Source organism: Corylus avellana, chromosome 4, assembly GCF_965113065.1.
Source record: "Corylus avellana chromosome 4, dhCorAvel1.hap1.2, whole genome shotgun sequence".
NCBI classification, from domain to species: domain Eukaryota; kingdom Viridiplantae; phylum Streptophyta; class Magnoliopsida; order Fagales; family Betulaceae; genus Corylus; species Corylus avellana.
Window position 1 is genome coordinate 1,814,538 of NC_142493.1, and position 137,852 is coordinate 1,952,389.

Below are 137,852 nucleotides of genomic sequence, written 5' to 3' on the forward strand. Positions count from 1 at the left end.
TAACAATAGAGGGTTATTGGGTTATAAAGAAAAACAAGTTTGAGCAAAAATACATTTTTGCCCTTTAACTTTCACAATAATTCGCACTTAAATCGAGTGCATGTCGTCCTCAAGAGGTAGCTCAATCGGCTGGAACCACGCCTAATGAAACGAAGGTTACTAGTTCGAATCCCCTTTCCCCCTCTTGTGCGGACATGTGAAAAAAAAAAAAAAAAAAATCGAGTGCATGCCTGATGGCTGACAGTTACGAACTTACAGGGCATATTATTATTATTATTTATTTTTTTGTAAGATGCATGCGATATTATTGAAATGCACTTTTATAAGCTTTTTTTTTTTAAAATGTTAAGGGTCGATAAATTTTTTATATTTAATTCATATTTTTTTATAATCAACTATAAAATTAAAAAATTTCACATTTTCATACCAAATATTCTTATTTTTTTCTTACATTAATTAATTTTTGCTCCAGTTTCTCTTTACTAAACAGTAACTATCCAATCCCAAAGGGTTGAGGAAGATTATATTGGTCAAGGACGAACCTTTCTAATTAACGTGGGATGTCAGAAGGCCCAACACAAGAACCCCACTACATATCCATGCATCCATCACGCTGAAAAGCACCCCTTCAACAAGTAACGGAAGAACTTGTTGCATATATGTGTCATTTCAGAATGTCAGGTCCCTCACATTACGAGCACTATCCCAATGTACAGATGAGCCACAGTTTTCCGCAATGCATGCTGTTGGCGCCTTAATTTCACCCATCAACAAAAAATCCAATTGATTTACCTTAATAGCTAGACATGTTCAATATATATATATATATATTCCTCCATTGCATAATTTGATACTCAAGTTGTCTCATTTTACTCCATAAATTCTAAATATGTTGAAATTTAATTGAAACCGAGTCTTAGAATGTATAGAGTTTTCCTCTAATCCAGATTAATTCCATTAAGATTATAGATTGTCTAATATAATTTCCTCCAACTATATGTTAACGATGCTAAAAAAGCATGTGAGAAGAATGCAACTGTTTCTGAGAATCATTGGAAAACCTCATATCTTGATAATCAGTAATATAAAATTGCAAAATTGAATGCAACGGTAGCTGCTCATTAATCCTAGCTACTTCCTTAGGTCTCTAACTATGCCTGAGAATCATTGCAAAACCTCATTTAATTTTGTATTATTGGGGTTTAAAATATTACAAGGCATGCTGAGTACTTGAGGGCTTTCACTGCATTTTGTTGAAGAAAGAAAGCTTTGAGAGAAACGTACGGAGACGCACAAAAATCACTTCAAACATCATAGAAATAGAGGCGGCCCGTTATAATAAACCAATGAAATAATACAGAGGAATTAGAGACAGTGAAATTATGAGCTTGAAATGGTTGGTTGGGATTGAAATGATTTTTTTACAACTTAATTACACCTATAATCAATACATGATTTGGACTCTTGGAGAATAATGTTAAAATTATTTTTAATGGATGAGGTGATTTCAATTACAGACTGACATGTATCAGTAAATTGTAAATAAATTATAACAATAATATTACTTTCTTTTTTCTAAGCAAATTTACATGAAAAAACGGGAAGAAAGTGTTAAAAAAAAAAAAAAAAAATAGCAATATTGTTTCAAGGCCATGAGGTTTCAAAAAAAGACTCTGGTATCATGTAGATCTAAGCATGGTATTTCCAGCACTGTTTTTTTTTTTTTTTTTGTTTATTTGTGTTATTTTATTGTCTTATCAAATATAAGATGAAACGCCTTTTATATGCCAAGTAGATTTCAAGATTGACTAAATTCTCATTAATTAAAATGAAGACAATACAATTATTAGTACTAATTGAAACAAATGAGAGTAGCATAATGAAGAAATGTTTTTTTTTTTAACAATCTTGTGTACATTTCTATTAAGTTGACGTGTGTTTATATATCTGTACTGGTTGAATAGTTTCTTTCGCCTACAGTACTGTTCCCGATCAGGGTGAGATAATTGGACCCCCTTAAAAGTTTGCTATTTATCACTCGTATATATAAACTACCTAATGTCTCTAGTAAAATTGGGAGAAAAAAAGCACATCCAATCTATTATTCTCAACTAAATAAAATCATAGGAAGACTAACCTCTTCCCTATCACGTTCCAAGGTGTGTAGAGAGAGAGGAGAGAAAAAAGAGATATATTACTGTTTTTTCGGGTATTTTTTATTTTGTGTTCTTCTGATCCTACGTAAATATTGTTTTGGAAAAGTTATACTTTATTTCCATAAACTTGTATATATCCAATTTTTAATTTGGCCTCAAATATTTAAGAATTTGCAATATACCCTAACAAAGTATCAAAAATTCGCAATGTGACTCATCCATCAATAATTTTCATTTTCTCTTAGGGAAATTATTGAAAATGCCTCATTATCCTTATATTTTTGAAAAAAACAAAATATATAAAGCAATAAAATAAAAAAACACAGAAAATAAAAATGAAAAACAGTATTCTCACACTTCCCTAACAACATAAGTACGACTTTCATGTGACCAAGGAAGAACAATAAATTTGCATAATAAGTGATAATAATGTTTCACGGGAAGGTATAATGTTGTATTGAAATAAGAAGTGGGTCAAATGAGCGTAACGATGGTTAGATGACCAAGATAGAATGTGATTAGGCAGAAATTAAGGCTACAAAAGAGAGAATGACATGTGTCATCTATCATGTGCAAATGAGTCCCCACATTCAAGATGAGGGAAATGTGAGAGAGAAATTCGAACTAGTGATCTCTGTTTCATAGAGAGTGATTTCCAATTAATTAGTTAAACTACCTCCCTAGGGGCTGTTGGTGACGATATAAATGTGGCATAATTATCCTAGCTAATTTAATACCAAAAATGATTTATTACTAGGCTCTTAAATCACATGTCTATCTAATACAGTCTTTTTGTTTTGAATATCATAAGAAGTTTAGACTCCTAATTTAATACGAAGAAAGATTTATTACTAGGTTTGTGAATCCCATGTGGAATAGGAAATGGAGAGGAGCGGTTAGGCTTAAAAAATGGAACAAAATTAACAATTTTATCTTAACATGCATGCATTAACACTTTTTTTTGCCCCATTTCAATTTTCCATCACACGTCTGTTTACTAGTCGTCTATTCATAATTTAAAACAAAGCCAGCAGTTTTAGGTAAGGTGGTTGCAAAAGTTAATTAAAGAGTCGAGAGGTAAGTGTGTGCAAATGAATTTGCCACGTTGAATATTGACTTTGCATTTATAGTCTTGATAAGAATCCCACGACCTACCTTATTTTGTTTTTAATGGGAAACCACTAAAAATTTATCATGTTGTAAGAGATGACATTAATTGGTGTCTATGATAAGTCCTGTTTTCATTGCTTTGGTATCTATCAAAATCTATCTCATGAAGAAAAATGCGTGGTTCCCTTTCACTATTATTGTGGGTGTAGGACAATTCCCGTCATTACTTTGGTATCTATCAAAATCTTATCTCATGAAGAAAAATGCGTGCATGGTTCCCTTTCACTATTATTGTGGGTGTAGGACAATCGCATGACATCTGTTATCTATTATTGTGGGTGTAGGACAATTCCCTTTCACTACATTCATACACGTTAAGTTACTTTCTAATTTTCAGCCCTTAAAAGATTGGTACTTTTTTCGGAAGTTATTTTGCCTATTTTTACTAGAGATGCTCTTAAATGTGTGCTAAAACTCTTTTTTAGTAAATGAGACATATATAATACGTGAAATTTTTAATTAAAATGGAGGTAATTTGACGAAGTCAGGATTCGAATTCAAGACCTATATATGATTCTGATACTATATTGAATCATCATTTTTCTTAAAATTTAAGTTGATAGTAAAAGATAAATTTAATCACTTAATTATTAGTTTAATACTCGCATAATAATGCAGCTTTAATAAATGTCTTGGATAATCTCATGTACGTGTTTTGATACATTGGTACTGATGATTTACAATTATCATTCTTGAACATATCCACACCGAAAAAAATAAAAAAATAAAAAATTATGGAGATGGGAGTGCGTAATAATTAATATATAAGTCTCAGCTCATATATGACTAAAAATTAAAAAAAAAAAAAAAATGAAATAGTCTCAACTCATGATATGATAGCCAAACTTCTGAATTACATCCTTTACTTTAGCATTCACGTCGCATTTAAATGCCCAAACCCCTCTATTTTAGTGGATGCATGAATGTTTCACTTTCAATGGCTCTGTTTGCCCAAAAAAAAACAAAAAGAACCTTATATTATTTCTCTCAAAATCAACTTCTAACATTCTTATTTTTACATTATATCAATCATTTTTATTACTATTCAAATAAAATAAAAAAATACTACAAAACAATTCTTTTTTTCTTAATTTTTTCATGCAAAATATTTTTACTTTTTTTCTCATATCAATCAAATTTGTTACAACCACTTTCTTTTTTTAATGCTAATGACAAACATAGCCATTATGTCTCAACTCTCCGGTTGTCATTGTGAATTTCTGTTTATGTTTTCCAAATTGGTTAACTGAGGCACGAGATTTCAACTTGTGGTTAGCCAGCCTTTTAGGTTTTAATGGCAAGGGGCTAGACTGCAGCCAAAACAGTAATGATTAATTGGTGGAATAATAGGTTCCTTTTAAATATTTGATGTTAGAACAGTTTTTGTAGATGGAGTAGACTGTACGTTCTTCGAGACGATTTGAATTCTCCAGAAGAACGTCGAAGATCCACTAGTATTGATATCGAAAAATATTGATGCCTACGTACTATTTCAATTGTCAAAATTATTTTACATCATGGGAGTGTTTGGGACCATATCCCCTTTAATTTTGAGCAACCTGTGCCTGTGGTGCCTTGAATTTAATTTCTCTAACAATTTTTTTAGAAGGAAAAAAAAAAGAAAAGAAAAGCTGGATTTGAAGTAAAAAAGCAAGGATGTCGATAGTCAGAATAATGAAAAGAAATAAAAATTCGAATCCCTTAAAACAAGAGGAAGTATGTTAAACCACAGCAAACGTAAGAGCAAATATAGAATGCTAGCTATAAACCAGAGAGTGAGAGATATTATTCCACTGGTAAGTAAATAAATAAATAAAAACATTTATCCCCTTCCCTTTCTCCCTTTATAATATCTCATAAAAAGAGAAATTAAAGTTAAAATTAAAAAAATAGAGGGATTGGTTTCACCATTAAGAAACTAGTACACAGCTAGGCCCTGAGCTCCTGGAAAATTGGAAATGAAATGTAGATATATATGGTGTGTGGGTGTGGCTCTCAAACAATATAGAGGGTTGGGTTATAAATAAAAAAACGTGTGGGGGAAAAATACATTTGAGCCCTTTAACTATATTCACATTTCCACTTACGTTTTTAAACTTTAAAAAATAATATTAGGCCCTTAAGAATTAACGTAATATCTCGTTTATTTTAACACTAAATATTCCTAATGGAGTGTCACAAAATTCAATAAGAATCTAAGACAGTAAATAGAGGCTTAACGTAATATCTCGTTTATTTTAACGCTAAATATTCCTAATGGAGTGTCACAAAATTCAATAAGAAAGAATCCAAGACAGTTATGAGGCTTCCGATATTGTTGCTAGGAATTTTTATTTTTTTTTCTGAGAGAGAGAGAAAAAAAAAAAAAAGAAAAAAAAAAAGAAAAAAAAAAAGAAAAAAGAAGAAGCTATGATAAGTCATATGCAAGACAAATAGTTCATATTAAAGCATTGAATCAAACTCTCTAAATCAAATTAGTTTTCCCATTTAACAACATATATCAAATTAGTTTGGGGGCACCATGACCTACTATTTGTTTTTCAAGAGTTTTTGGGTATCATTTATAGTAATTTAATTGGTGGGTCATGCCTATTATTTTTTTCAAGTTCTACAATTTTTTTTCCCAAGAGTTTTGGGGGCCACGGCCTATCTCATATATGTGGCCAAAACTAATCGAAATTTGGTTGCAGTCCTTGAATTTGACTCTTTAATTACTACAATATTATCCAACTTGTCTAGACTAGTGGGTGTATGCAAGCAATTATGAGCATCAAAGACCACAAGAAAAGTCCAAAGGAGAGTGACTAGTTCTACTCTAATTAAGTTCTCCAAAATCAATTACTATTATTAATACGTAAGCTTTGAATCTATAATAGTAATCGTGAAATGATTGAGCATACTCTTAATTTGTACAAAAATCCAGCCCATATATATATAGTAACCGTGAAATGTTTGAAAAACATAAAAAATTGGTTTCATTGGATAAAGTTGTCTTGTTGGTGTTCTTGCATGTAGGGTAAACATTTTTTGTTCCCTAGTACTATATAATTGCTCGCCTTTTTGCAAAGTACACACAACAAATATATTATGAGCCTCATGTTCTTGATCAGCATCCAAATGAAACAAAAAATTCACTTTCTGGAGAAAAAAAGATATTGTATGGGTATTTTGATTGAATGCCATTGTTGGGAGATAAAGCAATTCAATCTCTCCCTCACTTGTGAGTGGAGTTTTTTTACTAAGAGTACATCAATATATATAATTGAACTCAACTGTAGCCCAGAATATTTAAGCTAATAGGCTAAGGTTCACTTAAGTATATTAAACACTCTTTTCTTTTATATTTTCTGAATGTGGGATACATCACTCACAAGTCTACTCACAGTAGCCATCGAGTTAAAGGAAATTGGTAGCATGCATGCACTTAATCACAACCACCGAAATTGATGGTATTTTACTTGATCATGTAACATGATCTGGTCCGTGGAATTTCCTAATGTGTTTTTGATGGGAGGCCTTTCTTAAATTCAGAAGATGAATGAGTAGTCTCCATGTCGGAGAGAAATGAGCCGGAATTTCTACACCTTGCGTGGCATTCTTTTGAATTGTACAAAACCAAAACCGTAGTAGTTGGAATATAGGAGGTTATTCCTTTTGAATTGTACAAAAACAAAAACCGCAAGTAACTAAGATGGCAGTGCCAAAGTGGATAAGTAAATCTATTACGAGAATATAATTGGTAACATAAGCATCTTAACAGATAGAGTGACATTGCTCTAAAGCCACGAGGTTTCGAAAAAAAGACTCTGTAGTAGCATATAAATATAATTAAGCATGTTATTTTCAGCACTCCATTTGTGAATTTTAAGTCAAATAAGCATTTATTTGAACCCTCCTTAATAATCTTCACTCCTGCCTAGTCCAACTGGCTTGCAGTGTGCCAATTCCTAAATGGGCCAGTAATGGGCCAGTAATTGGAAGCCTCCTCTTGGTGGTAGCCTATTTGATGGAGGCTGGAAAGACGTTCTTAACAAATCAACAAAGTGCATTATTTTCAAATTGGGATCATGGCCGTAAATGCGAGTTTCCATATTGAGAGTTGGAACCCAAAAAGATTACAAAGGTAAGCTGAGTGAAGGAAGGGCGAGATGCAAATGCAAGGTTGTATTATTCTGATTTTATGCTTACGCTCTGATTATGTATGCTTGAATTCGTGCCCTCTCATTTTCCCAACGTACAAAACGATTGTTAAGCAAAGTTGCCTCATTCACAGTCCAACATTAGTGCCATGCATGAGGTTTCAACCAAGATAACTTTTAGACATTTTTAGTTTATGCTTTTGCTTCTCTTTGATTTTTTTTTTTTTTTTTCTTTTTTCATTTTTATTTTATACGTGAAGTTTCGAATTTTCGACCAAGTAAGTGTAGCATTACTTGTCTCCTTATGCTTTTAGATCGATCTCACTGTTTTATCATTTATTGTAGGCCTAATTAACCACTGTTACAAAGCCATTGAAGTTTCAAATGATCATTCCTTGAATAGAAACTTATATATATTTCTACCTACTAGATGTACTAAATAATACGAGAGAGTGAAATGGGAATAAACTGAAAAAAAAAAGAAAGTAATGAACAATATTATAGCAATTGGTAGAATAATTGATTGAAGATATCTCAAAGTGTATAATTAAAAGGTATGATTTCAAAGAGTATAAAGAATGTTGCAAATTGAGTATATAGTATTACGGTATAAAAAAATTTGGCATACTATAATTTAGTGCAAGAGTAAAAAGTTAATAGTACTCAAGTCAAATTTAAAATTTTCAAGTCGTAGACTGCAATATTCCCACGAACCTCGAACTCTTAAAACAATAAAAATAATCGAACAATAAAATCTTATCACAAAGCAGTCTAATATCATTAAAATTACACAAACCTCAAATCTACAATAATGAGATGATAGAGCATACAGTTTGTATTAAAGTGAGCACCAACAAGATAATAGCAGCTATGGTAGAAGCAATTCTCCAAGGAGTGCTTAAATAATCACGTCTCAAGGTTGCCCCCCATCTGTGCCAACGGTCATTATAGAATGAATTTAAACCATCACATAGATCACAATAATCGGAGTTTGTGCTTCGAACAATAATATTTTTGCAAAGACCGTTGATGAAAGTTGTCACTTCATTGCTGTCGCCAAAACGATTAACAAAGATCTTCTTTCGTACAAGTAAATCCACATCTTTGGTTGTGTCTATAAGAAAATCCAATAAGCGAATATAATCGGTAACATAAGCATCATACTTATAGTGACATTGCTCTAAGGCTACAAGGTTTCGAAAATAAGACTCTGTTTCATTGAATAATTGTATGCGTGGTATTTCCAGCACTCTGTTTGTGAAGTTTAAGTCAAATAAACATTTGTTTGAGCTCACCTCAAATCTCACTCCTGCCTCGTGCAACTGGCTTGCAGTGTACAAATCCAGAACTTTTTTGCCTTTTTTTATTTGTTGTAACCTTTGTGTTGGAGGTAGAAAAAAGGTTCTTAACAAATCAACAAAGTGCATGATTTTCGAATTGGGATCAAGGCACATTTCTTGAGTGTTGTATACACTAAAGAATCCAATGGTAAGCTGAGTAAAGGAAGGGTACTCTGAATACGATGCAAATGCATGGTTGTATAATTCCTCAATAACAAAGAAAGGAAGTTGATTTTCAAGCAAACACATGTCATGATATGCATCACAAGTCATCAATCGTAGCATAAATGGTGTAAAGTCATCTGCACTACCCCATCCCTCATGCTGTAATATCAAGAAAAGCACAATAATAAAGCTCGCATCCAGTATGATCATTTCCACATAATTATCACTTTCAAGTCCACTAGTCTCTGCATAACAACGACGAACATCTCGTTCCCTACGTTGTATAGTACTTACTAAATCCTCTACCTTTAACGCAGCCTTTTCCACAAATCTCTTGAAATATCTCACTTTAATCTTTTCCATGGTTTCCAATCTTGTATCGCCATGGTGAAGAGGCCCTATTGATATAATCTGAGGAGTGTAGGCTTCTTCATTCAATTTGCGAATATTATTTGGAACCCTGTAGATTCTGCATTCAGGTGACAAGGGAGGCTCCGAGCTTTTTAGCAATTCTTTCATGTGGCTAATTGCCATGGATTCCATTTCTACACTTGATGATTCTTCCATCTAGCAAGCAGCCTTTCTTAAATTTCCTAATGACAAGGACAAAGGCATGGGTCACTAGCATTAAAAACATTGGAAGTAGTACTACGCAGAGTCCCTAGCTTGCAAACTTGAATTGAGCGGCAAATTCTATATGTTAACCACAGCAAACGTAAGAGGAATAGAGAATGGTATATGTAAGTACCAGAGAGTACTGAGAGAGAGGGAGAGATTATTCCACTGGTAAATAAAAATTTAAAAAAAAAAAAAAATGAAAAGAAAGAGGTGTGGGGGTTTTCACCTTATCTCCGTGAGTATGCCACAAGTCCACGACTTTATAAGCCACACACAACAGACTTTCAGCTCCTGGAAATGAAATGTAGATCTGCTGTTTGGCTCTCAAACAATAGAGTGTTCGGTTGGGTTATAAAGAAAATGAAGTTAGGTCAAAAATACATTTAAGCCCTTTTAGCTATCACTGTATTTGCAATTGATGAGAAATGCTAACATTTTCAATTTTTTTTTTCTTTTCAAATGATGTGCTATTATTCTATGAGTTGGTGACACATTTCTCAAAATAATAATTGTGACACATAATTTAAATAAAAAAAAATAACTATATTATATTAATATAGTAGTTACTAATATTAATATAATATAGTTATTAACTAAACCCTAAACCACTATATTATATTAACTACTTACACTTGTAATATATATAAAATTTGAGATATGAGTCGACGAGTAAGTTATGTGGCTTGCGGAGGGCTTTGTTTTGGATTCTATGTGCGCTACGGTGCTTTATATTACTAATCCGACATTAGCGGAGGCTGTGGCTGCTTGGAAGGGTGTTGTTTTTTGCAAAAATTTAGGTCTTTAGTGGGTTTTTTTGGAGGGTAATGCTATTGAAATTGTGAATACTTTGCATCAAGATGAATCCTATTGGAGTCGGTATGGGCAATTAATTGAAGATAGCAAAGCCGTCTTGAATAGTCTAGAAAGCTGAATAGTCGGCATGTGGGGAGAGAGGCAAACGAAGTGGCCCATCGTCTAGCGAAACTCGCGCTTGGCCAATCTTTAGATCAAGTATGGATAGAGGATAGGCTCATGTGTATTCAGAATATTATACTTGCTGAGCAAGATTCTTTTGTTTGACTTTATTAGAAGAATGACCCATTTCCAAAAAAAAAGAAAAAAATGTTATGGGGCTTGCTTCACATATTCTTGCTAGATTTTTAGGTGAACGGTGGTGAATTTTAGAGAAATGCTATGATTTTTTGTGGTTTTTTTTTTTTTTTTTTTTTTTTGTGTGTTGTTTTCATCTTAAGTTAATATTATTTTCTAAAAAAATATATGAGAGGTCAATAAAGTAAATTTCTTTCTACTTTTTGAAAAAATAATATTCACATCAATTCAGCCTTGTCAAAATATTTGGCCACCCAAAATGTCAGCACTCACGTACATTCAGTAAATATTTTGGTTAAAATTTAATTAAAACATACTTATTTTTTAAGTTTTGTTTTTACTACACATTATTTTCATGGGCATTTTAATTATTCACTGCTTTTTTTAATTAACAAGATGCGGAGCTTTTTTTTTTTTTTTTTTTTTTTTAAATCCAAAGTCAAAATTTGTTTTACATGGCTGGCCAAAGTCATTTTGTCTAACCCATTATATGTCAAAAAAACCAATAACTTTTGCTAAAAAGCTAGGTGGCTAGAAAACTATTATACCAATAAGTTGTTTTTGCACAGCTAGCCATATAGCTAACAGAAGCGAGGGCTAAAAAGTCATTAAAAAGCTGTTTTGGCGGGGGTTACAGCATTCGCAAAGCTAAAGTAATAGTTCATCAAGCTCTCCATTCTTTGGCCCATTTGGGTTTGGTATGTTTAGTTCTTGTGTGCATGCTTTTCTTCTTTTCATGATTATTGGATAGACTTTTAATTGAAGTTCCAAATTCTTAAGAATATCTTCTGCAATACTATTTATTTTAGTTACTCAAAATACACTCTTTTTTTTTTTTTTTTTTTCCTATTATAGTTATAAACTTTTTAATACAAACTCTAACAAATTGTTTCCCTTTCCCGTTTCCATGTTTGAATAAAGTTAAAAAAAAAAAAAAAATAAAAAAAAAACAAAAAAAAACTCTAACAAATTATTTATTCCATTCTCTAATTTTTTTTTAGAAAATATTTTTGTTTAATGATTTAAGGATAAAGACAAGAGCAAAGATACAGAGAGCACGCAACCCGATGACTCTTTCTCCAACAAGAGAAATAATCTTTTATTTATTTATTTTATAATGTGCTATAATGAATAGCAAGTGTAGCAAAAATTGTATTTTACCTCTTTTGAACCTAATTATTTGCAGTTGCAGGTGATGAAAATTGGGTGATACTAACTAAAAATAGCTATTATGAAAGAAATTATCTAGTATGTTAGAAATGTCCTAAGAAGCACAAGTAATGCTAAATGTTACCCTTATGTCTTTTTTTTGTGCTCCTAAATTAAAATTGATGCGACTTTTAAAATTATAATTTAATATCAAAATTTAATAATAATTTATCACAAATTCAATAAAATTTTTAAAAATTACATTAATTCTAAGAAGACACAATAAGAACATAAATCTTCATTTTAGCATTATTAAATAAAAATATGCTTTTCTTTCTGGAATAACTCTTGTGCTATGGAATCCAGATTGTAAAACCTATCTAGAGCCCTTATTTGAAGAAGGCAACCATTTTCTAGGTGGAGTAGACTTCATCAATAACATGAGGTGTATGCTTGGATTTATGCATGAAAAATGGGAAATGAATTTAATGGACAATTTCGAAATGAAAAAACAAACAAACATAACATTAATATCTTAAGAATTTCAAAGAATCCTAATTTAAAGAAAAATAATATAAAAAATTCATTTTATTTCAAAAATAAATAAATAAATCCTAATTTAAATGATTGATTACTACTCTCGTGAATCACGTGTGTTTACTAGTCTATTCATAATCTAATTAAATCACTGTGTTTGCATTTGTGGACCTGATAAGATAAGAATCCCACATGGGAAACCGGTACGAATTTATCATTTTGTAAGGGATGATGTAAGTCCTGGTTGGATTGAATGACATAAGTCTTATGTCACTTTTTGCATTGAAAGTAGGGTAATGAGCTTGAAATGGTTGGTTGGGATTGAAATGATTTTTTTAAAACTTAATTACACCTCTCAGTATATGTATGATTTGAAGAATGTTAAAATTATTTTTAATGGATGATGTGATTTCAATTACAGACGGACATGCATCAGTAAATTGTAAATAAATTATTGTAATAATAATTTCTTCTTTTCCGCTTGGGGGCCTGGGGCTACTATATATATATAAAATTTCTCAAAAACATAATTAAAATGGTGCAGGTTTTCATTTATCATATTATGGGAACTTGATACATATATATATGTATATAGTTGGAGATTCAAACACTACTGCATTTGATTTTGGAACAGTAACCACTCCGGTGATCTTCTTCCTACTTCCATGCTTAGAAGACTAATTGTTAGCGTAAAAGGCAAAACTTGCACATAACCATTGTCTGCAGGCTGCAACTGCATGAGAAGCCGGAAGCCCTATAAGGAAGTGGCGCGGCTGGATAGACAAGGTGACAGCAAAGCGATGTTGACAATCCTTAGGCCGGTTGCACATGTTTCTTGATTTTTCAAACTACCATACATTTCATTGAGATTTGGATTTGACCCTTCCTTAGGGCCGGCTGGATGGTTATAATAGCACTAGCATTTAAATGGCTTTTTCTTTCCTCTTTTTCACTTGTTGCTCTTACATCAATTAATTAAGAAATGTTATTTTTTATTTTTTTTTCTTTTATCTCTCATTCATTTCCATTCCTATTTTTTTTTCAAATGAATCTACATGCAAATCCAATGGTAAATTTGAAAAAGAAACTAATGAAAGATGAACGAATATCAGGTTAAGAACTGTAGAATTATTGGATCCATGATTCAAGTATTGCATATTAAACAATGAAAATTTAAGGCTTAGGACAAATGTCATTGTCTGTAGTAATCAACATGCATGATATGGTACTCTACTCTTTGGATAGGATAGAGTTCTTTCTGGCGTAATTTCTGCTATATGGAATCGAGGCTATAAAACCTAGCTAGCTATGGCCTTATTTGAAGAATTAAGGCAACCATTTTCTAGGTGGAGTAGACGTCATCGTCAATAACATGAGGTCTATGCTTGGATTTATGCATGAAAAATGGGAAAGGAATTAATTAAAATGAAGAAACAAACAAACATATCATGCATGCATCCTGCACCCATTAATTTATGTTATGCAAAAAAATGCATGATGTGTCTCCCTCATAATTCGTAAATGACTATCTTTACCGAGGGGCCTTGGTAGGTAGAACCATTGTTCATATTTTGATGGAACCATGCATAATTGGTGCAGTTTTCTTATAAATTCAACCTACCTTCCTTTTCTTGCCATTATTGCCGATTGTTTATTCGCAGATGTCACAATAGTCAAATCCTTTGTGAACTTTGAAAGTTTGATCCATGGATTGAGCCGACGATTTTATGAAAAGATACGCTTGAGAAAAGACGTACGCGGGAATAGCGGTTGTTCGCCTTTCCAAGGAGAAAGGGTGTTGACAAGTTATATGTCCGTACTTCTTGAATAATTTCTATTGTTTACACTGTTCCCGATAATCGGACCCCTTAAAAGTTTGCTATTCACTTTTATATATTGACATATTACCTAACGTCGTCTCTAGTAAAATTGGGAGAAAAAAACACATCCTGTTTATTATTCCCAACTAAATAAAATGATATGAAGAGTTGAAGACCAACCGTTCCAAGGTGTGTAGAGAGATGAGAGAAAAAAAAACACTTCCTATTATTGTGTGAAGACGGGGACGGCAACGCAATTGTCGAATTTCAGAAAATTGATAAATTGTTTTGTGAAGGACAACTAAACTTATATAATCCTTCTTTTTCAACCCAAATCTAGCTGTTAAAGGAATTCTACGTTTTGTTGGGGACCATGCATGTAATTAAATAAAGAATATATCACGCCATTGTCCAATTTGGAAGACAACTCTTAAGTCTTAACCCAATCCTACATCGTTTTCCATGGAGGAGGGAACATGTACGTTTTAAGAACTACTAAATTTGTAAATAATTTATTTATAAAAGAGAAGAAAAAATTATTTGTTAAATTGGTCCATATGAAAAGCAAAATCTTTTGAATAAAAAAGCCCACACTTTTTTTTTATTAGAACTATAAAAATCACTTGCATTAGAAATATTAAACTCCATGATGATAGGAAGGTACGTAGCTTTAACAATAATGTAAATTGCAATGAAGCCATGGATTAATAGTTAGTCATATGAAATTGCAAAATTAAATGCAACGGTAGCTGCTCATCATTAATCCTAGCTACTTCCTTAATTCTCCAACTAGGCCTGAGAATCATTGGAAAATCTCATTTAATTTTGTATTATTGGGAGTTTAAAATACTACAAGGCATGTTGGGTACTTGAGGGCTTTCCCTGCATTTTTGCTACAGTTTCTCTTCACTAAACATTAACTATCCAATCCCAAAGGGTAGAGGAAGATTAAATTGGTCAAGGAGGAACCTTTCTTCTTTATTTATTTATTTATTTTTGACATGTTCACACAAGGAAAGAGGGAGGGGGGATTCGAACTTGTGACCACCGTTTCATGAGGCGTGGTCCACAACCGATTAAGTTACCCATAAAACCAAGAAGGAACGTTTCTAATTAACGTGGGATGTCAGAAGGCCCCAACACAAGAACCCCACTATATATCCATGCATCCATCACGCTGAAAGCACCCCTTCAACAAGTAACGGAAGAACTTGTTGCATATATGTGTCATTTCTGAATGTCAGGTCCCTCACATTACGAGCACTATCCCAATGTCCAGATGAGCCACAGTTTTCTGCAATGCATGCTGTTGGCGCCTTAATTTCACCCATCAACAAAGTTTTAAAGTGGGCCCATAGTATAGTACTGTTGTCTTTGGTTGAATAGTCAATGGAATCTAATGGACAATTTCAGAATGAAGAACAAAAACAAACATATCATGCATGCTGCATGTGTCTCCCTTATAATTCCTAAATGAATAGCTGTTCCCGACAATCGGACCCCTAAAAGTTTGCTATTCACTCCTATATGTTGACATATTAATTAAGAATTACTAAATTCATAAATAATTTGTTTATAAAAGAGAAGAAAAAATTATTTGTTAAATTGGTCTATATGAAAAGCAAAATCTTTTGGATTAAAAAGCCCCCACTTTTTATTTATTTATTTTTATTAGAACTATAAAAATCACTTGCATTAGAAATATTAAACTCCATGATGATAGGAATGTACGTAGCTTTAAAAATAATGTAAATTGCAATGAAGCCATGGAATAGTTAGGTTTTCCCAACACGGACTGGGAAGTGGGAACCAGATTATATATGCTTGGGCTAGCCGGCCATAAACAAAATCCAATTGATTTACCCTAATAGCTAGCCATGTTCTATATATATATATATATATTTCCTCCATTACATAATTTGATACTCAAGTTGTCTCATTTTACTCCATAAATTCTAAATATATATGTTGAAATTTAATTGAAACCGAGTCTTAGAATGTATAGAGTTTTCCTCTAATCCAGATTAATTCCATTAAAATTATAGATTGTCTAATATAAATTCCTCCAACTATATGTTAATCATGGTGCTAAAAAAGCATGTGAGAAGAATGCAACTGTTTTTGAGAATCATTGGAAAACCTCATTTCTTGATAATCAGTAATATAAAATTGCAAAATTGAATGCAACGGTAGCTGCTCATTAATCCTAGCTACTTCCTTAATTCTCTAACTATGCCTGAGAATCATTGGAAAACCTCATTTAATTTTGTATTATTGGGGTTTAAAATACAACAAGGCATTAGATAATATTATTTAGTATTCTAGGGTTACTAGGTTTTCCTTTCCTTAGTCTACTAGGTCTGTATTATTCCTTTCCTTATTCTACTAGGTCTGTATTATTCGCCTATATATAGGCCTCTTCTGTACATTATATTTTGTGATTCAATATACAACCTTATTCTCAACATGGTATCAGAGCACAGGTTCTGAATCACCTCAAAATTTTTTTTTCGCGGCTAAATATTTTTCCTCCGGCGCCGCCAGTGTTATCCGGCGAATCCTTCTCTCTGATCCTCACGGTTCTCTATCTTCTCCTCGAGGTTTTCAGCCTATCACTATACCGCTTGAAAGCCCGGAAGACAACCGTCCCAGAGCCGCCGCACACAGCCATATCGGAGCCTACACGCGCCCTCACGCGCCGCCCAAAGGTTCGGCAATTCCGCCTCCGCCGTCCAGCCACCGGCCGCCACGGTGGTCCGATTGCTTCCCTCAGAACATCGATCGATAGATCTGCTCCCCAGGATTCCAGAACAGGCCTCAGATCCTCCATAAGAGCCTCCACGCGCCTTCACGCGCCCCCAGAAAGTCCGCGCGTCAGATCCACGCGCCAGTGCAAGCCTCCTCCGTTCGCGCGTGTACCACACGTGCCACGCGATTCTTGCCACGTCAGCCCTAATTGCCACGACAGCATAGCCACGTCAGCCCTACGTGCTACGTCATCAGTGCCACGTCATCATTGACACGTCATCATTGCCGCGTCACCAGTGCCACGTCATCAGTGCCACGTCATCAGTGCCACGTCATCAGTGCCACGTCAGCTTAGCCACGTCAACCATACGTGCCACGTCAGCCTGTGTGCCACGTCAGCAGTCTCAAGTCAGACCTTACCACGTCATTGGTGCCACGTCAGCGTTGACTTTGACCGTTGACTTTTTGTTGACTTTCAGAGTTGACCAGGTGCTTTCTTACCTATTTTTTCGTCCTGATTTCATATTTGGAGTCTGTTTTTGCATTTGAGCATTCTAGATGGCACAAAACGAGATTTTTCATCATGTTCAGACTGTATTGGATGGAACAAACTATATGTTGTGGTCTCAATCTATGCGCAGCTTTCTTAAAGGCCGCAAGCTTTGGCTTTATGTCACTGGGGAGATCCAAAAGCCAGTTAAAAAGGATTCTGAGGCAGATGAGGCTTTTACCACTCGTCTTATTGATTGGGATAGCAAACATCATCAGATTCTTACATGGTTCCGTAATACCACTATCCCATCTATTTCTGCACTCTTTGGCAGCTTTGATGAAGCAAAGGGTGCTTGGGATATGCTTGCTTCTCGTTATTCTTCTGTAGATGGTGCTCACGAGTATCAGCTTTTGTTTGAACTTTTCCATCTCAGGCAGGAATCTGGTCAGAGTATCAATGATTTTCTTGCCCGCATGCAATTCTTGTGGAACCAAATTGATGTTTCTGATCCTATTTGGAAGGATCCCACTGATGCTCAGATGTATATTACCCGTAGAGATCAACATCGCCTTCACCAATTTTTGATGGCTTTGCGTGATGATTTTGAGCCTGTTCGTGTGCAACTATTACATCGTTCTCCTCTTCCCACTTTGGACACTGCCATTTTCGAACTTGTCCGTGCCGAGACTAGATCGCAGACTATGCGTTCTCAGCCTAGTCATACAGTGTTGGCTGCACCATCCTCTGGCTCCTCGTCATTCCAGCGAGAGTATTATGACAGGTCAGGTACTTCTCGACTCCCTCCTAAGTCTCGCGATAATAATTACTGTCGCTATTGTCGACGTCGAGGGCACACTATTGACAAGTGTTGGCGTAAGGGAAGATCTAATGCACCCACAGCAGCAGTTGCTCATACTGAGAGTGGTTCATCTCCAGCTGCTTCATCTCCAGCTGCTCCCTCTTCAGTTGCCCCCTCTGGCCACACATCAGGATCCAGTGTCACCTTATCTGCAGCTGACTTCGAGACAATAGTCAACCAGGTCGTCCTATCTCGTTCTGGTAATGCATCTTCCTCTGTCCTCTCAGTTTTGCCAGGTACCTCTTCCTCTTGGCTCTTTGACTCTGCTTGTTGCAATCACATGACACCTCACCCTACTTCCTCTACCACATCTGTACCTTCCCCTCATTCTTCATTCATTCGCACAGCTGATGGCTCCATTATGACTGTTAAAAATATAGGCACTATCAATACACCTTCCCTTTCTGTTCCTGAAGTTTTTCATGTGCCTGGATTATCCTTCAATCTTCTTTCTGTTGGCCAACTGTGTGAACTTGGATATAGACTTGTTTTTGACTTTTCTGGTGTGCATGTACAGGATCCTCGTACGAATCAGACCATTGGGACCGGGCGTAGAATTGGGCGTATGTTTGAACTATCATCCTTACATCTCCCCGCCACAGGCATCTCTGCTGCAGCCTCTTCATCATCACCATCTCTTGCACTTTGGCATTCGCGTCTTGGTCATGCATCTGCCTCTCGCGTTCAATTTTTAGCTTCCAAGGGTTTGTTAGGTTCAGTTTCCAATAATTCTTTTGATTGTAGTTCATGTCAACTTGGTAAACAACCGGCTTTGCCATTTAATAATAGTGACTCTCATGCTACTGCTTCCTTTGATTTAATTCATTCTGATGTTTGGGGACCTTCTCCTGTTGCTAGTATGAGTGGCTCACGTTATTTTGTTATCTTTGTTGATGATTTCTCTCGTTACACTTGGGTGTTTTTAATGAAATCTCGTTCTGAATTATTGGATATTTATCGTACTTTTGCCAAAATGGTTGAAACCCAATTTTCAAAACCCATTAAGGCTTTTCGTTCTGATAATGCTTTAGAATATACTCAACATGATTTTCAAGCTATTCTAAAACATTATGGCACTGTTTCTCACTTGTCATGTCCAGGCACCTCACAACAAAATGGTCGAGCTGAACGTAAACTTAGGCACATTTTAGACACTGTCCGTGCTCTTCTCATTTCCACATCTGTTCCTACCCCGTTTTGGGGTGAAGCCACTCTCACGGCTGTCTACACAATCAATAGGTTGCCTACCCCTATCCTTGATAATTGCACTCCTCATGAGCGGTTGTTTGGCTCTATCCCTTCATATCATCATCTCCGTGTCTTTGGTTCTGCCTGTTTTATTTTACTCCAGCCTCATGAGCGCACCAAACTTGAGCCTCGTTCTCGGTTGTGTTGTTTTCTTGGATATGGAGTGGAACACAAGGGCTACCGGTGTTATGATCCTGTGTCTCGTCGTCTTCGCATCTCCCGTCATGTAGTGTTTTGGGAGCATCGACTATTCCACGACGTCGGCAAATTCAGCATGCCATCATCCCCTCCCTTTACTACCCTTTTTGAGTTTCCTCTTTCTCCTACTCCCACCACCGATGTCTTGCCTGAGTCTCTCTCGCTAGAACTGCAGTCATCTGATGCCCTCGAGGGTGCTTCGCCTGTGTCCCCAAGTTCTTTGCCTGCGTCCCCAAGTTCTTCGCCTGCCTCCCCAGGTTCTGTTCCATCTGAGGATCCAGTCTGCACTCCATCACCTGACATTCGTCGATCCACCCGAGTAAGATCTCTTCCTTCCCATTTACAGGATTTTCATTGCTTTCATGCCTTAGCTACCTTGCACGAGCCTCACTCTTTTCGTGAGGCCTCCACTAACCCTCTTTGGCAGGCTGCGATGAAAGAGGAACTTGATGCTTTACACAAGAACAATACATGGGATCTGGTTGACTTACCTCTTGAAAAATCTGCGGTCGGGTGTAAGTGGGTTTACAAAATCAAGACTTGTTCCGATGGTACTATTGACAGGTACAAGGCTCGACTTGTGGCCAGAGGTTTTACTCAGGAATATGGTGTGGATTATGAGGAGACTTTTGCTCCAGTTGCTCGCCTTTCTTCTGTGCGTGCTCTTTTGGCTGTTGCAGCCTCTCGGCATTGGTCACTTTGTCAAATGGATGTCAAAAATGCCTTCCTTAATGGTGATTTAAGTGAAGAAGTTTATATGCAGCCACCTCCTGGATTATCTCATCCTACAAACAAGGTTTGTCGTCTTCGTCGAGCACTCTATGGGCTTAAGCAAGCACCTCGAGCATGGTTTGCTAAGTTTAGCGCCACTATCTCTCGCCTTGGCTATTCCATCAGTTCTTATGATTCTGCCTTGTTTATTTGCCGCACAGACCGGGGTACCATACTTCTTCTACTATATGTTGATGACATGATTATCACTGGGGATGATATGACTGGTATTCAGGAACTTAAACAGTTTCTTAGTCAACACTTTGAGATGAAAGATCTTGGCCCTCTTAGCTATTTTCTTGGTCTTGAGATCTCATCTTCTTCAGATGGTTATTATTTAACACAGGCCAAGTATATATCTGATCTACTTTCTCGGGCAAATCTTACTGACAGTAAGATTGTCGACACACCGACTGAGCTTAATACTCGTCTCACTCCTCATGATGGCGAGCCTCTTCATGATTTTACCTTATATCGGCATTTAGTTGGCAGTCTTGTCTACCTTACTGTCACTCGACCTGATATCTCATATGCTGTCCATCAGGTGAGTCAATTTATGGCTGCTCCTCGCTCCACTCATTTCTCAGCTGTTCTACGCATTCTTCGGTATCTGAAGGGGACATTATTTCATGGGCTTTATTTCTCCTCTCAGTCTCCTTTACAGCTGCATGCTTATACTGATGCTGATTGGGCGGGTGATCCAACAGATCGTCGCTCTACCACTGGTTATTGTTTTCTACTTGGCACCTCGCTTATTTCTTGGCGAAGTAAGAAACAGACTGTTGTTGCTCGATCTAGCACAGAGGCAGAATATCGTGCTCTAGCTGACACTACCGCGGAGCTTCTTTGGTTGCGATGGTTGTTACAAGATATGGGTGTCTCTCTTTCTTCTGCTACTCCTGTATACTGTGATAATAAGAGTGCTATTCAGATTGCTCATAATGATGTTTTTCATGAACGGACAAAACATATTGAGATTGATTGTCATTTTGTTCGTCATCATCTTCTTCAGGGCTCACTACAACTTCATTCTGTCACGTCCCGTGATCAGCTCGCAGACATCTTTACAAAGTCACATCCTCCAGGACGTTTTCGTGATCTTGTGTCCAACCTCAAGTTGGTCTCTCGCACTCCACCTTGAGCTTGTGGGGGGCTGTTAGATAATATTATTTAGTATTCTAGGGTTACTAGGTTTTCCTTTCCTTAGTCTACTAGGTCTGTATTATTCCTTTCCTTATTCTACTAGGTCTATTATTCGCCTATATATAGGCCTCTTCTGTACATTATATTTTGTGATTCAATATACAACCTTATTCTCAACAGTATTATTGGGGTTTAAAATACAACAAGGCATGCTGAGTACTTGAGGGCTTTCCCTGCATTTTGTTGAAGAAAAAAAGCTTTGAGAGAAACGTACGGAGACGCACAAAAATCACTTCAAACATCAGAGCAATAGAGGCGGCCCGGTAAAATAAACCAATGAAATAATACATAGGAATTAGAGACAGTGACTCACAAAAGATTATACATTTATAATTATGGATAACGTTCTATAAAAAATTCAAGCTTGTAGTGCCATTGTTAGATGAATGAAAAGCTTTATTTGCGCTAGTTATAAACCAGAGAGAGAGAGAGAAAGATTATTCCACTGCTAAATAAAATAAATAAACAAATAAATTATCCCCTTCCCTTTCTCCCTTTATAATATCTCATAAAAAGAAAAATTAAAATTAAAATTAAAAAAAAAAAAAAAAAAAAAAAATAGAGGGTTTGGTTTTCACCTTTAAGATAGAAACTCGTACACAGGCCTTAAGCTCCTGGAAAATTGGAAATGAAATGTAGATATGCTGTGTGGGTGTGGCTCTCGAACAATAGAAGGTTGGGTTATAAATAAAAAGAAGTTTGGGGGGAAAATACATTTGAGCCCTTTAACTATATTCACATTTTCGTTCACTTACTTTTTTAAACTTTAAAAAATAATATTGGGCCATTAAGAATTAACATAATATCTCGTTAATTAATTCCTAACGGAGTGTCAAAAAATTCAATAATAATTAAAGACATAGTAAGTAGACTAAGTTATGAGGCTTCCTATATATATTGTTGCTAGGAATTTTTATTTTTTTTCTTCGAGAGAGAGAAGGAAAAAAGAAAAAAAAAATGTTATGATACATATATGTGGCCAAAATTAATCGAAATTTGGTAAGTAATTGAATTGATATGCAATTATTGAATTTTGAATCTTTACTACAATATTATCCAACTTGTCTTGGAATATCTAGTAGGTGTATGCTACAATTATGAGCATCAAAGACCACAAGAAAAGTTCAAAGGAGACTGACTAGTTCTACTCTTAAGTTCTCCAAAATCAATTACTATTATTATACGTAAGCTTTGAATCTATAATATCGTGAAAAGATTGAGCATACACTTAATTTCTACAAAAATCCAGCGCGCCCACACACACACACACACACACACACACACACACACACACACATATATATATATATATAGTAATCGGAAATGATTGAACATAAAAGATTGGTTCCATTGGATAAAGTTGTCTTGTTGGTGTTCCTGCATGTAGCTAGGGTGTACATTTTTTGTTGCCTAGTACTATATAATTGCTCGCCTTTTTGCAAAGGACAGATACTAAATATATTATGAGCCTCATGTTCTTGAGCATCCAAATGAAACAAAAAAATGGCTTCCTCAGGAGAAAAAAAAAGATATTGTATTATGGGTATTTTGATTGAATGCCATCGTGTTAAAGGAAATTGGTAGCATGCATGCACTTAATCACAACCACAGAAATTAATGGTATTTTACTTGATTATGTAACACGATCTGGTCCGGGGAATTTCCTAATATGTTTTAGATGGGAGGCCTTTCTTAAGTTCAGAAGATGAATGAGTAGTCCCCATGTCGGAGAGAAATGAGCCGGGATTTCTACACCTTGCGTGGCTTTCTTTTGAATTGTACAAAAACCAAAACCGTAGTAGTTGGAATATAGGAGGTTATTCCTTTTGAATTGTACAAAGACCAAAACCACAAGTAACTCCACATCTTTGGCAGTGTCGATAAGTAAATCCAACATAAGCATCTAATTGATAGAGTAACATTACTCTAAAGTCACGAGGTTTCGAAAAAGAGACTTTGTAGTAGCATATAAATGTAATTAAGCATGTTATTTTCAGCACTCGATTTGTGAATTTTAAGTCAAATAAGCATTTATTTGAGCCCTCCTTAATCTTCACTCCTGCCTAGTCCAACTGGCTTGCAGTGTGCCAATTCCTAAATGGGCCAGTAATTGGAAGCCTCCTCATGGTGGTAGCCTATTTGATGGGGGCTGGCCAGAAAGAAGTAGTTCTTAACAAATCAATAAAGCGCATTATTTTCAAATTGGGGTCATCAGGCTGTAAATGCAACTTTCCATATTGAGAGTTGGAACCCAAAAAGATTACAAAAGGTAAGCTGAGTGAAGGAAGGGTAGTCTGTGCGAGATGCAAATGCAAGGTTGTATTATTCTGATTTTATGCTTACGCTCTGATTATATATGCTTGAATTCGTGCCCTCTTATTTCCCCAAATGTACAAAACGATTGTTAAGCAAAGTTGCCTCATTCAAAGTCCAACATTAGTGCCATGCATGACAGCATGAGGTTTCGACCAAGATAAATTTTAGACATTTTTAGTTTATGCTATTTCTTCTCTTTGAATTTTTTATTTTTTTCATTTGATTTTGATTTTTTATTATTATTTTATTTCATTTTTAGTAATATGCTTTTAGATCTCTCGGTTTTATCATTTATTGCAGGCTTAATTAACCACTGTTACAAAGCCATTGAAGTTTTATATGATCATTCCTTGAATAGAAACTTATATTTCTAACGACTAGATGTACTAATAATATGAGAAAGTGAAATGGGAATAAACTAAAAAAAAACTAATGAACAATATTATAGCAATTGGTAGAATAATTGATTGAAAATATCTCAAAGTGTATAATTAAAAGGTATGATTTCAAAGAGTACTATAAAGAATATTGCAAATAGAGTATATAGTATTACAGTATAAAAAAAATGTGGCATACTATAATTGAGTGCAAAAGTAAAAAGTTAATACTTAAGTCAAATTTAAAATTTTCAAGTCATAAACTGCAATCCCACAAACCTCGAACTCTTCCAACAATAAAAATAATCCAACAATAAAATCTTATCACAAAGCAATCTAATACCATTAAAATTACACAAACCTCAAATCTACAGTAATGAGATGATAGAGCATATAGTTTGTATGAGCGTGAGCACCAACAAGATAATAGCAGCTACAGTAGAAGCAATTCTCCAAGGTGTGCTCAAATAATCACGTCTCAAGGTTGCCTCCCATCTATGCCAACGATCATTATAGAATGAATTTAAACCTTCACATAGAACACAATAATTGGAGTTTGTGCTTGGAACAGTAATATTTTTGCAAAGACCGTTGACGAAAGTTGTCACTTCATTGCTGTCGCCAAAACGATTAACAAAGATCTTCTTTCGTACAAGTAAATCCACATCTTTGGTAGTGTCTATAAGAAAATCCAATAAGCGAATATAATCGGTAACATAAGCATCATACCTATAGTGGCATTGTTCTAAGGCCACGAGGTTTCGAAAAACAGACTCTGTTTCATTGAATAATTCTACGCATGGTATTTTCAGCACTCCGTTTGTGAAGTTTAAGTCAAATAAGCATTTGCTTGAGCCCACCTCAAATCTCACTCCTGCCTCGTGCAACTGGCTTGCAGTGTACAAATGCACAACTTTTTTGCCTTGATTTATTTGTTGTAACCTTTGTGATGGAGGTAGAAAAAAGGTTCTTAACAAATCAGCAAAGTGCATTATTTTCAAACTGGGATCAAGACACATTTTTTGAGTGTTGTAGACACTAAAGAATCCAATGGTAAGCTGAGTAAAGGAAGGGTGCCCTGAGTAAGATGCAAATGCATGGTTGTATAATTCCTCAATGACAAAGAAAGGAAGTTGATTTTCAAGCAAACACATGTCATGAAATGTATCATCTATCAATCGTTGCATAAATGCTGTAAAGTCGTCGTCACTTTGCCATCCCTCAACCTGGAATATCAAGAAAAGCACAATAATAAAGCTCGCATCCAGCAGGATCATTTTCACATAATTATCACTTCTAAGTCCGCTAGTCTCTGCATAACAACGACGAACATCTCCTTCCCTACCCCATATAGTACTTACTAAATCCTCCACCTCTAACTCAGCCCTTTCCACAAATCTCTTGAAATATCTCACTTTAATCTTCTCCATGTTTTTCAATCTTTTATCGCCATGATGAAGAGGCCCTATTGATATAACCTGAGGAGTGTAGGCTTCTTTGTTCAATTTGCGAATATTATTTGGAACCCTGTAGATACAACATTCAGGTGACAAGGGAGGCTCAGAGCTTTTTAGCATTTCTTTCATGTGATATGCCATGGATTCCATTTCTGCACTTGATGATTCTTCCATCTAGCAACTTGCCTTTCTTAAATTTCCTGATGACAAAGACAAAGACATGGGTCACTAGCATTTATAATCTCGTGTTGACCTTTTCTTTCCTAATTTCTACATATCTTTTAAAACCTTGATATTCACAAAATATTTAGAAATAGATTAGGATTTGATGTCAACTGATGCAGGTGAAAACTTTAAAAAAAAAATTAAAAAAAAAACAAAAAAAAACGTAGAAATTCATATGCATAGCCACTTTAATTGAGGTTTATCAAGAGAGGCAACGTCTATGTTAGACCACAGCAAACGTAAGAGCAATCGATCGAGAATGGTATAAACCAGAGAGTGAGAGAGAGATATTATTCCACTGGTACAAAAAAAAAATAATAATAATAAGAGGGGGGGTTTCACCTTGAAGAAACTTAGCTGCGTGAGTACGACACACGTAGGCGAGTTAAAATGCGATACACGGGCATTCAGCTCCTACAAATGAAATGTGGATCTGCTGTGTGCCTCTCAAACAATAGAGGCTGGGGTTATAAAGAAAAACGAGTTTGGTGGATCAACGATAAACAAGTAATTATGCAAAGACCACCAAATTAATAAATTGCTCTCGATCATTTTGCTGTTATTAAAAGACCACTTCATTTGCAGAATATTAAAAGACCACCAAATAAATAAAATATTAATTTATGGAGCCACCCCTCATAGGCAGTGCTTGGGGCGGTTCGGCCATCTTTTTTTTTTTTTTTTTTTTTTTTTGTTAATTAATTTTTAATGAAGAATGTGACCATGTGGCAGTTTCTAGTTAATTTGATGTAAATTTCCATTAATTGCATGGACGAAAGTACTATATTTATTTTTTATATTTAATCGAGGCACCATCTCCGTTTGATAAAGGGGTGGTTTCGGCCACTCTTACAGCGTTTCTAGGGGTGGCCGAACTACCTCATAACTATTAAGGGTGGTTTGACCTCCTCTAAAAGAGGAAAAAAACTAAATAATAATAGTTAGATTTTGGCCACTTAGGGTGGTGAGACCACCTAATGGCCATGAATGTTATTTGACCACTTCGAAATTGGCTAAAAGAGGTGATCGAAACTAATCTTTGGCCAAACGGGGATGATTGAAACTATGCTATTTGGGTTATTTAGAGGTAATCAAACCATCCCCAATGGCCATGGGGTTGTTCAACTACTTCAAAACTAGCTGTAGAGGTGGTTGAAAGAGGTGGTTGAATCAATCTCTAGGCAAACGTATGAGGATGTAGCTGAAACCAACCCCTAGTCAAACGATGGTGGTTGAGCCACCCCCATGGGGCTATTTGGAGGTAGCAGAACCACCCTTCGTCAAATGACTTGCAATGAAGGGTGGCTTAGCCAAAATGGGAGTGGGTCAAGTGATCACCCCCACTTTTTTTTTTTAATTAAAAATAATGTTTATATATATATATATATATATATATATATATATATATATATATTTTCAATATATTTAAATTTTTTAGTTTTCTATCTTTTTAAATTTTTAATGAGGCATATGACTATGTGACAATTTTTGATTGGTTTGACATGGATTTTCATTAAATTCATGAACATAAGTACTATCTCTATTTTTACGCTTAAGCGAGATACGATCTACGTTACGAATTAAAACTGAAGTGGTCTTTTGTAAAGTTGTTAAATCACAGGAAAGTCAAATGTATTTAACCCTGGAAAAAAACAAGCTCGGGCCAACATATACTTTAGTGGATCCGGCTTCTATGCAGTAGTGGTAGTGAAAACTACCGCATAGATGCGGTTATCTCAAACTATTCTGTTTTAGGTTAGGTTTCTTTACTAAACGGTACAGTTTTAATAAAAATATAACTCTTGCCTTGTAAGACTTAGGCCATGACACCGGTCGCTGGAAGATCAAAAAGCTGTTTTAGTTGCAAGTTGAAGGAGAAATCTCTGAGAAAAAGAGAAGAAAATAAAAACACAAGGTTCTGGAGATGCATTTGTGCATTAAATAGCTCATTTGTTGCAGCTTGTAATTCTTCATCTATGGCGGGCGAGCAAGATAGAGAGAGAGGATGTTGTTACTTGTTTCTTCTCCAATGAAGTAACGTTTGCCTGCTTAGTGAAGAGGCTAGGAGCTCAGGCCAAACAATTGATTTGAGTTTCCCATTCTCTCTCTCTCTCCCTCTCTCTCTCTGTGTAAGTCAGATCTGATTTTTTGATTCTGATATTTTGGTGGAGGGGTTTTGTTGATTTGATTTCCCCCATGATCTCTTCTCTCTCCCTCCCTGGTTATTCTCTATTTCTTTACTAACTCTTTTTGCTGGAGCTTTTGATTTTTTTGGGTTGGTTGTTTGTGTTATGGAATGTTGCACTTGATGATTTGGTGTAACGGCGTGAGTGTTATTAAAGGTAAGAGTTATATTTTTATTAAAACTCTACCGTTTAATAAAGATACTTACTTATACTAAATCCAAAACGGTGTAGTTTAGGATAACCACATCTATATAGAAGCCGGATCCTACTTTGCACTTATATTTTCAAACTTTAAAAAAGTTTTATCAAAACTCTTTTTATTATCACCACGTGTCCGTTAGAAATAGTTCTGTTCATTTTAACGATAATTCCTAACAAAGAGTGTCACAAAATTTACGTGGATGACTAAGTTTTGTGGCTTCTTAGACAGAGAGAGAGAAAAAAAAAAAAAAAAAAAAAAAACAAACAAATAAATTTCCGGCAAAGATTTGGGAAATGCCTTTATATAGTATACATTATTATTATTATTATTATTATTATTATTATTTCACTTATGATGTCTTAAGGTCCAAAGATCTTAGATGCTGTAAGCTAGGAAATGAATTTTTTTTTTTTTTTCGCTTAGGAAAAAAAAAAGGAAATGACTTTTTTTGTTTTTTTTTTTTTTTTTTTTTTTTTATCAAATACCTGTACAGGGAAATGCCTTTTATATACCAAGCAGATTACAAGATTTACTAAATTTCATTAATTAAAATGAATAAAGACAGTACAATTATTGTACCACTAATTGAAACAAATTAGAGTAGCACTGTTTTAACAACATCAAATTAGTTTGGTGGATCCCTTTTCCCCGTTCTTGCATAGAAAAAAAAAAAAAAAAAAGTTTGGGGGATCATGACCTACAATTTTTTTAAGTCCTACTTTGGTTTTAAAAGATTTTTGGGGAGACCATTTTAAGTAATTTCGGGGCAACCATGGCCTACTATTTTCTTTTCAAGAAATTTGGGAGGCCTAGGCCTTTGTTTAGCCTCACTTGTCTCCACCATTAGACCTGTTAAAGTAGTACTAGCATCAGTTTCTGTTTGATTTTTTCTAAATTTAGAGAACACAACTACTTTTTGCTTTCTTATTTAAATGCGTTCCACAATAGCTTTTCTTATCTTTCTTTACACCATTAAAATATTAGTTATTTACAAAATACAAGTTTCTTACATACTTTCACATTTTTATCAAAATGTTAACACAATCCCCCATTAAAGGCGAAAATAGAAGAGAGTAGAAAGGAGAAGGAAATATTGTGTTAAAATAATGGATAAGGAAGCCATTGGGAAGTTAAAGTACTTCCCAATGCATTTGGTAGCACTTTAGCATCTCCAAAGTTTAAGGAAGCAAATCAGAAGCTGTTTTATGTGACTTTTAAGATGATAAAAGATTATTAAAAAAACAGATGCTAGTGCTCTTAGGGAGATTAACATTTTGACCACTTTTTTAGTGAGACAATAATATTGCATGTTATGAATTTGGTCCAATTATGTCATATATATATATATATATATATATATATATATATAATCAATGTGAGACTTATAAACAATCAAATTGATTGACTTATGCACTCCCGGTGTCCTAGGACACAAATGGATCGCACTAATGCTAGAAAGCTTTTTAGAGCATTTCCAACAATAGTAGCCAAAATAACTACTAACAAAGTATAAAATTTTATTTCAATTACTGTTTTTACTATATATACACACATTAACAGATTCTCTATTTTGCTCTCTATTTTTTTCAATTATTTTTTATTATTTGCTTTTCTCTTTCTCTCTTCTCTCTCCTCTCTCTTCAAATACCCATCAGGCCATCATCATCCGATGCCTTGGGTATCGTATCCGATCACCACAAACTTGTTCTTGGTCAATTGGAATGCATAAATCAAAGTTCCAATTTTTTGCAATGTCACCTCTCCATTAGGATTTGCCGTTAAATCCTGTCAAAATTTTTAAAATTTTTATGTTTTTTATTATAAAATAACATAAAAAAATTGCAAAGATTCAAGTGTACGTTGGGTAAGATTTATTAGAAATTGCAAAAATAAATACATAAGGCTGAATCTTTGCATTATATATATATATATATATATATATATATATATATATATATAATAAAAAAAGAAGGATATTTTGAAAAAAATTGACAATATTTAATAAAAAAATCTTAACGAAATGAGAACATTACAAAAAATTAAAAGTTTAATATTCTAAATTAAAAAATTTTACACTTTAAAAAAATAATTTCAAAACACGTAAAAGTTGATATAGATCTTGTGAAGTTTCAATTACTTCCTTAGAATTACTACGATCAATAAACATTATGCAACATGCTAAGAAGTGCGGCCAGTTGTTTGGTCTTCACCAGGAAAGTCAAATGAGGTGGGTACTTGAGAAATCTTAATTTGTCACCGTTGTGGAGACAAAAATTGATTCCATGCACAGCATTTGAGATGGGATCATATATGCACAGCATGATCTACTGATCTATTTGAACATTATAAAAATTGCTAAGATGAGGTTCTTGCCAGCTGTTTGCTCTTCACGAGGAAAGTCAAACGAGGTAGCTTCTAGTTTGTATGATTAAAAATTGAGAAAAATGTTCAAAGAATCATCTGCCAACTGTTTGGTATTTAAGCAAGCAACTCAAATTAATTAAAAAAAAAAAAATTAGTAAAAGGATTATATATGGAAATTAAACCCATATTATAAATCATATCTGCAAGTAGCTGGATACGATAAAGAATTAAATATAGATAATTGATTATATATATGCATGTGCATGTGTGTTATATTCGCAATAATCATTATTATAATATCTATAACTGAACATATATAATTCAATAACAATAGTGATTGATATTATAATAACGACTAAATTAAAATAATTTGAGTGTTTTTATAATCAAGTCTTTGAATAATCTGCAAAATGAAGCAATCAATGGTTGGTTCGCTTTTATATCATTTATTCTTAACCTAGCTACGAAACAACAAATTAATATTTTATTTATGGTCTTTTAATAATCTGCACAATGAACCACTCATCAATGGTCGTTGGCTTTTATATCATTTATTCTTGACCTAGCTACGAAACAAGAAATATTTTATTTATGGTCTTTTAATAATCTGCAAAATGAACCCATCTTTTTGACCTTACTTAATTATTCCATATCCGTTGATATAATGTATGAGAAGTGATCAACATGCTAGGTTTTTTAGTGACCGACATGAAAAGTCATTATATGAATCTTTCCTAGAGCTACTTTCGAAACTAGCACGTATGGAAAATCATAAATATTTTGTATATTTTCATTCAATCATATATATATATATATATATATATATATATATATATATCAACTTTTATTTACAACATAAAAAATGTAGTAGTAGAAAATAATTACAAAATTAACTAAAAATTTGAGTTCCGGCAATGGTTCGGCGGAGGCCCGATGGTGGACCGGCGGAGGTCTGGTGGTGGTTGGCAGTTGTTTGACTGTGACTTGATGAAGGTCCGGTTGTGGTTCAGAAGTGGCTTGATGGTTACATGGTTGTGTTTCGGGGGTGCGTTGACAGGGCCCGTTGGTGGCTCGATGGTGGTTCGGCGATCATCGGGCTGTGGTTTGATGTTGGTCAAGGGTGGCCCAGGATTGGCCAAGTGTTGACCCAACGATGGTTTGGGGCTAGTCTAGTGGGGGTACTATTGTGTGTAGTGGTTAATAGTGGTTTGGTGGCATGGTCTTTCTATGGCCCGATTGTGGCTAGGCGGTGATCCGGTGAAGGTCTATTGATGGTTCGGTGAAGGTCTGTTGGCGGTCCAACAATGTCCTAGTAGTAACCTAACAATAGCCCCACAGTGGCCCGGTTGGGGCTCGATAATAGTTTGGTGGTGGTCCGACTATGGTTTGGCGAAGGCCCAATGGTGGACAGTGGTGGTTTGGTGGAGGTCGGTTGGTGGTCTAGTGGAGGTTCAATCATGCCCCAATAGTGGCCTAGCGGTAGTCTAATGATGGCCCGATGGAGGTTCAGCAGTTTGAGAATAGGAGAAACTCAAACTTAGAAAATGATTTACGAAATTTAAAAACAAAAATTATTTTTCGTAATTAAAGAAATTTTTTTTGTCAAATCGAAAATATTTTCTGTTTAACTATATATTATTTTCGGTAACATCAAGTACGGAAAAATACATATAACATTTTTCATGAAATATTTTACCAATTAAACGGAGTTAAAAATATTGCTAATTAAGCATCGATCTTAACCTTTCCATATATATATATATCCTTCTCTATGGAAAACAAATACAATTAGTATTTCTATTCCTCTTATTATTTTTAACCGACCAATTACCACACAATAAATTTTTAACCTTTCCATACCATGACGTCCTACTATATATTTGTTTATCAAGAGTTGTTGGGTACCATTTATAGTAATTTGGTGGGTCATGCATGCCTACTTATTTATTTATTTTTTCAAGAATTTTGGGGCCATATCCTATATCGGGCCTTGTTTGTGTTCGCCATCAAGATTATATGAAAGATCATGATTTTATAGAATTTATAGGTTATTCTACAAAACATATTTCAAGAAAAATTTCATTAATTAAAATGAATGAGGACAATACATTTTAAATATATTTCAAGATAATATTATATTAAGACAAATTGCATCATAAATTATGGCCAAGAAGCTGACATGCATGTTACATGTACACTCCAATTAATACACACTTCTTACACGTTTTGTAATGGATTTTTTGTTTGAATAATAATAAAAAAATGATTGAAGTAGCATAAAAAATAAGGATGTTGGGAAGTTGAATTTTTTTTTAAAAAAAATAGGACTTTGGCATGGTCGTTTGCCAAACAACACCCTACATGTATGTGGCCAAAATTAATCAAAATTTGGTAAATAATTGAATTGATATTCAATTATTGAATTTTGAGTACTCTTTACTACAATATTATCCAACTTTGTCTTGGAACATCTAGCTAGCTAGGCTACTCGGTGTATGCAAGCAATTATGAGCATCAAAGACCACAAGAAAGTTCAAAGGAGACTGACTAATTCTACTCTTAAGTTCTCCAAAATCAATTACTATTATTAATACTTAAGCTTTGAATCTATAATAGTAATCGTGAAATGATTGAGCATACACTTAATTTGTACAAAAATCCAGCCCATATATACAGTAATCGTGAAATGATTGAAAAACATAAAAGATTGGTTTCATTGGATAAAGTTGTCTTGTTGGTGTTCTTGCATGTAGGGTAAACATTTTTTGTTGCCTAGTACTATATAATTGCTCTTCTTTTTGCAAAGGACAGACACCAAATGAAACAAACAATTCGCTTTCTCAGGAGATAAAAAGATATATAATATTATATATTGTAGGAGTATTTTGATTGAATGCCATCGAGTTAAAGGAAATTAAATTGGTAGCATATATTGATGGTATTTTACTTGATCATGTAACATGATCTGGTCCGGGAATTTCCTAATATGTTTTTGATGGGAGGCCTTTCTTAAATTAAGAAGATGAATGAGTCTCCAAGTTGGAGAGAAATGAGCAGGGGTTTCTACCTTGCGTGGCATTCTTTTGAATTGTACAAAAACCTTAATATTCTTTTGAATTGTACAAAAACCTTAATAATTAGAATATAGGAGTGTTGGAATTAGTGGCTCATATTCTTCAGCCACTTCTGAGGGTGGCTCGCGGGCACTGTTTATACAATAATAAGTAATTTCACCTGAGAATCACTAGAAAACCTCATTTCTTGATACCAGTAACTAGACGGCATTGCCTCACTGTTTCTCGTGATGAATATTACACAAGCCTTGCCACATCGACAAGTTGTATCAAAATTTAATTTTGTATTATTAGGGGTTTAAAATACTACAAGGCACGTTGACTTGATGGCTTTCCCTCCATCTATCCGAATCGGATTCAGAACTTATTTCATGGCTAAGAATATATTTTATAAATTTAGTGGTGCATATGTTGCCAAGTGGTATTGCATGCACTACAAAAAAACAATTTTTTTCTGACGTGTTGGGGTGTCTGACACGTCAGAAATTTTTTCTGACGTGGCGCTTCTGACGTGCATCGATTGTCAGAAGCATAGGTGTCAGGAAAATTTTTTTCCTGACGTGCCAGTGGGTAAAACGTCAGAATTTTCTGACGTTCCACTGTCCCACACGTCAGAAAAATTTTCTGACGTGGTAGTTTTACCACGTCAGAAAATTTCTGACGTGGTAGAACTACCACGTCAGAAAATTTTCTGACGTGGTAGTTCTACCACGTCAGAAAATTTCCTGACGTGGTAAAACTGCCACGTCAGAAAATTGATAAATTAAATAAAAAATTAATTTTTCGTTTTTTTAATTTTTTCTGGAATTTCTTTTTTTTTTTAATTAAAATTAATTTTTAATTAAATTATTATTATTATTTTTTTGGGAATTTCTCTGCACGGTAGTGCAGATCTGCCATGGATCTGCCATGGCCACTCCCTCTCTTCTTTTCTCTTCTTTTCTCTCTCTCTCTAGCTAGCTCTCTTCTTTTCTCCATGAGCTCTCCCTTTTCTCCATTTTCTCACTATCTCCCTCTTCTTTTCGATCTCCATGGTGCAGTTCTGCAGGTTTGAGTTTTTGAAAATATTTTCAAAAACTCAAACCGAAAAAATCTTCAAAAAATTAAAACCAACCATCAAAAAATCAATCTAACAAACCCAAAAAATCTTCTTACCGATCTTCGATCTCCTCTTCTTCTTCTTCTCTTCTCCATTTTTTTTTTTTTTTTTCCTTCTTCTTCTTCTTCTCTTCTCCTTTTCTTTTTCTTCTTCTTCTGCTTCGATCTGCTGCAGAAGCATATGCTTCTCAATTTTTTCCCTTCTCATGAGAGGTGCTGTGCAGTCGGTGCTGTGCAGTCAGACATGCAGGAGAGAGAATGCACATGTGTGGGGAAAATAAATGAAGAGAGAAAAAGTTGAGGGTGGAAATAAAAAGAGGGAAAAAAAGTTTAAAATCCCGCCTATTTTTTGAGTTTTGTTGGGCCACTTTTGGTGATTTTCTGACGTGCCAGGTGTCGCACGTCAGGAATTTCTGACGTGCCACACATGGCACGTCAGGAATCTACTCAAAAAAATAATAAATAATTATCTATATATATATATATATAGATAATTTTGCTGACGTGGCAAACTACCACGTCAGCAAAATTCTGACGTGGTAGGTCTCACCACGTCAGCAATTATATAAATGTTTATCTTTTGAAATCTGAAATATTTTCTTGACGTTCAAATATTTTACACGTCAGAATTTTCTGACGTGTCTGTCCAGACACGTCAGAAAATTCTGACGTGCTACTATTCACACGTCAGAAAAAAATTTTCTGACGTTTTAAATTTTAAATGTCAGAAAATTGCTGACGTGGCAAAAAATATGATACTGTAGCCACGTCAGAAAATGCCTGTTTTTTTGTAGTGATGTGTTGCCACATTAATTAAAAAATTTAAACGAAGCGACACCATGTACACCACAATCCCACAAACCTCTGACTCCTAAAACAACAAAAATAATCAAACAATAAAATGTTATTACAATGCAATCCCAATACAATTAAAATTACAAACTTCAATAGAATGAGCGTACAGTTTGTATAAAAGTGAGCACCAACAAGATAATAGCAGCTATGGTAGCAGTAGTTCTCCAAGGATTGCCAAAATAATCACGTATCAAGATTGCCTTCCATCTATGCAAAGGACGCTCATAGAATGTATTCAAAGCTTCACAAAGAGTGTAATAATCGCAGTTCATGCCTCTATCTACATGAAAGTCGCATAAATTGTTAAGCCAAGCAGTCACTACATTGCTGTCGCCTGAACGATTAAGCAAGATCCCCTTTTGAACAAGTAAATCCACATCTTTTACAGTGTCGATAAGAAAATCCAATACGCGAATATAATCAGTAACATAAGTAGCATTCAGATAGCAACATTGTTCCAAAGCCATGAGGTTTCGGAAAAAAAAAGACTTTATTACGGAATAATTGAAAGGATGGTATTTCCAATACTCCGTTTGTGAATTTTAAATCAAATAAACATTTTTTTGAGACCGCCTTAAATTTCACTCCGGCGTCGTGCAACTGGCTCGCTGAGTACAAAAGTTCAACTGCCAACACAGAGGATTCTCTATTGGGTAGGCTTCTTGGCAGAAAAATGGTTCTTAACAAATCAACGAAATGCATTATTTGCAAATTGGATCATAACGCATCTCTTGAGAGTTGAAATATTGAAAGAATTCAAAGGTAAGGTTTTTGAAAGAAATGTCGTTATAGAAAAAGGAAGATGCAAATGCTAGGTTGTATAATTTCTCAATAACAAAGAAAGGAAGTTGATTTTCAAGCAACCACATGTCATCAAATAAAAAATCAATAGACCGTTGTGATGCTATTAAGTGATCGTCACTCACCAGACTCTGCCAGTCTCCAAATCGGGACGTCAGGAAAAACACAATAATAAAACTTGCATCCATCAGGATCATTTTCACATAATCATCACTGCTAAGCGTGCTAGGCTCTTCATAACAACGACAGATATCTATTTCCATACTCCTTACAGTTGTTAATGATTTCTCCACGTCTAGAGCTGATTCTTTCACCAATAGCTTGAAATATTTCACTTTAAGCTCTTCCATGGGTTTCAATCTTTCATTCCCATGATGAAAAGGCCCAATTGATATAAACCTAGGAGTGTAGGCTTCTTCGTTCCCTCTGCGAATATCATGTGGAACCCTATAGTTACGACACACACGTGGTGAGGGAGGCACCCAGCTTTCTATCATTTGTGTGATGTCATTTGCCAACGCTCTGTCTTGATGTTCATTTCTGACGGAAGCATTTGCTTCTCTATCAACTCTTCCACTTGGAATTTCATTTCCTCTTGGACTGTTTGCTTCCGTTTGACTTTCAGAATTCTCATTTACCGAAGCATTTGCTTCTTCTTGAATTTCTGGAGTTGCTGATTCTTCCATCTAGCAAGTTGCCTTTCTTAAATTCCCTAATAACAAAGACAATGGTCACTAGTATATTAAAAACATGTCTATGTTAGACAACGGCAAATAAGGTTAATTTATCAAAAGCGGCAACTTCTATGTTAGACCACGGCAAACGTAAGAGCAATAGAGAATGCTATAAACCACAGAGTAGGGGTGCAAAGGCGGGCGGTTAAAAACCGCCCACTAACCGCTAACCGTTAGCGGTTAACGGTTATTGAGTCTACTAACCGTAACCGCTAACCGCTAATTAACCGCCCTTTTATATAATATATTTTTATAATTATAAATATAAAAATATTTATACATATAACATAATCACTTGATCATTAAATCACAATTTTAGTATTAATATATTATCACTATAATTTATATGATTATATCACATGATCAATTGATCATTAAATCATTTGATTATATAATAATAAATTATACATATATAATATGACATAACTCATAAGTATACCAATTCATATTAATACAACAATTAAATATCTAGAGGCTTATTTTCAATGTATGTTATAAACTTATAAGTTTATATATGTTATAAGTCTATATAAGTCTATATATGCATATGAATAATATAAATGTATAATATCAATACTTAATCATATGATTCAATGACAATTCAAATATTTTATTCAAGACTTCAAGTGAATCATATTATTAATGTACAATGATGATATGATTCGTAAAATATCAAATTAAGTAATTGACATTGGATTAAACAATGACCAATGTGTTACTTATAAACACAATTTAAGTATTAATGTATTATCATTATAATTTTAGTAATTTATATATTATCACTATAATTGAAATGATTATATCACATGATGACTTGATCATTAAATCATGTGATTATATAATAATAAATAATACATATATAATATGACATAACTCATAAGTCATAATTCTACAAGTTAATCATATGATTCATGTACAATGATAATCACAATTGATTCAATTGAATTAAACAATATATTACTTATAACTACAAATCTACAATTTAATTAAAGTATTATTAGATACTTTAGGAATTTAGGATTTAGGAGTTTGAACATTACCATTTACCAATAAATATTAAGTTCAATTCAAAGAAAAAAGATTATAAGTAAATATGATAAGAATTTAAATAATTAATCATATGAATCATATCATATAATTTAATGAGACTATATGATTATATAATATCAAATTAAGTAATTGACATTAGATTCAACAATGTGTTACTTATAATCACAATTGAAGTATTAATGTATTTTTTGAACATTTTTCAGAAAAAGAAATTTAACCATTTTTTGAAAAAAAAAAAAAAAAAAAAAAAAAAAAAAAATTAACCATTTTTTGAACAATTTTGAATTTTTTGAACCATTTGTAACAATTTTTTTTAAATTGTTACAAATTAACCATTGATGAAGTTTTAATGTTTTATTTGTATTATTTAATGTTTTATTAGAACTTATTTTATATGCTTTGTGTTGAACTTTTTTTATATGTTATGACAGTTGTCTGAATTCTGAACTTTTTTTTGTATGTTATGTTGAATTTTTTTTTTTAAAAAAAAAAAGTTAACCGGTTATGACTTAATATTTAAAGAAATTTTTTTTGAAGTACAAGTAAATGTAAATTTTGGGTCAAATATTTTTTATTTTTCAATATGGGCTCTTTTTATAGCAATTGGGCCCAAGAAGATATTAAAAATACAAGAAAAAAAAATGAGGGTAAAAAAATGCCCAAAAAAATAAGCCCAAAAAGCCCTAAAGAAAGCCCAAAAAGCTAAAAAAAAAAGCCCAATTTTTAAAAAGCGGTTAGCGGGCGGTTATCTATTTCGCTAACCGCTAACCGGCGGTTAACCGCTAACGGTTAACCGTTAGGCGGTTAGCGGTTGCGGTTAGTGAAATCTACTAACCGCTAAGGCGGTTACGGTTAGCGGTTATTGCCACTAACCGCTAACCGTAACCACCTTTGCACCCCTACCACAGAGTGAGAGAGAGATTATTCTACTAGAGAGATTAACAAAGCATATAGATTGCTTGTAGTACCAGTTGGGCCGGATTGCTCCAGAAAGAGCCTCATATTATTATAAAATCTAAAATATTTAATCCCAAATTTATATTAGTTTATATTTATTTGTACCCTATGAATCACCCTATGTTCTATTATCTTAACCATATGTATAATTTTTCTTTATTTCTGTTAAAGTAATGATTAAGTGAATAAATTTACCTCTTTCTATAAGCTTAAACTTTTAGGATAACCGGTAGTTTTTTTTTTTAAAAAAAAAAAAATTGATCTATTAGTTTATGAGAACTGACACATTGCGCCCAATTATTTGAGAGTGAAATGGGATTTGAGTATACTAAAAAAACATTGGAAGATAGATCCCATGATCTGACAAAATCAGAAAAGTATGTTTTAAATGCTTGATATTCAGAAAATATTTAGAACAAAATTAGAATTGGATGTGATAGCTGAAATTTCAACTGATGCTGGTTGAAGGGAAAATATAATAATAATTAGAAATTCATATATATGCATATAGCAAGGAGGAGTCATGCGCAAGCACTATTCTATTACTACTAATTATAAGGAGAAAAATAGACAATGCCATAAACCAGAGAGTGAGAGAGAGATTATTCCACTAGTGAAAAAAAAAAAAAAAGACAGAAAAAAAGAGAGAAAAAGAAAAGAAGAGGGTTTTCACCTTTAAGAAACTTAAATATTAGCTGAGTGAGTACGTACACGCGCGTACACGATTAAAACAGAGATCTTCAGCTCCTGGAAAATTGGAAATGAAATGAAGATCGGCTTTGGGGTTCTCAAAGACTCAAACAGTAGAGGATAGGGGTTATAAAGAAAAACAAGTTTAGGCGAAATTACATTATAGCCCTTTAACTATCACCTTCTATGCCAAGTGGATGACCGAGTTATGGGCTTAATATTATTGGTCCAAAGTTTGGAACTGAACCTCCACGTTATTGCCTTATTTTGATCTTTTTCAATTTTGACAGCAATTCAACCACAACTCTAGAACAGATTTGTAAAGGCAAAGAAGGTAATCCGGGAAAAGCTTGCAGCAAAACTAGTTGTAACGACCTATGGTAGATGATGTGAGTATTAACAAAGGAAGCCTATTTTAACTTAACTCCACAAATTAAAAATTAAAAAAAAAAAAAAAAAAACTTAATTCTGATTGGGAGACTAAGATGTATTTGTCCAGTGATAGAGGAGACACTATATGAAGCGGTGAGGGAGAAAATTCGTGCCAATATATCACAACTCTTTGTTGGTGACAAAAGGTAGGAAACTTGGGATATATTTTGCTCTTTACATTTTGATCACTTGTGCATTTTGCGTTCTACATTTGTATTGAGTTGACATGTTTCATTCTTTTTTTTCTTTTTTTTAATTAAGGATGAACAAAGCATGCCAATTCAGTAAAAATGTCACATTTTCTTCAGAAATATTCCACAAAAATTATCATCATAATTAATAGAAGAGTACGGAAACTTTGTTGGATAAATCTTAATTTGAATAATTTGTTTCCTGTTTTTGTAAATGGTAACAAATTAATGTCTCAAGTATCAATATATTCTTATATATTCATCTAATTACTAAATTACTCCAACAATATTTATTGTTCGAACAAAAGAATCTTTGGAGAAAAATATTCAGTCGTATTGCAGATACAACTGAACGACCAAACAAAGACCATCTAGAGATTGGGATCCTTAATTTCCAACTCCTCTTGGAAAAAATATGGATTCCTCCTTTCAAAATCAACGACTAAAAATATTACAAAACAAGTACTTTGATTGATATGCCCCTAACATCCTTTAGCATTTTTGCTTTATACACAACTCGTGGCCTACTTTTTTTTTGTTTTTTTGTTTTTTTTTTTTAGAATATTTTTGAGAGGCCATGGCCTGTGTCTTGTCTCCATCATTTTTTTGGTTGTATTGATCTATCACTATATTTATTTTAAAAGTTGAAGTTTTTAAGATAACTAGTTATTAAATTAACATAGTATTAGAATAAAGAGTCTGAGTTTAAATATTGTATTTCAATTAAATATTTAGATATTTAGAACAAATGGTAATTTAATAAGTTATGTTATGAAGATTAAGATCTTAGAGTCTTTCGAAGAGACTTTTTTTTTTTTTTTTTTTTTTTTTTTTTGTAAGAGAAGAGACTTTCTTAAATGATTCATGACACAAGTTTATATATATATATATATATATATATTCTTCTAGAAGTGGTATTAGTATAAAATGAATTGGGACCTTTCCAATATTAGCCGACAACTGGAGGACCTGGTAAGTGAGTCTTCGTTTTTTCTTGTTTCAGGCAATATTAGCCACCTCGTTTGACTTTTCTAGTGAAGACCAAACAGCTGGCACGCACCATGAACTTCATTGTAAGTGTATTTTTTCTCCTTTCTTTGGCACGCACAACTTCATGTAGTCATACTTCAATATTGTGAGATTTAGTCTTCCTGATATGATGTTGCTTATCATTTGGGTGAAGATTTTTGGTATTTTCAACACTCCGTTGTGAATTTCAAGTCAAATAACTATTTACTTCAGTCCACCTTAAACTTCACTCATACCTTATCCAACCGGCTTGCAGTGTACAAATGTATAATTTTTTTGCTACGGTTTCTATGCGGTGGCCGAAGAGACCAAAGAAGTTAAAGTGTTGTTGAGGCTCATAAAAGTTCTTAACAAATCAATAAAGTGATTTGTTTTCAAATAAGGATCGAGAGATATTTTCTGAGTGTTGTAGTTTGCAAAGAATTTAAAGGTGAGCTGAGTGAAGGAAGGGTAGTTTGAGTGAGATGCAAATGTAAACTTGTATAATTCCTCAATAACATAAAAAGGAAGTTGATTTTACACTCCACAATAGCTTTTCTTATTGTTAGATAATATTATATTATTATTATTTACCTTCTTTAGTATTCTAGGGTTACTAGGTTTACATTTCCTTATTCTACTAGGTCTGTATTATTCGCCTATATATAGGCCTCTTCTGTACATTATATTGTGTGATTCAATATACAACCTTATTCTCAACATGGTATCAGAGCACAGGTTCTGAATCACCTCAAAATTTTTCGCGTCTAAATATTTTTCCTCCGGCGCCGCCAGTGTTATCCGGCGAATCCTTCTCTCTGATCCTCACGGTTCTCTATCTTCTCCTCGAGGTTTTCAGCGTATCACTATACCGCTTGAAAGCCCGGAAGACAACCGTCCCAGAGCCGCCTCACACAGCCATATCGAAGCCTACACGCACCCTCACGCGCCGCCCAAAGGTTCGGCAATTCCGCCACTGCCGTCCAGCCACCGCCCGCCACGGTGGTCCGATTGCTTCCCTCAGGCCACCGATCGATAGATCTGCTCCCCAGGATTCCAGAACAGGTCTCAGATCCTCCATACGAGCCTTCACGCGCCCCCACGCGCCACCAGAAGTTCCGCGCGTCAGATCCACGCGCCAGTTCACGCCTCCTCCGGGTACACGCGCCATCGCACCCACGTGCCACGCCATCCTTGCCACGTCAGCCCTAATTGCCACGTCAGCATCAGCCATGTCAGCATAGCCACGGCAGCCCTACGTGCCACGTCACCAGTGCCACGTCATCGGTGCCACGTCATCGGTATCAGTCAGACCTTGCCACGTCATTAGTGCCACGTCAGCGTTGACTTTGACCGTTGACCGTTGACTTTGACCGTTGACCGTTGACTTTTTGTTGACTTCCAGAGTTGACCAGGTGCTTTCTTACCTATTTTTTCGTCCTGATTTCATATTTGTAGTCTGTTTTTGCATTTGAGCCTTCCAGATGGCACAAAACGAGATTTTTCATCATGTTCAGACTGTATTGGATGGAACAAACTATATGTTGTGGTCTCAATCTATGCGCAGCTTTCTTAAAGGCCGCAAGCTTTGGCTTTATGTCACTGGGGATATCCAAAAGCCAGTTAAAAAGGATTCTGAGGCAGATGAGGCTTTTACCACTCGTCTTATTGATTGGGATAGCAAACATCATCAGATTCTTACATGGTTCCGTAATACCACTATCCCATCTATTTCTGCACTCTTTGGCAGCTTTGATGAAGCAAAGGGTGCTTGGGATATGCTTGCTTCTCGTTATTCTTCTGTAGATGGTGCTCACGAGTATCAGCTTTTGTTTCAACTTTTCCATCTCAGGCAGGAATCTGGTCAGAGTATCAATAATTTTCTTGCCCGCATGCAATTCTTGTGGAACCAAATTGATGTTTCTGATCCTATTTGGAAGGATCCCACTGATGCTCAGATGTATATTACCCGTAGAGATCAACATCGCCTTCACCAATTTTTGATGGCTTTGCGTGATGATTTTGAGCCTGTTCGTGTGCAACTATTACATCGTTCTCCTCTTCCCACTTTGGACACTGCCATCTTCGAACTTGTCCGTGCCGAGACTAGATCGCAGACTATGCGCTCTCAGCCTAGTCATACAGTGTTGGCTGCACCATCCTCTGGCTCCTCGTCATTCCAGCGAGAGTATTATGACAGGTCAGGTACTTCTCGACTCCCTCCTAAGTCTCGCGATAATAATTACTATCGCTATTGTCGACGTCGAGGGCACACTATTGACAAGTGTTGGCGTAAGGGAAGATCTAATGCACCCACAGCAGCAGTTGCTCATACTGAGAGTGGTTCATCTCCAGCTGCTTCATCTCCAGCTGCTCCCTCTTCAGTTGCCCCCTCTGGCCACGCATCAGGATCCAGTGTCACCTTATCTGCAGCTGACTTCGAGACAATAGTCAACCAGGTCGTCCTATCTCGTTCTGGTAATGCATCTTCCTCTGTCCTCTCAGTTTTGCCAGGTACCTCTTCCTCTTGGCTCTTTGACTCTGCTTGTTGCAATCACATGACACCTCACCCTACTTCCTCTACCACATATGTACCTTCCCCTCATTCTTCATTCATTTGCACAGCTGATGGCTCCATTATGACTGTTAAAAATATAGGCACTATCAATACACCTTCCCTTTCTGTTCCTGAAGTTTTTCATGTGCCTGGATTATCCTTCAATCTTCTTTCTGTTGGCCAACTGTGTGAACTTGGATATAGACTTGTTTTTGACTTTTCTGGTGTGCATGTACAGGATCCTCGTACGAATCAGACCATTGGGACCGGGCGTAGAATTGGGCGTATGTTCGAACTATCATCCTTACATCTCCCCGCCACAGGCATCTCTGCTGCAGCCTCCTCATCATCACCATCTCTTGCACTTTGGCATTCGCGTCTTGGTCATGCATCTGCCTCTCGCGTTCAATTTTTAGCTTCCAAGGGTTTGTTAGGTTCAGTTTCCAATAATTCTTTTGATTGTAGTTCATGTCAACTTGGTAAACAACCGGCTTTGCCATTTAATAATAGTGACTCTCATGCTACTGCTTCCTTTGATTTAATTCATTCTGATGTTTGGGGACCTTCTCCTGTTGCTAGTATGAGTGGCTCACGTTATTTTGTTATTTTTGTTGATGATTTCTCTCGTTACACTTGGGTGTTTTTAATGAAATCTCGTTCTGAATTATTGGATATTTATCGTACTTTTGCCAAAATGGTTGAAACCCAATTTTCAAAACCCATTAAGGCTTTTCGTTCTGATAATGCTTTAGAATATACTCAACATGATTTTCAAGCCATTCTAAAACATTATGGCACTGTTTCTCACTTGTCGTGTCCAGGCACCTCACAACAAAATGGTCGAGCTGAACGTAAACTTAGGCACATTTTAGACACTGTCCGTGCTCTTCTCATTTCTACATCTGTTCCTAACCCGTTTTGGGGTGAAGCCACTCTCACGGCTGTCTACACAATCAATAGGTTGCCTACCCCTATCCTTGATAATTGCACTCCTTATGAGCGGTTGTTTGGCTCTATCCCTTCATATCATCATCTCCGTGTCTTTGGTTCTGCCTGTTTTGTTTTACTCCAGCCTCATGAGCGCACCAAACTTGAGCCTCGTTCTCGGTTGTGTTGTTTTCTTGGATATGGAGTGGAACACAAGGGCTACCGGTGTTATGATCCTGTGTCTCGTCGTCTTCGCATCTCCCGTCATGTAGTTTTTTGGGAGCATCGACTATTCCACGACGTCGGCAAATTCAGCATGCCATCATCCCCTCCCTTTACTACCCTTTTTGAGTTTCCTCTTTCTCCTACTCCCACCACCAATGTCTTGCCTGAGTCTCTCTCGCTAGAACTGCAGTCATCTGATGCCCTCGAAGCTGCTTCGCCTGTGTCCCCAAGTTCTTTGCCTGCGTCCCCAAGTTCTTCGCCTGCCTCCCCAGGTTCTGTTCCATCTGACGATCCAGTCTGCACTCCATCACCTGACATTCGTCGATCCACCCGAGTAAGATCTCTTCCTTCCCATTTACAGGATTTTCATTGCTTTCATGCCTTAGCTACCTTGCATGAGCCTCACTCTTTTCGTGAGGCCTCCACTAACCCTCTTTGGCAGGCTGCGATGAAAGAGGAACTTGATGCTTTACACAAGAACAATACATGGGATCTGGTTGACTTACCTCTTGGAAAATCTGCGGTCGGGTGTAAGTGGGTTTACAAAATCAAGACTTGTTCTGATGGTACTATTGACAGGTACAAGGCTCGACTTGTGGCCAGAGGTTTTACTCAGGAATATGGTGTGGATTATGAGGAGACTTTTGCTCCAGTTGCTCGCCTCTCTTCTGTGCGTGCTCTGTTGGCTGTTGCAGCCTCTCGGCATTGGTCACTTTGTCAAATGGATGTCAAAAATGCCTTTCTTAATGGTGATTTAAGTGAAGAAGTTTATATGCAGCCACCTCCTGGATTATCTCATCCTACAAACAAGGTTTGTCGTCTTCGTCGAGCACTCTATGGGCTTAAGCAAGCACCTCGAGCATGGTTTGCTAAGTTTAGCGCCACTATCTCTCGACTTGGCTACTCCATCAGTTCTTATGATTCTGCCTTGTTTATTTGCCGCACAGACCGGGGTACCATACTTCTTCTACTATATGTTGATGACATGATTATCACTGGGGATGATATGACTGGTATTCAGGAACTTAAACAGTTTTTTAGTCAACACTTTGAGATGAAAGATCTTGGCCCTCTCAGCTATTTTCTTGGTCTTGAGATCTCATCTTCTTCAGATGGTTATTATTTAACACAGGCCAAGTATATATCTGATCTACTTTCTCGGGCCAATCTTACAGACAGTAAGATTGTCGACACACCGACTGAGCTTAATACTCGTCTCACTCCTCATGATGGCGAGCCTCTTCATGATTTTACCTTATATCGGCACTTAGTTGGCAGTCTTGTCTACCTTACTGTCACTCGACCTGATATCTCGTATGCTGTCCATCAGGTGAGTCAATTTATGGCTGCTCCTCGCTCCACTCATTTCTCAGCTGTTCTACGCATTCTTCGGTATCTGAAGGGGACATTATTTCATGGGCTTTATTTCTCCTCTCAGTCTCCTATACAGTTGCATGCTTATACTGATGCTGATTGGGCGAGTGATCCAACAGATCGTCGCTCTACCACTTGTTATTGTTTTCTACTTGGCACCTCGCTTATTTCTTGGCGAAGTAAGAAACAGACTGTTGTTGCTCGATCTAGCACAGAGGCAGAATATCGTGCTCTCGCTGACACTACCGCGGAGCTTCTTTGGTTGCGATGGTTGTTACAAGATATGGGTGTCTCTCTTTCTTCTGCTACTCCTGTATACTGTGATAATAAGAGTGCTATTCAGATTGCTCATAATGATGTTTTTCATGAACGGACAAAACATATTGAGATTGATTGTCATTTTGTTCGTCATCATCTTCTTCAGGGCTCACTACAACTTCATTCTGTCACGTCCCGTGATTAGCTCGCAGACATCTTTACAAAGTCACATCCTCCAGGACGTTTTCGTGATCTTGTGTCCAACCTCAAGTTGGTCTCTCGCACTCCACCTTGAGCTTGTGGGGGGCTGTTAGATAATATTATATTATTATTATTTACCTTCTTTAGTATTCTAGGGTTACTAGGTTTACCTTTCCTTATTCTACTAGGTCTGTATTATTCGCCTATATATAGGCCTCTTCTGTACATTATATTGTATGATTCAATATACAACCTTATTCTCAACACTTATATTTCTGTACACCATTAAAATATTAGTTCTTTACAAAATACAAATTTCTCACATACCCTCACATATTTTACAAAATTTTAACACAATCCCCATGAAAGGCAAAAATAGAAGAGAGTAGAAAGGAAAGAAATATTTTGTGTTAAAATAATGGATAAGGAAGCTATTGAGAAGTTAAAGTACTTCTCACTACTGCATTTGGTAGCACTTTAGCATCCCCAATATTTAAGGAAGCAATATAGAAGCCGTTGTATGTGACTTTTATGATTTTTTTTTTTTTTGTTGTTGAGATTTTCCTTATATGTAGGGAATGAAAAATGTTATAAAAAAAACTGATGCTAGTGCTCTTAGGGAGATTAACATTTTGGCCAATCTTTTAGTGAGACTATAATATCGCATGTTATGAATTTGGTCCAATTATGTCATATTAATCACTCATATCTTAAAAAAAAAAAAAAAAAAAAAATGTTTCATTGTGAGACACGTATAAACAATCAAATGGATTGACTTATGCACTCCCTAGGTCCTAGGACACAAATGGATCGTACCAACACTAGAAAGCTTTTTAATGCGTCTCCAACAATAGTAGCCAAAATAGCTACTAAGCATAAAATTTTATTTTATTTTACTATCTATTTTTATTTTTCAAAATATTTTTTTTTATTATTTTCTTTTTCTCTCTCTCTCTTCTCTCGTCTCTCTTCGAAAACCCTTCACCATTCGATGCCTTGGGTATCGAATTCGATTGCCACAAACTTGTTCTTGGTCAATTGGGATGAATTAATCAAACTTCCAATTCTTTGTGATGTCACCTCTCTATTAGAATTTGCTGTTAAATTCAGTTAAAATTTTCAAAATATTCATTTTTTTTATTATAAAATAACATAAAAAATTACAAAGATTTAGGTATTGGTTAAGATTTAACAGAATTTGTAAAAACACCTAAGGCTAAATCTTTGCATTTTATATATATATATATATATATATATATATATATATATATATATATATAAGCAAGGATATTTTGAAAAATTTTGACAATATTTAATAAAAAATCCTAATAAAATGAGAGCATTGCAAAAAATTGAAAATTTGATATCATAAATTAAGAAATTTTGAACTTTAAAAAAATAATTTCAAAACACGTAAAAGTTGATATAGATTTTGCGAAGTTTTCTTAATTACTACGATGAATAAACATTATAGTATTATACAACATGCTAAGAAGTGCCAGTTGTTTGGTCTTCACGAGGAAAGTCAAACGAGGTGGGTACTTAAGAAACCTTTGTTACCGTTGTGGAGACAAAAATTGATTCCATGCATTAGCATTTGAGATGGCTTGTAGTTTTAATTAAACAAACCTTAACGAAAACCTTGATGCCATCAAATGATGCACCAAATTAAATATTTGAGATGGGATCACAGCATGATCTATTGATCTATATAAAATGAGAATGCTGTGCGTTTTCTTGGTGTTCTTCTAGTCCAATGTGATTATTATTTTGTAAAAAAAATTTAAAAAAAAAATAAAAGAAAAAAGAATTGATTAGTATTTCTCTCACCCAATTTTTAAAAAATAATATTCATCTAAGATTAAGAAAACACTATGACAACACTAAAAAAATACCTAACATTTCATTTATAAAAATGAAAATTGCTATGAAGAGGTTCGTGCATGCCAGCTGTTTGGTCTTCAGGAATCAGGAGGAAAGTAGATCATATTAATATGCAAGTCGATAGTGAGAAAGAATTAAATATAGATAATTGATTATACATATGTGTATAATGTGCATGTGTGTAATTATAAGAAATAATCATTATTATAATATCTCTTTGATCCAGATCCACGAAACAACAAATATTTAATTTCTTTATTTGGTGGTCTTTTAATTAATCATATGCAAAATGAAGTGGTCTTGTTGACTTGAAAATTGTTAATCTTCACATTCCAACCCATTTATACTTGTTAATTATAACGTATTAAGTGGGTAATTTTTTTTTTTTTTAATGTTGACATAATTTTTTTTTTTCCTCTATGTATATATATAGGTGTATTTTAAAATTTTTAGCACAGCTATGGATCTTCCCAAGAGCTACTTTCAAAACTAAGAATATTGCTAAACATAACATTCACATCCAGCTCAACAAATATTTTTCTAAAATTTAGTTAAAGGATAAATTTTTTATTTATTTTAATTATTCAATTTTTCAAAGTACTTACATCCAGCTTAATAGTTTAGCTATTCATTTTTACTATTCTATTTAAAATATTTTGTATTTATCTATTTTCACAAAGATTTCCCTTAGAATTACTATGATTATTAAACATTATGCAACATGCTAAGAAGTGCCAGCTGTTTGGTCCCCACGAGGAAAGTCAAACGAGGTGGGTACTTAAGAAACGTTTGTTACCGTTGCGGAGAGAAAAAAATTGATTCCATGCACAGCATTTGAGATGGCTTGTAGTTTTCATTAAAGAAATAGAAATTCATATGCATAGCAACTTTATTGAGGTTTGTCAAAAGCAGCAACTTCTATATATGTTAAACCACAGCAAACGGTAAGAGCAATAGAGAAATATAATGCCATATACCAGAGAATGCGAGAGAGTGAGATAGATAATATTATTGCACTGGTAAAAAAAAACAAAGAACGAAAGAAAGAAGAGGGGAGGGGGAGTTCACCATGAAGAAACTTAGCTGAGTGATCAGTACGCCATAAGTACACGACTACAAAAGCAAGAAAAAGATCCTCTCCATTTCAAAATCTCTTCATTTATTTCATTTAGTGTATTTTGAAGGGTATTGCATTTAATGCACTACCATCAATAACACTTTTGGACAACACTACCCTTCAAAATGTACTAAATTGAAGAAATAGAGAGATTGTAAAAGGCAAGCAACAGTGGCTCGGTCAAGTACGGAAGCTGAATACAAGGCACTAGCAAACACAGCTGCAGAATTATCGTGGTTACAATCCCTTTTATGCGAATTGGGGATCACTGTCTCACATCCTCCGGTCTTGTGGTGTGACAACATAGGCGCCAAGTATCTCTCATCAAATCCGGTCTTTCATGCTCGAACCAAACACGTAGAAATTGATTTTCATTTTGTTAGGGATATGGTAGCTTCAAAATCTCTAGATGTTCGGTTTATCTCATCCAAAGATCAAGTTGCAGATATCTTCACCAAGCCTTTATCCTTAATCCGATTTTCAAATTTACGTGACAAGCTCAGAGTTGTTATACCCCCACTGAGCTTGAGGGGGGTGTAAAAGATAAAGACTCTCACAAGATAATCTCCAATCTTATCTCAACAGACTCAAGATAACAAGCTGCAATTGAAACACTTTAGATTAGGATAATTACATATTTGAAATTGTATAAATAGATTACATTATCTCAAAAGAATTTGTATATTTGAATTTGAATTGTAACTCTTCATATTATATATATCATCAGCCTATGCTAGATTACAGTATGGTGGAAAATATTAAATTCTCTGAGTTTACACGCCACAAGACGCAGCTGTTGGTGTTCACTGACTAGCGAGAGAACACAATAATTTAGGACTCTCATAGATTGTTTTGTTCTCTAACACCATGTGAAAATCAGAGACAAAACGAAATAAGGGGATCCGGAAAAGAAAAAAAAAAAAAAAGAAATCCACATGATCGTAAACTGGCGTTAGCCGATAAATGCGATACCATGAAAGAAAAGATAATCAGAAAATAAAGACAATAGTGAAAGTAAAATAAATGAAAGGAATTTTATGTTGTTTGGTCTGACTTATACGTCCACGGTATAAAATCCTAGGAGCTACATTTTTCCCTTATTCATTTGATAGAAACTATACAATAATATTTTAGTTTATATTTTTGGATCGAATAGTAGTTTAATAGGTTATGTTTTGGAGATTAACATCTTAAAGAGTCTTTCAAATAGACTATAATTAAAAGCTTAAGCTTGTAAATTTGAAAAGTTACCTATCTCAAGTATTGTGGATCGGGACGTCAATATGGCGGTCTAGCTAACGGTCCTCTCAAGTTGGTTCTTGAAATTCCTTTACTTCTTATCGCATCAAAATATATGGTATACTATACAATTTTGAAGCACGGTTACACAATAAATATATATGGGTATTTTGATTTTTTTTTTCTATTTTAAAAAAAATGAATTAAATTTTTAAATTTTTTTTTTAAAAAAAGCGGTTAGCGGTTATTAGAATTACTAGGCGGTTAGTAGATTTTACGAACTACCTAGGCGGTTATGGTTAGATGTTTTAGTCAATAACTGCTCACCGTAATCGCCTTTTTCGAGTTAAAAGGAAATTGGTAGGATGCAACTTAATCACAACCACATAAAATTGATTGTATTTTACTTGATGTGACATATTTCTTGTGGCTTCAAAATACCGCAGAGATTGTTATGAAGGATGAATTTCTACTTGGGCTTATCAAACACAAATTCCCTATATATGCCACCAAACCATGACAAAAATTGGTTATGACATTAAAAAAATGAAATAAAAGGTTTTTTTCTTTCTTTTTATGTTTTATTTTTGTATACATTCCTTTATTACTACCTAATTTTCTTTGTCTCCAAATCCTGTTTTCTCACGAGGTTGAATAATTATAACTGAATGAAAAAGCAGAAATTTAGTACCTATACATTTATAACAAATCTTAATATATGGAAACAATCATGGGTTTTTCCTATTTCTCTTTAGTGTTTAATAATTAAAACTTCCCTATTGGTGAAAAAAAAAAAAAAAAAAAAAAACCTTGCCCACAAAAAGGAAAGTATCTGAATTAATTACCTCAACGTTAAAAATTGAAGAAGGAACATATAAAATTTTTTTGGAAATATTAGGTGTTCTTTTAGTGTTCTCTTAATGTCATTTCAGCTGTGATGTGACATTTAATTCACCAATAGATTAAAGTTAATAATGATAATCTCAAATTCAACAGTGATTTTAAAAAGCACATCACAATTAAGAGGACACCAAAAAAACACTTAGCATTTTCCAAAAATAAATAATTAATTTCTTAGTCTGATTCCCACATAAACTAAATTAGTGCATTCAATTGGCAATAGCATGTTTCGCATCACAAAATGAGGAGAATTCAGCATTAAGTCAAAAAGATTACATTTTCTGGGTTTTCAAATTATAATTTTTTTTTTAAAAAAAAAAGGGCAAGGCTTATGTGTGGTAGTTCAAAACGACCGCGTTTTGGTCAATAAAAAGATATTTTTTTAAAATAATAATATAAAATTTATTAAATATTACAATAATCAATAATTTAAAAACTAAAATATTAAAAAATTTAAAAAAGAAAAAGGAAAATTAAAATCAAAAAATTAAGGGGTGGCTGGAGCCACCCCTAGGCCAAAATAGGGTGACCGGATCACCCTATTTTGGCCACCCGGGTGGCCCGGCCACCCCCAAGGGCCAAAAGAAAAAGAAAAATACATAAAGGTTTAGTTTTTGGGGGTGGCCGGACCACCCCGAAGGGCCTCCGCCCACCGTCTAATTCCTTTTCTCCTTTCCCCAATTTTCTTCATCTCTTCTGTTGCCTTTCTTGACTTTCTTCTCCTCTCTTTTCTTTATTTAATCCCCTCTCCTTAGCAAATTTCAGAAACACAGAGAGAGTAGAGGGAGAGGGTTGATCTGAGACAGAAATTGAGGGAGAGAGCAAGAAAGAGAGAGAGATCATGGGAGAGTCAGAGTTGATTTGAGACAGAAAATTGAGGGAGGGCGAGAAAGAGAGAGAGAGATGGGAGAGTCAGAGACAGTGGGTGACTTTTAGTTTTTTAATATTTTTATTTTTTAATTATTGATTATTGTAATATTTAATAAATTTTATATTATTACCTTAAAAAAATATTTTTTATTGACCAAAACGCAGTCATTTTGAAGTTCAAAACTACCACACCTATGCCTTGCCCAAAAAAAAAAAAACTTCCAAGTAATATATTTTTTGCAATTTGATTTAAAATCGCACTTTTAAGTTACGAAATAAACGTACTATATATATCGCTTTTACATGTGTTGTGTAAACTACAGCAATCTAAAATTCTAAATTACAAATCAAACTAAAGTAATTCTCTTTCCATGAGTAGAAACATATATATCTAATTAACTACTAGTTGCAAATTTAGAACTTTAAGTCAAATTTAATTTTTCTAGTTGTAGACTACAATCCCACAAACCTCAAGTTCCTAGAACAATAAAATGTTATGATAATGCAATCCAATAACATTAGATTAATTACACAAACTTAAGATCTCAATAATGAGATTATGGAGCATACAGTCTGTATGAAAGTGAGCGCCAACAAGATAAAAGCAGCTGCGGTAGAAGCAGATCTCCATGGACTGCTCAAATAATCACGTCTCAATGTAGCCTTCCATCTATGGAAACGATTCTCATAGAATTCATTCAAATCTTTATGGAGTGTAGAATACTTGGAGTTGGTGTCTATATATGAAATGCGTTGGGATAGATTGTTGACCAAAGTTGTCACTGCATTGCTATCGCCTAAAGTATTAAGCAAGATCTTTTTTCGCACAAGTAATTCCACATCTTTGGTGGTGTCAATAAGGAAATCCAATATGAGAACATAATCGGTAACATAAGCATCAAATAAATAGTGACATTGCTCCAAGGCCACAAGATTTCTAAAAAAAGATTCTGTATTTCCGTATAATTTTAAGCATGGTATTTTCAGCACTCCATTTGTGAATTCTAAGTCAAATAAGCATTCACTTGAGCCCACCTCAAACTTCAGTCCTGCCTCGTGCAACTGGCTCGCAGTATACAAATGCTCGAGTACTCCCAAGTCATCGCTTCTTTCCGGTAGACTATGTGATGGAGGCAGAAAAAAAGTTCTCAACAAATCAACGAAGTGCAGTATTTCCAAATTGGGATAATGATACATTTTTTGAGTGTTGTAATTTTCAAAGATTTCAAAGGTAAGCTGAGTGAAGGAAGGGTAGTTTAAGGGAGATGAAAATGCATGGTGGTATAATTTCTCAATAACAAAGAAAGGAAGTTGATTTTCAAGCAAGCAAATGTCATGAAGTACAATACTCATCAGCCTTCTCGTAAATGATGTAAATTCGTCGTAACTACTCCATTCTCCAAGATAGCATGATTGAGCAAGGAAAAACACAATAATGAAGCTCGCATCCACCGGAATCATTTTCACATAATTATCACTTGTAAGTTCGCTACTCTCTGCGTAACAACAACGGACATCTTCTTCCAAGGCCCTTATAGTTCTTACTAAATTCTCCACGTTTAGCGCAGCCCTTTTTACAAATCTCTTGAAATATCTCACTTTAAGTTTTTCCTTGGATTTCAATCTTTCAGCACCATGATGAAAAGGCCCTATTGATACATACTGAGGAGTGTAAGCTTGTTCTTTTAATTTACGAAGATCATGTGGAACCCTGTAGATACAACATCCAGGTGATAATGGACGCTCTGCCCTTCTTAACATTTTTGTGATGTCATCTGCCAACACTCTGTTTGCTAAATCATTTTGACTTTCAGAATTTGCATTCACATTTCTCATCGAAGCATTTGCTTCTTCTCGAATGTCAAAACCTGATGATTCTCCCATTTAGCAAGTCGTTGCCTTTCTTAAATTTCCTAAAGACAAAGACAAGGGTCACTATCGTTAAAAACATTGGAGGATAGTTCGCATGATGTTGCAAAATCACTTGCTGACCTTTTTCTTTTCTAAGTTCTAATTAAGCATCTTTTAAAATTCTTGATGTTCAAAAAAATACTTAGAAGTAAATTAGGATTTGATGTGATAGCTTTTGGGGCCATATCCCCTTTCAGCACCCTGTGGTTCCTTGAATATAATTTGCTCTAATCTTGACAAAATAAAACGCTGAATTTGAAGTAAAAAGTAAGGGTGTGGGGATGGCTCATGAGAATAACTAAAAGAAAGAAAAAAGTAGAATCCAGATCTAATTTTGCGTCAAATACAACCTTGTTTTTCTTCTTTTTTCTAATCAACTCAAAGACAACCTTAAAACAAGAGGAAGGCGACGTGATTGGCAGCACGCATCGTGCGTGGCACGCCCACGCACGACAGTGCAAAAAAAAAATTTTTATTTTTTATTTTTTTGTTTGTTAAAAAAAAATTTTTTGCACTCGGCGTGCATACATTACCCCAAGAGGAAGTAGTACTACGCAGAGTCCCTTGCAACTTAAATTGAGGTTTATCAAAAGGGGCAACTTCTATATATATATATGTATATGTTAAACCACAGCAAACTAAAGAGCAAGAGAGAATGGTATATATCTATAAGTACCAGAGAGTGAGGAAGAGATTATTCGACTGGTAAATAAAAAAGAAAAAAAAAGGGAGGGTTTTCACCTGAGTAGAAGAAACTTAGAAAGCGATACACGGACGTTGAGCCCCTGCAAATGAAATGTAGATCTGCTGTGTGGCTCTCTAGTAAAAACAATTACTATGTATTACTAATTATACATATATAAGCTTTGAATCTTTAATAGTGATGGTGAATTGATTGAGCATACACTGTACGTGTACTAAAATCTAGCCCAATATTTGCTCAAATTCCATGAATGTCCTTAATGGTGTTGATAAGAATCCAACGTGCTACCATACTTTATTTTCAATGGGAAATCAAAGAGTTTGACATGGTGGCTATTAATAAGTCGAGTTGACAGTACTGACACTAAACTCAGAAAAATAATAATAATAATAAAAGAGACTGATAGTACTAAAGCATCATTTTTGAGATTCTAATTTTTTTCTTTTTTTTTTTTGGTAAATTGATAAGTCCTTTTTGAATTGGTTAGCAACGTAACACAAGTAATTGAGTTCAGTCTAACCACCAAATTAAGGCGGGGTAGATTTTAATGGTTGGTTGAGATTGAAATTCTCTTATAGTAAAAATATATTTTGGATATATTTTAACAAAGAGATTGGTATTTTGAAAGTTTTTAGTGAGATTATAATATAACATCTTAAAATATTACTCAACTCGAAATTTTAAGTCCATGCATACATACACTCGGTCACTTTTATCACGCATTTGCACTAAGAGCATTCAATTCAGCCTCGTCAAAATATTTGGCCATCCAAAATGTCAGCATTCACATTTTGCCTTGCGCCAGTGTGGCTTCTCCAACCATCATTGGCACTCCGGCCCCCCATCGTCTCCTTCCACTCCTCCTCCAGTTTGCCTCGCGCCAGTGTGGCTTCTCCAACAACTTCGTTGATGCTTGTGATTTTTGGATTTGGTGTTATGCTCCTGCTTTTTAATTTTATGTTCTGCCTTGTGTGGCTTCTGTTGCTTTTATGTTTTGTGTTTGTTTTCGGATTTGTGATGATTACTCTCTGTGCTTCAGTCCCTTCAATAGACTTTAACAGTGCCCCTTCCGCTTCTATCACCGTCCGGTGGTTGTCGCTGGTTAAATCTGGGGGCTCAGATTTTGTCTGTGCCCCTTTAGCTTCTGTTACCTCCATTTGCGGCCCTTTGAGAGGACCGGGTCACTTGTTTGACCAATTTTTTACCCTTTATAATTATTGTTGCACTATTTTAGTTTGTTTTGGGATTGTTGTTGGGGAGCCCACCATTTTTTCGTTGTTAGGATCTCCCACTTCTTCATCCTTTTGGATTAGAAGTGGTAAAAATCCTCCCTTATAACCCTTTCCTTATTTGCTAAGGAAAAAATAAAAAAAATGTTAGCATTCATATACATTCAGTAAATATTTTGGTTAAAATTTAATTAAAACATACTTTTTTTTAGTTTTTGTTTTTTATTTTCAAGAAACCTGCAACTGCTTTTTTATTTAACTAATCTCTTTTTCTTTTTTGTGTTTTTTTTTTTAGAGCCAAAGTCAAAATTTGTTTTACCTGGCTGGCCAAAGTCATTTTGTCTAGGCTAACCCATTATTTGTCAAACAAACCAATATATAACTTTTGCTAAAAAGCTATGTGGCTAGAAAACTATTATACCAATAAGTTGTTTTTGCACAGCTAGCCATGTAGCTAACAAAAGCGAGGGCTAAAAAGTTATTAAAAAGCTATTTTGGTGGGGTTAGAGCATTCGCAAGGGCTAAAGTTCTAGTTTATCAAGCTCTTCCTTTCTTTGGCCAATTTGGGTTTGGTATGTTTAGTTCTCGTGTGCATTTCTTCTTTTCATTATTATTGGATAGACTATTAATTGAAGTTCCAAATTCTTAAGAATATCTTCTGCAATACTATTTATTTTAGTTACTCAAAATACACAATTTTTTTTTTCTATTATAGTTATTAACTTTCTAATACAAACTTTAACAAATTATTTGTTCCATTCTCTATTTTTAAAATTCTCTATTTTTTTAATATATATATATATATATATATATATATATATATATATATAATGTTTTAAGGATAAAGACAAGGGCAAAGATACAGAGAGCACACAACCCGATGACTCTTTCTCCAACCAGAGAAATAATTTTTTTTTAAAAAAAAAAAAATTATAATGTGCTATAATGAATAGCTAGTGTAGCAAAAATTATATTTTACCTCTTCTAAACTTATTTGCGAGTAATGAAAATTGGGTGATATTAACTAAAATTAGGTATTATGAAAAAAATTATCTTGTGCTATGGAATGCAGGTTGTTAGAAATGCTCTAAGAAGCACAAGTAATGCTAAATGTTACCCTTATGCTTTTTTTGTGTGCTCCTAAATTAAAATTGACGTGACTTTTAAAATTACAATTTAATCAAAATTTAATAATAATTTATTATAAATTCAATAAAAATTTTAAAAGTTACATCAATTTTAAAAAAACACGATAAGAGCATAAATGAAGAAACAAATAAACACATCATTAATATCTTAAGAATTTCAAAGAATCCTAATTTGAAGAAAAATAATAGAATTCATTTTATTTTTTTTAAAAAAAAATCCTAATTTAAATGATTGATTACTACGCTCGCAAATCACGTGTGTTTACTAGTCTATTCGTAATTTAATTGAATCACTGTGTTAAAATTTGTGGACCTGATAAGATAAAAATCTCACATGAAAAACTAGTACGAATTTATCATTTTGTAAGAAATGACGTAAGTCCTGTTTGGATTGGATGACAAAAGTCTTGTTTGCATTGGATGACATAAGTCCTATGTCACTGTTTCCATTGAAAGCAGGGCAATGAGCTTGAAGTGGTTGGTTGGGATTGAAATGATTTTTTTACAACTTAATTACACCTATCATCAATACATGATTTGGACTCTTGGAGAATGTTAAAATTATTTTTAATGGATGAGGTGATTTCAATTACAGACTGACATGTATCAGTAAATTGTAAATAAATTATAACAATATTATTACTTTCTTTTTTCTAAGCAAATTTACATGAAAAAACGGGAATAAACTACTAGAAAATCTTCAAATAACTAGCAACGACCCCGTCACTTTTTGATAGAACATTCCCCTCCGCCAAATAGATCTCATCACAAATTTGGTTAGAAGAATTTGACAAAATAGCATCTATCCCAATGAAATCAACATAGTCAATTGGCCCAACACTAAAATCAAAGACTTCATCTTCGGGGCTCTTATCAGGCACATGATATTTAGAATTGTCGTCAAAAAGTGCAAAAATATTTGAAAGATTTACCTCTTCCAATGGTTCCTCTTTTTCATGAAAAATTGCAAAACTACCGAAAGATTTACCTCTTCCAAGGGTTCCTCTTCTTCATGAAAAATTCCGATACTCTCTGAAAGCTTTACCTCTTCCACTTGTTTTCCCAATTCTTCAAGCTTTTTAGAACTCTTGATGTCGTGTGGATGATTAGTAACATTAGTCCTCGGTACCAAATCAAGTTGAGGTTGAATGTCTCGCAATGATGGCATCGCTTTTGATAATTCTGCTTAGACTATGTCGACACATCTCCCCAACAGCTCCTTTATCGGCCCCGATACCTCTCCCTTGATGTCGCTTTCCTTGTCCGTCAATTCTTGCTTGGTTACAAAGGATTGACCATCTCCTTGTGAAGGTTTTGGCTCTGCCCATGGGCTATGTAGCAACGTCAATTTGGTTTTACCAAACATGAAGCTGTACGTGTTCTTTGTTTCATCACGGATAGCAACTCTATCATATTTCCATGGCTTTCCCAATAATAGGTGACATGTATCCATGTCGACCACATCACACCACACATGATCCACATATTTAGGTCCAATAGAAAAAGACACTAGAGAATGTTTAGAAACTGTTACCTTGTTTCCTTTTGTGAGCCATTTCAACCGATAGGGAGTAGGATGTCTCTTGGTCTCAAGCCCTAGCTTCCGAACCGCTTCCTCTAAGACTACATTCATACCACTCCTTGGATCGATGATAAGCTAGGCCACCTTGCCTCCCATGGTGCGTGTAGTCTGAAATTGTCGGTACATACCTCCAATATATCGGGACACCGATTGATGCTTGACCTTCGCCATCTCCCAAGACACCTTTTTTTGGTAGGAATTTTCTATTTTTTTCTTTTTGGGTGTCAAGTTTGACGCATGCGTCCCGTGATATAGCATGGGCTTGTGTCATTGGAAATTCCTTCTGCACTCCACACCCCGCACCCCGCATAAGGATTGATAGGCTCACCCTCGACAATAAATTTGTCTTCCACCCCCGCGTATCTCGGTTTTGCTTGACGACGACGAACGCTCGGACCATCCATGTCGGCCAAGTGATCGGTAGGGACTCCATGTTGGGTGTGCGTACGCCCCTCATTCTGCACGGTTAGACCACCAAACCTCTCCTCCATGTGCCGCAAACGAATCACCGGTTGCTTCTTACGTGCTGCCTCCGTGCGCATGTACACCTTGTTCATGTTTGCCAGATCGTCGCTCCTCCCCATTCATGGAAAGAAATCTGGAGCTCTGATACCAACTGATGCAGCGTAGGATTGTGCTGAACAAGAAAAACAGCAAGTTAAAGAGATAAATATTCCTAAGATTGTGAGACTATCACAAGAATCTAAGAAATCTTTTTAAAAACTAGAGCCTATCTAGGGTTTAAGGAAAAAACACAAAGAAACTCAACTCTAAGTATTCCTATTTAACAAAACTCAATAATAATCATAAACTGCATTCTTAGGGCTCTAAGCATCTATTTATAGCCCCAAGACTCTAGTCTTAAGATAACAATGAAATAAAGTTAGTTTATAAGTCTACGAAAGACAACTAAACCAAATAAAAAACTAACAAAGAAACCTAATTCAAATAAAAGACTGAAAGATAAGATAGAATAAAAGACTAACAAAGAAACCTAATAAAAGACTGAAAGATAAGATAAACCTTGAATTTCAATCTACATCAGTTACACTTTATTTCCCCAAACTTGTATATATCCAATTTTTAATTTGGCATCAAATATTTAAGAATTTGCAATATACCTTAACAAAATATCAAAAATTTGCAATGTCCCATCCATCAATAATTTTCATTTTCTCTTATGGAAATTATTGAAAATGCCTCATGATCATTATATTTTTGAAAAAAAAATTATATATAAAGCAATAAAAAAAAAAAAACAGAAAATAAAAATGAAAAACACTATACTCACACTTCACTAACAACTTAAGTACGACTTTCATGTGACCAAGGAAGAACAACAAATTTGTATAATAAATGATAATAATGTTTCATGGGAAGGTGTAATGTTGTATTGAAAGATGAAGTGGGTCAAATGAGGGTAACGATGGGTAGATGATCAAGATAGAATGTGATTAGGTGGAAATTAAGGCTACAAATGAGAAATGACATGTGTCATTCATTATGTGCAAATGAGTCCCCACATTTAAGATGAGGGAAATGTGAGAAAGAAGTTCGACCTAGTGATCTCTATTTTATCAATAGTGATTTCCAGTTAATTAGTTGAACGTACTACCCCCTTAGGGACTGTTGGTGTGGATATAAATGTGGCATAATTATCCTAGCTAATTTAATACCAAGAATGATTTATTACTATGCTCTTAAATCACATGTCTGTCTAATACAGTCTTTTTGTTTTGAATATCATAAGAAGTTTAAAGACTCCTAATTTAATACAAAGAAAGATTTATTACTAGGTTCGTGAATCCCATGTGGAATAGGAAATGGAGAGGAGCGGTTAGGCTTAAAAAATGGAACAAAATTAACAATTTTATCTTAACATGCATTAACACTTTTTTTTGCCCCATTTCAATTTTCCAACACACATATGCTTACTAGTCGTCTATTCGTAATTTAAAACGAAGCCAGCAGTTTTAGGCAAGGTGGTTGCAAAAGTTAATTAATGAGTGGAGAGGTAAGTGTGTGCAAATGAATTTGCCACGTCGAATATTGACTTTTCATTTATAGTCTTGATAACAATCCCACGACCTACCTTATTTTGTTTTTAATGGGAAACCACTAAAAATTTATCATGTTGTACGAGATGGCATTAATTGGTGTCTATGATAAGTCTGTTTTCATTGCTTTGGTATCTATCAAAATCTATCTCATGAAGAAAAATGCGTGGTTCCCTTTAGGACAATTCCCTTCATTGCTTTGGTATCTATTAAAATCTTATCTCATGAGGAAAAATGCGTGCACGGTTCCCTTTCACTATTATTGTGGGTGTAGGACAATTTCCTTTCACTACATTCATACACGTTAAGTTACTTTCTAATTTTCAGCCCTTAAAAGATTGGTACTTTTTCAGTAGTCATTTTGCCTATTTCTACTAGAGATGCTCTTAGATGTGTGCTAAAACTCTTTTTTAGTAAGTGAGGCATAATACGTGAAATTTTTAATTAAAATGGAGGTAATTTGACGAAGTCAGGGTTCGAATTCAAGACCTATATATGATTCTGATACTATATTAAATCATTATTTTTCTTAAAAACTTAAGTTGATCGTAAAAGATAAATTTAATCACTTAATTATTACTTTAATACTCGCATAATAATGCAGCTTTAATAAATGTCTTGGATAATCACATGTGTTTTGATACATTGGTGATGATTTACAATTATCATTCTTGAACATATCCACACTGAAAAAAATAAAAAATAAAAAATTATGGAGATGGGAGTGCTTAATAATTAATATATAAGTCTCAGCTCATATATGATTGGAAAAAAAAAAAAAAATGAAATAGTCTCAACTCATGATATATATGATAGCCAAACTTCTGAATTCCATCCTTTACTTTAGCATTCACATCGCATTTAAATGCCAAAACCCCTCTATTTTAGTGGATGCATGAATGTTTCACTTTCAATGTCTCTGTTTCCCAAAAAAAAAAAAAAAAAAAAAAAAAAAACTTATATTATTTCTCTCAAAATCAACCTATAACATTCTTACTTTTACAAATCACTTTTTATTACTATTTAAATAAAAAATAAATATTACAAAACAAATTTTTTTTTCTTAATTTTTTTTATAAAAATCATTTTTATTTTTTCTCATATCAATCAAATTTATTACCGCCATTTTCTTTATTAATGCCAATGACAAACATAGCCATTATGTCTCAACTCTCCGGTTGTCATTGTGAATTTCTGTTTATGTTTTCCAAATTGGTTAACTGAGGCACGAGATTTCAACATGTGGTTAGCTAGCCTTTTAGGTTTTAATGGCAAGGGGCTAGACTGCAGCCAAAACAGTAATGATTAATTGGTGGAATAATAGGTTCTTTTTAAATATTTGATGTTAGAACAGTTTTTGTAGATGGAGTAGACTGTACGTTCTTCGAGACGATTTGAATTCTCCACAAGAACGTCAAAGATCTACTAGTATTTATATCGAAAAATATTGATGCCTACGTACGTTAGTATATCTACGGAATGGTGTATGCTTGATGCACAAGATTTCAATCTGAATTTTATACTTGGTATGTGAGTCTATTTATAGGCTGAGAAGCGGAGTTAGACCCAAATTAGATCGTCTACTTCAACTTAATCCGGAGTGCGGAAGGTTTAATTGAACCCAAATTGTGTCTTCTACCCCAATTTGACCTGGAGTGGGGATCTAATGCGAATTTTTTGAGATAGCAATTAATTCCAAAAAATCAGAGATTGAGACCCAGTAACACAATTCCTAGGACTTCGAAATAAAGCTGATGGGCCCGTTGATCAGTAGTATTATTCCCAGCATTTTACGTTCTTTTCTCTAAATAATCTTATAAAACAGTACATATATGTGGCCAAAATTAATCGAAATTTGGTAACTAATTGAATTGATATGCAATTATTGAATTTTGAGTCTTTACTACAAAATTATCCAACTTGTCTTAGAACATCTAGCTAGGCTAGTGAGTGTATGCAAGCAAGATGAGCATCAAAGACCACAAGGAAAGTTCAAACGAGACTGACTAGTTCTACTCTTTTGTTCCCCAAAATCAATTACTATTATTAATACATAAGCTAGCTTTGAATCTGAAATAGTAATCGTGAAATGATTGAGCATACACTTAATTTGTACAAAAATCCAGCCCATATACATATATAGGCCAAATTCCATGACCATGAGATCACATATTATTTGTTTGTCTTTGGTCTTCGGTGTTCCTGCATGTAGGGTAAACATTTTTTGTTGCCTAGCTAGTGCTATATAATTGCTTGCCTTTTTGCAACGGACAGACACTATATATATATATTATGAGCCTCATGTTCTTGAGCATCCAAATGAAACACAAAATTTGCTTTCTCAGGAGGAAAAAAGATATTGTATGGGTATTTTGATTGAATGCCATCGAGTTAAAGGAAATTGGTAGCATGCATGCGCTTAATCACAACCACAGAAATTGGTGTTATTTTACTTGATCATGTAACATGATCTGGTCCGGGAGTTTCCTAATATGAATTTTAAAATGATCTGGTCTGGGAGTTTCCTAATATATATGCTACATCAATTTTAAAATGACACAAATAAAACATTAATATTTCTGTTAGGATTACCCAATAAAAATATGAGACGTTTGCTGCTCTGGTCCTGATCATGTTCATGCTTTTCTTTCTGGCGTAAATCTTGTGCTGTGGAATCCATGTTGTAAAACCTAGCTAGGGCCCTTATTTGAAGAATTAAGGCAATCATTTTCTACGTGGAGTAGACTTCATCACTAACATGAAAATGGGAAATGAATTTAATGACCAATTTCAAAATGAAGAAACAAACAAACATATCATAATATATCAAATTAAGAATTTCAAAGAATCCTAATTTAAAGAAAAATAATAGAATTCATTTTATTTAAAAAAAAAATCCTAATTTAAATGATTTATTACTACGCTCATGAATCACATGTCTGTTTATTAGTCTATTCGTAATTTAATACGAAGCCGGTTTTAGGTAAAGTAGTTGCAAAAGTTAATGTGTTACTGTGTTTGAATTTGTGGATCTGATAAGATAAGAATCCCACGTACAGCTACCATATTTAATTGGTAACCAGTACGAATTTATCGTATTGTACCAAATGACGTAAGTCTTGTTTGGATTGGATGACATAAGTCATGTGTCACTGTTTGCATTGAAAGCAGGGTACCCTTAGGTATGGTACTTGCAAAAGTTAATGAGTGGAGAGGTAAGAATATTGACTTTGCATTTATAGTCTTGATAAGAATCCAACGAGCTACCTTATTTTGTTTTTAATGGGAAACCACCAAAAATTTATCATGTTGTACGAGATGACATTGGTATCTATGATAAGTACTCTTGTTTTCATTGCTTTGGTATCTATCAAAATCTTTCTCATGAAGAAAAATGCGTGGTTCCCTTTCGCTATGTATTATTGTGGGTGTAGGACAATTGCCATCTGTTATCTATTATTGTGCGTGTAGGACAATTCCCTTTCACTACATGCATGATACATGCATACACGTTAACTTACTTTCTAATTTCCAGCCCTTAAAAGATTGGTATTATTATTATTATTTTTTTTTTGTAGTTATTTTGCCTACTTTTTGGGGAGATACTCTTACATGTATGCTAAAACTCTTCTCTAATAAGTGATGCTTAATACATTAAATTTTTAATTTAAATGAGGATAATTTGATGAAGTTAGGGTTTGAATTTAAGACATATGACTCTAATAGATTGATACTATATTAAATCATTAATTTTCTTAAAAATTTAAGTTGATAATAAAAGATAAATTTAATCACTTAATCATTACTTTAATACTCACATAATAATGCAGCGGTGTTTTTATACATTGGTGATGATTTACAATTATAATTCTTGAACATATTGACACCAAAAAAAAAAAAAAATTAGGGAGATGGGAGTGTGTAATAATTAATATATAAGTCTCAGCTCATGATTAAAAATAAAAAATAAAATAGTCTCAACTCATGATATGACAGCCAAACTTCTGAATTTCATCCTTTTCTCTAGCATTCACATCGCATTTAAATGCCAAAAACCCTCTATTTTAGTGGATGCAGGAATGTTTCACTTTCAATATATATATATATATATAAAGAATCCTAATTTAAAGAAAAATAATAGAATTTATTTTATTTCAAAAATAAAAAGTCCTAATTTAAATGATTTATTACTACGCTCGTGAATCACATGTCTATTTACTAGTCTATTCATAATTTAATACTTAATACGAAGCCAGTTTTCAGTAAAGTAGTTGCAAAAGTTAATGCATTACTGTGTTTGCATTTGTGGACGTGATAAGATAATAATTCCACATACGTGCTACCATATTTAATGAGAAACCAGTACGAATTGAGTCGTGAAATATTGTACGAGATGACGTATGTCTTGTTTGGATTTGATGACATAAGTCTCGTCACTGTTTGCATTACTTTTTTTTTTCTTTCTTTTTTTCTTTTTTTCTAAGCAAATTTACAATAAACAGAGGGAGAAAGCGTCAAAATTCAAAAAAAAAAACTAAAAAAAATAAAAATAACAATATTGTTCCAAGGCCATGAGGTTTAAAATTTTTTTTTCAAAAAAAAAAAAAAAAAAAAAAAAAAACAAACAAACAAACTCAGTGATATCTTGAAGATCTAAGCATGGTATTTTCAGCATTTGTTTTTTGTGAGTTTTAAGTCAAATAAGCATTTGCTTCGGCTTACCTTAAACTTCACTCTTGCGTTGTGCGCTTGTAGTGTACAAATGCATAACATTTTCACCACAGTTTCTTTGAGATAGGCTTTGTGATTGAGGCAGCAAAAAGGTTCTTAACAAATAAACAAAGTGCATTATCTCCAAATTGGGACCATCAGGAGAAATTTTTTATTTTGTCACTTTTGATGTCTTAAGGTCCAAGGATTTTAGATGCTTTAAGCTAGGAAATGATCCTTTTTTTTTTTTTTTTTTTGGGTTTATTTGTGTCCTTTTATTTTCTTATCAAATATAAGATGAAATGCCTTTGATATGCCAAGTAGATTTTAAGATTAACTAAATTTCATTAATTAAAATGAATGAAGACAACACAATTATTAGAGTACTAATTGAAACAATTTAGGGTAGCATAATAAAGAAATGCTTATTTGCAATCTCGCATTAATCTTTGCTAAGTTGACATGATTTATCTATCCTAAATTAAAAAAAAAAAAAAAAAAATTGGGTGGAGCATGTCAAATTAATTAGCAGAAATGTACGCAATAATGCAAGGAAACATTTTTAAGCACAGTATCATGACCACACTCCCTTTTTTTTTTCTTTTTTTCTTTTTTTTTTAAGTCCTACTTTTCTTTTTCAAGATTTCTAGGGAGACCATTTAGAGTAATTTGGGTGGTGGCCATGGCCAACTATTATTTTATTTTATTTTTTCAAGAATTTTGGGAGGCCATTGCATCTGTTGGGGCTCCTTTATCTCAGCCATTGGTTCTATATATTATGGAGATTAACATTTAGAGGAGTTTTTCTGTGAAACTCTAATATAACATGTTAGGACATTACTCAACCTAAAATTTTAAGCTAATAATTTAGGCTCAACTATATATTATATTAACCACTCATATTTGTAAAAAAATTTCTAATGTAAGATTCTATATATGTTTCTTACACTCACACTGTATAATTAACATGTTCCATATTATAAGAAGGATCAACATTACCTATAAATTCTTAATATGTATTTTATTGAGTATATGTCTTCAAATTTTAATTATTATTTTAAAATTAATTAAATGATGTAAATTTGATCATATCAGCTTATTATCCAAAAGAATTTTAAAGAGTCGTAATTTATTAGAAAGAATGATTTATTTTTGGGCTCGTGAATCACATGTCTGTCTGCTAATTTTTTTGTTTTTGTTTTTTTATCCCCTGGTTACTAATTTGTCGCTTCGATATTGGCTGTCTTGCATTTACCTACATTCCTTTCGTTGTCATTTCTCGTTATTATTGCCGATTGCTTGTTTGGATATGTCACAAGAAATTAGGATCCCCTACAATTTTAAAGACGAAAAATGGCTGTTTTATATGTCCGTACTTGTTGAATAGTTTCTATGTTTACACAGTTCCCGATCAAGGTGAGATAATTGGACCCCCATTAAAAGTTTGCTATTCACTCCTATTGACATATATAATGCCTAACGCCTCTAGTAAAATTGGGAGAAAAAAACACATCCTATTTATTATTCCCAACTAAATAAAATCATAGGAAGACTAACCGTTCCAAGGTGTCCAGAGAGATGAGAGAAAAAAACACATCCTAGTATCCTATATTGTTGTGTGAAAACGCAACGCAATTGTGGAATTTAAGAAAATTGAGAAATGGTTTTGTGAAGGACTAAAATTATATAAGCCTTCTTTTTCAACCCGCAGCTCTATTAGAGCACTCATACAAACTTTGGTATAACTCATTATTGAAAATCGGCTTGCAAGGAAAGGGTGCACTTAACCCATGTGAGACACTAGGATCGTAACATACCACCACGCTCAGGGCCGACCCAACCGCTAGGCGAGTTAGGCCGGCGCCTAGAGCCCCCAGTTCGTAAGGCCCAAAAAAAAAAATTTTTAAGGCCCAAATTATTTTTTTAATAAGGCCAAAACAAAATTGCATACAAATTTAAAGGCCCTCGATATGCTTTCTTGAGACCTTTAACATGCTTTAAAAAAATAATTTTTTTTTTTTTTTTTTTTTTTTAAATATGAAGGCCCTAGTCTGCACAACGTTCACGAGGCCCTCAACATGTTTTTAAAAAAATTATATTATTTATTTATAATATCGAGGCCCTCAATAAAACAAGAATAATAATTCAAGAAAAAAAAGAATCTGAGAATCCCACAAGAATATTATAAGGCCCATGTCTCTTTGCTGAAAAAAGAAAAATTATTGTTTTATAATATACAGGCCCTTTACAGAAGAAAAACAATCTGACGGCCTAAGTTTGTCTAGGTTTGTCTATTCAGTAGAGTAGAAAAACAATCTGAAAATTATATTTTATAATCTGACGGCCTAAGTTTTTTCTTTTCCTTTTTTCCTCTGACGACCTAAGTTAAAATGTTAAAATGTTCAACTTTTTACATTTTAAAAGGTTAAAATGGTTATTTTGTAGTCTACGAAAAAGCTGAAAGACAAAAATAAGCCAGCTTAATTTAAGTCTAAAGAACAAAGAGTATGGGCAAAATTAGGGGTGAAATTTAAAACCGCCTAACCACAACCACTAACCGCTATAACCGTTAACCGCCTAACCACTTTGAAAGCGGTTAGTAAAAACCGACAACCGCCTAGGCCGTTGGGTTAACGGTTAATGGGTTTTGAAAATCCGCTAACCGCTACCTGCTTGTTTTATATATATATATATATATCTCACAATAAGTTGTTGTAGCATAGTGGTAATTATGTCTTTTTTTCACCCAGAATTCTGGGTTTCGATTCCCCCAAACCTTGGTTTTATATTTTTATTATATAGAAGTGCAAAACGACGTTGTTTTGCACTTTTATATATTCCTCTCTTTCTAATTTTTCTAACCCTAAACCTATTTCTCAGCCTCCTAAACTCCTTGCCTCTGCCTCTCAACTCTCTAGCCTCACCTCTCACACATAGCATCAGAGCACGACCCCGTACTAAGATTTGCAGCTTGCTAAGATTACTTCGAATCAAGTACTAAGATTTTTTTTAATACTTCCTCCTTGGTACTAAGATTTCTTCTTTCTAGTATCCTTACGAGTTCTAAAAAAAAAATTAAACTTTCTCTCACGCATGCAGTGCAGTTCTCTCTCTTCCTCCATAACCCAAAAGCTTTGAAAAATCCAAATTTCTCTCTCTCTTCCTCCATATTGACACCATGCTTTGACAATATGCATCGAGCATGATTGTCAACAACAGTATTTTTTTTTTTTCAAAAAAGTTAATTAAAAATGATAATCAATTTCTAAAAGCATAAAGTTCAATCATTCCTCTTTTTCACGTAATCTAATATTCCTCATGATATTAACCACATAATGCATTCAATTTTAAAATTTCTCCTAGAGAAGTTAATTAAAAATGAGCAAAAAAAATGTTTAAGTGAGCCCAAAATCGGCCCAAAACTGGTCCAAAACTAGTCCAAAATCGGTCAAAAAAAATACCCCAAAAAAACGGTTATCTCAAAGCGGTTAACCGCTAACCGGGCAGTTAACTGCCTGCTACCCGGTTAGCGGAAGCAGTTAGTAAAAATTACTAACCGCCTAGGCGGTTGCGGTTAGCAGTTTTAGCCACTAACCGCTAACCATAACCGCTATTTCAACCCTAGGCAAAATGATAATTTTAGTCTCAAACAAAAAATCACTATGAGTACGGAATCGTGCTTATTTATAGCTTATTAGGTAAAAATCTCATGCAATATTAAAATAAATATTATTTGATTAATATTTAAATATTAAAAAAATATAGTCCGTTTCAAAGTTTTGCCTAAGGCCCCCAAATACATTGGACTGGCCCTGACCACGCTTGCATGGCCGATATTCACAACGGCCCACTCTATTGACATTGACCCATTGTAGAGCCCTTTCCCTTTTGGCTGCAAGCACACGACTTGAAAAGGGACACAGAGACCTTGAGCTCCTAAAAATCAAATGTACGTACATCTGTATGCTGTGTGGGTGTGGCTCTCAAACAATAGAGGCCAGGTTTTTTATTTTACTTAATTTCAGATCAAACGATAGAGGGTTGAGTTATAAAGAAAAAGAAATTTTGTAAGGCTGTGCTAGCTGCTTGCTTGTAATCGGTGATTTTGGTGTTTTTGGTTTTGAGCTTTAATGAAGTTGCTTATTCATTTAAAAAATAATAATAATAAAAAAAGATAAAGAAATCCAAAGGAAAATACAATTTAACCCCTAACTATATATCATCACATTTGCAGTTACATCTTCAAATAGAAAAATGTGCATTGCGTTTTATGGATCAAGAATAAAGATTAGAAGCAAAAGGTAACAATAACCATTGACTTGACTAAAAAATAACCATCGCCAAATAAACGAAAATTCAGCATGCATACAAATACATTTTTCTTATGTTTTCTGTCGGCCACGTTGATGCAACTAAAGCCATAATAATAATAATCAATATGTCAACTTTGCTTAACACGCCAACCTCTTGCATCTGCGATTTAGATCTTAGAAGAAGAGCAAAAGGACAACATGATTGATTAACGTCACTTGAAACATTCTCCATTGTTTACGAGCTGTGAAAAGTAGGTTTTCCGAGAGCTTTTTTAAGAAGGACCAAGAGATCGATGTAGATGATTGCATGGCTTTGAGATCAGAGGTAGAATTTGGCGAGAGCTTTGATTTAATTATTGGATGCCTCTGTTTTCAAAATAAGCGCATTTTAGGAAGTTTAATTAAAAAGTACTCATGTGGATGGCACGTGATTGATTTTCCATCCAAATTGTCGGGACTGACTAACGGAGTGGCTATTTTGTCACATGTTGTTACTTTGTTGTGCTACTTTAATACCTTTTACACATTGTAAGACTGTATCGCAAACAGTTGACAGATTGAGGGACTTTTTTATATTTTTCTCAAAAAAATTCTTAACAAAGTAGCAATTGGTAGCAATCCTGAATAATTGATGGAAAATATCTCAAGAGTGTATAATTAAAAAATTGTGATTCCAAATTGTATAAACAGATAGAGCATATAGCATAACAGTATATAAAAAAAATGTGGCAAATAATAATTGAGTGCAAATGCAAAACATTTAGTTAAATTTTCTTGAAAACAGCAATCCTACAAACCTCAAGCTCCTAAAACAATAAGAATAGTCGAATAATAAAAAGTAATCGCAATGAAGCCCAATACCATTAAAAATATACAAACTTAAATAGAATGAGCGTACAATTTGTATGAAAGTGAGCATCAACAAGATAATAGCAGCTACAGTAGAAGCAATTCTCCAAGGAATGCTAAAATAATCACGTCTCAAGGTGGCCTTCCAACTATGTCGAGGATCCTTGTAGAATGTATTCAAATATTTACAGAGATCACAATAATCGGAGTTCATGTTTACATATATAGTTCTCGTCAAAAGATTGTTGACCAAAGTTGTGACTGCATCGTGGTCGCCTAGACAATTAACCAGGATTCCCTTTTGCACAAGTAAATCCACATCTTTGACAGTATTGATAAGGAAATCCATTACGATAATATAATCGGTAACATAAGCATCATACGGATAGCAACATTGCTCCATGGCCACAAGGTTTCGAAAAATAGACTCTATTCTATTGAATAATGTTAAGCATGGTATTTCTAGTACTCCGTTTCTGAATTTTAAGTCAAATAAGCATTTGCTTGAGCCAACCTTAAATTTCATTCCTGCCTCATGCAACTGGCTCGTAGTGTACAAATGCATAACTTTGTTGTCGCGGTTTATAGCTCGTAGCCTTTGTGGTGGATGCAACAACAAGGTTCTTAACAAATCAACAAAGTGCATTATTTTCAAATTGGGATCATCAGGAGACATTTTTTGGGTGTTGTAATATGCGAAGAAGTTAAAGGTGAGTTGAGTGAAGGAAGGGTAGTTTGAGCGAGATACAAATGCAAAGTTGTATAATTTCTCAATAACAAAGAAAGGAAGTTGATGTTCAAGCAACTGCATGTCGTCCTGTACAGTATTAGCCAACAGTACTCCAAATATTGTAAAGTCGTCGTCACTCATGCATTCTATGTGTAGGCCTCTCAGGAAAAACACAATAATGAATCTTGCATCCAGCAAGATCATTTTCACATAATTATCACTGCTAAGTCTGCTAGTCTTTCCATAACAACGACGAACATCACCTTCCATACCCCTTAAAATGCTTACTAAATTCTCTTCTTGTCTTCTTCTTCTTTTTTTTTTTTTTTAATAATATCCACTTAGAACTAATTGTTAGTTCTTGTGTTGGCTTAATTTAGTTTTAAAATGCAGAGGCTACTGTTTACGAACTCAAACACTAATATAGAATGCTTAGAATCCAATCTCCACAGTTCATAATGTAGATTCATGTGTTATGAACGTCCCTACAAAATTTCAGCTCAATCGGACCACAAACGCCCATCGATCGGAGCTGTTGATCAAGACTGGACAGCATTTCCAGAATGCTGTTTCACCCATTGCATGCCCGGTCCGGACAGGCCTTCCCCGGGTCCGGACCGCATTTCCAGAAACCTTATTTTTGCTCCGCAAGGCCCTGTCCGGACAACCCATTAACCTGTCTGGACAACCCGTAAGTTTTAGGCCAAAAAACGTGATTTTAAGTGGGTTAAGTCTAGAGTTTTGTCGGGGGTATATATGCATCATTATAGAAGAGAGAGGCACGAATTTTCACCCCCAGAGAGTTCGTCGGAGGCTGTGCTAAGAGAGATCATATGTGGTGAGTGTTAAATTGAATCTCTTAGAGTTTTAGTTATTCATTTTATAAATCTATGGTTGAGAAGTCTATCGGAAGAGTCTGGTAAAGGAGAATCACGTTGAAGAAGATTGTGAGTAAAGAGACGAGTTGTAGGCTTGTCGATCTTACAGAGCCAAGGTCTTGCAAAGGGTTGTAAGTGTTCCTAGTATCTGTAATCTCTGGATAATATTTTAATAGTGATTTTCTGGGTTTGGCTACCCCAGAGAAGTTTTACTTTTAAATCGGTTTCTAAAATGTTTCCTCTTCGTAACCAAAATATTTGTGTCTGCCTCTTTATTGCTTTATATATTTTGAGTGATTGAATTGTTTATTGCTTCATAGTATTAATTCCGCATAAATTGTGATAAACAAGTTTTTGGAGTCGGCATAGCGTTTTTCACTAATTGAAACAAATATAATTATGTCTCGAATTAATGAGGACAAGACACTTATCACGCACAGCACTAATTGAAACAAATTCGAGATTAGTTTGGGGATATCCTACTTTTCTCTTTCAATATTTTTGGGGAGACCATTTATAGTAATTTGGGGGCTTAAAAAGAATTATTTTGGGGGGCCATGGTCTCTTTTGAGCCTCGCTTGTCTGCACCTTTGAATATGTTATGGAAATTAACATTTTGAGAGAGTCCTCAGTGAAACTATAATATAGCATATATGTTAAGACATTATTTAATCTAAAAGCTTAAGCGTATAAATTTTTGCCCAATTAAATTATATTAATTGTTCATCCTTTTAAAAAAAATTGAATATTGTAAAACTCAATCTTTTTTAAACTCGAACAAACATGTATATCTACACAGCACTAGATCTGCTGTAGTGTTGTGTGGCTCTCAAACAAGAGAACTGCTACACCCACCACCACTCAAGCCGAAAAAGAGAAAATTGTTAAATCACCGCTTGTCTTATAAGTTTAAGCTTATAAGAATTGGTAAATTTGATCGCTTAAGTACTTCTTTAACTGTTAAGGAAATTAGGGTTTGAAGTGAAAAATTCACAAATTATCTCTTTAAGCTTCCCAAGAGGATTTCAGGTTGTCCTGATCTCTTCTGATCTGTACTTGGCGGCGTCTAATCTGTCGACATGGGAGGAGCATGTCGCTCCAGCAAGGTAATGGTGGCGCATGGGAGTGCAGGCAAAAACTGGTGGAGGCACATGGCGGCGCGTCGGAGGGCCGATGGCGGCGAATCTTCCACAGATCTGTAGATCTGTGCCTCACAAGCATGAATTTGGATAAAGTTTCCTAGATGAGGCTGCGTTGAATGCGTGGAAGAGATTTTGAGTGGAAAACCGCTTGGCAGAGCGTGGACGGCCGAAAAAGGGAGGTTGCCGGAAGGAGCGCCGAAAAACGTCAAAAACATTTATTGGAGGCCACAAAAAAGTGGCTTTAATACCATGTTAGAATAATGGAGAGAGAGAGAGAGAGAACGGAAACAAATGTAAAGACTACATTGTATTGAGATTGATTATTGATATTACATGTTTACATAGCTCTCTATTTATAGAGAGAGAATAAGTAGTGGACAAGAAACCTTAGACTAAACCCTAGAATCAGAGACGAAACTAATAGGGAGCCAGTATAGGCCATGGCCACCCGCCATTTGTTTAGAAAAAATTTACACAAGGTATAATCAGCATGTTTTAACTATTTTCCCTAGCCGTTCACAATTTTGGCCCCTTGCCATATAATCTAAAAGGTCAATTGGCCCTATAAGTCAAAAGGCTCCCAAACCGTTCAAAAGCATGCTTTAACTATTTTATGGCCCGACCTCCGTAGCTGTTGTAATAAGGGTGTGTTTAGGAGTGCGTTTTTTTAAAAATAATCTGCGATTTTAAACTAAATCGCAACTTTAGGGTGTTTGGGATTGCAATTTTAAAAATGCAAATTTTAAAATCGCAAAAAAATCTACGATTTTTATAAGCTGATTAGAGGGTGCTTATTTGAAAAAGTGCGAATTTAAAACAAAATTACGATTTCGATTAAAAAGATATTTTGCACAATAGTTACCTTTTTTAGAACGGGAATGAAAAAAATACCAAGAATACCCACCTAAAATATATTAAAACCCTTCTTTTCTCTTTTTTTTTTTTTTTTTTTTTTCTCTTCATCCTCTTTGTCTTGTTCATCCTTATTGGTAATTTGGTCATGAAACCGCAATTATATGCTAATGTTATTCAAACACTCAATTGATAAAAAAAGTACTTTTTAGTATGTTTTACCAAAAGCATGTGCAATTTTAAAAACTAGCGATTTTAAAAATGTAATTTTTAAAAACGCAATTTTTTAAATCGCACTTATTGAAATCGCACTCCCAAACGGGCCCTAAGACTTTTGAAAAGCCCTGGTCAAAGCCCTGGTCAACCCACAACCGCATGTACACATATATTGCACCCAAGCATTGTGCTATCATGTACAATAAGGCCCAGATGAAGGAATAACCCGTAGGTCACGTGCTTATTTTAGAAATATATCATTGAATTTTGAGCCAAGGCTAAAACAAAATTCATTTAATTCGGCAAAAGTATCAACTATGCTTATCTTTGGTTTATCACAAACAATTGAAAAGAAAAAAAGCCAATTATATTTCTGTAGTAAAATGTGTTTATAAGAAATTGTAATTATTTAATTGTTATTTGATTGCAAATTGCAATATTTTTTAGTTGCTATTTGAGAATTATAGTTGAGAGTAATTTTTAGTTCATGAGAAACAACAACAAAAATATAGAAAGAACAAAAATTGTAGAAATAAAAAACCCTGAGAACCAATAAACATAAAAAGATTAAGAAAAAAATAGTTCACAATTAATTGGTTTTTAAAATCTAAACAACCAATTGGAGAATTTGACATGTAAAAGCTATTATATTCTATTATTTTTCATGCGAGTCTGTTCATTGTTAACCACATATATGTTTTCCTATATTTTTTAAAAACTCCAATGTAACAGAAATTTATTTGTAGCTAATGAGAAAGTTAAATCCAATAATTGACATTTTCAAAAGAAAAAAATGCACAAAGTTCAGAAGCTTGAATTTTTTTACTTATTTTTTGATATTATATATTGAAAGAGAAATTACGGCGTTATTTAGTACATATTCAATTTTAGATGATTTTCAGGATATCAATGTAAACAACACCGAGTTCCATTTTGATAGGGTTTCAGCTTAAAATTTAAATATATTTTATGAAATAATTGTTGTGTCTTTGTGTTTTTTTTTTTTTTTTTTTTTACAAAAAAAAACACTGAATTTGTACTAAATTTATTTTTATATATTAATTTAATCTATAATCTTAATATATTTTTTATTTATATTTTGACCTCTTTATATTAATATATTTCTATGCTTGGCCTGCTTGCCCCTTCCATCGAAGTTTCTGGTTCCATCCCTGCCTAGAATATGTAAAAAACCATAATAAAATAAACAATATCAAATATTCTAAGTTTCCCTCAAACTGTTATAATTGTTCACAAAAATGCAAGTGAATTGACTTCAAACAAGTAAGTCACTCAAAATCGTGTTGTCCTGTGAGTCTGTGACTGGTAAAAATGAGTTACTATATATAAATGTTTGAATTAATTAAAAGTATATAATTACTTACTATCTTTGGAGTTTGGAGAGATCTCCTTAATTACTCTTTTGTCTTCACTCTCACCCGATGCAGGAACAAGGCTGGGGAGAACCACGTACGAAACTCCGCATATATTATTGGGTGAATGAAAACAGCACGCGGCATGCGTGGCACGCCGCGTGAAAATTTTTTTTTAAAAAAAAAAAAAAGAAAAAAAATTTGCACGGGCGTGTGTGGGCGTGCTATGAATTACAGCCCTATATTATTATATTTCCTGCTTACGCATGCCGCGTGCAAAATTTTTTTTTTAAAAAAAAAAAAAAACAAAAAAAAAAAAATTGCTCGGGCATGCGTGGGCGTGCCACGCACGCCGCGTGCTGTGAATCACAGCCCTGTATTATTATATTTCCTGCTTTCTTTTCTAAGCTTAACTCATATTCCGAGGCAGATTAAAATAAATAGACAATATAAAGGGAAACGATTATGTTGCCTCTCATAGCAAGAATCACTTTTTCTTTAGGAGTTTGCTTGCGTGGAGACAAAAGAATTATTTTTATGTTTTTTGCTTTTACTTTTGAAAAGTATTATTCTTCACACTACAATCACCGTATACGTACTAACGTGACATGCGGGGTTTGTAACCCGGCATCAGCCCATATTAAAAATAAAATAAAAAATAAAAAATAAAGGGTGTTAACTGTTACGTACGAACGAAAATAATTTTGTAACAAAGATAAATTTAGCAGGGTCTTGAAGAGAATTAATTTAGACCTTTTGACAAATATACAACTTACACAGGGACGAAACCTGGAGTCGATATCGATGAGGGCTGAAATACGAATGAATAATATATTAAGATATAGGGCCAATTATAGCTTATAGGCCAACGTGAGAGCCTATAGTTGGTGGCAGTCGGCGATGGTGATCGAAGATGGGCCTTTAACAACGTTGGCTTAAAGAGAGCTAACTATAGGCCAAAGTGAGAGCCAACAACAAGCTGAAATGAGGTAAACTATAAGCCTTGGTTAAATGAGGTAAGGTTATTAAACAATACTACAAAAGGCCAAATGAGTGGCTTATTTTTTATTTTTTTATTTTTTTTTCTCTCCTCGACTAATTATTTTTTACTTGGTTTATTTTTTAATATGTTTATTTTTAACCACACAAAACCCAAAAGACTACAATGATGCAATGCCACACGGCTTCTCTATCAACTTCTTTATTTTGACTTTCATTTCCATTTGAACTCTTTGCTTCCTTTTTACTTTCAGAAATTTCATTCACATGTATTCTCAAAGTATTTTTCTTCTTATTGAATTTCTGCACTTGCTAATTCTTCTCCATCTAGCAAGTTGCCTTTCCTAAATTCCCTAAGAACAAAGACAAGGGTCACTAGTATTAAAAACATTGGAGAAAAGTTCCCATGATGATGCAAAATCTCGTGTTGACCTTTTCTTTTCTAATGCTCCGTTTGTTTCGACCTAAAATGATTTTCTGGAAAAAGTTTTTCTTATTTTTTGGTGTTTTGGTGCAACGTAAAATAATAGTTAATGAAAATATTTTTCATTTGACCGAAATTTTTTGTTTAATTTTCATAAAATGGTTTCCATTTTTTAAAACCGTAAACCATTTTTCGAGTTTGAGCATCTCATTTTCAAATCGATAGACCTAGCTAAGACGTCATCGAGACCCCGTCGAGACCTGCCTGGAAATCTATTGGGACCCGCCCGAGACCTGCTTGGAACTTGACTGGGACCTGCATGAGGCCTGCCCAGGACCTGACTTGCTCTGGGAATGCTCTAAGTGAGAGTTTGAGCCCACAAGTGATGAAAATGTTAGAATATAAATGAAATTATTAAATTTAAATCTTTCTATTAGTTTAAGCTATTAGGATAAGTAATAATTTAACAATCGTCATATAGCTAAAAAAATGAGATTGCTAAAAGCTATTAAAAAGTTATTTTGGTAATTCTGCTCAATTCCTTAAAAAAACAAAAAAATAAAAACAAAACAAAACAAAAAAGAAGGTGTTTTGGTGAGATTACATGGTTAAAAAGATATTAAATTAATAAAACAAAATATCAATTTAATTTTTCTTTCTCTTTGAAAATAATGAATATATATATATATATATATATAAAATAGAAAAAGTGGGCTAGTTAAAAGAGAAAAAGTGGGCTACGACGTTGTTAAGCTATACTTTAGCTAAATATATATTTATTTGGCCCATGGTGAATACTCACAAATGTGATGTCATGCATGTAAGTTTTGAAGAGCGACTATGTAGATGTGGAAGAGTCATTTGTACCATGTACAGATGTCTTGTTAATTTTTTTTCCTAGCCGGAGATTAATTGGTCCAGGAAGAACCTTTCTAAAATGGAATGTCGTAGCTAGCGGCTAGTGTTGCATATAAATTATGGGATCCGGCTTCACTCCACTAAAACTATAAAATAATAAATGACTTAGATTTAACTTCAATATTTGTAGGCCAAACGTCGTCGTGTAGATCAGCAAACACAATATTTTGTACAAACTCTAGATCTACATTTGATGCCGTCTCAATTAGGATAACGAAGAAACACCTCAGCCCTTGCATTTGCCTTCTACCACGAAAAACGACCTTGGGCTCTACTATTCATCATCCTACAGATAGCGCCGACTCCACCGCAACCACTACCACCGAATGTGAACAATTGAATATAAAGATACATCGGAAGCTTCCTTGACAAACAAGAACCACTTGGGGCCAGTCGTCCCAGTTACTAGCTAGGGCCTAGTCCACTAAGGTCTCTAACTTATCATGGTCATATACGGTGGTGGTGGTGGTAGCCGTTTGCAGTGGAATTGGTGCTGTGGACAGAATAGTAGAGCCCAAGGTCATCTATTATTTTAATATCATATATTATATATGTCCTGTTACTATTTTTACATGACAGTCTAGAAGCCGGATCCTAAATTATGATAACCATATTAAACAATGAAAATTTAAAGCTCAGGAGAAATGGCATTGCCAGAAATCAACATGCTTGATAAATGATGATATTATCATACTAGTAGTACTTGAGTCAACTTTAAAATTTTCAGAAGACTGCAATCCCACAAACCTCAATCTCCCAAAACAGTAAAAATAATCGAACAATAAAATGTTATTACAATGGAATCCAATACAATTAGAATTACACAGACTTCAAATTTATGGTAATGAGATTATAGAGCATATAGTTTGTGTAAGAGTAAGCACTAACAAGATAATAGCAGCTACGGTAGAAGCAGTTCTCCAAGGAGTGCTCAAATAATCACGTCTCAACGTAGCCTTCCATCTATGCCAAGGACACTCATAAAATGTATTCAAATCTGCATAGAGATTATAATAATTGGAGTTCGTGCTAGAAATTCGAATTTGTTGGCCGATCTTGTGACCAAAGTTGTCACTGCTTTGCTGTCTCCTAAAGTATTATTTAGGATTCCCTTTTCCACTAGTAAATCCACATCATTAGAAGTATCGATAAGGGAATCCAATACGAAAATATAATCGGTAACATAAGCGTCATCCAGATAGTGACATTGCTCCAAGGCCACGAGGTTCCGAAAAAGAGACTCTGTGGTAGCCCATAAATTTAAGCGTGGCATTTTGAGCACTCCCTTTGTGAATTTTAAGTCAAATAAGCGTTGGCTTGAGCCCTCCTTAAACTTCACTCCTGCCTGGTCCAACTGGCTTGCAGTTTGCAAATGCTCAAATTGGCATTCACAACATCTTTTTGGTAGCTCATTTGATGGAGGCAGAAAAAAAGGTTCTTAACAAATCACAGAAGTGAAATATTTTCCACTTGGGATCATCACGAGGCACATGCAAGATTATACCTTGACTGTCGAAAATATTAAAGATTGTGAAGGTAAGCAATTTGAAGGAAGCAGAGTAGACGTTTGAGCAAGTTGGGAATGCAAGGTTGTATAATTTCTCCATAACAAAGAAAGGAAGTTGATTTTCAAGCAACCACATGTCATCCTGTGCACTACACATCAACCGTTGCGTAAATGCTGTAGAGCTGTCGTCAATACTCCATTTAACATGCTGACTTACTGAATGAAGGAGATCTCTAAAGCTGTCGTCAATATCCCATTTAAAATGCTGACTTACTGAATGAAGGAGAGCTGTAGAGCTGTCGTCAATACTCCATTTAACATGCTCACTTACTGAATCAAGGAAAAATGCAATAATGAAGCTCGCATCCACCATAATCATTTTCACATAATTATCACTGCTAAGTTTACTACTCTCTGCATAACATCGACGAACAGCTCCTTCCATGTCCCTTATAATGCTTACTAAATTCTCCACGTCTAGCTTTGCCTGTTACACAAATCTCTTGAAATATTTCATTTTAAACTTTTCCATGGTTTTCAATCTTTTATTTCCACGGTGAAAAGGTCCTATTGATACAACCTTAGGAGTGTAGGCTTCTTCGTTCTATTTGCGAAGATCATGTGGAACCCCCTATAGATGCAACATTCAGGTGATAAGGGAGGCTCCACGCTTCCTAGCATTTCTTTGATTTCATCTGTCAACCCTGTGTCGCCTAGCAAGTTGGCTTCTCTATCAACTTCTCCATTTTGACTTTCATTTCCTCTTGGACTGTTTGCTTTTGCTTCTATTTGAATTTTATTTTATTTTATTTTTTCATTTGATTTTGATTTTTGAATTTTTAGTTTATGCATGAGGGGTTTCATTACTTGTCTCCAAATATGCTTTTAGATCTCACCGTTTTATCATTTATTGCAGGCCTAATTAACCACTGTTACAAAGCCATTGAAGTTTTATATGATCATTCCTTGAATAGAAACTTATATTTCTAACTACTAGATGTACTATTATTATGAGAGGGTGCATGAAATGGGAATAAGCTAAAAAAAAACAATGAACAATATACAATATTATAGCAATTGGTAGAATAATTGATTGAAAATATCTCAGAGTGTATAATTAAAAGGTATGATTTCAAAGAGTATAAAGAATATTGCAAATAGAGTATATAGTATTACGGTATAAAAAAATATGTGGCATACTATAATTGAGTGCAAAAGTAAAAAGTTAATACTGAAGTCAAATTTAAAATTTTCAAGTCGTAAACTGCATTCCCACAAACCTCGAACTCTTACAACAATAAAAATAATCGAACAATCAAATCTTATCACAAAGCAATCTAATACCATTAAAATTACACAAACTTCAAATCTAATACCATTAAAATTACACAAACCTCAAATCTAATACCATTAGAATTACACAAACTTCAAATCTAAGTTACTGACATTATAGAGCATACAGTTTGGATCAAAGTGAGCACCAACAAGATAATAGCAGCTGTGGTAGAAGCAGTTTTCCAAGGAGTGCTTAAATAATCACGTCTCAATGTAGCCTTCCATCTATGCCAATGATCCTCGTAGAAAGAATTCAATTCATTACAAAGAAGAAAATAATCGTTGCTTGGTTCTGAAAAAAAAATTTCTGAAGAGAGGTTGTTGACCAAAGTTGTCACTGCATTGTTGTCACCTAATCGATTAACCAGGATCTTCTTTCGCACAAGTAAATCCACGTCTTTGGTAGTGTCAATAAGGAAATCCATTATGCGAACATAATCAGTAAAATAAAGATCATAATGATAGTGGCATTGCTCCAAGGCCAAGAGGTTTCGAAAAAGAGACTCTGTTGAATCATATAAGGTTAAACATGGTATTTTCAATACTCCGTTTGTGAATGTTAATTCAAGTAAGCATTTACTTGAACTCACCTCAAACTTCACTCCTGCTTCATCCAACTGACTTGCAGTGTACAAATGCATAACTTTCTCGTGCATGTTTCTTTGTTTTTGACTTCGTGATTCAGGCAAAAGAAAGGTTCGTAACAAATCAGTGAAGTGCTCTATTTTCAAATTGTGATCGGGATAAATATTTTGAGTGTTGTAACCTTTAAAGAATCTAAAGGCAAGCTGACGGAAGGAAGGGTGGTATGAGCAAGATGAAAATGCAAGGTTGTACAATTCCTCAATAACAAAGAAGGGAAGTTGATTTTCAATCAACCACATGTCACGTGTCAACCGTGGCGTATATGCTGTAAAGTCTCCGAAATACGCCCATTCTTTTGGGTTGGATATGATAAGGAAAAGCACAATAATGAAGCTCGCATCCAGCAGGATCATTTTCACACGATCATTACTGGTAAGTTTGATTCTCTCTGCATAACGACTACAGACATGTACTTCCCTATCCCTTATAAAGCTTACTAAATTCTCCACGTTTAGCGCAACCTTCTTCACTAGTCTCTTGAAATATATCACTTTAAGCTTTTCCATGATTTCCAATCTTTTATCTCCATTCAGGTGAAAAGGCCCTATTGATAGAAGCCGAGGAGTGTAGGCTTCATCCTTCAATTTGCGAAGATCATGTGGAACCCTATAGATACAACATTCACGTGATATGGCATGCTCCGAGCTTTCTCGCATTTTTGTGATTTCATTTGCCAACACTTTGTCTGCTTCCCTTTGAATTTCAGAATTTTCATTCACATTTGCTGCTTCTTGAATTTCTTGACTCGCTGATTCTGCCATCTAGCAAGTTGCTTTTCTTAAATTTCCTAATGACAATGACAAGGGTCACTAGCATTAATAAACACATTGGAGGATAGTTCCCATGACACTGCAAAATTTCGTGTTGGCCTTTTCTTTTATAAGTTGAAAGTATCTTTTAAATCCTTGATATTCACAAAATAAGTAGAACTAAATTAGGATTTGATGTGATAGATGAAATGTCAACCAGCAAAAATGTAGTCCAAAATATAAAGAAACATTTATTTTCAACACTGACTCCTCCACGCCATTACCTTCTGAATCAGATCTGCTTCTACTGACTCCTCCTTCAACACCTTACTCTCTACAGAGTTCCTCTCTTCATTCTCACTGTAATTAAATCTCAATAATGCGAAAGGCCACGGGCCTCCTTCCGGTAACCAAACTCTTCCCCTTATATAACTTTTTAACACGTGTATAACTAAATAAACTAGCTCTTTTGTTGACTAAGTTAGTTAGTTTTTAAGTTCAAGTTGTTAAACTGTTTTTACAATTTCAGTTGCTTCATTGGAAGCTTGTATATAAGCTTTCTTGCTTCTGCTAGTAATTCATGCGAGTTTATTATGCTAATGAAAATCTTCTCTCCTTCTTTGCTCCATCTACTTGCTTCTTCTCCTTTTGTTCTTCTTCCACATAGCACATGCTCTGTTTTCCTTGATTCTATTCATTCTTGAATAGTTTTGACATAGTATCAGAGCCATAATCACAAACTGTGATTTCTCTGCATTTTTTTTTTGGTCCATCTTCAATGGCAGATTGTTCACCATCTTCCGCTCATGCAAACATTCCACTATTGTTCCTTCTATTTCTTGTAAACAAGATTCGGTTTGTCCAATTTGTCCATTGGCTAAACAACACAAATTACCATTTCCTGTTAGTAGTTCTTTTTCCAAGTCTGCTTTTGATTTACTTCATTGTGATGTATGGGGTCCTATGGCCACCAATTCCCTTAATGGATCCAAATTTTTTCTCACCATTGTAGATGATTACACACGGTTCACTTGGGTTCATTTGATGCAACATAAGTCTCAAACTTCTTAAATCATACAATCCTTTTCTAATATGGTTCAAACTCAGTTTCAAACTAAAATCAAATGCATCAAATCAGATAATGGTACTGAATTTCACATGAGAGACTTCTTTTCTGCCCAAGGCATTATTCATCAACTAAGTTGTGTAGAAACCCCACAACAAAATTCTGTGGTTGAAAGAAAACATCAACACCTTTTGAATGTAGCTAGATCCTTAAGATTTCAGTCCAACCTTCCTTTACCTTTTTGGGCAGATTGTGTTTTAACTGCAGCTCATATTATCAATAGAATTCCAACACCTCTTCTATCCAATAAATCTTCACATGAACTATTATTTTCTGTTGTGCCATCTTATTCATACCTCAAAGTGTTTGGATGTTTAGCTTATGTTTCAACTTTGTCTAGAAATAGAACAAAGTTTGATCCAAGAGCTACACCTTGCATTTTCATAGGTTATCCGTATGGCATGAAAGGACATAAGTTTTATAATCTTCATAATCATTCTGTTTTCATTTCTCGAAATGCCATATTTCATGAAACCATATTTCCTTATGCTTCTTCTCTAGGTCATTCCTCACCTTCAATGCATATGCATGATACTGTTTCCCCTTCTATTTCTTTTCCAATGCCTCCTGACAGAGAATTTTTTGATTTCATACCATCAAACATCCAACCACCTACTATTGTTCCATCACCAAACCACAATTCTGCAGATACATTATCTTCTCCTTCTGCAACATCATTTTACCTATTCATTCTAAATCTGCAGAAATTTTCACTTCTCCTTCTGCAGACACAACTTCACATTCTGATTCTGCAAACAACTCATTTTCTCCTTCTGCAGACACCATTTTCCAGGTTCCTAGTTCTGCACCTTCTCCTATTCTTAAAAGGTCCGATAGGATCAAACACAAACCTAGTTACTTGCAAGATTATCATTGTAAACTGGTTTCTACTTGTTCACCTCAATCGGCTTCAAATGTTGACAACTCAGGTAAACCTTATCCATTGTCCAATTTCATTTCTTATGATAACCTGTCTTCTTCTCATAAGCATTTCTGTCTTTCCATTTCATCTCAACCTGAGCCTAAATTTTATCATCAAGCTGTTAAGAATCCACTTTGGTGTGAGGCTATGAAAGCTGAGATTAAGGCTTTGGAGGAAAATAAAACTTGGGTAGTCACTGATTTGCCTTTTGATAAACATCCCATTGGTAGCAAATGGGTTTATAAAGTGAAGTACAAATCTGATGGAAGCATTGAAAGATACAAGGCTAGGTTGGTAGCCAAAGGGTATACTCAATGTGAAGGGTTGGATTTTCATGAGACCTTTTCACCTGTTGCTAAGATGACTACGGTTAGATGTTTTCTGGCACTTGCAGCAGCAAAGGATTAGGTTTTACATCAACTAGATGTAAACAATGCATTTTTGCATGGGGATTTAGATGAAGAAGTGTACATGTCTATGCCTCCTGGTTTTGGCACTAAGGGGGAGACAAAGGTTTGTAGGTTAACTAAATCCTTGTATGGATTGAAGCAGGCCTCTAGACAGTGGTTTTCAAAATTTTCCACTGCATTGATTCAGCTTGGTTTTACACAGTCCAAGGCAGATTACTCTCTGTTCACTCAACTCAAAGGATCTTCCTTTATTGCTTTGTTAGTTTATGTTGATGATGTAGCTATTGCAAGCAATGATCCACAGGCAGTGTCCTCTTTCATCTCTCTTTTGAATGAGAGATTTAAGTTGAAGGATTTAGGGCCTTTAAAATACTTTCTCGGTCTTGAAATAGCTAGGTCTATAGAAGGACTTTCTCTTTGCCAACGAAAGTATGCTCTTGAAATCCTAGAGGATTCAGGTTTATTGGCTGCTAAACCTGTTAAATTTCCTATGGAACAAAATTTGAAACTCTCAAAGGATGAAGGTGATCTCCTTTCAGATTCCACAAGCTACAGAAGGTTAGTTGGCAGGCTACTTTATTTGACAATTACAAGACCAGACTTAGCTTTCTCAGTTCAGATATTGAGTCAGTTTATGGACAAACCACGGCAACCTCATCTAGATGCTGCTCATCGAGTCCTGAGATACTTGAAAAATTCTCCTGCTCAAGGCCTTCTTTTCTCTGCCAAATCAGATTTTCACCTTAAGGCTTTTTCAGATTCAGATTGGGCAGGTTGTTTAGATACTAGAAGGTCTATCACTGGTTTTTGTGTGTTTATTGGTAATTCACTTGTGTCTTGGAAGTCAAAGAAATAGCACACAGTGTCAAGATCATCTGCTGAGGCAGAATATCGAGCTCTTGCTTCCACATGTTGTGAGTTGATGTGGCTGACTACTCTTCTCAAAGATTTCAGAATTCCTCATCCACAAGCTGCTATTTTGTTTTGTGACAGTCAATCAGCTCTTCATATTGCTGCAAATCCAGTTTATCATGAAAGGACCAAACACATCGAAATTGACTGCCATCTAGTTCGTGAGCAAATACAACTTGGACTCATTCGCACTCTTCATGTTAATTCCCATAATCAATTAGTTGATATCTTTACCAAAAGCCTTGATTTGAAGGACTTTTACAGATTATTGTCCAAGATGTTTGTAAAGGATATTTATCATCCTTCACATCCATCTTGAGGGGGAGTTTTAACACGTGTATAACTAAATAAACTAGCTCTTTTGTTGAGTAAGTTAGTTAGTTTTTAAGTTCAAGTTGTTAAACTGTTTTTACAATTTCAGTTGCTTCATTGGAAGCTTGTATATAAGCTTTCTTGCTTCTGCTTGTAATTCATGCGAGTTTATTATGCTAATGAAAATCTTCTCTCCTTCTTTGCTCCATCTACTTGCTTCTTCTCCTTATGTTCTTCTTCCACATAGCACATGCTCTGTTTTCCTTGATTCTATTCATTTTTGAATAGTTTTGACATAACTCCACTACCAAAAAAAAAAAGAAAAACACACTCCACGACACTCCCTTCTTCCACTCAAATTCTTCTTCTCGTGCCTGATTTTGAATCTCTCTCTCTCATCAACGACTATGTAACTATGTTAAAGCACAGCAAACGTAAGAGCAATAAAGAATGCTATAAACCAGAGAGTGTAAGAGAGATTATTCCACCACCACCACTACTACTATAATAATAATAATAATAATAATAATAATAAAATAAGTGGAGTTATATATTACCTTTAAGAAACTTAGCAGCAGCGTGACACGGACCTTGGGCGCCTGCAAATGAAATGTAGATATCCTGTGTGCTCTCAAATAATTAATAGAGAGTTTGGTTATAAAGAAAAACAAGTTTGGCAAAAATTACACTTTACACCCCCAAACTTTAAAAAATAAAGCCCTATCCTTATGTTATCACGTCCTATCCAATTAATGCGACTCCATGAGAAATTGGTGTACTTTTTCTATCATTTTAACACCAATTCCCGAAAGTGTCACAAAATTCAATAATAATCCGAGACCTGGTAAGTGGTCCCATGAGGCTTCATATTGTTGCTAGGAAACTTTTATTATTATTATTATTATTATTTTCCATTTGGCCCTTGGGGGTGGCCGCCACCTCAATGGGGTGGTCTGGCCACCCCTATGGCTTTTAATATTTTTATTTTTATTTTTTATGAAACTTTAAATAATAGTTTATTATTTTTTTATTATAAGGACATGTGTTCAATTTGTGGCTATTGGATTTCTTATAAGAAATCTTGTCCATTAACTAGATACCCTTCAATCCAAAATGAACTGGAGAGAATCCTTTTCTCCCAAAATGTCAGCATTAATGACGTAGGATTCAGTAAATTGTTTGGTTAAAATTTAATTAAAACATACTTATTTTTTAATTTTTTTTTTTTACTACACTTTATTTTCATGGGCATTTTAATTATTCACTGCTTTTTTTAACTAACAAGATGTGGAGCTCTTTTTTATTTTTTATTTTTTATTTTTTATTTTTTTTAAGCCAAAGTCAAAATTTGTTTTACATGGCTGGCCAAATTCATTTTGTCTAACATATTATTATATGTCAAAAAAAAAAAAAAAAACCAATAACTTTTGCTAAAAAGCTAGGTGGCTAGAAAACTATCATATCAATAAGTTTTTTTTTCAAAGTTAGCCATGTAGCTAACAAAAGTGGGGGCTAAAAAGTTATTAAAAGGCTATTTTGGGTGGGGTTAGAGCATTCGCAAGGCTAAAGTAATAGTTCATCAAGCTCTCCATTCTTTGGCCAATTTGGGTTTGGTGTTTAGTTCTCGTGTCTTTTTTTTTAATAGCATATGAGATGCATATGAATTTTTAATAAAATTTATTCTAACTTTGTCTCTGTTATTAAAAAAAACATGTGCATCTCACATGTTAAGGGACATATGTCACTTTTATAGACTAGGTTGAAAAAAATTTCTCCAACCCAATTTAGAGAAAAACTTTGTCCATATTTTAATGGCAACAGTGAGAATTGAATACAAGAAGCCTGAATCGAATTATCAATATTCTTATTTATTCATTGGTGGCAACACAAAAATAAAATCCTGAATCTAAATTAAAAAAATTAAAAAATTAAAAATTAAAAAAAAAACATAACGCGCTGCATTTGAAGTAAAAAGTAAGGGTGTGGATATATGGCTCGGAATAACTAAAAGAAAGAAAAAGTACAATCCCGATCTAATTTAATTTTGGGTCAAATACAACGTTCCTTCTTTTTTCTTTTTTTCTTCTTTTCTCTAAGCAACTCAAAGACAACCTTTAAACAAGAGGAAGTAGTACTACGCAGATCTAGAGTCCCTTGCAAACTTAATTGAACGGCAAATTCTATTATATATATGTTAACCACAGCAAACGTAAGAGCAATAGAGGAGTAGTGGGGGTTTTCACCTTAATTATCTCCGTGAGTATACCACAAGTCCACGACTTCATAAGCCACACACAACAGGCTCTCAGCTCCTGGAAATGAAATGTTGATCTGCTGTTTGGCTCTCAAACAATACGGGGTTCGGTTGGGTTATAAAGAAAATGAAGTTACGTCAAAAATACATTTTAGCCCTTTAGTTACTATCACTATATTTTGTAATTGAGAAATGCTATACTTTTTAATTTTTTTTTTCTTTTAAATTATGTGTCATTTTTCCATGAGTTGGTGACACATTTCTCAAAATAATAAATGGAGACACATAATTTTTTTAAAAAAAAATAACTATATTATATTAATATTAATATAGTCCAAAGTCATTTTGTTTAACCCATTATATGTCCAAAAAAACCAATTACTTTTGCTAAAAAGCTAGGTGGCTAGAAAACTATTATACCAATAAGTTTTTTTGCACAGCTAGCCATGTAGCTTAAAAAAGCGAGGGCTAAAAAGTTATTAAAAAGCTATTTTGGTGGGGTTAGAGCATTCCCAGCAGACTCCCTATAAGAGAGTCTGTTCTCTAAATTTAGGGAATATGTCCAAAAAATCGCAAAAAACATCCCACAGCAGATTCCCTATATGGTTCCTTAAACCATCAGCTGCTACAGTTAAACCCAATGTTTTGGGTTCAACTGTAGCGATCCTAATGAATTATTTAATCCTAAAAACACTCTCTCTCCTCTCACGCCTATCTATGCACGCAAACCTTCTTCTTCGTCTTCGACGTCTTGCTTCCTCTTCTTTGTTCAAGCACGCTTTAGCACTACTATTCCATGAACTAGAAGTTCATAGATGAGCAACAGAAGTCGCCGAAGAGTACTCAGGCGACGGCCACAAACTCATGCTTGTTCGTGTCGAGTTTAGTTGCCAACTGGAGGATCTCTAGTCGTGGAGTGCTTGCTTTGGATTGATGGTTGATCTGCTTGGGATGGCTTTCGATTAGAATCATAATATGGGTTTCTTTGATTTTGGAAGGGAAATTTTGGTTATCATGGTGATTTGGTTTGTTTAAGGTGTTCTGAAATGTTGAGATGGGTCCTTTGATTTACCAGGTTGAGATGGGTCCTTCGATTTTGCAACAAGGGCAGAGGACCGGCAGAAAGAAGAAGATGAAAAAATTTTGCAGCAATGACTGGCTTTCTGCCGACAGAAAGAGGACCGGCAGAAAAATTCTCCCTTCCAGCAAGGGCAAAAAACCCAAAGTAGAGGGAAGAAGAAGATAGCTGCGGGAAGAAAGAAGAAGAAAATATGAGGGAGAAAGAGAAAGTTTGTTTAATAAATTAAAAGAATAAAATAAAAAAGTAAAATAAAAAAATAATAATATTTTAATGATATAAGGAATAATGAAGGGAAGCTATTATGGTGGGATCCATTGTGGTGTATATTGAAATAAAGAAGCATAAAGTAGTTTGGATCCTTAAGTTTAGGGAAAATAACAGGGAAGTTACTGGGAATGCTCTTAGAGCATTCGGAAGGGCTAAAGTAATATAGTTCATCAAGCTCTCCATTCTTTGGCCAATTTGGGTTTGGTATGTTTAGTTCTAGTGTGCATGCTTTTCTTCTTTTCATGATTATTGGATAGACTTGTAATTGAAGTTCCAATTCTATTATAGTTATTAACTTTTTAATACAAATTCTAACAAATTATTTGTTCCATTCTTTTTTTTTTTTTTTTAAATATTATTGTTTAATGTTTTAAGGATAAAGACAAGAGTAAAGATATAGAGAGCACGCAACCCGATGACTCTTTCTCCAACCAGATAAATAATTTTTTATTTATTTATTTTAAAAGGTGCTATAATGAATAGCAAGTGTAGCAAAAATTATATTTTACCTTTTCTGAACTAATTTGCGAGTAATAAAAATTAGGTGCTATTACCTAAAAATAGCTATTATGAAAAATTATCTAATATGTTATAAATGCTCTAAGAAGCACAAATAATGCTAAATGTTATTTTTATGTTTTTTTGCGTGTGTCTCTAAAATTAATGTGACTTTTAAAATTACAATTTAATCAAAATTTAATAATAATTTATCACAAACTCAATAAAAATTTTAAAAAGACACAATAATAACATAAATCATCATTTTAGCATTATTCAATAAAAATATGCTTTTCTTTATGGCGTAACGCTTGAGCTATATGTGGGATCCAGGTTGTAAAACCTATCTAGGGCCTTATTTGAAGAAAGACAACCATTTTCTAGGTGGAGTAGACTTCATCAATAACATGAGGTGTATGCTTGGATTTATGCATGGAAAATGGGAAATGAATTTAATGGACAATTTCAAAATGAAGAAACAAACAAACATATCATTAATATCTTAAGAATTTCAAAGAATCCTAATTTAAAGAAAAATAATATATAGAATTCATTTTATTTCAAAAAAAAAAATTCAAATTTAAATGATTGATTACTACGCTCCTGAATCACGTGTGTTTACTAGTCTATTCGTAATTTAATTTAACCACTGTGTTTGCATTTGTAGACCTGATAAGATAAGAATCTCACGTGGGAAATCAGTACGAAATTTATTATTTTGTAAGAGATGAAGTCCTGTTTGGATTGGATGACATAAGTCTTGTTTGCATTGGATGACATAAGTCCTATGCCACTGTTTGCATTGAAATGATTTTTTTACAACTTAATCACACCTATCATCATTACATGATTTGGACTCTTGGAGAATGTTAAAATTATTTTTAATGGATGAGGTGATTTCAATTACAGACTGACATGTATCAGTAAATTGTAAATAAATTATAACAATAATATTACTTTCTTTTTTCTAAGCAAATTTACATGAAAAACGGGAAGAAAGTGTAAAAAAAAAAAAAAAGTAAAAAAATAAAATAAAATAGCAATATTGTTTCAAGGCCATGAGGTTTTAAAAAAAGACTGGTATATCTTGTAGATCTAAGCATGGTATTTTCAGCACCTTTGTTTTTTTTTTTTTTGGTTTATTTGTGTTATTTTATTTTCTTATCAAATATAAGATGAAATGCCTTTTATATGCCAAGTAGATTTCAAGATCGACTAAATTCTCATTAATTAAAATGAATGAAGACAATACAATTATTAGAGTACTAATTGAAACAAATGAGAGTACGTAACATAATGAAGAAATGGATTTTTTTACAATCTCGCGTAAATTTCTATTAAGTTGACGTATTTTATATATATATCTGTACTGGTTGAATAGTTTCTTTCGCCTATAGTACTGTTCCCGATCAAGGTGAGATAATTGGACCCCCTCAAAGTTTGCTATTGATCCCTCGTATATTTAATTTACCTAACGTCTCTAGTAAAATTGGGAGAAAAAAGCATATCCTATCTACTATTCCCAGCTAAATAAAATTATAGGAAGACTAGGTTGGAGGAAATTCCTCCAACCCAGTTTGGAGGAAAACTTTGTCCGTCCAAGGTGTGTAGAGAGAGAGGAAAGAAAAAAGAGACATATTACTGTTTTTTGGGTATTATTTATTTTGTGTTCTTCTGATCCAACATAAATATTGTTTTGAAAAAGTTATACTTTATTTCCCTAAACTTGTATATATCCAATTTTTAATTTGATCTCAAATATTTAAGAATTTGCAATATACTCTAACAAAATATCAAAAATTTGCAATGTGACTCATCCATCAATAATTTTCATTTTCTCTCATGGAAATTATTGAAAATGCCTCATTATCCTTATATTTTTGAAAAAAAAAAAAAAAATAAAGCGATAAAAAAAAAAAAAAAAAAAAAAAAAAAAAAAAAACAGAAAAAAAAAAAAATGAAAAACAGTATACTCACACTTCACTAACAACTTAAGTATAACTTTCATGTGACCAATGACGAACAACAAATGGCTAGGATTTCTTTTTAGAAATCCTATGGTAAAAAATGGGGCACATACCCCACTAATAAAAATAATAACAAAATATTATTTTAAATTAAAAAAAAATTACAAAAAAAGAAGGGGGTGGCCGGCCACCCCCATTTTGGGTAGGGGGTGGCTCAACCACCCCCAATGGCCGGCCAGGGGGTGGCCGAACCACCCCCATGGCCTATGGGGGTGGTTCAGCTACCCCCATCTTGCAAAAGGAGCCTGACCCACCCCATTTTGGCCAAGTTATAAAAAAAAATTTAAAAAGAAAAGGGTTGGCCCAGAGGCCTTGGGGGTGGTTCGGCCACCCCCCTTTTGCAAGATGGGGGTGGCCGAACCACCCCCATGGCCTATGGGGGTGGTTCGGCCACCCCCTAGTTGGCCCTCGCCACCCCCTACCCAAAACGGCCATCCCCTTCTTTTTTCTTATTTTTTTATTAAATTTTTTTAATTTAAAATAATATTTTTATTAGTGGGGTATGTGTCCCATTTGTAGCTATAAGATATGTGAAAATAAATTCTAGCCATGAACTGGATATTCTCCAGTCTATTACTGTTCCGCATTAGTTAGAGTTTGTTCAATGGAGAATTAATTCAGAGTACCAAAGCATGTTCTCCAAGGAATGCTAAAGTAAATCACGTCTTGAGGTTGCCCTTCAAGTACATGTTGAGGCCAGAATATGATATCTTTATTTTAAGTAAAATAATTAGTATTTATCCTGGATTGAGATTTTCTAGAATTTTCTTTAAATTTGAGATTCTCAAATTTATAAATTTTAACTATTTATTTCATCTAAGCGTCTAAAATAAACCATATTTTCGCATTTAATAGGAAAAATACCTTTCAAATATTGATTGGCTTTGCATTTATGGTATTGATAAGAATCCAACGTGTTACCATACTTTGTTTTCAATGGGAAACCAAAGAGTTTGACATGGTGGGGCTATTAATAAGTCAGGTTGACGAGTTCATAGAGTGATACTAAACCCAGGAAAAAAATAGGGAAAAATACACTTTACCCCTAAACTATTCACTTATTTGTACTTTTAACCTCAATGTTTAAAAAGTGACACTTTATCTCCCAAAGTATCTGATATTGACACTTGACCCCTATGAAATATACTTTACCCTGAAAGTATTTTGAGTTGACATGTTGGTTAAAGTGTCACTTTGGGAGGATAATGTGTCACTTTCTAAATATTGGAATTAAAAGTGCAAATGTATGGATAGTTCAGGAGGTAAAGTGTATTTTCTTCAAAAAAAAAATAATAATAAAAAAGATTGTGAGAGTACTAAAGCATAACTTTTGAGATTTTCTTTTTTGTAAATTGATATGTCCTTTTTGAATTGGTTGGCAATACAACGAATTCAGTCTAAGGGTGCGTTTGGGAATGCGATTTCGTAAAAATAATCTGTGTTTTTAAAAGATATTGCAAAACATAAGGTGTTTAGTATTGTGATTTAAAACGCACTTAATTTAAAATATGAAAAATATTTATGATTTCTATAAGCAGTCTAGGGGGTGTTTATTTGAAAATGCGCGAATTTAAACCAAAATCAGGATTTCGCATAACAAATATTTGATTAAAAAGTACTTTTTAACATGTTTTATCAAACGCCTTTGCGATTTTAAAAAGTAACGATTTGAAAAACACAATTTTTAAAAATGTAATTTTTTAAATTGCACTTATTGAAACCACAATTTCAAACAAACCCTAACCACCAATAGCTTTCAATGGTTGGTTGAGATTGAAATTCTCTTATAGTAAAAATATAGCTTGGATATATTTTAACAAAGAGGTTGACATTTTGAAAGTTTTCAGTTTGATTATACATGTTGAAATATTACTCAACTCGAAATTTTAAGTCCACACTTTTTTTAAAAAAAAATGTTGTTTCAAATTAAATATTTAAAATTTATCAGAACCGCTTTTGCTTTCAAAATGTGAATAAAAATATGATAGCTAGCTATCGTTCAGGAATCAGGACATAAATGTTGAATTATTAACACCATAAGATTTTAAAGAATCCTAATTTAATACGAAGAATGATATATATAATAGTTTGAGGCAAAGTGGTTGCAAAAAGTTAGTGCGTCGAGAGATATGTGTGTGCAAATGAATTTGCCACGTTGAATAGTGGCTTTGCATTTATGGTCTTGATAAGAATCGCCCACCTGCTACCATAAGTATTTTGTTTTTAATGAAAAACCAATAAGAATTTGACATTAGTCAAAAAGTTAGTGCGTCGAGAGATATGTGTGTGCAAATGAATTTGCCACGTTGCATAGTGGCTTTGCATTTATGGTCTTGATAAGAATCGCCCACCTGCTACCGTAAGTATTTTGTTTTTAATGAAAAACCAATAAGAATTTGACATTAGTCAAAAAGTTAGTGCGTCGAGAGATATGTGTGTGCAAATGAATTTGCCACGTTGCATAGTGGCTTTGCATTTATGGTCTTGATAAGAATCGCCCACCTGCTACCGTAAGTATTTTGTTTTTAATGAAAAACCAATAAGAAGTTGACATTAGTCAACTATGCAACGTGGCAAATTCATTTGCACACACATATCTCTCGACGCACTAACTTTTTGCAACCACTTTGCCTCAAACTATTATATATATCATTCTTCGTATTAAATTAGGATTCTTTAAAATCTTATGGTGTTAATAATTCAACATTTATGTCCTGATTCCTGAACGATAGCTAGCTATCATATTTTTATTCACATTTTGAAAGCAAAAATATTTAATTTGAAACAACATTTAAAAAAAAAAAAAAAAGTGTGGACTTAAAATTTCGAGTTGAGTAATATTTCAACATGTATAATCAAACTGAAAACTTTCAAAATGTCAACCTCTTTGTTAAAATATATCCAAGCTATATTTTTACTATAAGAGAATTTCAATCTCAACCAACCATTAAAAGCTACTCTGCCTTTGGTGGTTAGGGTTTGTTTGAAATTGGGGTTTCAATAAGTGCGATTTTAAAAATTACATTTTTAAAAATTGTGTTTTTCAAATCGTTACTTTTTAAAATCGTAAAGACGTTTGGTAAAACATGTTAAAAAGTACTCTTTAATCAAATATTAGTTATGCGAAATCCTGATTTTGGTTTAAATTCGCGCATTTTCAAATAAGCACCCCCTAGACTGCTTATAAAAATCATAAATATTTTTCCTATTTTAAATTAAGTGCTTTTTAAATCACAATACTAAACACCTTATGTTTTGCAATATCTTTTAAAAACACAGATTATTTTTACGAAATCGCATTCCCAAACGCACCCTTAGACTGAATTCGTTGTATTGCCAACCAATCAAAATGACATATTAGTTTACAAAAAAGAAAATCTCAAAAGTTATGCTTTAGTACTGTCACAATCTTTTTTATTATTATTTTTTTGGAGAAAATACACTTTACCTTCTGAACTATCCACACATTTGCACTTTTAATCCCAATGTTTGAAAAGTGACACATTATCCTCCCAAAGTGACACTTTAACCAACACGTCAACTCAAAATACTTTCAGGGTAAAGTATACTTCATAGGGGTCAAATGTCAATATCAGATACTTTGGGGGGGTAAAGTGTCACTTTTTAAACATTGAGGTTAAAAGTGCAAATAAGTGAATAGTTTAGTGGTAAAGTAGATTTTTTCTTATTTTTTTTCCGAGTTTAGTGTCACTGTCTGAACTCGTCAACTCGACTTATTAATAGCCCTACCATGTCAAACTCTTTGGTTTCCCATTGAAAACAAAGTATGGTAACACGTTGGATTCTTATCAAGACCATAAATGCAAAGCCAATCAATATTTGAAGGTAGTTTTCCCATTAAATGCGGAAATATGGTTTATTTTAGACGCTTAGATGAAATAAACAACTGAAATTTATGAATTTGAGAACCTCAAATTTTAAAAAAATTCTAGGGAATCTCAATCCAAGATAAATACTAATTATTTTATTTAAAATAAAGAGATGATATTCTGGCTTCAACATGTACTTGAAGGGCAACCTCGAGACGTGATTTACTTTAGCATTCTTGGGAGAACATGCTTTGGTACTCTGAATTAATTCTCCATTGAACAAACTCTAACTAATGCGGAACAGTAATGGATTGGAGAATATCCAATTTATGGTTAGGATTTCTTCTCAGAAATTTTATAGCTACAAATGGGACACATATCCCACTAATAAAAATAATAAAAAAAATATTATTTTAAATTTTTTTAAAAAATTAATAAAAAATAAGAAAAAAGTAGGGGGTGGCCGGCCACTAGGGGTGTCAATACGGGCGGTTAAAAACTGCCCGCTAACCGCTTAACCGTATTAACCGCTAACCGCCTAACCGCTATAACTGCCTAGCGGTTAGCGGTTAGCGGTTTTACTAACCGTAACCACTAACCGCCTTTTTATATAATATATTTTTATAATTATAATTATAAAAATATTTATACATATAACATAATCACTTGATCATTAAATCACAATTTTTTTAAAAATAATTAAATCACAATTTGAGTATTAATATATTATCACTATAATTTATATGATTATATCATATAATCACTTGATCATTAAATTACAATTTTTTTAAAAAATAATTAAATCACAATTTGAGTATTAATATATTATCACTATAATTTATATGATTATATCACATGATCAATTGATCATTAAATCATTTGATTATATAATCACAAATTATACATATATAATATGACATAACTCATAAGTATACCAATTCATACTAATACAACAATTAAATATCTAGAGACTTATTTTCAATATATGTTATAAACTTATAAATCTATATATGTTATAAGTCTATATAAGTCTACATATGCATGAATAATATAAATGCATAATATCAATACTTAATCATATGATTCAATGACAATTCAAATACTTTATTCAAGACTTCAAATGAATCATATTATTAATGTATAATGATGATATGATTCGTATAATATCAAATTAAGTAATTGACATTGGATTAAACAATGACCAGTTTATAGTATTAATGTATTATCATTATATGCTGTGACAGTTGTCTGAATTCTGAACTTTTTTTTATATGTTGTTTTTTTTTTTTTTTAATTTTTTTTTTTTAAAGTTAACCGGTTATGATTTAATATTTAAGGAAAATTTTTTAAAGTACAAGTAAATGTAAATGTTGGGTCAAATATTTTTGATTTTTTAATATGGGCTCTTTTTATAGCAATTGGGCCTAAGAAGACACTAAAAATAAAAAAAAAATAAAAAAAAAAGGGTAAAAAAAAAGCCCAAAAAAGCCCAATTTTGAAAAAATGTTAGCGGGCGATTATCTATTTTACTAACCGCTAACTAACGATTAACCGCTAATCGCTAGGCGGTTAGAAGTTGCGGTTAGTGAAATCTACTAACCGCTAAGGCGGTTACGGTTAGCGGTTGTGGTTAGTGAAATCTATTAACCGCTAAGGCGGTTACGGTTTGCGGTTATTGCCAATAACCGCTAACCGTAACCGCCTTAGAGGTTGCCAATAACCACTAACCGTAACCGCCTTAGCGGTTGCCAATAACCGCTAACCGTAACCGGCTTGACACCCCTACCGGCCACCCCATTTTGGGTAGGCGTAGCTAATGGCCTGCCAGGGGGTGGCCGAACCACCACCATGGCCTATGGTGGTGGTTCGGCCACCCCCATATTGCAAAAGGGGGGTTGGCCGAACCACCCCCATGGCCTATTGGGATGGTTCGGCCACCCCCTGGCCGGCCATTGGGGGTGGCCACCCCCTTCTTTTTTCTTATTTTTTTTTTTAATTTTTTTTTTTAATTTAAAATAATATTTTGTTATTATTTTTATTAGTGGAATATGTGTCCCATTTGTGACTATAAGATTTCTAAAAAGAAATCTTAGCCATAAACTGAATATTCTTTAGTCTATAATGTACTGGAGAGGATACTGTTCCCACTAATGCAAGTGAGTTAAAGCCCAATTAAAGAAGCAAAAATCAAAAAGCCTTTGAGACACATACACAAAGAGACCTAGAAGTTACGATCGCTACAATCAAAATCGAAATACTTCCACAGGTGCGTCTCTGTTTCTCTCTTAGCTTTCCTTCTTCAATGTGTTTAAGATCCTTTAATTTCTTTGCATTTCGTTCCTAATTTCTAGGGGTTATGATACTGTACGTACAGTGCGAGCCAGTAGCACAAGTCAAGAGTGAAATTTAAGGTAGGTTCAAGCCAATGCTTAATTATTTGATTTAAATTTAAAGAAAAAATATACTTTAACCCTATAAAGTATGACTAGGTATTCATTTACGCCTCTAAATTAAAATTTAAAAAGCGATATCATGGCACTTGAATTACTGTGTCATACTAGACCTTTTTTCACTTTTCTCTCTAAAAGCCCTTGAAGTTATTAAAAGATTACCATTTGAAAAAGACTACGAAAAAATTAAATAAAAAAGAGAGATATCTAGATTTTTAGAAGCTTTTGGGTTATAGAAGACGAGAGAGATTTGTGTGAAAACTGAGAAGAGAGAAATAAGCTTTTTGAGGAAGAGAGATGAGAGAGAGAAGACGAAAATGGGAGAGAGAGCAAAAAAAAAGTAATCTTTTTTAAAAAAGCAAATGCCAGTTCAACATTGATGCCAAGTCGGCAAGTCCCAACACTACAAAAAAATCAATTTTTTGTTGACATAAGTTTTTTGACGTGTTAGGTGGTCTAACATGTCAGAAAATCCTCATGACGGAGCATTTTTGACGTGTTTCAGGTGTTAAAGTTATGAGTGTCAAAAACGAAAAATTTCTGACGTGTTACATTTAACACGTCGGAATTTTCTGACGTGTCACTTTCTGACACATCAAAAAATTTTCTGACATGTCAAATTTTGATTAAAAAAATTTTTTAATTGAAAAAATTTACACCTCAGTAATTTAAAAATTATTAAAAAAATAATAATTTTTCTTTTTTTAAAATTTTTCTGGATTTTTCTTCAATTAAAAAATTTATTAATTTAAATTATTTTTCAATTAAAATAATATATATATATTTTTAATTCTAGAATACAACCGTGCGTTTCTCCCCCAGCTCTCTCCCTGATCTCTTCTTTCCTCCATTTTCACTCTCTCTCTCTTCTTTCCTCCATTTTCAAAAACCCAAACCCAAAAAATCTTCAAAAAATCAAAAACCCAAATCAAAAAATTAACCTTATGCTTCTTCGATCTTCTTCTCTTCAAATCAAATATCAAAAATCTCTCAAATCAAATCAAAATAAACCAAATCAGAGCTTCTTCAAATAAAAAATCTCTCTTCTTCAATCTTCTTCTCTTTTTTTTTTTTTCTTCGGCTTCTCTTATTTGATCTTCTCTTCTCCTTATGTTTTTCTTCTTCTTGATCTGCTTTTCTTCTAGCTCTGTTGCCTTGCAGAGAGATTGAGAGAGAAGAGGGAGCTTTTGCTGCATGCATGCAGAGAGAAGAGGGAGATTGAGAGAGGGAAAGAAGATCTGGAATTAAATAAGAAAAGTAGATCTGGGGGAAAGAATAAATAATAAAAGAGAGAAAGAAGAGGGAAAATTAAAGTTGAATATCCCGCTATTTTTTTCTTCTGACGTGCCAAATTAGCACGTCAGAAATATAATATATATATATATATATATATATATATATATATATATAAATAAAGAAAAAGAAATATTGACGTGCTAAAACCAGCACGTCAGAAATGGACCATATATATACAAACCTAATATTAAAAAAATAATAATTAAGAAATATTGACGTGTCAAAATTGACACATCAATAAATCTTGACGTGTCTACATTTAGCACATCAATAAATATTTAAATATTAATTTATTTAAATAAAATTTTTAAAAATTAAATTGAATTTAAATTTCCTGACATGTTGAATGTAACACGGCAATAAATATTGACGTATCATATTCAACACGTCAATAAAAATTTGTTGACGTGCTACTTTTGGCACGTCAATAATTACTGATGTGGCAAAATTTGGTTACGGTTTGCCACGTTAGTAACCATCATGTTTTTTGAAGTGACATCAAACTTTACTCATTTCTATTTTACATCATATCAATCAATTTTTTCTTTCATTTTTCTTTTCACAACTCTTTACCGAAGACATCCGATATCAGCTACGTAACCGTGATTCCACCCCATCCAATGACAAATTTATACGACGAGTACAGGTGGTATCATGTAAAAATAACTCACATCATTTGCCAAAAAACAAAAAACATTAATGGTGTTGTTTGCAGTGGAAAGAGAAATACTCGAACCTTGAACAGAAGCTGCTCGAATAAAAAATAAAATAAAAACAAGAAGAAGAAAGAAATTGAAAATTCTAAAACGACTCCAATTATCACCTACTCACACGTCTAGGAGTTTTACAGAAAAAAAACAGAAAACAGATCTAACTTAGCAGTTAAGAAATCAACCAAATACTGATATGAAATATGCAATCAAGAACACAGAAATTTGGTTACGAAGAGGAAACCATTTAGAGAACTCTCTAAATGTAAAACCTCTCCGGGGCAGCCAAACCCAGGAAATCAATTCACTAAATAGAAGAATAAGGAATACAAGAAGAATAACAAAACCTTTGACTCTTCCTTGCACACGACAAGTGACCCACTTGACTTCTACCTCAGTAGCCCTTTCCAGAACATCTGGCACGATTCTTCTAAAAGATTTCCTTTCACCGGAACTCCGATTGGCTTCACGTATTTTCTCTTCAACAATAATCTAGAACAAATTCTCTCTCTCTAAGCACCCAGGTATTTGCTCAATAAAATACGTACTTGTAAATGTAGCAAAATCGTGTTTAAATAGAAAATAACCCTAATAAGTCAGCCAGGTCCGGACCCTGCAGATCTGAGGTCCGGACAGGCCTCATAAAATGCACTTTCGGGAACTGGGGTCCGGACCCGGGGAATTGAGGTCCGGACCCTGCTGAAAAATCAAGTTTCTGGAAATGGGGTCCGAACCCGGGGAATTGCGGTCCGGACCCGGCCTGTCCAGTCTTCATCAACAACTCCGATCGATGGGCGTTTGTGGTCCGATTGAGCTAAAATTTTGCAGGGACGTTCATAACACATGACTCTACATTATGAACGGTGGAGATTGGATTCTGAGCATTCTATATCAGTGTTTGAGCCGTGAACAGTAGCATCTGCATTTTGGAACTGAATTAAGCCAACACAAGAACTAACAAACTCCCCCTTTGGCAATTCAGTGACAAAACCAAAATGTAGAGCCAATAACCAAAATGTAGAGCCAATCCCATCATCTCCCCATATTTACTCCCCCTTTTTGTCACAGAATGACAAAAGGTCTTCATGTTTCCTGAAACACTTCACAAAATACATCAAGGCATATGTGGAACAAGAAGACATAAATAAAACTCATGATAAAAAAAATGACTTAGAATGCGTGATTATAAAGAAACATCAGCAAAACTCCCCCTCAATGTATGACTCAATTAACAACAGGAAACTGGAAATGCAAAGCATGTTTCTCCTCCTTTAAAAGTTAAATGAACACACATGATCACACAATTAAACCGGAAACTGGAAATGCAAAGCATGTTTCTCCTCCTTTAAAAGTTAAATGAACACACATGATCACACAATTAAACCCAAACATTCACATATTGCAATTTGAAATCAAATCGAAAAGGAATAATGGAAGAAGCATACCTTGGATGATACCAAAGTGTTGAGCCTTTAAGAAACGAAATCACCGAGAAAGAAAGAAAAAAAATGAAATTTTTTTTTTTTTTTTTTTTTGTTAAAAAAAAAACAAAACACCAAAAAAAAACTTGTATAGATAAGCAATAGATCATGCATGCCCGTATAAATATCTGAACAATTCGGAGTGATCAACAAGCTACACTTACACCGTAAATGTACCATATGCATGACACAACCTTGGTCTATGAATGCAGTCAAGTAGGCAATAATCAGAAATCTCATGTGATGGTGTAGTGTGTGAGTACTCCCATTAACTAAGATTTCATCAATGAAAGGTAAATCTAGGCAGACATTTTGTAAAGGAAGACCAGCAGTCTGATTCAAACCACAGTAAAACCTTATAATGTTAGGACCTAGATTCCCTCATCCGATACACTCCCCCTGAGACTGATCATTTTCTTTTACCATGTCCTTTAGTAATCATCTATTTCCGCAATGATTTGATCACTGATTCTTTCTTTAGGGACAGACAGAAGCAAAACTAAGTCATTTGAGCTTATTTTAAGCCCTTTTTTTTTTTTTGTTTTTTTTTTTTTGTTTTGGAAAATGTTGGAATTTTTTAGGAGCTAGGTTCAACTAACGAGTTGGTCAAGTGGATAGAACTGACACTACCTATCTTCCAAGCAAAATGTTTGCTCCAAATTCCCAAACATATAACAAAAATCTAAACCTAATGGGGGCAAAAAGTGCACAATTTCGAACATGAGAAAAACTGACTCTTACTCCTTTAACAGTCTTCAGAAAAACAAGGTATATCAGAAACATATGGAGCAATAGATGTAAATTGCAGAAATATTGACCCCACTCATATGTAAAATATTCATTTGAGCACAAGACATGAGAAACTGAGTATCTAACAATTAAAACAATCTAAAAGAATAAAAAATAATCAAAGAAAATAAAAACAAAGCAAACAAAAATTAAGAAAAAAATGCCCTAGAACAGCTATAGACAAATATCAATATGTTCAATTTCTAGGCATGGTCTATGTGCCCACCTAATCTAGGTGAGTCCATTACCACTCCCCCTCAATGGGTGAATGGTATTAATCTTCTTGACCCAAACTTTCTTCACATCAGGGACAACTGTGTGACTCTTATCCAAGACATCTAACCGTGTTACTACGTCTCTCATCATGTTGAATAATTTCTCATAACTATTTCTAGAATGTAAATATTCTCTTTTAGGCTCATGACTGTTAAGCTGAAAACACTTAGGACGAATATGCCCAATCTTACCACAGTTATGACACGTAGGAATAAACCTTTGAGAAGGTTGGTTCCTTAACATGTGCATACTTCTCGACTTAGAACTAGACATATAGGAATCAGTTAGAGTTCCCTTACCTTTTCCACCTTTGGAAATTTGAGGAGAAATTACCTTCTTTTCAGCCAAGCTATCTTCTTTGTTCACTGGTTTCACAAAAATCATCTTTGAAGAAGAAGCAACATTAGTAGATAAAATAACAGATTTATCAAAACCCAATCCAGTTCTATCAAACGAATGCTTCTGATTATGTAGCATTTGATTTAGCTTTTCACTAGAGAATTTTGTTAAATGATTCTTTGATTCATTCAGTTCATTCTCTAAGGATTTCACTTTGGCAATTAACATTTGATTTTCAGACATCAAAGTATTATGAGTAGCAAGAGAATCAGTTAAGGTGACAGAAAGTTGATCATTTTCAAGATTAACCTCATTGAGTTTCTTCAATTGCTGCTTATTCAGCTTTTTCAGTTTAGTGTATTCCACAAAGAGATTATTATAAGCATTTTGCAAATCATCTTCTTCCGAATCATTATCGGACACACCTTGTTTGTCTTGAGAATTACACTCACTATTCTCATGCTCACTCTCATAACTAACTCCAAATGCTAAGTAATTAGCTCCCTGTTCAGCATCGTCCTTGTCTGACTCATCACTTTGAGTCACATTAAATGCCTTGCCATTTGACTTTCTCAAATTAGCACAGTCAACACGAATGTGCCCATGTCCTCCACATTCGTGACACTTGATACCTCTAAGTGACTTTCCTTTCTCAACATTCTCATTTCTAGATTTCTCAGAAAATTGTGAATTGCTATTTCTAAAATTTCCTTTCTTGGCTCTAAAGAATTTCCTAAACTTCTTAGCAAACATAGCAATTTCTTCCTCATTTCCAGAATCCTCATCAGATGAACCACAAGAGTCAACCTTAACATTTTTTGCCTTAAGAGCAATATTTTTGGTGTTCTTGTGTTTAGGAAGAATTAGCTCAAAGGTCTGAAGGGAACCTACAAGTTCTTCTACTCTCATAGTATCTAAGTCCTTGCTCTGTTGTATAGCAGCAATTTGGGGAATAAACCTCTCAGGCAAAGATCTTAAGATTTTTTTCACCACTTTAGCATCATCCATTTTCTTTCCCAAATTAATGGTAGAGTTTCTAATGACACTAAGCTTTGAATAGAATTCATCAAAAGTTTCATCTTCCTGCATTCTAATCTCCTCAAACTGAGAAACCAACATTTGAATTTTTGAAGTTCTAACAACCTTAGTTCCTTCATGTGTGATTTCTAAAGTTTCCCAGGCTTCCTTAGCTATTTCACATCTAGAAATTCTAGAAAATTCCTCATTTGAAACAGAGATGTAAATAGCATTTATAGCTTTGTCATTCGCAGTAGCATTATTCTTTTCCTCTGTTGTCCATTCAGCTATTGCTTTTTCTGGACGTGTCCATCCAGATTCAACAATATGCCAAACATTAATGGATTTAAAATATGCTCTCATACGAATTTTCCAAAGCGTATAATTTGTTCCGTCAAAGACGGGAAGGGAATTAGGAGCAACAGTATGAGACATTTGATATGGAGTCTCGGATCACACTCAGGAAATAAATCCTTCACAGAGTGAACCCGCTCTGATACCAATTGAAAATTCTAAAACGACTCCAATTATCACCTACTCACACGTCTAGGAGTTTTACAGAAAAAAAACAGAAAACAGATCTAACTTAGCAGTTAAGAAATCAACCAAATACTGATATGAAATATGCAATCAAGAACACAGAAATTTGGTTACGAAGAGGAAACCATTTAGAGAACTCTCTAAATGTAAAACCTCTCCGGGGCAGCCAAACCCATGAAATCAATTCACTAAATAGAAGAATAAGGAATACAAGAAGAATAACAAAACCTTTGACTCTTCCTTGCACACGACAAGTGACCCACTTGACTTCTACCTCAGTAGCCCTTTCCAGAACATCTGGCACGATTCTTCTAAAAGATTTCCTTTCACCGGAACTCCGATTGGCTTCACGTATTTTCTCTTCAACAATAATCTAGAACAAATTCTCTCTCTCTAAGCACCCAGATATTTGCTCAATAAAATACGTACTTGTAAATGTAGCAAAATCGTGTTTAAATAGAAAATAACCCTAATAAGTCAGCCAGGTCCAGACCCTGCAGATCTGAGGTCCGGACAGGCCTCATAAAATGCACTTTCGGGAACTGGGGTCCGGACCCGGGGAATTGAGGTCCGGACCCTGCTGAAAAATCAAGTTTCTGGAAATGGGGTCCGGACCCGGGGAATTGCGGTCCGGACCCGGCCTGTCCAGTCTTCATCAACAACTCCGATCGATGGGCGTTTGTGGTCCGATTGAGCTAAAATTTTGCAGGGACGTTCATAACACATGACTCTACATTATGAACGGTGGAGATTGGATTCTGAGCATTCTATATCAGTGTTTGAGCCGTAAACAGTAACATCTGCATTTTGGAACTGAATTAAGCCAACACAAGAACTAACAGAAATAAAGAAAGAAGAGGGGGGTTTTCACCTTGAAGAAACTTAGCTGCGTGAGTAAGCGACACACCGACGTCCTTCAGCTCTTGCAAATCGAATCTACGTACATCTGCATGCTGTGTGAGTGTGAGTTATAAAGAAAAAGAAGTTTAGTGAAAAATACATTTTAACCCCTTAACTATTATAACATTTGCATTTACGTCTTTAAATAGAAAATATGTGCGTTGTGTTTTACGGATCAAGAATAAAGATTAGAAGCGAAAGGTAATTAACAATAACCATTGACTTGACTAAAAAACAACCATCGCCAAATAAACGAAAATTCTGCATGCAATGACATACTTTTTCTTGTTTTTCTTTCGGCCACGTTGATGCGATTAGAGCCATAATATTAATCAATATGTCAACTTTACTTAATACGCCAAGCTCTTGCATCTGCGATTTGCCTAGAGCATTCTCAATAGAGGAGCTAAACTTTTATGCAAAATAACTCTTCAAAACTTACTTTATCAAATTTAGCCAATGAATTTTTAAAAGCCTTCTACATCCGATTAGCTATACTTTTATCTATATCATTTAAATATCTTTTTAATATATTTTTATTAAAAATTGTGAAAGAATATTCTCATAATGATCATTTGAAAAGTAGGAAAAGTTTTGGAAAAAAGAGAAAACAAGTGAGAGAAACAATAAAAAGTAAGGGTAATTATATAATAAGTCCCTAAGTCAACCCTCCAAAATTTAAAAATCCTTAAATTTTTTTTTTTTTTTGAAAAAATTTACTCTCTGGGTCAATCGAAATGACAATAAAATCCCTACCGTCAAAAATTTTTAATTGTTGCTAATCCCAATCAAAACGCACCGTTTCACCTCATTAAAATATTAATTTTTTATTAATTTAATTTTAAAATTTAAATATAAAAATTAAAAAAATAAATAAATAAATAAAATTGAAGGGGTGGCAGCACCCCCAACCCCTGTGGGGTGGCCACAGGGGTGGTTTGGATAACCTCCGCCTAGATAACCATGCAATCAAGGACCATTAGATAACCTCCGTCTCTAATTTGGCATGGATATTCAAGTTTTTGAAACTTGTTGAATGAATCATTGATATGGAATAATTGGCGTTCATGTTCAAAACTTAGCAAAAGCATGGCAAAGAAGTGCAAAGAACTACACAATCTTCTGTTAGAGGGAAAGTTTGAGACAGGAGTACTAGTTGAGAAATTGCCAGAGGCTATGAGAACTATGCATGCACCCAAAACAGAAGACAAGTCATCACTTCACTGGGCTATCAAAGAAATATTGGATCTTCTAAGAGATAGGAATATAAGAAGGATTGGACTTTGGGGAATGCCTGGAATCGGGAAAACAAACATAATGAAGAGCTTGAATGATAATAAAGATATTGGTAAAATGTTTGATATTTTCATTTGTGTAAAGGTATCAAAGAATTGGAGCATAAAAATGTTGCAAGATGCGATTACACAAAGGCTAAAATTGAATGTGGAAGGCCTCACTAGCCCTGATGAAATTGCTTGGCAAATATCTAAGGAGTTTGAATGCAAAAGGTATCTCCTTCTTTTGGATGAAGTTTGGGACATTCTTGATCTACATGTGATACCCTGACAATGAAAAGGATAGCAAAGTAGTATTGGCGACTAGATATCGTGACATTTGCTTTGATATAGAAACTGATAAGCAAATTAAGTTGAAATGTTTGTCTGAAGCTGAGCCATATAAAATGTTAAAAGAAAAACTGAGTCGAAACATGAATCTTCCAGGTATTGAACCAATAGCCAAGTTAGTTGCTAGTGTATGTGCTGGTTTACCCTCTTGATAGACAGGGTAGCAAGAGCTTTCAAAAAGAAGTCTCTTTTTAATACGGATTTGTTATATTTTTCATAAGTAATACAATTTGAGCATTTTTTTTTTCTTTTATTAATTTTTTAAAAAATACAACTTGAGCATTTGCGTTGTTGTAAAGGGTCTCTCAATGCTTTTCTTTTTCTTTAAATCTTTATATAGAGCACTTTTTTTTTTTTCCTGTATCCTACTTGAAACTTTTTTTTCTTCTTATCATTTATGCATCTACTAATTATATTTTTTTTTTCCTTTGTATTAATTTTAAAAACAACCAGTGCATTGCACGGGTTTCAAGCTTGTTCAAATAAAACAAGACCATATATTACAAGTTAGCTTTTCCATTTCCTTCCCAAAATCACAACATTTGTCAACAAAAAAGAACGAAATAAAAAGAAAACAATATATATATATATTGTCCGTATGCCTTGATCAAATATAGGCTCATCGTACATACTGCTAAACAATCCCCAATTTTAGGTTATTTTAGCCGAACACAATGTTGTAGCTTTGTGTCAATGGATTGTAGTACATATAATGTTTGTGAAGGTGGTGTTAATGTTAGTGTACTTTGTCTTGCATGGAAAGGGTAGCGGAGTTTTCTTGAATTATATCCTAACCAATGGGTAGCCCCATTCACGAAAGCCTGCAAACAAGTAGTATTCTTATCCCTATGTATGGTGGGTGTCGTGTACGGGTACATCGATGGCGGGTGGAGGAAGAGTCATAGACATTCTAATTGCAGGATTCCACAGAATCAAGGGTTCAAAAGGATAACCCCATAATACGTACGGATGGGTCAAAAGTAACAATCCTCTGCAGTCGAGAACTTGTTCAAAACATTCAGATTCAATCTGTAGAAGAGATCCAGATGAAAAAATGATTAGGATTTTGTACACAGTGGAGTTCTTGGAGCCAGACTAAGCTCGAATTAGTCATTGTACTTTTCATTCAATTTCATTACACAAATCCAGTATCACCATCTCATTCATGCAAATCCAATCCATTTTTCATTCAAATATCTCAAATTATATATAGGAAGTAGAAAGTATGCTTATTTAACGTGTTTTTATGCTTTTGAAAGTAAAACAAGTCACCAATTTTAATTGTTGCGAAATTTAACTATAAATAATTTTGAAATCTAAAAGAAAATCGGGTCAATGTTAATAGGTGATTGAATTGAAAATTAAAATATATCAAGAAACAATTATTTTATATTTTATATTTTTCTTATATCATCTTATCTTAACACTGAATGATTCTAATTTTATATATAATAATGATAACGGCAAGGTACAGAATAAAAAAAAAAAATAAATAAATAAAAAGAAGAAGAAGATTAGAGAATGTTATTTTTTATTTTTTACATTAAACTCACGTTACTTATTTAACGTGTTTTAAATTATTTCTATTTTATTCTTTTATGTGTTTGTTATAATATGAACGTAATAAATAAGTTTAAAGAGTAATATTACTCATCATATTAATGGAATTATGATTCTCTCATGATAATATCTAGTTAGTAGGGGTGAAAATGCGAGTGGATAATAAACACCCGCATCTGTTATCTGCATTTATCCGCAATCCGTTGTTAGCATATGCGAATGCGGATGTAGATAGCAAAAACTAATATCCGCAAATGTGGATGTGAATAACGGTTTTAGGGAATGCGGATGCGGATATTATCCGCATCCACATTCTTTTATATATTTAATATATATTATATACGCATACATATATATTATATTTAATATTTTTTAATTTATGTTTCTTATATCTGTTGGATTTGTAATGTTGGATTTCAATTTTAGGAAACTCTTCTAATTTGTTTTGATTTAATTGCCTTATATGTTCTTCCTTTATTATATTATTATTTTTAAAAATATTTTTTCTCGTTACCAACTATAGATTTACTAGAAGGTAAATATTAAATAATATATGTGATGAAAGTTTATTGGCAAAATGATTAGCAAGTGTGATCTGAATAATAGTATTCAAGTATAAATAATATATTCTTTTTGTATTTACTAGAAGCAATAATTAGTGAATGACAACTTCAAGGTCTAAAACGTTCATTGCCCCAAATGCAGATAGCGGATAATATCCGCATTAACCCGCGGATGCGGATAGTAATCGCAGAATACAGATGCGGATATCAAAATCCGGATGTGCATCCGCATTTTCACCCCTACTAGTTTAGTTATACTCTTTTTTTTTTTTTTTTTTTTGAGTAGTTTAGTTATACTTAATGGGTATTTTTTTTTCTCAAAAAGTAAAAAGACAAAAGTACCCATCAAATATAACTAACAGTATATTATACAGGATCTTGTTCCATATTAATGCTCTAGATTCACATCCGGTTCAACAATTATTTAGCTAAGATTTAGCTAAAAAACACATTTTTCTATTTTGAAAATCGACTTATCAAAGTATACTACAAGAAAATTGGTCTTTAGCGACCATATTTTTAGCGACGACTCAAAAGTCGTCGCTATTGCACAATATCAACGACGACATTTTCTTGTCGTCGCTAATTTCACTAAAAAAAATTTGGAAACAGCGACGACTAGATGTCGTCGCTGATATGTGGTCGCTAACGCCGGAATAATATTTTTTTCTCAGGCGCGAAAAGGAGCGCCAAAATGACAATGTCGTCGCTAATGATAATTTTAATTAGCGACGGCAGTGTCGTTGCTAAATAATAAAAGAAAAATGATTAAAATCATAATTAGCGACGACATTGTCGTCGCTAATGAGAATTTTAATTAGCGACGGCAGTGTCGTCGCTAAATAATAAAAGAAAAATTATTAAAATCATAATTAGCGACGACATTGTCGTCGCTAATGAGAATTTTAATTAGCGACGCTAAATAATAAACGAAAAATTATTAAAATCATAATTAGCGACGACATTGTCGTCGCTAATAAAAACCATAATTAGCGACCACAACGACAGTCGTCGCTAAATATATTTCATTTAAATCCTTATTAGCGACGACAAAGGTCGTCGCTAATTAATTTTAATGAAATATATGGCGCACGATTATTAATTTCAGAAGGGCGCGGGAGATTTGGCGCAACCATTTTTACCCAAAAAAAAAAAAACACGCATATGGCCTTTTAGGGCACTACAAGAAATCTAATCATCATAGTGGACGCTAATGGTCTTGTAAAAAATAAAAAAATAAAAAATAAAAAATAAAAAAAAATTAAACTAAACGCTCAACAGCGTCCACCAAAAGTGGACGCTAATGATACATCATTAGCATCCACTCTCATAGTGGACGCTAATAATTGAAGTGGATGCTAATGCTCTTGTAAAAAATAAAAAAATAATAAAAAACAAATAAAAGTTGAAGATTATAGGTTCAATTGAACATCTAAAAATGATAAAATGTCATTTATACTCCCAAAACTTTTAGAAAATTATAAATTTTCTCTTAATTTGAAATTAAAATTAATTTTTAAAAATGAAAAAAATAAATTAATTTCAATTTATTGTAGTCACGCAACAAACTTAACACAAATTGAAGATTCGATTTAACATCCGATCAATCCTAGTGAATTAGTTCGATTGATCATGATAAGATCAAATGATCGATCAAACTTGATACAAATTGAAGGTTCAATCAAACATCCGATCGATCCTAGTGAATTAGTTTGATTTATTGTGATAGGATCAAATGACGCTCAAAATTGAAACAATTGAAATTAAAGGTTCATTCAAACATTCGTTTGATCCTAGTGCATTTGTTCGATCGATCATGATAGGATCAAATGATTGATCAAACTTGAAACAACTGAAATTGAAGGTTTAATTGAATATCCAATCAATCATAATAAATTAGTTCGATTGATCGTGATAAGATCAAATGATTGAAACAATTGAAATTGAATGTTTGATCAGACATCCGATTGGTCCTAGCTAGTGCATTCGTTCAATCGCTCATGAAAAAAAATAAATATTTATTTTTTTCTTTTAAATATAACAAATTTTCCTATTAAATTAAAACGCTTAGAAAAATTAATTATTATTATTTTTTTATATTATTATTGAAGTTTTCTATTTCTTATTCTTTTTTAAATGTTTGATTGATCATGATAGGATCAAATGTTCAATCAAACATTCGATCGATCCTAGTGATTTAGTTCGATTGATCATCATATGATCAAATGTTCGATCAAACATCCGATCGATCCTAATGGATTAGTTCGATTGATCATGATAGATCAAACATCTGATCGATCATGGTGATAGGATCAAATGATCGATCGAACATCCGATCGATCCTAATAAATTAGTTCAATTGATCGTGATAGGATCAAATGTTCGATTAAACATCCAATCGATCCTCCGATCAATACTAGTGATTTGGTTCTATTGATCGTGATAGATCAAATGATCAATCAAACATCCGATCGATCTTAGTGAATTAGTTCGATTGATCGTAATATGATCAAATGTTCGATCAATTTTTTTAAAATTTGTTTAAAAATTGCACCAAAGTATTGGTGTGTTTGCTTCCAGAAAGTTGTTATAAAAAAATTAAAAAAAAAAAAATCATACAAAACTATCAATTCAAATTTAATGAAATTATATATATATATATATATATATATATATATATATATATATATATATATTTCTGGATCAGAAGGCCAAATTATTGGGTTTTTATTATAAACTACAAGCCACCACCCACTTAAGCAAGAAATGGACTACTCAAATATTAGGTGCTTAATTATTCTAAAAATATTGTAAGTATAATTATAAAAAAAAAAAAATCCGAAATAGCTCAATTTTTGCGCCAACAAGTGGCGCGCGCGGTGTCTGAAATTTTTGGTTTTCAAACCAAAAATTTCAGACACCGTGTTCTTTTCCCCAAACCCTCAAAAACACCAAAATCCCTCAAATTTCTGAAATTTCTGCCTCTTTCTCCCTCTCACTCACCTCCCTCATCACTCTCACTCTCTCTCTCTCTCTCTCTCTCCCTCACTCTGGCGCTCGTCTCTCTCTCTCCGGCGCACCTCTCTCTGGTACGTACTCGATCTCTCTCCACTCTCCAATCTCCCTTACTTATTCACTCTGGGCCACTCTTTGAAAGGGATAGACAAACATTGTTATTTAGGTCATATAAATAAATTTTAAGACAACAATTATTTGTGCGGACGCGAAAATCGACTGGGAGGCATTGGTGAGGAATACTTCAACTGAGATTTCTGATGCTAGGGAGTATCAGATGCTATGGCGCCATATAGCTTATCGCCATGCTTTGCTCGATGAGTTCGAAGACGGGGCTCAGCCTCTGGTTAGTCAACTTGTACTTTCTTGAGTTTCAGATTCTTTATTTAACTTTTACTTTCTTGTATGCGACTATTTTGAATGCTGAAGCCTGATATTTTAGTTAAAAGTGAATTGGTGGGTGTAACTGGTTGTTGTGAATAAATAGGGATTTTGAGAATGCAGATATGACAAAGTTTATGTTTTGGTGTTCGATTCTTTGAATGTAATTAGCTGAATTTGGTTCAAAATTGTTATTGTATACTTGCTGTATTGGCACGAGGTATGCACATAACGGAGGTATTGTTTATGTAATGTGTTTTATGGACTGGGAAATTCTTAAAGAGCATCATGTTTTTGGGTAATAAATGAAACACCTTTGGTTCTATTATTTAACTTCTGATTCAACTTTTTGGACTGAAACTCTGAGATTTGATGTTGTTCGGGGGTATTAAGAAAAAGTAGAACGAACCGAGCTTTTGTAATATCTTGGCTGGCTAGTGAAAGATTGCCAATCTATATTTGACGCTGAAGATTCTGCATGTTTTGGAAATACAATATGGAGTTTTCTAATCATGAACAGAGCATAACATGGAAAATGTGTCGGTTTTGGTCATTTTTATTCCTCTAGCTCTCATTGTGTGGAAGCAATTGGGGTCTTTATGTGATTATGGTGATTAAATGCCAGCTGAGCAGTTTTCACCACTCATTTATACATCCACTAACACTATGTTCTTTAGAATATTATTTTATGATTTTTTATCATGAATACATTAGAAATATTGCCACCAAGTTATGGTAACTTGACTTAGAAATGTATTATATTCTTGCACTCCTCTATCTTTAAGGGAGCGGTAATCATGTCTAATCTTATCATGATATAATGGAATGCTTTTACTCTGCATCGTGATTATCATAGAACTCCATTGTGTTGACAAGAATTAAAACATCTACCTCTTGCAAGATAGATCTTCCCCACATTATATTGCTTTCTATAACTTATAATTTGCCTAAAAAATAAACTTTTTGCCTCATGCTCAACATTATACTCAATATACGCATATATTTTTCGTATGACACTGATGTTAAAATTGGCTTGCAGGATGATGACAGTGATTTAGAAAATGAAGTTGAAGCTTTTCCAACTGTTAGTGGTGAAGCTTTGATAGAGGCTGCAGCATGTGTGAAGGTATGTTGAAAAAATTGTTTGCTGAGTGACTGATTTGCTTTAGAATTATTTGTCTTGTATTTTATGGGAAAACCCTTTTAATGGAGTGGGCTCTGCTTTATGAATTGACTATTTCTAGTTTTCACTAACTTAGGTGGCCAAATAGCTTTGCTAGTTCTTTTTTTGGATCTATGCTCTGTTCGCACACAAATCTAGCATCCAATCCAGATATTTGTAGGTCTCTACAAGTAATTAGAAACCTCTGATTTAGTAAATATATCACTGTTTTAGAATCACATAAGAGGATTAATGATTATTTCCTCGGATAACGTTATTATTTCCATAAAGGAAATATTATTTCCTTGGATAACGTTATAGTTGCAACATTAGTTCTAATACAACATGGAAGTCATCATAGTTCATTTTGAATCATGCCTATACTAATTCTTAAACTGATCAGGTAGGACCAGTAGTGTTGATACTGAGCTGAGATTTATATCTCAAACATTAATATTAGATGGTAATTTCTAGAGAATTCAAAATATTAGCAGTCACTGTCCTTCCATGAACAGGAAGCCACAAAAATTTACATATATGGAAATGGAAATATCAAAGGTCTGGTGTTCTCAATAAAATAAATGAAACAAAATTTAGAACAAACAGGGAAAGAAAGGAATTGGGCAAGATATTACCTTCATCATTGCTCCAAATACACCATCTACACAACCCAAAGTGGAAAACAATTATGAGAAATCAGCATTGAAGTCTTAACAACAGTGTAGTTAGTGCAAAGCCTACATTGGATCATAATCTTTTCAAAGAACAATAGTGTTGTAGTTGGGAGATTAAAACTAGTTAAACCTTTGCTTTGTGGAGTGAACAATTATGGAGCTGATAGGAACAATGAAAATTGTTATCTAGGGTTTGCCTAGGAGTCCTTAGTGCTAAGAGTGGCAATCTGAATAGCATAAAACTTCTCACTTTTGATTCAGAAGTTTTCAATTTCTCTGCTTCAAAATCAAAATTCAAATTCCACCTGGGTTTGGGTTCTCTCTCTCTAGGGGCTTATACCAAAGCAACCCAAAAAAAGGCTTAGGTTTCTCCATGATTCCCTTCGATTCTTAAAAGGTGGGTCTTTTTAAGATTCTTTAATTGATGCTATCCGGGCTCTCCATAGCCCTCAAAAAAGTCATAGTTCTATTCATGTTTAATAAATAAGCAAAAAAGTCATAGGCCTAGGTGTAGACCTCTGAAGCTTTTTCTGGAAGAAGGTAAATTGTTGTTTTTGTTTTGATGGCTATGGAGAGGGGCAGAGGACTAATGTGTTCAGTGGTGTTTGGTTTGGATGGAGTGAAGGGGCTGCTTGTGAGAATGGATGATAATTTTGGAGCTAAATCAGTTGCAACATTTCATCATAACAGCCTGGGAATATAATGGGGCATTCTTGGCTCAAAAATGTTTCAATGACTCAGGATTTATCATCAACAATTTATAAAATCAAAATTGTTGAGTTCTTTACTTTTTTTTTTTCTTTTGATAAATAAAATGAAAATTGAAAAGTGTCTTCCATCCTATTTGTGAAGTATTGTTTGGTTGGGAACTTGTTGCTTTGTCTTGCCATGATTTGCTGTATCAATTATGGTCTGAAATTTCTCTATGCTGTGATACATGACGGACAGTGTTCTTTTTCTATTGTGTTTTTTCATGTTTAAGTAGCAACTATTTGTCCAACTATGTGGTTATTATATTAGACACGCTTGTAGTTTTTAAGTGAGTTTTCTTGTCTAATATATGCTCTTATTCTCCGTGCAGTTACATATGGTATTGGTGAGTCGTACAAGTTATCAGTTCTTACATTTGGGAAGACTTCTTTGTAATCCTTTTTTTGCTGCTTAGCTACATATGAAGTTTAATTTCTCAAGGAACATTGTTGTTGATGTATGCCTTCTTTGGCACTTGCTTAAAAACTTGACAATTATGTAGTTTTCTTAGGTCATTTTTGAGACACCCATCACTTGTAATTAACTCTGTTTTAGACCTTTTACATATTTAATTAGAAAATGAGTTCTTAAGTAAGCTCTAACATATTGATATGTTTAGATCATTCATACTAAACAATTTAAAACATTAATCGGCCAAAAAGAAAAGCATTTGATGTTGATGACGTCGATTATCAGCAGTACTGATGTGTGGGTCGTCAGCGACGACATTTTGTCGTCGCTAATGTGTGCGGCATCAGCGACGACATTTGTCGTCGTTGATATGTGCTTCATCAGCGACGACATTTGTCGTCGTTGATATGTGAGTCATCAGCGACGACATTTGTTGTCGCTGATGCGTGAGTCAACAGCGACGGCAAATGTCGTCGCTGATGTGTGCGTCATCAGCGACGACATTTGTCGTCGCTGATGTGTGCGTCACCAGCGACGACAAATGTCGTGGCTGATGTGTGCGTCACCAGCGACGACAAATGTCGTCGCTGATGTGTGCGTCATCAGCGACGACATCGACTTTAAAAATGCATTTTTAGCGACAAAACTTTCATACTTATTAGCGACGACATTTGTCGTCGCTGATAAGTATTAATAGCGACGACATGGAAGGTCCTCGCTGTTTAGTCTTTAACGACGGATTACTTGCAACGACTGGGAGCGACGACCGTAGTCGTCGCTGATGACCATCAGCGACGACATTTGGGTCTTTAGCGACGACTCAGGGTCGTCGCTAAAGACCCATTTAGTACCTACATCCGGCTCGACATTTTAGCTATTTACTTTCACTTTTCTATTTAAAATATTATTTCTTTATCTATTTTTCCTATTGTCAAGAGAGAGAGAGAGAGAGCTATATTACTTTTATTATTAATATGAATAAGGATTTATTAAGCTAATATGCCCAACAAATTTGCTGAGCACCGTAGCAGGTTAACAAATCTTTAGTCATTCAGTTATTTGTGGGAGTTACTCAAAACATCTGGAAAAGAAGAAATGAGTGGACCCATGAGGGCAGGTTCACTCACCCAAACGACATTGTGAGAACCACAAGCAGGGGAATGGAGGAGTATGTGAAGGCCAACCTGCATCAACATAGTCAAAGGGGCGAAGATGGAAGCCAAATTCAGTGGAAAGCTCCTGACGATGGCTGGTGCAAGGTGAACTGGGATATGCTGGATAAAGACCATGGCCGAATTGGTATAGGCATCGTTGTGAGAAATGAGGCGGGGGCAGTATTAGCAGTGAAAGGAGTAACGAGAATGGGTTTTCTAGAGGCCACTGCAGCTAAAGCCTTGAGAGCATATGTGGCTGTGTGTTTCTCTAGAGAGTTGAATTTCTCTCAAGTCTATATGGAAGGAGACGCTAAGACAGTGGTGGATGCAGTAGTAGCAGGGGAACCAAATTCTCGTGTTTTTGGCCAACTAATTGATGATATTCGGGTTATTTTGGACAGTATTCGAAATTGGCGTTTTGGCCATGCATGTACGACGAAGTGGTAATAAAGCAGCCCATACTCTAGCCAGAGAGGCTATAAAGAGAGTCATAGATCAGGTTTGGATTGATGAAATCCCAATTTGTATCTCTGATATTATTTTGGAGGAGCAAATTGCTCTTTCCTGTTGAGATTAATGAAATTCCAGTGATCATTTTATTCAAAAAAAAAAAAAAAATCTTTAGTCATTTTATTGAGCCAAATGTAGAGATTTTTTGTAATAAAATCTACCAATTAGATATTATAAAAGGCAAAATATGATTAATTGCAAACTTTTCAGTAATTCTCTTCCATTAAAATTAACATTAACAATTGATATGCATCGCAAGCAATATGACGATTATATGAACTTAAATAACCGATAAATTAATAACAAGACAATGATAAGCTATTGCTTCAGAATTTTCATAAAGTCCTATTGTATATATTGTGCTTTGCTTAATTAGCCTTCTCTTGTACAATTCTTTCCTTTCTCTTCTTTTATCTTCTCTAAGTTGCACCACGTGTCTTTTTTTAAACAATTCTCGCACTCTCGTGTAGCATGTATTTCATTGAGTAAAATTAGAGTTTCAACAAAATTAAAGTATTCTTGGCAAATAGAGTTCCGTTGACTTGGTCAATTCTTATTCTCATATTTTTAATCAATTGATGGGTCTTGAGATCATAGAAACGAAGCCATGTATCTTCTACTACCTAACACGACTCGACAATTAACACCATTCTCAGCACCTTATAATCATTACTTCTATAATCAAAACCGAACCCGTAAATATGGTGTTCTCCGTCGGTTCTATTAAACTTGTAAGGTTGAGAAAGAGTCATAGACATTCTAATTGCAGGGTTCCATAGAACTACGGACGCCAAACCATTTTTTCTAACCAAAGGCGCAAAAAGTATTAGTCCCATGCAATCAAGGAACATTAGATAACCTCCGCCTCTAATTTGGCATGGATATTCAAGTTTTTGAAACTCGCTGAATGAATCATTGATATGGAATAATTGGTTTTGCCTATCCATCACTCCGCCTTCTTCATTTGTAAACCAATGTAGAAGGTGGTGAGCGTGATTGCGGGTGCTCTCACCATGATGGGTGTGCATGGAAATAAATGTAGGGCTAGAGATAATGGATTTCCATGATTTTGAAACACACTGGAATCGTAAAAGCGATTTCACAGGTAGGCTTACCGGGATTTCAATCCAAAGATCGTCTGGAACTGGAAGTCGAACCCCAAGCCGACACCGGTTGGACATCTCTGCAGCCTACAAGACAAAGCGGTGCGTATGCGGCTCAAAGAAGAAAACAATCCAAAGGCTCAGATTTTTCTCTCTTTTTTCCACCCAAAGCAGAGGCTCTTTCTTTGAGTTTTATAGGAGAAGATTAAGTCGGCGAAAATCAAAACACCAAACCCAAGAGGAAAAGTAAAGAGGGGTGGGACCGTGTATGTGATGGAAATCAAATAAATATATTTACTTAATATACCGTGAATTATTTATCAGCCAAGCAAGTACCGTTCTCTATCTTCTTTGAAAATAGGAAAAGTAAATAAATATATGATATTTTAATAAATTTTTATATAATTTTATCTCAAAAATTTGTTAAGTTATGTCTTTATCATTTCTCTTATTCTAATTCAAATGGACTTGGAGAAAAAATTATGCATTTTGCAAAAATTTATGCATGTTTGACTTTCAGGAATATAAAAATTGGACTTTCAAAAAAAAGTAAACATAATTAACTTTTCAAAAATTTATGGACGTTAAAACTTTCCATGAATATGAACAATGACTTTCAATCAATAATTACTATTATCATAATTAGGGGCCTTAATTATATACTATTTATTAACTTTTTACCATATTAAATATTTTTTTAAGTCATCTATTTTTCGCAAATGACAATTTATTATTTTGTAAGGCTAGCCTACCACAATGGGATAATTTGTCCGGTCTCTTAAGACAATATGAAGAAGTGCCGGGCCAGAGACTTAATTGTAACAAGACGTCCATATTTTTCAGTCACAATACCTTCTTCTTCTTTTTTTCCTTTTTTTCCTTGTTTTTTTTTTTTTTTTTTTTTTTTTTTTTTAAATTTTTAAATTTTTTTTTATGCTTTGAATAAAAAAAGAAAATGATAATTGAAGTCAACTGTTTGTTTATACTTGTAATTTAAATAGAGATTATCTTATTTGAAGCAAAGAAGGCAATCAAGTAAAAGTAGGTACTTTCACTCTTCCATCTGTTCTTCTCGTCTTGTAGATATAGTTAGTCGTAATTGGTTGGTCACCCTTACTAATGAAAAGCCTAAAAAGAGAGCCGTGAGATTTGAAGAGGTTTGTGTTGCTAAACCCCTAGTTTTTTGTTTTTTTGTCGAAATGAGATTTTCATCAACTTTCACTGAAGGTGAAAAAAACATCGAGAACCCCTCAAGGTTCTAGGTTCACAAAGCACAAAGCTCTGAGTTCACAATAGATGTAATACAGCTTGGGATCTCGTCCACCCAGAATAGCTCAGTAGAACATTGGAGACCCACCTTCGCCAGCCCATGTGAAGCTTGGTTACCCAATCTTTGAACATGTCGCACCATCCAACTCCTGCACGTTCCAAGAATAGTCCTTGCGTCTTCAACAATATGGCCAAAAGATCGCAAACTTTGATTGGGGTCCTTCAAGGTTTGAACCACCAGCAGGGAATAGTCTTCCAGGATGATATCCTGGAAATTTTGCTGCTTATTGAACTCCACCGCCACCAACATTGCCAAAGCTTCGCCCACTGCTAGGTCTTGGGTACCTTTCATCCTTCTGCACGTAGCTGCACATACGTGGCCGCAGTGATCCCGTATGATGATCCCTATCCCCATGCAATTCAGGTTCTTATCAATGGCTACATCCCAATTCACCTTGACCCGCCCGAATGGAGGCCGCTCCCATTTCACCAGACGATTAGTCACGGGTAGAGCATTCCCCTGATCCCTCTCCTCTCGTCCTTTCTTGATACTGTGCATAAGAGCGTTAGCTTCATCAATGATGCGGTTTGGGGAATTGAAAGAACCTCCATGCACCACAGTATTACGACGTGCCCAGATTTTCTTAGCAACCAAGACTGCCTGCTGTAAATCCTGCCTCTGACACCGGTGCATCAGACTAGCCACAACCTCCAAAAATGATTGGAAAGTTCCATGGCTTTTCTGGATACGCCGGTTATATGCGCTCCAAACATCAACTGCTGCCGGGCACTCCCATAAAGCATGTAGGACTGTTTCAGCATCCCGATTGCAGAAAATGCACCTATCTTCCGTTAGAATGCCCCTTTTCCGCAGATTTTCCTTGGTAGGGAGTATATTCTGACATGCCCTCCATAAGAAAACTTTTGTTGCATTCGGTATGTCTAGCCCCCACAGTACCTTCCACAAAGGAGTGATCCCCGATCTAGTAGATCCTTCCCCTTTGTTCCGGGATTGTCTCTCCTTCTCCACGTGATATGCACTACGGACAGTAAAATTACCTGTGGCGGTTGGTCTCCAAATCAGCTTATCAGGTTGCCCATATTTACTGATCGGGATATTACGTATTAACTCAGCTTCCTCCTCCTGGAAAACCGTTTGGATCAGGGATAACTTCCCTTCTCCTGTACTCTGATTGATGAGATCTGCCACCTTGGCTTCCCGTGTTAGCCGCATACAAGGAGGAGATTGCACTTCATAGGTAGTGGGCCTAGGGATCCATTTGGTCCCCCAAATCTTAATCAACTTGCCATCCCCCACCCGCCAGAGCATTCCTTCTTGGAGAAGCTCACGAGCTGCATGGATGCTCCGCCATGCGTAGGATGGTCGACTCCCAATGTTAGCCTAAACCCCTAGTTTTCATGCACATGTTTGTATAGATAAAAATATATACATATATTAAATATCATAATTGACTAGCGACAAGTACTCAATGTCCAAACAATATTGTGATAATATGAACATAAATGAGCAATAAGCAATAAGCAATAACACAACCTTAATTGTACTTCACGAGGGCTAGTTCAATCGGTTGTGAACTACACTTAATAAAACGGAGGTCTCTAGTTCAAATTCACCCTCCCCTTTCCCTTGTGTAGACATGTAAAAAGAAAATAATAATAATAATAATAATAGCACCAGGTTTTTGTGGTTTATATATATATATATATATATATATATATATATATATATATATATATATTTCAAGTAGTTTACTCGAAAAGATGCATAATTGTTTTGTATTATTATTGGACTTGGGACTTGGCATCAATGTTGAACTTACTGGCATTTGCTTTTTTTAAAAAAGATTACTTTTTTTTTTTTTTTTTTTTTTCTCTCTCCCACATTCTTTTTCTCTCTCTCATCTCTCTTCCTCAAAAAGCTTATCTCTCTCTTCTCAGTTTTCACACAAACCTTTCACGTCCTCCATAAGTAACCCAAAAGTTTCCAAAAATCCACATATATATATCTCTCTCTTGTTTTTGGTATTTTTAGTTTTTCCTCTTTTTTATTTAATTCTTTAATAATTTTTTTCGAATGGTAATTTTTTAATAACATCAAGGGCCTCTTAGAGAGAAAAGTGAAAAAAAGGTTTAATTTGACACAGTAATTCAAGAGTCTTGATGTCCCTTTTTAAAGTTTAATTTAGGGTTAAAAGTATATTTTTTCCATAAATTTAAATCAAATAGATATTCGCTTGAACCCACCTTAAATTTCCCTCATGTCTTGTGCTACTGGCTCGCACTATACAGTATCATAATCCCTAGAAATTAGGAACGAAATGCAAAGAAAAGGATCTTAAACGCATTGAAGAAAGAAACGGAGACGCATCGCACCTGTGGAAGTATTTCGATTTTTTATTGTAGCGGTTGTAACTTCTCGGACTCTGTGTGTCTCAAAGGGTTTTTGATTTTTGCTTCTTTAATTAGGCTTTCACTCACTTGCATTAGTGAGAGAGTTTGTTCAATGGAGAATTAATTCAGAGTACCAAAGCATGTCCTCCAAGGAATGCTAAAGTAAATCACGTCTTGAGGTTGCCCTTTGAGTACATGTTGAGGCCATAATATAATCCTGTTTATTTTATAAATAAAATAATTAGTATTTATTTTATGGACAATATTTAAAGTTTATGTATCTACTGATATGTATATAAATTTATTGTACACATTTTTTTTTTTAAAAAAATATAAATAAATGTATAATTACGTATGCACTATTAGATCGATGTACGAACTTTAAATCAGATTCGTAAATGGAGAAGATCCATCATTGTGTGATACAGAATCAAGAAAGAATATTAGTTTAAATTTGGTATTATTTTGTAATCATTTTTAATATTTAATTTATGTTTTAAGAGTCCGTATTTAATAGTAGGCTTGGCCCGAAAGTTAGTCACATTAGGGTTAGGGTTTAGTGTTTTAATCCATTTAAGCATAAGTTTCAATTGTATTTGACAAACAATAATTAAAAAATGAACAAATTTTGTGTTTGTGAGAGTTGTGATTGTTCTTAGTTAGACGCTAGATTTATCTAATTAGTGAGACGTCAATCCTTAATTTATCTTTATGTTGGTGAGAGATAAGCTTTAGGGTATATATATATATACCCTAAGGCTAAACCCTTCTATTAAAGGAGATGATGCAGGACAGAAGAAGAATAATATAAACATAAAGAGAAAAAGTGGGCTACAACGTTGTTAAGCTATACTTTAGCTAAATATATATTTACTTGGCCCATGCGAATCCTCACAAATGTCATGTCATGACTCATGCATATAAGTTTTGAAGAGCGACTATGTATGATGTGGAAGTCATTTGTACCATGCACAGATGATGTCTTTTTTTCTTTTTCTTTTTTCCTAGCTGGAGATTAATTGGTCCAGGAAGAACCTTTCTAAAATGGAATGTCGTAGCGACTAGTGTTGCATATCATTATGGGATCCGGCTTCACTCTACTAAAAATATAAAATAATAAATGACTTAGATTTAACTTCAATATTTGTAGGCGAAACGTCGTCGTGTAGAGCAAACACAACATTTTGTACAAACTTTACATTTGATGCCGTCTCAAGGATAAGGAAAAAACACCTCAGCCCTTGCATTTGCCTTCTACCACGAAAAACAAACTTGGGCTCTACTATTCAGGCTACAGCTAACGCCGACTCCACCGCAACCGCTGCCACCGAATGTGAACCATTGAATGTAAAGATACATCGGAAGCTTCCTTGAAAAACAAGAACCACCTGGGGCCAGTCCCAGTTACTAGCTAGGGCCTAGTCCACTAGGGTCTCTAATTCATCATGGTCATATACGTTGGTGGCCGGTGCCGTTGCAGTGGAATTGGTGCTGTAGACAGAATAGTAGAGGCCAAGGTCATCTATTATTTTAAAATCATATATTATATATGTCCTGTTACTATTTTTACATGACAAAAGCCGGATCCTAAATTATGATAACCATATTAAACAATAAAAATTTAAAGCTGGAGAAATGGCATTGCCAGAAATCAACATGCTTGATAAATGATGATATTATCACACTAGCTAGTACCTGAGTCAAATTTAAAATTTTCAGAAGACTGCAATCCGACAAACCTCAATCTCCCAAAACATGCAGTAAAAATAATCCAACAATATATAAAATGTTATCACAATGGAATCCAACACTAGCTATTAGAATTACACAAACTTCAAATCTATGGTAATGAGATTATAGAGCATATAGTTTGTGTAAAAGTAAGCACTAGCAAGATAATAGCAGCTACAGTAGAAGCAGTTCTCCAAGGACTGCTCAAATAATCATGTCTCAACGTAGCCTTCCATCTATGCCAACAACGCTCATAAAATGTATTCAAATCTTCATATAATAATTGGAGTTCGTGCTAGAGAGTAAAATTTGTTGGCCGATCTTGTTGACCAAAGTTGTCACTGCATTACTGTCTCCTAAAGTATTATTTAGGATTCCATTTTGCACAAGTAAATCCACATCTTTAGAAGTATCGATAAGGGAATCCAATACGAGAATATAATCGGAAACATAAGCGTCATGCAGATAGTGACATTGTTCTAAGGCCACGAGATTCCGAAAAAGAGATTCTATAGTTGCCCATAAATTTAAGTGTGGTATTTCAAGCACTCCCTTTGTGAATTTTAAGTCAAATAAGCATTGGCTTGAGCCCTCCTTAAACTTCACTCCTGCCTCGTCCATACTGGCTTGCAGTTTGCAAATGGTCAAATTGGAATCGACAACATCTTTTTGGTAGCTCATTTGATGGAGGCAGAAAAAAGGTTCTTAACAAATAATCTCTCCAAAACAAAGAAAGGAACTTGATTTTCAAGCAACCACATGTCATAATCTACAGTACAAATCTTCAATCGATGTGTAAATGCTGTAGAGCTGTCGTCAATACTCCATTCTCCACCCTCACTTACTAAATCAAGGAATAGCGCAATAATGAAGCTCGCATCTACCAAAATCATTTCCGCATAATTATCACTGCTAAGCTTACTAGTGTCGGCATAACATCGACGAATAGCTCCTTCCATGTACCTTATAGTGCTTACTAAATTTCCACGTCTAGCATTGCTTGTTGCACAAATCTCTTGAAATATTTCATTTTAAACTTTTCCATGGCTTTCAATCTTTTATTTCCATGGTGAAAAGGTCCTATTGATACAACCTTAGGAGTGTAGGCTTCTTCGTTCAATTTGTGAAGATCATGCGGAACCCCTATAGATGCAACATTCAGGTGATAAGGGAGGCTCCACGCTTCCTAGCATTTCTTTGATTTCATCTGTCAACCCTCTGTCGCCTAGCAAGCTGGCTTCTCTATCAACTTCTCCATTTTGACTTTCACCTCTTGGACTGTTTGCTTCTCTTTGAGTTTCAGAATTTTCATTCACATTTATTATCAAAGCATTTGCTTCTTCTTGAATTTCTGCACTTGCTGATTGTTCCATCTAGCAAGTTGCCTATCTTAAATTTCCTAATGACAAAGACACGAGTGATCACTAGCTAGCATATTAAAAATATTGGAAGATAGTTCCCAAGATGCGGTAAAATCTCGTTTTTGACCTTTTTCTTTTGTAAGTTTTAAATCCTTGATATACACAAAATATTAAAAACTAAATTAGAATTGGACGTGATAACTAAAATGTCTACTGATGGTGATGGAAGAACACAAAAAAAAGAAATTGAAATTCATATGCATAGCAACTTTAATTGAGGTTTGTCAAAAGCAGCAACTTCTATATATGTTAAACCACAGCAAACGGTAAGAGCAATAGAGAAATATAATGCCATATACCAGAGAATGCGAGAGAGTGTGATAGATAATATTATTCCACTGGTAAAAAAAAAACGAAAGAAAGAAAGAAGAGGGGAGGGGGGTTCACCTTGAAGAAACTTAGCTGAGTGATCAGTACGCCACAAGTACGCGACTTCAAAAGCGATACACAGCTAGACCTTCAGCTCCTGCAAATCAAATGTACATATGCTGTTTGGCTTTCAAACAATAGAATAGACGGTTGGGTTATAAAGATAACAAGTTTGAGTATAATTACATTTTAGCCCATCAACTTTCAACACATTTGCACAAATTGCACTTAGCGGTCATTGCGGGACGGCATGTCAGAAAATTCAATAATAATCCGAGACACGAATGGACGATTAGGTTATGAGGCTTGCTTCACATATTCTTGCTAGATTTTTAGGTGAACGGTGGTGAATTTTAGAGAAACACTATGAATTTTAGAATTACTAACACTACCAAAAAAGGAATTTTTTCCTGATATGTGTTTTCTAACGTATTAAGTGATCTGACACGTCAAAAAATTTTCTTAACAGAGCATTTTTCACGTGTATCAGGCGTTAAAATTGTAGGTGTCAGAAACAAAAAATTTCTGACATGCATTAGTAACATGTTAGAAATTTTTGACATGTCAAAACTGGCATATCAGAAAAATTTTTTGACGTGTCACTTTTTGACACGTCAAAATTTTTTCTGACGTGTCAAAATTGACACGTCAATAATTTAAAAATTATTAAAAAAATAATAATTTTTCTTTTCAAAAATTTTTTCTAGAATTTTTTTTTCAATTAAAAAATTTATTAATTTAAATTATTTTTCAATTAAAATAATATATATTTTTTAATTCTTTTCACCACCGTCATTTCTCCCAGCTCTCTCTCTGATCTCTTCTTTTTTCCATTTTCTCACTCACTCTCTCTCTCTTCTTTTCTCCATTTTCGTTGATTCTCCGCCAACTCTCCCTCTCTTCTTTTCTCCATTTTCTCTCTCTCTCTCTCTCTTCTTTCCTCCATTTCAAAAACTCAAACCCAAAAGATCTTCAAAAAATCAAAAACTCAAATAAAAAAATCAACCTGAAAAATCAAAAACCCAAACGTAAAACTCAACAAATCTTCAAAAATCTTCTTATCTTTTCTTCTTCTTCTTCTCTTCTCCTTTTCTTCTTCTTCTTCTGTTGCTTCTCTTCTTTTTCTCTTCTTTTTCTTTTCTTCTTCCCTCTAGAGGGAGCTAGCTGGCCGGCTGCATGTGCAGAGAGAAGAGGGAGATCGAGAGCTGAGTCTGGGGATATAAAAGAAAGGGAAAGAAGCTGAACATATATATAAAAGAATGAAGGGAAATAAAGAATAAAGAGAATAAAGATTAAAAAAAAAATAAATTAAGGGAAAAGAAGAGGGAAAAAGTTGAAAACCTCGCTATTTTGTTTTTTAGTAACGTGCCAATATTTAACTCGTCAGAAATTTCTGACGTGTGTAAATAGCATGTCAGAAATTTCTGACGTGCTATTTTCACGCGTCAGAAAATTTTTGACATGTTAAAATAACTTACCAGAAATTTCTGACGTGCTAATTTCACACGTCAGAAATTTTATTTCATGTTTCTTTGTTTTATCTATAAATAAATAATGTTTTTGCATGAAAAAAAAAAAGAAAAAGAAATAGAGCAGAAAACAGATTTTTTTTTTTTTTAATTTCTATATTACTGCATGGAGAATAATAAATCAAAGAAATCCAGATCGGAAGGCCAAGAGCAGCAACAGAGTTATTTAATAAAGATCTGGAAAGATTTTGAGTCTCATTTTCATTTAAAATTCTTCCTAATAAAAAACAAAAATTAGATGAAATATATATAATATAAATAAACATGATATAAAAAAAATAAAAAATATATATTTATTGACGTGTCTAATTTTACCAAGTCAATAAATATTTAAATATTAAGTTATTTAAATAAAATTTTTAAAAATTAAATTGAATTTAAATTTCCTGACGTATCAAATATTGACACGTCAGGAAATCTTAACGTGTTGAATGTTCGTAACACGTCAATATTTATTGACGTGGCACATTCAACACGTCAAAAAAAAAAATTTCTTGACATGCCACTTTTGGTACGTCAATAATTACTGATGTAGCAAAATTTGGTTACTGTTTGTCACGTCAGAAACCATTTGGTTTTTTGTAGTGTAAATTTGTAAATAATTTACTTATAAAAGAGAAGAAAAAATTATTTGTTAAATTGGTCCATATGAAAAGCAAAATCGATCTTTTGGATAAAAAAGCCCACACTTTTTTTTATTAGAACTATAAAAATCACTTGCATTAGAAATATTAAACTTCATGATGATAGGAATGCACGTAGCTTTAACAATAATGTAAATTGCAATGAAGCGATATATGGAATAGTTAGGTTTTCGCAACACGGACTGGGAACCGGACTATATATGCTTGGGCTAGCCATAAACAAAATCCAATTGATTTACCTTAATAGCTAGACATGTTCAATATATATATATATATATATATATATATATATATATATATATATTGAACATGTCTAGCTATTAAGGTTTATATATATATATATATATATATATATATATATATATATTTTCCTGCATTGCATAATTTGATACTCAAGTTGTCTCATTTTACTCCATAAATTCTAAATATGTTGAAATTTAATTGAAATTTAATGACATAAGTTCTGTGTGTCACCGTTTGCATCGGAAGCAGGGTACCTTTTTTAGGTTGACGAAATTGTGAGCTTGAAATGGTTGGTTGGGATCGAAATGATTATTTTACAGCTTAATTACGTACACCTATCAATATATGATTTGGAGAATGTTAAAATTATTTTTAATGTTAAAATTATTCATAAACAGCAATCCCACATATTATACCTTAAGCTCCTAAAACAATAAAAATAATCCAACAATAAAATGTTATCACAATGCAATCCAATACCATTAGAATTACACAAGCTTCAATAGAATGAGCGTACAGTTTGTATGAAAGTGAGCACTAACAAGATAATAGCAGCTACGGTAGAAGCAGTTCTCCAAGGAGTGCTAAAATAATCACGTCTCAAGGTAGCCTTCCGTCTATGCCAAGGATCGTCATAAAATTTATTCAAATCGTTACAAAGATCACAATAGTAGAAGTTCATGTCTCCGTATAAAACTTGTTTACAGAGATTGTTGACCAAAGTTGTCACTGCATTGCTATCGCCTAAATAGTTGATCAGAATGCCCTTTTGCACAAGTAAATCCACATCTTTGGGAGTGTTGATCAGAAAATCCAATACGCGAATATAATCAGTAAAATAAGCTTCAGTCAAATAGTGACATTGCTCTAAGGCAATGAGATTTCGAAAATAAGACTCTGTATCATTGTATAATTTTAAGCATGGTATTTCCAACACTCTGTTTGTGAACTTTAAGTCAAATAAACATTCACTTGAGCCCACCTTAAACTTCATTCCTGCCTCATCCAACTGGCTCACAGTGTACAAATGCATAACTTTTGTGCCACTTTTTCTTGGTTGTAGCATTTGTGATGGAGGAAGAAAAGCGGTTCTTAACAAATCATTGAAGTGCTTTATTTTCAAATCGGGACCCAGAGATATTTTCCTAGTGTAGGAACGTGCAAAGTATTTAAAAGCAAGCTGAGTGAAGGAATGTAACCTGGAGTGAGATGGAAATGCAAAGTTGTATAATTCTTCAATAATAAAGAAAGGAAGTTGATTTTCAAGCAACCGCATGTCCTTAAATACAATATTCTTCACCCGTTGTGTCAATACTATTAAGTTATCATCACTGCTCCATTCTTTATACATGTGTATCAGGAAACACACAATAATGAAGCTCGCATCCAGCAGGATCATTGTCACAAAATTATCACTGTTAAGTTTGCTAGTCTCTGCATAACAACGACGAACATCTCCTTCCCTATCTCTTACGGTACTTACTAATTTCTCCATGTTTAGCTTAACCCTTTCCACAAATATTTTGAAATATCTCACCTTAAGTTTTTCCATGGCTTCCAATCTTTCATTGCCATGGTGAAAAGGTCCTATGGATATAGCCTTAGGAGTGTAGGCTTCTTCCTTCAATTTGCGAATCTCATATGGAACCCTGTAGATACAACATTCACGTGATATGGGAGGCTCCAAGCTTTCAAACATTTTTGTGATGTTATTTGCCAACACCCTGTCTTGATGTTGATTTCCGATTGAAGCATTTGCTTCTCTATTAACATCTCCATTTCGACTTTCATTTCCACTTGGACTCTTTGCTTCCCTTTCACGTTCAGAAATTTCATTCACATTTATTATCAAGGCATTTACTTCTTCTTGAATTTCTGCACTTGCTGATTCTTCCATCGAGGAAGTTGCCATTCTTAAATTTCCTAATGACAAAGACAAGGGTCACTAGCATATTAAAACCGGTGGAAGATAGTTCTCAAGAACTTTTTCTTTTCTAAGTTCCAAGTATCTTTTAATTCCGTGATATTCACAAAATATTTATTTAGAACTCAATTAGAATTGGATGTGATAGCTGAAATGTCAATTGATGATGCTGGTGGAAGAAAAAGCAAAAAAGAAATAGAAATTCATATGTATGCATAGCAAAACGTAAGAGCAATAGAGAAATATAATGCTATAAAGCAGAGAATGCGAGAGAGAGAGAGAATATAATTCCACTGGTAAAAAGAAAAACGAAAGAAAGAAAGGAGGGGGTTTCACCTTTAGGCTCGAAGAAACTTAGTTGAGTGATCAGTAAGCCACACTTACACGACTTCAAAAGCAACACACAGACCTTTTGAATTTCAAAAGGTCCTGCAAATCAAATGTACATCTGCAGTTTGGCTCTCAAACAATAGAATAGAGGGTTGGGGGTATAAAGAAAAACAAGTTTTAGTAAAATTACATTTTGGCCCATCAACTTTCAACACATTTACACTTAGCGGTAATTGTGTATGGAGTAACTAACAAATTCTAACTTCTATGTGCGTCTAAACATTATCTTCTGAGGACTAGGAGAAATTAAATGATATTCTAAATTAAAAATCAGTCATTGTAAATTCTTTTTTATGGGTTTCTTTGAACTGAATTTGACATCACATCATCAATTACTAGATCTTATTCTAGAACTACAGAGACTCTTTTTGTATAATAGATTAAAATTTACTAGTTTTTGGAGGAAAAATCTGTGATAATATAGACGTGTAATTAGTGTTTTTTTTCCTAGAGTTCTGTTCACTTGATCTCCGGTCCTTCGATAAGTATTTCTATCCGTCACAAGTATTATTAAAAGTTGGGAAAAGGTTAGAAAAACAAAAAGAAAAAAATAAATAAAATTCAAAGACCAAGAGCATATGAATGGTCTGGATGACCAACGCTTCATTCAAAGGTTATGCTTATTCTATGCATTCGTATTAATTAGTGAATGAAAGAAAAAATTGGGTTTAGGTGGATGAAAATTGGAGAGAAAATGATTTTATTTATACCGAGCGAATATGATTCGTTGGGACAATACAACTGTTAAAAAATTGGCATTAGCCTATAGCTCTAATATCAGAAAAGAAAACATAATCAAGTGGAAAATAAAGACAATAGCGAAAATAAAAGAAAATAGAGACAACAAATTTTAAGTAATTTGGTCTATGACCTATTTTCATAAGATAATGCTTAAAGGACTACATTTTTGTTTTTATTCAATTGATGAATTTACAATATAGAGAGTCCCCATTTATAAGAAATTAGAGAGAATTCAAAACGTTATGCAAGATCAAATCAAATTATATTTAAATATATTAAAATCTGATTAATTTGACTACAATTAATTACAATCAATGATAAATCAAATCCCGCAATATATTCTAATAACACTTTCTTATCGTCATCATTTTCCACCTCTATTAATATGTGTATCTCCGCATCATAAAGTATCATTCTTAAAAATAATATCCAAAGTCCATTTCTATTAGAGGATCCCACTCTTACACGCCCACATAAGTGAGAAGTTGAGATTATTGGGATTTGTGATATAAAATGCGAAAAATCTATGGGTGCCAAAAAGTATGTCTGGTTGATGGCAGGTGTTTGGTGGTGTACCCGAGGGAAATTAGACAAGATTTCTACTTATCTTTTAATTGACTAGTTTCTCTTGAGCAGCTCCACGTGAATAAGTGCTATTATGATTACATTTAAATAGAATAATTATAGTTAATCTCATTTGTCTACATTTTTTAATTAAAGAAAAAAATTAACCTTTGGAATAAGACCAAGTTTCGACTTGCCGTTCACTTTCCCACAATGCAAGCAAACTCTCTTTTTTAAGATTGTTGTGGTAAGTTGTAAGATATATATTCTGCAATTTCTTTCAAATTTGTGATAGATTTATATTCCCCCAATTTCAATCCTTTAGGCTAAGTAACTTCCCCCAGCTGGTGAAAAAAGCTAAAGATTTGCATGGCCATGGCCTATTGAAGTCCACTATTTTGTGTGAGGTTACTTTTTTCTAGTTGAAGAAGAAAAAAAGAAAAAAAAAGAAAAAAAAAATAACTTATATATGGAATAAGTAATAAATTCCAACTTCTAACTTTTAAGCTAAGCAAACAGATATACCATTTGAAAAGGTGAAAGGATATATTCTAATTTTAATTTTTTGGTAAGGTATATATTTTGTCACCGCTTTTAGATTTTGGGATAGTAGAGGCAAAAACAAAAGATTTGGCATAATTCTAATCCTATGTGCCAAGTAACTTCCTTGGTGAAAAGAACAAAAAATTTGCATGGACCACTAAAGTCTATTATTTTGTGCAAAGTAATTGCTTCTTTCTAGTTGAAAAAGAAAAGGAAAAAAATAACTTGTAAATGCAGTAATTAAGTAATAGATTCTAACTTCTAATTTACTTTCAATCTACGTACGTATGCATATCTTTTGAGGAGGGAAAAAGATGTTCGAATTTTGTATGCTTATAATTTCTTTTCACAATTCTAAACTTCTCCTTAAAGTTTTATATTTTATTTTGTTCGACTTAATTTTTTTAAAAAAATAATAATAAAAAAACAAAATTCTCAGTTTTAAGTTCTTTTCTTGGAGTAACAATTGCTGCTTGTTATTTTATTTTATTTTATTTTTGTATGTAACAATGACTTGTTATTGGATGGCCTTGAAATGGGAAATTGGACAAGATTTCTACTTATCTTTACTCATCTGGCTTCTCCTGAACAGCTCCTTTTGAGTAAGTACTATTTTGGCCACGTCCAAATAAAATAGTTATAAATGATCATCACTTTTATCTACCTTTATAATTTTTATTTATTTTTTTTTTTAAAAAAAAAAACCTTTGGAATAAGACCAAGTCTCGTGTTCATCTTTCAAAGATTTGTGATAAATTTGTATTACCCCAATTCCAATCCTTTGTGCCAAGTAATTAACTTTTCAGCTGGTGAAAAAAGCTAAAGATTTGCATTGGAAAAATTCCAATCCTTTGTGTCAAGTTCCTTACCAGGTGGAAAAATTTTTTTTTTTTTAAAAAGCTAAAGATTTCATGCAAAGTGTTTGAAGAAGAAAAAGAAAAAGAAAGAAATAACTTGTATATGGAGTAAGTAATAAATTCCAACTTCTAACTCCTAAGCTAAGCAAACATATATATCTTGTGAGGAGGTGAAAGCATATTCTACTTTTTATTGCTTATTTCTTTCTTTTCTAACTTTTTCTTTTTTCTTTTAAGTTCTATTTGTTTTCTTCAAATTCTATTTTATTATTACTTTTTTTAAAAAAAAAAAAAAAAAAAAATCTGTTTTGTTTTTATTTTATGTGATACAGTGTCGTTTGTTTATTATGAGGGAAATTAGATTCTTGGTTTAAAGTTTGTGAGCCATTTTGATAACTATCGAATTGATTTAAAGTATAGTCGGTGCTTCATGTTTTGTATATATATCCACCGGTACACAAGAAGTTAAATTATAGTGACTTTCACTTGTTTAAAAATTAATAGCTTCTATTTCTTTTCTTGGAGTCACAATATTTGCTATAAACAATATTTTTATTCAATAATGTTCATGTGTCGGTCTCAATCAATTTTTTTTTAATTTTTTTTAATTGATTGGAACCGCCACATTAACAACATATATTGTAAAATAATCATGAGATACAAATGATTCTGTCACCTCTTTTAGATTTTGGGATAGTAGAGGCAAAAGCAAAAGACTTGGCAGAATTCCAATCCTATGTGCTAAGTAACTTCCTTGATGAAAAGAGCAAAAGATTTGCATGGACCACTAAAGTCTATTATTTTGTGCAAAGTAATTACTTCTTTCTAGTTGGACAAGAAAGGAAAACAGTAACTTGTAAATGCAGTAAGTAATAGATTCTAACTTCTAACTTCTAATTAACTTTCAATCTACGTACATATGCATATCTTGTGAGGAGGGAAAAGGATGTTCGAATTTTGTTTGCTTATAATTTCTTTTCACAATTATAAACTTCCCTTTTAAGTTCTATTTTTTATTTTATTCGACTTCAATTTAAAAAAACAAAAAACAAAAATTCTCAGTTTTAAGTTCATTTCTTGGAGTAACAATTGATGCTTGTTATTTTATTTTATTTTACTTTTGTATGTAAAAATCAGTGGCGGAGCCAGGATTTCGATTTAGAGGAGCCAAGTTTAAAAATTAAAGTTATACAAAAATTGAATAAAAGTATTAAAGAATGTAATTAATGAAATTAATAAATAATTCAATAAATTTTAATTATTGTTTAAAAAATATAAATGTAGCTTTTTCCAAGTTTGTCCCTACTATTAAAAAAGCATGTGACTTTCACATGTTCAAAGGACACATGTCATTATTAAAGATTAGGTTGGAAAAAATTCTTCCATCCCAATTTAAAGGAAAACTCTATCCTTAAAAAAATTAGATGTGTGGTTCATTTGCCTTTATCATGAAAGCTTTGGAGTAATCTTTCTTATAAGTGCCTCATCTCTATGGGAGGATTTGATGCTAATAGATCCCACAAATGAATGGATTGGAAAGGGGTTGGGTTTTATTTTTGGGGTTGTGCGGAAGAGAAGGCTAGTATTCAAACTCTCGGGTTTGCAAAACCCATATAGTGGATTAGCACTCCAACAATTTGGGCTTAGTTTCAGTTAGAACAAGATCCATTGAGATTGTGACACATGTCCGTTATGTCATGTTATGGGACACATCTCAATACCAACAGGTCCAAATCCAACCGAACTTGATCCAAGCCAAATTCCCTAATAAGAAACTTTGATGCTCAAGCGTCAAGCAAATCGTCTTATTCTCATTGGATCCGTTAGAATTGAAATACATGTCTTTGTTCATGTTGTGAGACACATGTCCCAAAACCAATGGGCCAAATTCCAATTAAAATTGGACCCAAGCCAAACCGGAAATAAAATGGAGAGGATCTATTTAGTGCATTTAGGAAGGTAATATTGTCCATTTGATTTTTGGGCAAAATGTTTTAAACAAATATACCGTCTTTTTTTTTTTTTTTTTGAAATCAACAAACATACCCTCTTAATTACACTAAATTGATACTCTTTAAGAAAGTTGAAATGGAGAGGACCCGTTTCCAGCCAAACCTTTCATTGAGAAACTTCAATGCTCAAACGTCAGGCAGATCGTCTTATTATTTCCGTTTATAAGTGTTTCTATTACAATGCATCTTTTTTATTCTTTTTCCATCACAGCTCACATTTCACTGAATTTGATGCAGCGTGACTTAGTGGGCTGTAGCGAAGAACATCAATAAGTAGCGGATAAATACTTCTAGATCTTAATTCTATCAATAATCTAAGAAATCTTCTTGACAAAAGTTAGACACTCTCTAGGTTTTGAAGGAAAAGAAAGAAGAACGCTCAACTCTGAGATTTCTTATTCAACAAAATCAATAATCAACATAAACTCCTTTTCTCTGGAGGCTATAAGCATATATTTATAACCCAAAACTTAAAACCTGATAAAATATGACATAAATACCTAAAAAACTCTAAACATAATAAAATAACAAAATAAAGACTCCTAAAACCTTAACTCTAATAAAACAACAACATAAAGTCGGCTAAAAAATAAAACAAACTGACGGTGCCCGTCTGGATGGGACAATAGCCTTCCGGACGGCCACGACACTTAAACGACAAAAACATGAAATAACATATGGGATCGGAATACACTCCGATCTACATCAGAATCCCTTAGAAGTCTCTAGTCTCTAAAGAAAATATAACAAATAATTCTTTTCTTTTCAACTTTCACACTTTTTCACCTTTCAGTATTAATGAGGCTTGATAGAAAAACGTTGTGTAAATGCTGCTAAACCTTATGGGATATATATATTATGATCAAATCTTCATTTCCTGTTCTAAGAATATAGAGCCATAACTTTCACATTTTCCATTTTCAACTTCTCTGTAATTTTAATAAGGTAGCACCGAATGAGTAATGCTATTTTTCACACCCATTTATTGTCGGTTGATATTGCGTGCATGTTTTAAGTAGTTGATATGAGAAGCCCTTTAATACACGCCACAATAACAGGTATAAAATGTGAAAAGAGCAGCATTACTCTGCTGTAAACATGAGCCAAAAAAGTACTGGGAAAACAAATACCCAAGCTATTAATTTACACCTTAAATTTGCCATCTCCAAGCCCTAATGATATTGTTAATTATCTATTTCACAACTGTTACTAAATTTCAGCACAAGCTATACTATACATGACAATACCATGTACAGGAAATGCAGATATTATAATACCAATTTTCCAATTTAATA

General features: G+C 34.0%; 10 protein-coding genes, 1 long non-coding RNA gene and 3 pseudogenes across 11 annotated transcripts; 5 read left to right on the plus strand and 9 right to left on the minus strand.

The window, feature by feature from the left end:
- Positions 1-8,268: 8,268 nt before the first annotated feature.
- On the minus strand, positions 8,269-9,537 carry LOC148586115 (UPF0481 protein At3g47200-like). The gene has a single exon (XM_088515268.1). The coding sequence runs from the start codon at positions 9,535-9,537 to the stop codon at positions 8,269-8,271; it is 1,269 nt and encodes a 422-aa protein (XP_088371394.1).
- Positions 9,538-17,510: 7,973 nt separating this feature from the next.
- LOC148586116 (uncharacterized) lies at positions 17,511-18,364 on the plus strand. The gene is made up of 2 exons (XM_088515269.1): positions 17,511-18,310; positions 18,352-18,364. The coding sequence occupies exons 1-2, from the start codon at positions 17,511-17,513 to the stop codon at positions 18,362-18,364; spliced, it is 813 nt and encodes a 270-aa protein (XP_088371395.1).
- Positions 18,365-24,785: 6,421 nt separating this feature from the next.
- Positions 24,786-26,048, minus strand: LOC148586117 (UPF0481 protein At3g47200-like). The gene has a single exon (XM_088515270.1). The coding sequence runs from the start codon at positions 26,046-26,048 to the stop codon at positions 24,786-24,788; it is 1,263 nt and encodes a 420-aa protein (XP_088371396.1).
- A 9,919-nt stretch (positions 26,049-35,967) lies between these two features.
- On the minus strand, positions 35,968-37,385 carry LOC148586118 (UPF0481 protein At3g47200-like; annotated as a pseudogene).
- Positions 37,386-43,225: 5,840 nt separating this feature from the next.
- LOC148586119 (uncharacterized) lies at positions 43,226-45,849 on the plus strand. Its single transcript, XM_088515271.1, has 3 exons — positions 43,226-44,723; positions 45,120-45,722; positions 45,812-45,849. Exons 1-3 carry the CDS (start codon positions 43,226-43,228, stop codon positions 45,847-45,849), a joined length of 2,139 nt encoding a protein of 712 aa, XP_088371397.1.
- A 7,981-nt stretch (positions 45,850-53,830) lies between these two features.
- Positions 53,831-55,177, minus strand: LOC148586120 (UPF0481 protein At3g47200-like). Its single transcript, XM_088515272.1, has one exon. The coding sequence runs from the start codon at positions 55,175-55,177 to the stop codon at positions 53,831-53,833; it is 1,347 nt and encodes a 448-aa protein (XP_088371398.1).
- A 16,567-nt stretch (positions 55,178-71,744) lies between these two features.
- LOC148586121 (UPF0481 protein At3g47200-like) lies at positions 71,745-74,760 on the minus strand. The gene is made up of 3 exons (XM_088515273.1): positions 74,483-74,760; positions 71,808-72,838; positions 71,745-71,752 (listed from the first exon to the last, which is right to left on the minus strand). Exons 1-3 carry the CDS (start codon positions 74,758-74,760, stop codon positions 71,745-71,747), a joined length of 1,317 nt encoding a protein of 438 aa, XP_088371399.1.
- A 5,403-nt stretch (positions 74,761-80,163) lies between these two features.
- LOC148586122 (UPF0481 protein At3g47200-like) lies at positions 80,164-82,181 on the minus strand (annotated as a pseudogene).
- An 86-nt stretch (positions 82,182-82,267) lies between these two features.
- LOC148586123 (UPF0481 protein At3g47200-like) lies at positions 82,268-83,575 on the minus strand. The gene has a single exon (XM_088515274.1). It carries the CDS (start codon positions 83,573-83,575, stop codon positions 82,268-82,270), a length of 1,308 nt encoding a protein of 435 aa, XP_088371400.1.
- A 24,514-nt stretch (positions 83,576-108,089) lies between these two features.
- LOC148586124 (putative disease resistance protein At5g05400) lies at positions 108,090-108,566 on the plus strand. The gene has a single exon (XM_088515275.1). It carries the CDS (start codon positions 108,090-108,092, stop codon positions 108,564-108,566), a length of 477 nt encoding a protein of 158 aa, XP_088371401.1.
- A 5,074-nt stretch (positions 108,567-113,640) lies between these two features.
- Positions 113,641-117,353, plus strand: LOC148586125 (uncharacterized). The gene is made up of 4 exons (XR_015912003.1): positions 113,641-113,837; positions 113,930-114,109; positions 115,184-115,270; positions 117,062-117,353. It is a non-coding gene; the product is annotated as an uncharacterized LOC148586125 (long non-coding RNA).
- Positions 117,354-118,301: 948 nt separating this feature from the next.
- On the plus strand, positions 118,302-118,742 carry LOC148586126 (uncharacterized). The gene has a single exon (XM_088515276.1). The coding sequence runs from the start codon at positions 118,302-118,304 to the stop codon at positions 118,740-118,742; it is 441 nt and encodes a 146-aa protein (XP_088371402.1).
- Positions 118,743-125,429: 6,687 nt separating this feature from the next.
- On the minus strand, positions 125,430-127,323 carry LOC148586127 (UPF0481 protein At3g47200-like; annotated as a pseudogene).
- Positions 127,324-130,025: 2,702 nt separating this feature from the next.
- LOC148586128 (UPF0481 protein At3g47200-like) lies at positions 130,026-131,423 on the minus strand. The gene has a single exon (XM_088515280.1). It carries the CDS (start codon positions 131,421-131,423, stop codon positions 130,026-130,028), a length of 1,398 nt encoding a protein of 465 aa, XP_088371406.1.
- Positions 131,424-137,852: the final 6,429 nt, after the last annotated feature.

Coding starts and splice junctions, on each gene's coding strand:
- LOC148586115 (XM_088515268.1), bottom strand. CDS start 9,537: ATGGAAGAATCATCAAGTGTAGAAATGGAATCCATGGCAATTAGCCAC.
- LOC148586116 (XM_088515269.1), top strand. CDS start 17,511: ATGGCACAAAACGAGATTTTTCATCATGTTCAGACTGTATTGGATGGA.
- LOC148586117 (XM_088515270.1), bottom strand. CDS start 26,048: ATGGAAGAATCATCAAGTGCAGAAATGGAATCCATGGCATATCACATG.
- LOC148586119 (XM_088515271.1), top strand. CDS start 43,226: ATGGCACAAAACGAGATTTTTCATCATGTTCAGACTGTATTGGATGGA. Junction 44,724..45,119: donor TCAATTTTTAGCTTCCAAGG/GTTTGTTAGGTT, acceptor TGTCGTGTCCAG/GCACCTCACAACAAAATGGT. Junction 45,723..45,811: donor TTCTTCGCCTGCCTCCCCAG/GTTCTGTTCCAT, acceptor TCCCATTTACAG/GATTTTCATTGCTTTCATGC.
- LOC148586120 (XM_088515272.1), bottom strand. CDS start 55,177: ATGGGAGAATCATCAGGTTTTGACATTCGAGAAGAAGCAAATGCTTCG.
- LOC148586121 (XM_088515273.1), bottom strand. CDS start 74,760: ATGTTTTTGACGTTTTTCGGCGCTCCTTCCGGCAACCTCCCTTTTTCG. Junction 72,839..74,482: donor GAGCGACATGCTCCTCCCAT/GTCGACAGATTA, acceptor AAAAAAAAAAAG/AAGAAGAAGACAAGAAGAGA.
- LOC148586123 (XM_088515274.1), bottom strand. CDS start 83,575: ATGGCAGAATCAGCGAGTCAAGAAATTCAAGAAGCAGCAAATGTGAAT.
- LOC148586124 (XM_088515275.1), top strand. CDS start 108,090: ATGGCAAAGAAGTGCAAAGAACTACACAATCTTCTGTTAGAGGGAAAG.
- LOC148586126 (XM_088515276.1), top strand. CDS start 118,302: ATGGAGGAGTATGTGAAGGCCAACCTGCATCAACATAGTCAAAGGGGC.
- LOC148586128 (XM_088515280.1), bottom strand. CDS start 131,423: ATGGAAGAATCAGCAAGTGCAGAAATTCAAGAAGAAGTAAATGCCTTG.